General features: G+C 46.7%; 3 protein-coding genes across 3 annotated transcripts; all 3 read left to right on the top strand.

The window, feature by feature from the left end:
- The first annotated feature begins 37,167 nt into the window (after nucleotides 1-37,167).
- Nucleotides 37,168-102,931, top strand: LOC8042104. Its single transcript, XM_029989981.4, has 32 exons — nucleotides 37,168-37,282; nucleotides 46,363-46,426; nucleotides 49,249-49,337; nucleotides 49,800-50,128; nucleotides 50,226-50,330; nucleotides 52,379-52,678; nucleotides 53,848-54,045; nucleotides 56,130-56,310; nucleotides 57,807-57,932; nucleotides 58,837-59,024; nucleotides 59,779-60,063; nucleotides 60,821-60,994; nucleotides 61,927-62,198; nucleotides 63,188-63,440; nucleotides 64,098-64,389; nucleotides 66,172-66,371; nucleotides 68,108-68,370; nucleotides 69,399-69,477; nucleotides 70,067-70,225; nucleotides 71,560-71,673; nucleotides 72,440-72,626; nucleotides 74,255-74,498; nucleotides 74,937-75,117; nucleotides 76,424-76,634; nucleotides 79,563-79,679; nucleotides 79,791-79,963; nucleotides 80,410-80,593; nucleotides 80,936-80,977; nucleotides 81,098-81,173; nucleotides 81,920-81,966; nucleotides 82,582-82,821; nucleotides 102,810-102,931. Exons 1-32 carry the CDS (start codon nucleotides 37,168-37,170, stop codon nucleotides 102,881-102,883), a joined length of 5,562 nt encoding a protein of 1,853 aa, XP_029845841.2. The 3' UTR covers nucleotides 102,884-102,931.
- A 5,959-nt stretch (nucleotides 102,932-108,890) lies between these two features.
- LOC120850746 (neprilysin-11-like) lies at nucleotides 108,891-110,873 on the top strand. Its single transcript, XM_040223376.1, has one exon. The coding sequence runs from the start codon at nucleotides 108,891-108,893 to the stop codon at nucleotides 110,871-110,873; it is 1,983 nt and encodes a 660-aa protein (XP_040079310.1).
- A 5,401-nt stretch (nucleotides 110,874-116,274) lies between these two features.
- Nucleotides 116,275-116,838, top strand: LOC120850745 (uncharacterized protein K02A2.6-like). The gene has a single exon (XM_040223375.1). The coding sequence runs from the start codon at nucleotides 116,275-116,277 to the stop codon at nucleotides 116,836-116,838; it is 564 nt and encodes a 187-aa protein (XP_040079309.1).
- The last annotated feature ends 27,341 nt before the right edge of the window (nucleotides 116,839-144,179 follow it).

Genomic DNA, 144,179 nt, shown 5'->3' with positions numbered 1-144,179 from the left:
GAAAAACATTGTAAACAATGGTTACGTACCACACAAGTTTAGGTGGGCGCCTAATTACTTGATGTCCTATCTTACTATAAAGTACAAAAATTGAAAGGCGCCATTTTGAGTTCAAATAGAGCATCTAAAAAGAAAAGAAAACAAAACTTCATGAGATTTCATTTTTTTTTTTTTTTTTTTTTTACATCTTGAATTTGGGTATTAGCTACAATGCTTTTTTTCTTTGAACCACATTGTTTGTATTAAATTTTCAATGCCTCGGGTTTTTTTTTGTATTTTAATTAAATGTGAAATTCAACAGTTCATGCTGAAACGGACATATTGAGAGCCATAAAAAGCAATGTGGGCAGAGGTGTTTGAAACTTTCGAAATAGCCAAAAGTTTAATCCTCATAATCTGTTTGACATATCAAAAAATTAGAAAAGTATTTTTTGCTGTTGCGGAGAAAAAAAATTTTTTTTTTCGTAGAGGAGCCTTTTTGATCATGCATCCAGGCGCCCACCTCGTAAGCGACGCACTAAGGTGTATAGAAGTTCGTTGGAGCATCCACCAAGGACGCCCTGTCGAGATAGTGACGACCAGAGCCATATATATCTATGGCTCTGGTGACGACATCATGAAAATGACTACGTCACTCTTCTAAGCGTCATTGCGGGAAGAGCTTGTGGCAATCTTTTTGCACGCAATATTAAAATCGAAAGTAAAAACGCGCAAATTTTCGCAAATTCTGCTAATTGGTCAAGCCTCTGATAGTAGTTGGCGTCGATACTGCAACTGCAACATGAACCATGAAACCATTCATTAAAATTTTAATCAACAATTTGTTTAGTAAACCGATTTACCATGACGGCTGTTACCTCATCTAATGTCCTGAAACTCAAATGGCGAAGGCGGCAGCCGTGTAACCTCCACCTCTTATCAAACATACATCCTTTACAAATACTAGCGAGTTCAGAATTTGAGACATGTTCTGCTGGCCTCCACTGTATTCCGGAGTCTGTAATACCGCACGTGAACGTAACTTCAGGGGTGCTAGGCGTTCGGCTTAAAGAGTGAAATGATTTTTACATCATTATACTGCTTTTGGTAGCCCTAGATATATCAAAATACATTTATGTGCAACGGAGAAGCGACATCACCGTTATCATTTTGTATCGGTGAAGAGCTATCCGGTCTGAGTTCTTTTTATATCTGGACATACGACAGACGAAACCGACGCTCACTTCGCATTCAAAAACTCGGGAAGCAGACAACTGAGGCCTGCGTTCGTCGGCAGTTACCTGGGCAGAAGTAGAGCAAAATTAAGACGCCAGTACCATTACGTAGCGTAAAGAGGGTAGAATGCATGGAAGTCAGGACAAAGTCCATCCAACTGAATACTAAAACGCGCTGTCAAGAGTGCGCTGAAGACGCTGGCGAACGCCGGCGTGAGTCGCGAAGTGGGTGCCTGGAGGCATGGTCGGAGAGGCTCACCTTTAAAAATAATTTCTCAGCAAAAACAAAAAGTACTTTCCTAATTTTTTCACATGTTGAACAAACACATGAGGTAGATTAAGTGTTTGGCTATTTCGAAAGTCTCGGGAACCTTTGCCCACATTGCTTTTTATTGTTTTCAATATGGTCGTTTGTACATAAATTGAAGATTTTGACGTTTAATTAAAATGCAACAAAACGAGGCATTGGAAATTTAATACAAGCAATTCAGTTACTGGCCTTAAGAAAACAAAGAAACAAAGTATTGTAACACCCAAATCCAAGTTAGCTAAAAAAAAAAAATTACGAAATAAAGTCTCTCCTGTTTGGAGCTCCTATTTGGACTCAAAACGTCGTCTTTCTATATTTGTATTTTAATTCAAAAGATGACACCTTATTAAGCAATTAGTCGGTCACCTATAAATTTATGTGGTTCGCAACCGTTTTTTCTTTTTTTTTTTTACAGAGATTTTTTTAACTACATGTGTTTTATGCAAATTCCAGAAATTTAGAGCAAGATATGAGCACACATACAATTTTTGTTTTTACTAGAAAAAAAAAAAAAGAAAACACATCTTTGAGTTCAGAGGCTTCTTTATCCAGATTATATTTTTTTTTTTTCGTGCATACTCCAGACATGTTTAAATTGCGGCGTCTCCTTTGGCCGTAGTTGAATGGACAGTTGGGCTAGTTGGTATCCATTCACGACGAAAAACAGCGCGAAACTTCAAGGACACAGAGGAGAGAACAGACAGGACTCAGCGCCTTGACCCCCTGTGTGTTCTCTCCTCCGTGTCTCTGCATTTTCGCACTGTTCCTCATCGTGAGAACACATGGGAGCCGAAATCGCGCCGCCGCCGAGCGGCACGACGCGACGCCATTTTCCAAAGACCATTTGTATGTGCCAAGAAAGATAGGGAGAGGAGGAGACGAGAGTGCGCAGTGACGTCAGAACGTCGAGCTCTCATTGGAGCGATTAATGGGTAGACACAAAGGCTGTCTGCCTTTACTGTATTCCACTGTCTCCTTCCATGGGGGGGAGACAGTGGATTGATTGATAAAAGGGTTGGAGAAAGTTGGGAGTGGATTGAGGAATAAAAGAGTGGGATGGATCAAATGGATGGAGAAAAGAGCGAACGAGAGCGTCGTCGGCTCCTCGCGCGGTGTCTCAAGTTCGAATGACGGACGCTGGCGTTTGGCGTTCCAAAGCATTCGAACGCTAAGTAGGGATAAAGTCAGCTAGCCTTTTGCTTCGACGTACTATCCCTCCAATCAGTGATTAGCACTCTGACGTACCCGCACTCTTTCATCTCTCTCACTTGGAAGCATATCCGAGAGAGTGAGCTCTTTCCGGCTGGTGACGACGAGAAACCAGCGTACATTTATGGGACGACGAAGGTTCGGTACCGCTAAGCTTGTGTGACGCTCCTGCAGGTTGGGAGTCCACTATAAAGGATGGATTTCCGTTTTCACCAGTGCATATCCAGCCGGCCAGACGCTTACTCTGAAACGTTCCAGTGCGTCTACTTTCCCCGCAGAGCTCCTTGAGAAGCAATCACTGCAATCCACGCTGGGAGGTCGGCCGACAACATAGTTCAGATTATGTTTCGGCATCGGAAGGAAGTCTGTGCCTTGCTCGTTAGGCACGGCGTTTTACGTGCTCGCATCCCGGACATCCTTTTTTGAGGGTCTTTACGGTAATCCCGCGCCATCCGCAAATCTTTCGACGCATTGTTCAACGAGCTTCAGAGTACCCTGTAGAAAAACTAAAAGCAAGGGATTTCTTTTGTTAGGGTGGACGACTTTGCTGCGATTTATTGCTGTCCAGAGTAAAACTAGTGATACGGGAAAAACCGAAGGTGTCAATTGATGAAGCGGCTAGAAAAATGGGAATCGGTTATGACTCGCTCGCATTCGGAATTAGCTCCTCGCCGTGTTCGCTTATGGCGAGGAGATTTCGATGGTTATATATAAAGGCGTGTGAAGGAAATAAAGTTACCTCGAATTCCGGTTTATAAATTGCGCATTTCTTTTTCATGCAAAATCGTTGTCGGTGCGTTGTGGAAAACGGTACGACTTACCTCCGTTTTAGTTCAAGCATGAAGCTTAAGTGTGCAAATTTGCTGCGGGGATTATATTTCTTCTATAGTTTAAACATACGGATGTTAAAACTGGCCCCCGCTTGCGCATATATCGCGATCGCAATACACACATATGCAAACTTAACAACGCAGTTTCGCCATGCCGACCTTACAAATATATAAATGCGACTTATAGAAAGGTACGACTTATATACCATATTTATGAAAACACCGAGTAATGAGAGGGGAGGGGAGAGCACTCACCCAGCGGTACGGCGGTACGTTTACAAGCCGCGAAATACGGTATTTTCCGCGTTTGACACGATGTGTGTGTTTGACTTCTTTTTTTTCCCCGAGTCTCAAATTGAAGCATGGAAGAATAAGTACTTCCATTTCCATTTGTGCGTATTAGGTTAATATAAAAAAAAAAAAAACGTTATTTTTTACGTCTTTTCGTTTATTGCTAAATCGCGCATTAGCGACCTTCTTGGGGGGGGGGGGGGGGGGGGGGAGCGGGGGGGAGGGGGGGGGCAGGGGGGGAGGGGCGCTTACGACAGGATGGTTCCAGGTAGCAGGGCCTCGTAGTACGTCTGCTGGAGCTCGCTGGGCCAGATGTACTTCCACACCTGCGTACAGGCAGCAGAAAATGCCTCCCGCAGCCAGTGGATGCGAAAGGAACTTCTCGTAGAATATCCCCGTGTGTATATATTTTATGACACTAAGATTCGCGCCATAAACATCGCATATGAGCGAGGGATAGTTTTCCCGTCTTTGAACGTAGCGCAAGATTGTCTTCGCATTATTATATTAATTGCGCCTTATTCGTGCGGTGTGAATTTGAAACGGGCTATTTTCGAACCATTAGGATAATGAACTATGCAATATGGATCGTTACGGTATACAGAAATTGCCAGAGTTAAAAAACAAACAAACGGGGATTGTTAGAATTATAAAGCATAATGTAAATTACATGTCGTACGGCTCATTTCACGACATCTTAGAAATTAAAGAAAAAAAGTGGATTGCGCTAGATATGCAATCATTCAATCAATTTTGTAAGTACTTGATACCTAACTAACAATTATTACAAACAATTTAAAATTGGCAGTAAAAAAAAGGATTTGCGGCGTACAGAAATGTTCATAATTCTTAAAATATTTGCTAATTATACGAAAAAAAAGAAAATCGGCACTGCATACCCCTATTATTTAAACCTTTATTAGAGTCTGTTTATTTTATCACCAAATCGAGTGGCAAAAATAATGTACGTGAATAAATTCATAGGTTCGCATTTCATTGTTATTTCATAATAAGCATTCTGTTAATGATAATTTGTTCTGCTAAAACTTTTTTTTTGTATATATTTTTCTGTAATGATGTATATGTTTTGTTGTCTGCCTGATTCCACATACAAGCATTTTTTGTTTCCCCAGCATTTTTCTACGTGTATTTTTATGTACAATAAAATTATTATTCATTGTTATTATTATATTTGTTTTATGCGCTACAGTCAGTGCTTTTTTTTTATTATTATGACTCATCTTCAAGCTACATACAAACTCGACTCTAACACCAACTGTAACTTTCCGCCTGTACTCTGATGAAAAATTAAAATGCGTGTGTGTGTGTGTGTCTGTGTGTTTTTTCCCTCTGTGTATTGGATGTGAGTCCGTGCGAATATCCGGTCTGCTACATGAAATGCGGAGTCTGGTCCCACAAGCCTCTGTTGCTTTGACAAGACTCGACACACAAGTGGATATATAGACTTTTTCCGCAAGGGCGCCGCCATCTTGAATTGTCGTCACTTCCAGTATGGGCGAAAAGATTGTTTTGCCGTCGCCACGCGAGTAGAAACCATTTAGGACATAAACGTAACCGTCACACATTCTCGTTTCGCCTCCCCTCTACTTTTTTACTATTTGCAGGTTGAAACGTTTTGATATTTTTTCGTCGCCCATACCGGATACGCCTCCTTGGCGGTCGGGGGCGAGAGTAAGCGGAAAAGGTCTATATGCAACGTTGATTAAATTTTTTATCAATATTATTATTAATAATGTTATTTTTATTAAAATGAACAATATAATTACTTTTATATAGCACACTGAGCAGCCTGAAATGTCAGTAGTAAACGATCCTTTCTGCACAGATCCAACACCTTTACCGCTAACGCTTTAAGTAACGCTAATGAGCTTACGTGCGTAACGGGGTTATCGCGAAAATCGTAACCACCCCAAGCACTATCGGATTAGACGAATAATCCAGATGAAAAAAATCGCAATGTCTTGCGCACCCGTTAAGCAAACGGCTCGTCAAAATCGCTGCGCTGAGTTATGAAGCCTTCCATGAATTCAAACTGAGCAAGTTGTGCCTGGCAAACAAAAGCGAGCAAAGCTTCCAAACCCGGCCACCCCCTTCCCTGTAGACACAGAAAAATTCGTTATCCAGAAAGTCTCGTGCAAGAGTTGCAGTGAATCATACATCAATAAAAAAAAAACAAAAAAAAAAAAAAAACGGACGTATGGACGAAAAAAAAAAAACTGCCAAAAAGAACGTAAGTGTAACATCGCTATGCAATGAGAGCGACTCGTCCCAAAATAGAACTAGTGGACCACAAACGGACAACTGGCAAAACCTTCATCTTCACGGAAATGACAACACATTGGCGAGGAAAAAAAGGTGGGTCCACGTGGAAACTATTGTAACCCGGGGCCATCTACAGAAGTGAGCCCGCAAGTGTTAAAAAAAAAAGAAAAGAATGTCCCCTCTTCGAAGAACATATAAACATTCCCGAAAAACAGGAATGTGCTGACCAAGTGTCACGGATCTGCTCTGTACTAACGATACCTTCCGCATGCGAAGCAAACTGTCTAATTTCCCTTTTTAACGTGATGCCGATATATTTATCCTTTGCTGTGGCGTCCCCCTACTTCTGCAGTGTTTTCTTTTTTTTTTTTCTTTTTTTTTTTACAGTTGGTAAGCCCACTTTTTAAGGTCAGTCTACTCATCCTGTCCGAATTCAAACCAGCCGCTATATACAGGGTGTTTCACGAAAGGTGGACACATTCGATAATGCGAAAACTACGCATCGCACCAAAAAATGGCTTGTGTCGTTTTGGCCCTAGGCCAGGGGCCTATTTAGGAAAATCATTAAAGTTCGGGATAATTAAGTTGTTCATTATTTTCGCGTAATTAATTTTTGTTTTTTTTGTTTTAGATATTGAGTTTACGGGCATCGTTTCAATTAGAATCTTGCTGAGCATCATCGAAAAACACTAAATCAACAAATTGCAGAACGATAGAAGGTACGCGCGGCCATTTTACGGCTTTCTGAAAAACCACGCAACTTCAACGGGTTTTTAAGTTTCGGTTTGGAATCGGAACGCTTCTCGGCACCGACGGCACCACGCCCCGTGGAGAAATAGTGCAAACAGCCTCTCCAGCGTTCCGCGAGGACAGCGCAGCAGAGGTTGGTTGCACTATTTCTCCACGGGGCGTGGTGCCGTCGGTGCCGAGAAGCGTTCCGATTCCAAACCGAAACTTAAAAACCCGTTGAAGTTGTGCGGTTTTTCAGGCAGCCGTAAAATGGCCGCGCGTGCCTTCTATCGTTCTGCAAATTGTTGATTTAGTGTTTTTCGATGATGCTCAGCAAGATTCTAATTGAAACCATGCCCTTAAACTCAATATTTAAAAAGAAAATTAATTATGCGAAAATAATGAACAATTTAATTATACCAGACTTTAATAATTAATAATAATAAAATAGGCCCCTGGCTTAGGACCAAAACGACACAAGCCTTTTTTGGTGCGATATGTTTTCGCAATATCGAATTTATCTACCTTTCGTTAAAGACCCTTTATAATCGGAATTAATTGGGGGGCTGGTTGGTTGAACATCTAGGCGGTGGTTTTAAAAGCGCAAAGGACTAAGAAGAGAAGGTGGGGACAGGAAGCGCTCTGTCCTGTCCCCTCCTTCTCTTCTTAGTCCTTTGCGCTTTTAAAACCACCGTCTAGACCCTGTATAACGACGGCATTACATACCTTCTCAACTCCAGAGAGGGTGAACGTCTGAGAATTAATTTATACATGTTGATTAATGTACATACGTCGCCTTTGATTCACCAAGATGAGGGCGCGTGATTTAGGAGCCAAGTGTTCCTGTCCCCAGTGCGGAGCGTTTGAGACTTCCGCTAGGTGACTCTGACTTTTGAAAATGGGTCTATTAAAGAGAGACTCGTCTGACCCCTCCCACCTCGTCCAGGACGTCTCGGTTCTGGTCGACGGACTCGCGTTTGCTGATGCTGTAGTAGGGGAGGCAGATGTAGCCGTACGCCAAGCTGCCCACCAGCATAGAGTAGCAGGCCACGCCGACGACCAGGATGTTGGCCACCGCCGTCAGGCCGATGCACCTGCGTGTTCTTATTTCTTATTTGGTTTCTTCGTTTCGGGGTGTAGATTACGATCATTTCTAAGCAGCTCGCAAGTACACTTTCTACGCTATTTTTGCGCCGGTAATTGCCCAAAAGGGTTTTTACCGTCTTTTCCGATTATTAGTGCAGTCGACGCGGCGAAACTGCACCGAAAAACCCGCATATGTGTATTATGATCGCAATATAAGCGCAAGTGAGAGCAAGGTTCGATATTATCGTCAACGAATTGAACGATAAATTTAAGCCTCGTGGAAAATTTCCGCAGATAGTGGGTTACTATCGTTTTTAGTGAAGGAAATGTCCCCAAATTACGGATCCGAGTTCCCTCGGTAGCCGGAGCAACGCGGCCGATCGCGAGCTCTTACACGTGGGTTGGTTTTTGCTTCCAACGAGAATATGGCGACATTTAAAGCAAGGTGAGAGAAACAGGGACTATGCTACCCCTACGCAGATGCTTTTCGAGCAGATAAATATCATCCACACACCTTTCACGGGCCTCAAGTTTTCGTCCTCCATGGCTGAACGAATGAATACTAGCGGCGGGATTGTTATCCCCGCAGAATAGTTCCGACGGCGGCCGCTAGCCAGCGCCACCGTTCAATCTCCTCCCCAATGACACACGGTCAAAGTGGCGTACGAACAAGTAACCTCCTTGAGTACGAACATGATGTCGGGACACAAGGTTGTTTGACAAAAAACCAACCCACTGAATGCCCGCTGAGAAGATGGTGGTAGCATCTTTAATATCGGATTTAGAGTGGATCGCGGTTTTCAATAGTGTAATATTTCGGCGATGCTCGTATTTAGTCCCCGTAGATCAATATCACTCATTTATTTTCGTTAAACTTTTGACCGGAGTTATCCTTCATGGTCCATATTTATAGACAATAAAAATGTGTATTAGTCGCACGGTTGAATAAAACGCACCGAGAAAAAAAAAAAAAAAAAGAACGCAACCTACACGTCTAAAGATATATGGTACCTTTTCAATTAGAGCACGTTAAAGGGTCACAAATTGCTTTTTGAGATCCTCGTTTTAGGGTCATAACTCAATTTACGAGCTCCAAGCATCCTAAAAAAAAAGATGAGATTACATTTGTGCGCGGCCGATTTGCACATTAAAAAAGTGATCAAAGTTCCCGACATTTATCGTTGGCGCAGGACGACAGATGGCGTTACCTAACCTGCTGAATATGGTCGAACGACGGACGACGCTTGTCAGCCACTCGTGAGCAGTTCCCTCCCGCCTGGACGAGCGGAATCAGTCGACCGCTCGTCCACGCGGGAACCGATCGCTCGCGAGTTGATGACAAGTGCTTTCTGAGATTCCCGCTTTATTTTGATAGTCACTAATTTTCCTAAGAAATTGTTCCAACACATTAGTAGACACATCTGAACTAGTAACCCAAATTACAAGTAATACCCTTGTTACACGGGCACACTTAACTGCAGTTACGCTAAGCCACAGTTAGCGCACAATACTTGTCGACAACACTCTGCGGCTATGCCGTCAAAGCTATGGGCGAACGTGCGCTTGAGCATCTTGAGCACCCACCAAAGCAGTGCACGCGCTCTCTTCACTTCTTTTGAAATAGCTGTCCGAGAGTATAGTGCGGAATCTGTGCCGCCACGTAACAGCAGTTAAAGCTGAGTTAACCGCGGTTAAGTGTGCCCGTGTAACAGGGGTATCACAATGTTTTTTTTTTGCTAAGTTATTATAGTTTTAAATTTTGTTTGAGACGCTTAGAGTCTACTGACAACCGAATTATTAGTGCAAGTAGAGCTGGTTGGTACATGTTCACACAAGGTGGGAAAACAGCTTGAACAAAGAAACTCTTACACAGAGGCAGGACATACACATAGCTTACTATCAACCATTCTTTATTATCTTCATCTTCTTCAACCCTCGGTCTAGTCTTCGTATTGAGCTTCTCGACCATACATGTTTATTAGATTAAATAATTTGGTTAACATTTGAATAATTCAGAAAAAAATATAAAAATAAAAAAAATAAAAAAAATATGTTAAGTAAGCTCATACCAGACATACATGCTCACTACTAGTTACTGGGCAGCAGCACATCACTGGGCTTCAGGACATCACAGATACTGGGAAGCATCATCGCAGCACTGTTTAGTGCAATTCTCTGGCCGCAGCTCAGCGTAGCTATTGTTTTTCTTTGTAGTGAAGCGTTTTTCAGGGACACTCTCTATGTCTCGAGCATTCGTAGACTATTAAGTGAAGTGTTGCCACCTCGGCACTTATGTCTGTAGTGTAAAAATCGTGTCACCATAACACCGAGCCCAGTCTTGCAAGACAATTGTCTCAATTATGAGAGTTCGGTTATCCTCATAATCTTCTAGCAGGTGTGTGCGAAAACATATATGCAAGAAACTCCAACGCACATCACCGAGCAGAGATGAAACAGCAGCAAAAGAAAATCGAAGGAATATCGAAGAGATCCCATGTCTTCATAGGATCACACACAGGTTAAAAAAAATCACTGGAAGACAAAACGTGCAGGTGGTTTGCACTGCCCCAAACAAGGCCTAATCCATGTGCCGTCGAGTAAATAAGAGCGCCAGCCAGGAGAAAAAGTGCAGCACTGCTCATTGGGCACGATATACCCAGTGCGAAACTGGAGTTCTCGCGGCAAGTGCTATATAGGCCAAACAGGCCGCGTATTAACGATGGAACTCAAGAGCACTCAGCGACAGTAAGGAGCACATCAGCAGGACAACTTTCAGCCCTCTGCAGGACTTGTGAGTGTAGTGCAGACTCCAGCCCTTACCGACGTCAGCATTTTTGCAAGGGACAGAAGTTAACACGATAGAGAGATGCTCCAGCCATTGACTATTGAGGAAAATGCAGATGACCCTGTTAGCTGTCCCTCAATCACACTTCATGACAAATAAACACAATACCTACGGTGAGCTGCGGCTAAAGAATTGTACAAACAATGCTTCGATTACGTTTTGCAATACTTGTTATGTGCTGTTTTCCAGTGACTGGTATGTGCTTTTTTTTACATTAATTTTTCTTTCTTTTTTCTTTCGAGATTTTAAAAATATATATATTTGTTTCTTTGAATTTTTCAGATGTTAACCAAATTATTTAACCTCATAAACATGTAATGATCGAAAGGCCGAAGATGAAAACTAGACCGAGGGTTGAAGATGATGAAGATAGTAAAGATTGGTTGATAGTCAGCTATTTGTATGTCCTGTTTTTGTGTACGTGTTTTTTGTTCGAGCTGTTTTCCCACCTTCTGTCTACTGACAACACTGAAAACGTTACGTCAGATGTTGTAATAAGAGCAAAATTGGGGAAGTACAGCTTGCTCCCGACAAGTTACAAGTTTGATGGTGTGAGATGAACGCTGATTAAGATCACGCCAGCAAAATAAACAAAAAAAGGTGTGCGCTAAACACTCTGTTTAGTCTGCTTGCTTGACTCGTAAGTTCTATGACATACGACGTCACGCCAATGAATAATGCGGGAACGTTTTAATGTTAGTCCTAGCATAATCTTTATTTCCCACATTTATAGAAAATAAATATTCATATAAGTCACACTGTTGTATAGGCTAGGTGTTCCGGAAAGGGTCAAAGCTAGGTATTCTGAAAACGTGTTTAGTTTGGGTAGCTGGAAAACGCGCCGGAGCTTCCATTTAAATTATGAAAAGTTTCGCACTTTATCCTAACCGCTAGCGCTTCGTCCTGGGCCCGTTTTCTCGAACGCGAACCGTGGGTTAAAGTTAACTATTGTCCCCACAAGGGGGAATTCTAGGTCACGTGACTGGGAGAGCAGGGGCGCCGAGGGAGGAGCAGTACCTACAAGCAAAATGGCCACGACGACGCTTAATGAGGGCTAATAGTTCTTCTTGGTTCTGCTGAACATTCATTTCGATCCGGCTGTTATATTAATGACGCACCATCAACCTATTAGCACGTTAAGCAAAGCGGTAGTTCAGAGGGACTACTAAACTAACCGACGGCAGCATTCCGCGAACGCATCACACTTCAGCAGTCCGGGATCCAAGACACGTACATGACGGTACATAAGCCTTGCAAGTGTTTTTATGGTGAGTAAAAAAATGTTTTGGGAACGAGTGTTGGTATATATAACACGTTTAATTTGTTACACTATGCACGCGAACTCGTGAGCAGCGATTACTTTGCGAAGAAAGAAGGTTATCCTCGATAAAGTCTTCGTTCCGGGTGAACAGCTGGGACATATAGTACTGTTTTTTTGTTCGCTGCGCGCCGACAGCACCGTGGCCGACAGTAAGCCGACAGCATCGAGGTTTCTACAACCAGTAATTCAACGGTGACGACAAGCTTAGCTCCTCGTCACCGGTGGATCGGTTTGGCAAAAGGAGAAGGGGACAAACAGTTGAGATCAGCAGGAATCGCAGACACGTGCGTCGCAAGGAACAAAAACGAGACTACAGCACCGGCGTTGCCAGACTGAAAGGCACACGGGAAAGTTATGCGTTGTTTATGGGCGAAACATATTTAAGGAAATGTTTCTTACATTTTCGAATATTCGTCGGCAAACTCTAGCATAGTGCTAAAATTTCTTCGTACCATCGGAAGCAAATGAATTGGTCTTCAACAACATTACTATATTTTGACTTAAAATACCATACTAGATCAATAACAACCAGCGGAAAAAGAGGATAAACAAAATTACTGGCTTGTTTCACCGATAGATGGCGCATCTTATTCAGTAAGATCTAAGTAAGATGCGCCAACTATGCGCCAGTAAGATGCCCAATCAAAAATAATTATTGTTGTTCTATATCCAGCCGTTTATTACAGTTACCTAGGTACTTTTTCCTTCCTTGGCACCGTGGTTTACCAAAATGGGTTTACCATCGCTTCGAGAAAACCGGCCCTGGTGGAGATTGGGCGTTTCGTTGTGCGTAGTTTATTTTTGGTGGTGTAAGTAGTAATAACAGGGCGTGCGAGAGTGCACGGATGGATGTATATACTGACGCCAGGAGCGTGGTGCCGGCCCTTTCGGAAGCTTGACTGCGTTTGGTAGGCGCCACGATCTCGTCGTGCGTAGCGATGCCCGTCAGGAAGCCGCCCGAGTAGAGCACGAGGATGAGGACCACCACGGCCAGGCTCGCGATCGAGAAGCGGAGGCTGGGCGGCCGTTAATAACAACAACAAAGAAACGACACGAGTGTTTGCTGCATATGGTGCCACCTAGAAGACAAAGCTCCCAGCAAACTTCATTGCTAGTGGTGGATCCACGCCTATACCTTGCATCCGCCACCAGAGCGCCTAGCAGAGTCTCGCAACGAACGCGACGCTAGCAAGCGGCATCACCAAGACGTCTGCCGTTTTGCGGTGGGTCTCGTCGAGGCTCGGCTGTGTTTACCGCTAGGGGGCGGGTCGAGTATCTACCAGAGATGACGTGATGCGCGGGCCTTGCCTTCTAGATAATATTGGCTGCGAGTACGGCTTCAGGGCCCCGGCCATCTTGTTCGCCAGGTGTGTGCTTGGGCGCGTCGAAATCGGATTTTGACGCGCCCAAGCACGCCCCGGTCGAGCAAGATGGCGGCGCCCCGAGGCCGTATACTTGCAAACGTGTATGGACCAACTCAATTCTCTGACGTCACGCCACTGCGGTGGCGCTGCTACGGGGACTGCGCATGCACAGATGCTTCGCCTTGGGCAAATCTTGTTTCTGCGCACGCGCTGCGCTTAAATCCGGCGTGGGCAAACCCAGGTTTGCTTAGCAAATGAGGGATGATCGCAAACAGAAAGAGCAAAGCATACGCCATGCGCAAGCCCAACCACGTCTCACCATAGCAAAACCGAAGTGGCGACTGTTTTTTGTCTGTTTTGTAATAGCGTTTTTTTTTTTTTTTAGTGTTAATGTGGTTTAGCATTCTTCGCCTTAAATTTGATTCTGCCTTTTTTTTTAAATTTAGTTGTGCCTTCGATTGCGTCGTAATTATTGATGGCCCCAAAAAGCACCTCTTGGACAGTCCATCGCTGAGATCTACGGAGGGAACTCGGAATTCAAATTTCTGGAGGTGGGGAAAGGGTGCATAATTATTTGTAGAATTCCCAGCCAAAATACGCATAAACCTATGTCCCCGAAAAGACATTTGTAGCGGCCTTTCAGAATGAGATTTTAGAATAAACCCCTGGTTCGGAGAATGACGCGGCCGAAAACTAAATTTCTGCATAAAAATATGACCTACGATATAGGACACTGATGTTTACGTGAGCGCATGAAGATCTGGGCTTGCTCATGAGCTCGGCGTTTCACACGTTCAGGTCGTGTCGCGGGACACGTCACAAGCCTAAAAGCTAGAACGCACGTGCGAAAATATGAAGCGAAATTTACCTGAAACCCAAGATGGGAGAAAAAAGTTCCACATCATTTTCTCTAAACAGAGATCACGCGGGGGTATTTGTCGCCCTTAAATAGCAGATAGATTTTTAACTGAACGCGATTTCCCACTTAAATCTCCGTAAGAACCTTCACATTTATAAAAAAAATAGTGGGTATTTACTGTACGCTCCATTTGAGAGTGTTGTTCCTTTGCGCGCAAACTTTTAGGCGGAAGCGATGCACCGGGCGTTTAGCGAATACTATCAAAAATTCTACAAGTTAAGAAACTGAAAATAAAAAAAAACTCCGGCGAACGTTAGGGATTGATAAAAACATATACTAACAAACTAAATAATTAACTAAACTTTATTTAATAACAATTTTTAATTAGTGAAAATGAGCACATGGTTTTGAAGGACCTCTCGCAAAATCAAAGTTACCTTAATAGCGTAATTCCGTGCAGAGCATTTGGGTACCCTTAGGTCACAGTTTCGGTTTCGAATTGCCAACGTCACTTCACGACATTCCGTCACGTCCAGATACAATGCTTGCATTTTTGAATATGTGACTTTCCTAGAATTTAGTACCGAGGGTGTTGCATACCAATACGCATGAAAACCTAAAACACTTTTTTTGCTTTCTTTTTTTTTGGGGAGAAGGGGAAGGGGAGTGTGGTCACGCTCCGACGTGCCAGAGATTGTGGGCATGTAAACCGGACTATGAGGGCACATGGAAGAAGAAATATACTGGGCCGGTCCATCCTATTCCATCTTCTTCTCAACGAGCTTCTTAAATGATCAGTGAACCGCGCGAGCCGGGATGGTCATGCTGCGCTCTGGAGTAGCATCCAGACCGCCAGAAAGGTGTAGGACGCAGACGCCCGCGTACTCCTACTTCTCGCTAAACTATAGGCAGGTGCCTACGGCCGCTGGAGGTCCGTGCCTACGGCCGCTGGAGGTCCTCAGAAAAATGAGCGAGTGCATTACGAGCGAGCGCTGACTTTATGTTCATGCAGTGGTGAGATGCACTATACTTTTCGCTGGCTCGAAATTCAAATTATGCCGCTCCCCTCCGATGTCCAAAGAGGCCCTATAACGCAACGCACTCAGTATTGCATGCATAGATTTTTGGAAGTAGTTCACTAAAAACATGCAAACGTTTAAAAAAAAAAAAAGAAAACTTAAGTTAGTCACGTTATGAAATACTTAAAGTTAGCGCGAAGTGTGGGGGTGTGTTAAAGTTTACGCTAGTGCAGCTGGCACAAGGCTGGCGATGCGAAAGCACGGGTCATTCAAATTTTCGCATCGCCAGCCTTGTGCCAGCTGCTCGAGTGGTAACTTAATTTTAGTGCACTCCCGCGCTTCACACGTGCATTAAGTTTTCTAAAATTGACCTAATTAGGAGTTTTAAGGACGCTCAGTAAGTTTATAAATTGGATCGTGTTTATTTTCAATAACTAAACCGTTAGTAAATATTAGTCTCTTATTTAGCTGAGTAGTATGTTTTTTGTTTTTTTCTTTGCCATTCTTGACGTCCGTTTTGGCTTGTAATTTGCTTCCGAAAAGAGTTTCTTTCTTTTTTTGCAACCACCCTACTGAAAGGATTTTTTCAAAGCCTTCGCTGAAATACGCGGTATATATTATTCAGCCAGTCATTCGCAGTGTGGCACAAAAGTGACGTCGCCACAGCCGAGATTATGTGGATCTCGTTCCATCAGAAGTACCCCGAACCAAAACAATTTATAACGTATAAATATCAAACAAAAATCCCACTACGTTCAAAGTTCTTTTTTTTTTTTTAATGGTTGAATTATGGTTATAGTCGGTAGCAGGTCAATAACGAAGACAATTCGCTCCTTCCACCGTTTTCCACTTTAGGAGAGCGTACGCTAGAGAGAAGGCGTTGTCACCGGCTATGACAATTGTTTGATACGAAATTGATGACGTGACGCGGCAGCATTGTATCGAACAGATTTTTAAAGTTTCGCCTCAAGTCCTTTCGGTAGAAATGGTTTATTGTTTTAAACAATCTCGCGTAAAACAAGAGATAAATTCATTTCTTAAATATTTCCCACAATTTCATGTATGACACGCGGTGTTCCCCACCACAAAATAAAGGTTTTCTTTGTTTACGATGCTTGCTAAATATACCTGAATCTCTGGTTGAATCGATTAATAAAAGAAGTCGTATTTTCCGCCCACAATACGCGAAGAAACGAAAGCATTAGCCTTAGCACGGTCGCGCAATGCGGGTGAAATGGTGCTGTCACGTACGTGAGGACGTGTGATTCTCACACGTCCACACGTGACGACGTGATTAATTCTCACAGCCGTCGGGATTGGGTCATGGACGCCACAGACGACCACCACCAGTGCTCGGTGATCCGTAAAGTAGGTAAGCGCTGTGAAAGTTTCTATAACGATCCAACATCACGCGTAGCAGCTGGATACTGCCAAAGTTAAATTTCGCATAACGCGAGGAATGTTTGAAAACAAGTGCTTCAAGCAGACGACAGGAAGACGCTCCCTTCGTCGCGTCGTTACTGGCGGGATGCCGGGGCCGATGGGAAAACCCGACTTCCCTGGCGTCGCGCCAAGAGCGGACAGAACGGGTTTTCCATAGCGGCGACGACAGTCCATCTGCAAACTGTCACCCGTAAAACTATCACTTTAAAAAAAAAAGCGTGTTATTATAAACATTAAAACGTTTAGACGAAAAAGGTTGAAACCTACGAAAACAATTAAACCACTCACAAATGCGAGCCAATAAAATAGGTGACACTGCTTTTGTCGTCGTCCGTCAAACGGGCGGTGAACTTCTGCACCGAGCTGCTGAACTGCAAGATAAAAAAAAAAAAAAAAAGGACTTGAGTAATGCGGCGGGGTACAGCGCGCGCGAAAAACGCATCACCTGATTGCTGTCGGTGTCCAGGTCCCTCTTGTAGTCCAAGGTCAGCTTCGTCAGGTTCGGCAGGTGGCTGGCCGCCACTGCGTGCCACGGCCGCGCTCAGTTTTTATTTCAAGCACAAAGGACGCAGATTCTGACTGCTCAATGAATACCTCCTCGGAGACGATGCCCGCCTGATGTCATCGTCATTGAATCCCCCACCTGCCCCAAGCTTCTCGCTGCAATCTACGAAGTGAGCCCAGCGAATGGCGATGCTGAAAATATGTTTGAACCCAGAAAACCATTCTGCGCTATAACACTAACATAGTAATTAGATATTCAGATATTTAGATATGTTAGTGAGAGCCTGCCAAAAGCCTAGTGGTCTAAGCAGCAGTACACTGTCCAAAAGTCATAATGGAGAAACGTCATATGCCCAGTGTCGCACTGTAGATTTTATTTTTATTTTCTTTTATGTCTGAAGTTTATTTTCAGTTATTGCCGAGCTCCCTTTATGGATTGGAGAGATTGGCTCGTCCCAGTGCTTTGCAGAAAAGTAGGCGCTCCAGACCACTTTGAATCCATAGTAGAAGAAGGAAAAAAAAAAAAAGATGCCGAAATCACTGCTGTCTTTACTTTGATTCTCGACAATATGGGTTAGTATTTAGCGTAGGGGTTCTGACTCAGTGAAGGATGGGAATTCCGGCCTTGCAACGGTCCGCATACCGTTGTGTTGGAGAGCCAATTTGTTCTCCCCGACGTCGGCGGTTTCGAACGCAACTACTAGAGGTTCCCTCCATCACCGCCTACAGTCCGCACGCTTGGGAGTTTTAGAATAACGTACGCAATTTTAGCGCACGCTAACGCTAAATTTAGCGCTTGTATTAGCGCACGCGACGCAAGAGAGTTTTAGAATAGCGTTTCTCCGTCGCGACGCAAAAGCCCTAGCAGCTCGCGCTTGTGACGCCCACCAAGATACACTCACAATTTTTATTTCACACACGAAATGCTGCAACTTTAGACAAAAAAAAAAAACTTTTTTGGTTCAGAGTACTAATTTAGATTTCTTTAAACATGAGAATGCGACGCGAGCGGTTGATCGGTCGTGTCCGCTTGCGTCGCCACGGCAAGAGAGGTCTCGTGTCTGACCTTCGCCGAGAAATGTTCGCGCGTCACAAGCATCAAGTTGCCGGTGATCGTTGCCAAACCGAGTACAATGTTGCCCCGTATTGAAAATCGCAGTCGCTAGGATGCCGCCGACGTCGCACTCATGACGCCACCAAAGCAGCTAATCCTAGGTGCCGCCATTTTTTTTTTTAACTCTGCTCGTCTTGGTTTTAGCCAACTTCTCATCACGAATCCTCGTAGAGGCGCAAAGACTCTTTGCGTACGCACGCAATTTCCGAGAAATAGCGCACGCTAAAACTGCGCACGCAAAGTGCAAAACCTGGTTTGCGTTCGGAGCATGCGCAGTGACGACGACGCTATTCTTTGCGTGCGCAAAGCTTTAGCGTGCGCTATTCTAAAACTCCCTATTGTTGTCTTCGAAGAACCGTGCAGTCTTTCCTCCCGGGGTGTCGGTGGTTTCGCGCAAACAGCGTCGTCGCTGCGCCTCGTTTTTACGTTGTCGCGTACTTTGTGCCGCTGCACTGACCGCTCGATCCGCTCATGCGGCCCATCACTGAACCGTGCAAGAAGACTCTTTCCATCTTGTAAGAGGGAAAGTGGACTTAACGAGCTAACGAATGGAGCGAAAGAGCACGGCGGGAACCGAGCATCGGCCTTACAAAACCAGTCCAAACCAAGACCGTCCAAATTAAAGACGGCTGCATGCACCAGGACAATATATGCTAACGCATTTAAAAGCAGCGCCTATACTCCCTTCCCTTACAAAAAAAAAAATGAACTGAGTTTCAATTGAAAGTGTAAAGGACTCACTCAATAGACCGCATTCAGTCTCAATTGAAACTCAAATGACTTTTTCTAATGAGTCCCTATTGAACCGTACCAGGGCATTGGCCACCGAGTCTTAATTGAACTTTTAGCAATTGCATTTCAACTGAATTTTGGCAATAGCGTTTCAATAGAACTTTTGCTATTGAGTTTCAATAAAAATATTGCAATTGAGTTTCAATTGAATTTTTGCAACGTGTCTCAATAGAATTTATTACAACTGCGTTTAAAAAAAATTGCAGCTGGTTGAGAACTTTTTTTGTATAATTCCATAAAGCACGCAACATGAAGGAAACAAAGCACATAGTAAAAACGAACACACACATCATAACTAAGCACTCACAACCCACTATTCGTACTCCCCTTGACTACCCCACCGCCTTATATACCCTACATAAGAAAGGTATTCATTTGGCCGGTGACCACCCCAGCATTTATTAAGGTTCCCAGTTTGCTATTTCCTCCTTGGAAGTCTCATAATTAATAAACAGTGTTTCGACGTCATTGGACTCTATCCCTTAATAGAATAATAGAAAACCATTGGTACAAGCAATAACCGTTCGGTGCAGTAATCCACAGACGACCAAACTCAATCGCATTCCTATTGAGTAAATTCAATAGAATCGAAATTGAGTTTCTTATGACCAAACTCAATTGCATTCTTAATGAGTAAATTCAATAGAATTCATATGGAGTTTCTAATGATCAAACTCAAATGCATTCCTAGTGAGTAAAGTCAATAGAATCGATATTGAGTTTCTTAGGAGCAGTCTCAATTGCATTCCTAATGAGTGAATTCAATAGAATCTAAATTGAGTTTCTTATGACCCAACTCAATCGCATTCCTATTGAGTAAATTCAATAGAATTGATATTGAGTTTCTAATGATCAAACTCAATGCATTCCTAGTGAGTAAAAGTCAATAGAATCGATATTGAGTTTCTTATGATCAGTTTCAATTGCATTCCTAATGAGTAAATTCAATAGAATCAAAATTGAGTTTCTAATGGTCAAACTCATTAGACATTGAGTTTATATCGAGTTTCAATTGACTCTATAGGAACATAATAGAAAGTCAATTGAAACTCATTGATCATTTTTGTAAGGGTTATAACGGAAAGAGTGTACAGAGTCTTCAATAGACCAATCCCACCAAGCATTCCACGCATGCGTGACGCCGCGATAACTGTAGTTCGTAGGTGGCAGACGCCAGTTGACGAGAGAGCTCATGCCGCCTCGTGCTCTGCTCGCGCAGACCTCCAGCAGGGTTGTCGCGCGTGCAGAAAGACTACAGCTCCCACGATGCATGGCGGCAGCGGTGGCGTACTCAAACTAGCTGGTGAGATCGGTCTATTTTCTGCTTGCCGTGTCCCAGCTAGCCGGCATTCCTAATATTCTTAAATCTTCGAACGACTCTCGAACAGGGCGCTATGCTGTCGGACCCCGCTCTCTACCTTATTCTAGGGATAGTCCGCAAAAAGATATTGATCCTTCCGCGAAGGTCCCATATGTCTGCGAGTTCCCAGTTGTACTTTACTCACTCTTGATCTCGTTCGCGTAGGTGCGGACCACTTGCTTGGCGATGTACATGGTGAAATTTTTCAGGGCTTGTGCTTTGATGTCTTTTTGCGCTCGCAGCATCGAGGACACTCGGTCCTGCGAGAGAAAGATCAGAGGTAGGCACTCCTACGTCCCCGCGCCCAGTATCGCTTTGTATAGTTATGTACTCACGTGCACCAGCGCGAGCTGTGCCAGCTCTGGGGCGTGAGTAAACGAAAACACGTTGTAAGGTGCGCCCCGCGATGTTTGGGCTGAAATGATAAGTTTTGACTGACCGTGCAGGCCTTGGGATATGTGAACGTTTTTGGCGTGGAACTCGACCTCAGGGAGGTAGACCTTGAACACGGAATTCTCCATTTCGTCTGAAAGTAACGAGCGACCGTGACGTGAGATATGTCACCAAGAAATAAAGCCGCCACCTACCTCGAACGGCTTTTTGCATCTTTACGAGGGAGTCGCTCCTCTTTGCAGCGTCTTGAATCAACAACTGAAGAGAAAACATTTGGAGCGAAATGAAATGTTCTGCGAAAATCGCTCACCCAATTTGAACATATTTGTGGTTATACGGCCGTCTGGTTAGCGTTGACCAATTCAGGACGAATATCGACACATGAAAGGAGATCCAGAACACGTTGCATCCGTGTGAATTTTGGATCTAAGATAACTACAGACTACAAATATTTTCACCTCTCAGGATGTAATTCTGTTTATTACAGGGTTAGCAACACAATTATATAGTTCTGTGGAGTACCCTAAAATTAGGATGCTGGCAATATTAGCAACCTCCTAAGAATAACTTTTTTAATTTTTTTTTTACTGCCAACAAGTGTACAAGTTGTTGACTGTATTGCCTCATACTCTGCAATTCAGATATACATTCCTTCGCATGGTGACCCTCTTCGCAATTACGAAGGTTACTCGCGTGTTGATTTGTTCTCGTTAATATTTCACGTAAAGCGTAATATATCTACGGTCAAGGAACTCATCTCCATAACAAAAAGAGTCGTAATTTTCGCTTACAATGTGCGAAAAAAAACGAGAGCAATAGCTGTAGCACGGTCGCGCAATGCGGGTGGAATGGTGCCGCCACGTACGTGAGGACGGAGGTGCGACGTGGTTAATACTCATAGCCGTCGGGATTGTCGTCATGGATGCCAATGACTGCCTCCAGCAATGGCCGGTGATCCGGGAAGGGAGTAAGCGCGGTGTAAGGTTTTAAAACCATCCAACATTACGCGTAGCAACTGGATACTGCCAAAGTTGGATTTCGCATAACGCGAGCAATGTTTGAAAACAAGTATTTCCAGCAGACGACACTGAAGCCTCTCCTTTCGCCGCGTCGCTACTGGTGGGATGCCGGGGCGGACGACGGAAAAACCCAACTTCTGTGGCAACGCGCTAAGAGCGGAGGGAAGGGTTTTTCCGTAGCGGTGACGACAGGACACGAGGTCGAAATCTCTGCAAAGTGTCGCCCGTAGAGCTATCGCTTCGAAAGTCCCCATGATGCTTAAAAACCTCCCTGTTTTCGCTTCAAAGCACTTTCTTCTGTCCACATTTGTCCTCTTTAAGGCAGTCTGTGGCAACAAGGGGGCACGTTATTAATTGCTAGTGTGCCCGGGAGAAAGCAATACGGGAAAGTCAGGCACGTTGCAGGAAGACGGTGTAATATATATCCTTCAGGTGGAACGATCTTGCAGAGTACCCGTGGTCCAAACGACGATTCAGTGTCCGAAAATCAGACAGAACATGTCAAGCGCTTGTGAGACCCCGATGGTGGCAGGGTCGGCGCAAAGCATGAAAATAAAAAAAAAAATAATACCTCCACGGTTGCCTGTCTTTTTGCGTTGTTTCAAAGCCTTAGTTGTTTCCGCTGTGCTCCAGTTTGCTTCCCGAGTGACTTCGAACATTCAAAGGTACTCCCCTTTCCCAAGTAAAAACGATGGATTCTGCGTTCATACGTCACAGGACCTTTGTGACGTTCTTTCCGAAGACTCCGACTTGACCCAGATCGCGGAAGAGCCCGTAGCGGGTCGACACCAATGGCCCGATATAGTACAGACTGGCAGACATGACCAGGACCATGATGCTGCGAAGAAGAATCATCACGTGATGATCACGATTGCAAAGCCTGCCTCGCGCCGACTGGTAACAGCTTCGCAGTTGGCTACACTATACTTCGTTCACCCTTTAGCTGAGACTAGAAGCTCCGCCTTCAGCCCGAGCTTTCTGCCCTTGCTAACACAAGTGTGAACGCTCAGGCACGCGCAACCAAAACACATGCGGAAGTCAGTGAACTCGCGCTGAAGGCGGAGCTTGTGTCAGCTTAAGGGTGAACGGAGCATAGACGGGGTCATACTGCGCATACATCATACAAAATACAGTATGCAGACACGAGTCATCGCAATATACGTGGTACGAAAGCCACGTGCCAAGTATTATCCTTGAACTGACTGCCATGTAGCATTCGAAGCACGGATCTTACCGTGACTGTTTTTTGTATTGTGTATAAGCGGTGTGAATCCGGCTTAAGCATACTTTCTGCTACATACATTTTATCTCTGCACTGCTGTCCATATTCCCAAGTAAGCGGGAGGAGAAAACCGATCGAAAAGGCCATCAGAAATTTTTGATGGTTCATCAAACCTTCTTGATGGCCCATCAAATCTTTTTGATGGCCCATCAGACTTTTTGATAGACCATCACACGTTCTTGGCGGCCCATCACACCTTCTTGACGGACCATCACACCTTCTAGATGGTCTGACAGGCCTTATCTGATGGTCCAACAGGCCTTCTTGATGAACAATAAGACTTCTTCGATGGTCCGACAAGCGTACTTTATGTTGCCTCATGGACCATCAAACATTTCCTGGTGATGGTTGATAGACCATTAAAGGCTTCTGTTTGTAGCTCAGACCGTCAAAACGTTTCTTGTGGTGACTGACGGACCATCGAAACGTTTTGATTTGCCCGGGTGAGACCACTAGGGTATCTCGATAGGCCATCAGAACGCAAAAGAAAGCTGATTCTCGTGACATCTTTCGGTGGTGGAAAGAAACTGACTATACTCGAGAGGTTCCAGCAGTGGCCGAGAAAAGGCGCCAATGATCTCACATCGTCGCGCGCGCGTGAATTACATTCGATGTGGAGTGCTGACAGCGGCGTGGCTCGATAACCAGGATGTTCAATCCGTAATAACCCGCCTCAAGAATTGTAATTGGATACTCGAAAGGTAACGAAGACATTTGCTTATAGACTCGGGTATGTTTTCGCAACCATAGTTTTGTTTGGAATTGTTTTATTGTCCGTCAGTGAAACAATCTGTTGATCCGCTTTGTATGTCAAGTAGATCATATTTACGATATAAGTGGCAGAGAATGTGCCAAAAAACGCACCTTGCTTGATAGAAATTAATTTACTAGGCGTACGTGTGCTGTGAACTAAATTTTTGAGAGAAAAAAAACGTTTACAAAGCCGCGAGTGCAGTAATACGAGGCTTATCGCATTCGCGGGCCGATGAGGCTTAGTGTATTGCACGCTGTCGCACGACACCGTCATGCCCAGCTTGGACGATGGGGAGAGAGTGTAGATAGCCACGCAACGGACACCGATGAAGTTGATGCACGTCGTAGAGCCTCGAAAGTTGTGAGTGGATAAAGAGCATTTTCTCTTCCGTTTTGTTTTTGCGGTTTAATAATTCAACGTTCAATCATTTCTAAATACAAAAAATAACATGCCATGACCAAAATACAAACTCTGCTTTCAGGACGCCGCCCTCTGGGGCGGATGTTCCTTTTTGAAAAATTAATAGGCACAGAATAAAGGTCACCACTGACTGTAATGGAATATTTGTCTTCTGTCGGTACATATGTGACATTAAAAATTCATACCGACCAACAAACCGTCAAACAATTAGGCCATCAGATGTCCCAAAATATAACAGACCATCAATCCATATCACATCATCAAGCCATCAAACTATCACAGCATCAGACCATTAGGCCATCAACGTCCCAAAATACAACAGACCGTCAGCCTCATAGGGTGGTATTTATACTACCCTATCGATACTTACTGACAGGGTGGTATTTATACTATGCAGTTCTTTTAAGAACGGTTATTTTGAGTATGCCAAGAGTTTTCAAAATTTCGTTAGGGTTTTTTGTACTCCTGGAGCTAAGTTGGAGTCCTTAGAACCGCTAGAAAAGAGTCGAAAGTGGTTAATTATATATAGTTAGCTAATTGACTAAAAACGTTTACCTCCTTAAATTTTCCGCTTGCAGGTCATAATCTAGTTGCAGAGTTGACGTCCGACCTCCTTATAGCCGAGAGTGAAATATTGATAAGCTCTCTGAGAGACGAAAAATGTCACCATTGTGCACGGATTGAAACCGAAACTAAGCCATCAAAGGGTGCCAGGGTCGTCGATTAAGGTCCCTAGATGAGAGCTTCCTACAAGTAGCGACATGCTTTGAGGCGCCGACTGCTTGACAGTGCAGGTTTTAGGAAGCGAATGGCGGCGCACAGCACAACACTGAACTGAATGACGCCATTTTGTTCCAGCGAAATTTGCTTTGTCGTTTGTACTGGTTGTCGTTACTTGTAAAAGAAGGATAAAGGGACTTTATCGTCGATCCCTCCGCCCTGCGCTGGCACCGCATCGTATACGTGTCCGCACCGCAGGTGACGTCAGCAGTGCGACGCCAACGCCAAGCGACGGAATCGATGTCATGGGCTCTCTATGAGCGATAAGTTTCGGTTGAAAGCCGTGTACAAAAATGAGAACGCACTAAGCATTTCCCAAAAGCGTTCTTAATGCGTGTAATTCAGCACGCGCACTTTGTTCTCGTCCGCCAGGAAAAAACGGTACGTCACACACATTGTACACCGCATCGAACGGATTGTTCGTGAACGGCCGGTCGGCCGCTGTGTATATGACGAGCGTCCTGTCGGGCCCGGCGCTCTCGTTCTGCGCCCACGACTGTCGCTCCTACACCTTGCCGCGCAGGCCTTTGTCGCTCCCGCACCTCTTTGGTGGTACACAAAGATCCGCAAGCAAGAATATTCATAGTTATGGCTTCTGATATTCTTGGCGCTAAGGTCATGTAACAGTACGCGTAGTTGATACTTTGCTGCACCGAGCGAACACTGAGGAAAGTCCCCGCGCCTGTACGATTGGCTACTGTTAACTTTGTGCTGCACTATTTGTTGGGGCCACATGTCCCTGCAGACCCGTACTCGAAAACGCTGGTGTTGGCCCCTATAAATGACACGCATCGGTAACTCACATGCCGATCGCGACGCAGATGATGTAGGTGATGGTGATGGCCTGCAGGACGAACCTGTAGCTGTCCGTGATATCCTGTGTGCGGTCACCGCCGCACTTCTTTTTGGAGCGCAGATAGAAGTAGACCGGCGCGCCCAACAAATAGCCGATGAGGTACGCCGCGGTAATGAAGGCCAACCCGAGCATGTAAGGCTGCTCGCCTGACACCTGCGCGAATCAGACGGCTCGAGTTTGTCACGCAGATAAAGCGGTGATCGAATCTTATGCATATGATACGGCAAGCACTTTTTTTTTTTTTTTCAAAACGCGTCTCTGGCGCACCGGAATGCTAACCAGAGGCCAACTAGGAGAACGCACAAAAAGAAAACGCGACGTCAAGGCAGCCAAGCCGGCGCCGTGATTGGTTAAGGTCGGAGTAAAAAAAAACGAAAAAAACACTAGGACGTATTTGGCTGCAGAACAGAGGCACGCAACGAGCAGACGAACTTGCATGCCGCATAGGTCCTGTAAGAAACGCCTGGCGCGGAGTGTCCCGAGCATTGTATATTGTCACTCTGCAGCCAATCAGGTTGCGGCATTAGAGGATAAGAATTCCGAATCAGCAATCACGATGTGTGAGGATATGGAGCCACACCATGTGTTTCTTAAGCTGTCAATGGCGAAAACTAAGGTAGATGCGTTCGCGGGCTCCATTGAGAACCCTTTTCTTGATCGCCGAAATGATTCGCAAATCTCTCATGACTGCCGACTCAGGTAACGGTTAGTTTATACATTTTGGCATCTGGTCCCAACCGCTAACGCTACATTTGGACAGAGGCTGTTCGTTCGGCGATGGGTATAGCTTATTTTTAGAGTGAGCTCATAAACACACGGTACTATATGGGACTTCTGTTCTAGTACCGGTAAGTCTCGTATTTGCGTATTCCCCATTCCTAGTTGGATAGATGAATGTATGCTAATGGCTGTAACCTTTATAACGGGCGGTAGCTTGCGCCACCTAGCCTACAAATCATCGTACGTCAGGGTTGCCTACCGAAGGCGCCTTCTGGTGATGGGTGCCTACCTGGTCGAGAGTGTCGATGGCATCCAGCGTATTTGCCGCGCTTTTGTCCAGAACAGTCCTGGCGATCCCTGTGGGCAAGTCCGGTGAGACAACACGTTAAAGGGAGCATGGAGTGATTTTTCCACTCACACTTCGGTATCACAATCACGTGTTCGTACCGCAGGTGACGTGAGCAGTGCGACACAAGCTCAGACCGGAGGGATTTATGTCATATACGCTCTTTGGCGGCTCAGTGCCGTTCTGAACCAATGTACAAGTGTGTCATCTCTCGTTCCGTAACGCCCACTAGGATCTTTGTAAAAAAATTTCGCGTCACCACTAGACTATGGTGAGGTTGAGCGTCAGTTCTTCAACTACGTCATGCACCAAGAAATAAAGACCTAGAAGATATAGGTCAGTACGTTATAGTTAATTTGCAGAGAAATCAACCAAGAACGCCTCGTTTCTAGTGCCCCCCTCACATACACACACACACACCTTAGTCTTGGGGCTTAAAAAAACAACCTTCAAGCAAGTCCTTTTCTTTCTTTCTTTTTTTTTTTTTAATTCTCGGCCAGCCCTTCATATAAACGTTGTGCATGCGCAAAGCTGTTCATCTGACGGTTCCCGTAGCTTCCACCTCCCCGTCAGCTTATGACAAGGCCCCTTTATAGTTTCTTCACTGACGTTCAAACGTCATTACATTAAAATTAAACCCCAAAAATTTATTAGTCAGAAGTGTCAGAGCCATAAACAACGCAAAGCTTGACGCCAATTCTTGCGCCAATTTATGTATTTTATTAACAAAAAGGTGGTATTCTCGCTCGCGTAAAAAATGCAAATGTAGACTGGATAAATAAGAAGTTCATATGAAAATGGAGGCCCACCTAAGGAAGATCACGCTCAAACTAACTTCACATTTGGATATGAATAAAAAAGAAGCAAAATATATAAATCTGTGTATGCGTAAATTATAACTTATAACGAACAATTAAAGCGGCTGAAAAATGAGCTGTCTGTTAAGCAAAAGTTTATGTCAAATAGCTACGCAATTGTGTTCCATACGTGAAATGTTCTAGCATCCCAAACGTTTAGCGATGCTCTGAGTTTCTAACCGACAGACGCCTACGTTCATGGCGCTCTTCATCGGAGAGTTGAACGCTTACCATGTGCACACTCAATAGTTGTTCCTAGAATGACGCAATACTGGGGATAATAATCAGGCTGATGAACCTGGCGATCTTCCACAGCCTTCATACTCTCGAGCTCCTCTCTCTCAGTGCGCACAGGTGGCCGAGCTCCTCCTCGCCTACCCCTCTGGTCACATGACCTCCACGTTAACCAATCAGCGTCGAGCTCCTCGCTCCTCCTCTTCCACCTGTCAACCAATCAGTGTAGAGCCTCGCTGCCACGCTTATATCTGGGCTTCACAAAATGACGAACAACTAGCCAAAGCACGTGCCACGTTAATAGCACCTCAACTCACGGCGATGTGTCGTGACATGCTTGAAAGACACCCGCTTAAAGGCCGACTTACGGAACCATTTTCCGCAGGGTAGGAAAGTGCTCCCCAATGACCTCGCTCCCTCCCCTCTCGCACTCCTTCCTCCTTTTCCCCTGAAAACGGCGGGTCCGGAAGCTAGTCTCCGTGGAAAGGAGAAGGGGTTTCCTTCATTCTGGGTGGCAAGGAGGAAACCTCTTCTCCCGCGGAAAATTGTTTTGTAGGTCGGCCTTTAAAGGGGCGGTGCAACGTTTTTTCGTGCTTTACGCAAATACCGCTTAGAACGAATCTCTGACGTTCATTAGCCATAAAACAGGCGTTTGTTTTTCATCCCACGCCATTGAAGTTACAGAAAAAAAAATAAAGACGTTTACAATTTTTAGCAACGCCGAATTAGAGCGCAGCTCTTGAAGAGGAGGGGAGGAGGGAGGAGGGAGGAGGAAAACGCTCGCATTTATTCTTAAAATTGCACAGCAAAAAAAAAAAATGTTGTTTTTTTTTGGTTTGTGGTGTTGCGTTTAAGTATACTTGGGTCCCGCTAGTGTTACCAGGCTCGCGTAAAGTGCAAAACAGTCCAACTGAATATCATTGCACCGCTCCGTTAAGAATCTAAATGGCTTGGGTTCGATTCCCGTCTGGCGCAAAGATTGCAACGGGATATCCCTGAGAAGTATCTCAGGGATATCCCGTTGCAAAAAAGACAAATGTATCTGTTGTGTTCACCTAGTTTCGATTTCCACTTCATCTCCTTCACAGTGCTGTAAATAGTTCGATGCTATCATCATTCTTCTCTTCTTCATCTTTCTTTTCTTCTATTGGCTCGATCTAATAAAAGAACAGTCTATCAGAACGCTCGGACCAGACTGGTTGCTCACTTCACAGTGTCCCCGTAGCCTGGGACACAACAGTATCTCAGTATCTGTATCTGGGCCTTAAAACATATGTATCTCAGTATTTGTATTCCCAAATACTTTTTGTAGTATCTCTGCCCAGCCCTTCATTCGAAGATACTCTGTAGGTAGGTTGCAAGCTGGTAACAAAAGAAATAAAGAAAGTCAAATGGGGTGCTCTACTTGCGAAGACTTCGCTGAAAAATCCCATTCTGTTGTGTTCTCTATGACTTCCTAGAAGCGACTTAGCTGCTGCAATCGAAGCTTACTTTGAAATAATTCGGGATATTGCCCTGCGCGCAGCTGACCAAGTATACGCAGCACGCCCGCGCTGCCTACGCGTACATTTTTTTTTATTATCTCTGTAACTCTCGCATTCTAGAAAATTCGAGGAGCTCTTTGCGTGTTCGGGTTCGAATGTTCTAGGCGCCGAATGTTTTACGCCTGAATGATTCAGAAGCCCATGCGTGTACATAAGGGGCTCCGCGTGGCGAGCCCGAGTCAGTCTTTCGCCAGCGTTTAATCCCGCCACTTCGCCGTCATCGACGCTCGCTTTCGACGCCTGCTATTACTTTTTTTTTCTTTTGGCACAAGTTCGCCCTATTAAACGTTTAGTTTCTTCGTCAGTCCCCGTCTCGCCAATCCATCGGTGACAATACGGATAAGGGGTGTTCCGAAAGATCTTAGGAACAAGAGGGACTCACGTTTTGTAGGCACGGCAACTGGCGCGCTTTAGTTTAAAGACAGGCTCGGCTCGTGATGTATTCCGCGATAAGTTCGTCATATGCCTCGCCGCGATTCGGTGAACAAAACACATTGTCCGGCATTGCGTATCCCTAACGGCCGAACTAGAAGTTGATTAGGCAGCCAGACTTGATGATGACAAGACTGTAAGTGCGCAGACGAACTGGTGGTATCTAATCATGTCGCTTAATGCTCGACACTGTGGTACAGAAAAGAAAAAAAAACTTTTATTCGAAGGAACAGACACAGAAGGGAACGTCTCAGGTACTAAACGACATGATTGAGACGTTTCCTTCTGTGTCTGTTCCTTCGAATAAAAGCTTTTTTTTTTTTTTTTTTTTTTTTGCGCACTACAGTTTTAGATGTTAAACGACACGATTGATGATGAGTACGCGAGTGAATGACAAACGTGCACCCCCAGGAGAAATCTCGGCCAGAGGACAGCAGCCTCTGTCGCTGATCAACAACCAAGAGCGAGTATTTTGTCTCCCCAGCCAAGGGCGAGAAGAGGCGCATGTGCCTTCCAACTGTCAGAAAATATATCCTTAAGGTAATAAAATAAACACAAGTAACGAAAGAAAGTGTCTACGAAACCGCTTTCAATCCCTGGCTGCACCTGGCGGAAAACTGGGTTGGAGGATTCTGAGAAAGAAACAATGCGCGCATTCGTAAGGAAATAAAAGAGACGCTTTTGATCAAGCTTGAGAGCCATAGTTAAGCCACAATAGGCACACAGAGGGCTTTGGGAAAACCCAATCTAGGTCACTGCAGCTCAATAAAACCAGCAGTTCAATAAAATCAGTAGTTCAATAAAACCAGTTTCCTTGGCCGAGGGAGTGTTCGCGCTTATTTGAAAACGTGCTCGCGCATTTCCATACCAGAACCCCTTGAGCCGGCGTTTCCGAAAATGGTTCATTGTGACCCTACCAAGCGCTAGCCTCACATTGTTCCGCTGAAGAGATCATTGTAGCTACAGACAAAAGGTGTAAAAATCCCGATGACGCACCAGCCCTTTGCTAGCTCCAAGCAATAACGTAACGTGCCATTCAAAAGCAACCTTAAAAAAAAAAAAAGAAACGGACAGGAGGACACATAAAGGCGGGCGTACTTGGGGCTATCCATTTGGTCTTTTGTTAGTATTCGGAGACTGCGTTTTGCTCCTGCCTTGTTTCCTGTCCTGTGTTTGGTCGCTTCCCTCCAGACCTGTAATCGGTTCAGTTTTGCCCTGGTGTCCGACGATCCCTACATCCGTGGATTGTTCCGGCGATAAATATTTTCGAAGGTTGAAGAAATGTTTTTGAGATACTGAGTACAAGATAGTGAGAAATGTAATTAAGATAGAGTAGCATATACTATACACGAAATGTATTTGCACGATACCGAAATACTACGAAAAGTATTTGAAATGCAGTATCTTGAGTAGAGTATTTAAGATCGGCAAACGTCCGCACGGGAGACACGTATACGATGACACACCGTCCGCGGTTACGAAACTGTAGTGCAGCTCAACAATGTAAAAAGTACAGGGGTACCAGCTTTCTTGGGCTTCTCCACCATGAGCTTGATGAGCAGTGTGGTTAGGTCGTACCATCCGGCTAGAAAGAAGGCCGGCTTCTCGTCCACAAGTTCCTCTTGGGTCAGTCCCAGTTCAGGCAGCAGCATCGGCAGCGAGATCTGGCCGAAGAGCGCACGCGCATTTTCGCAATTGTCATGGCCGGCATAGATTCCAAACGTTCCCCAGAAGCGAAGCCTAATCTCACACCAGAATTAACATGTTTTTTTTATAAAGACGATATTAAGTGGCGAAAACTCGAATTTAGATGGGTGTCCCACGGCCTCATGGAATAATCTCGGAGGTCATGAGTTGCGCAACCTCTCCGGCCTCGTCAGCAACTCATCTGAGTCGGGGAGGATGCAGGAGAGGTACCGCAACTACCTTCGCAAGGCTCAGGAACAGGCCCTCCTCACGCTTGAGGAAGGCCTGCACATGCGCAGAACTCTACTTCAATAAAGGTTAATTTCCAATTCACACCCATTTGTCCGGCTTAGCCGTGCTCATGAATCGAGCGTTAAGCTCTCACCAACAATAAAATGGCGGCTCAAAAAAGTCGCACCTGAAAGAAACAAACCTACAGAAAATGGGTACACGTTGTTCGATGTGCGATGAGCAGACGCTATATTCGCCATGTTGTTCATGAGTGGAATTATCGTAAGTAACCAGCAGCAGAACTGAAGAATCATCCACGAACGACGCGTTCCACACAGCGCGGGGTGTAGACACCCCGAAAAAAGTGTATGTTCTCCAGACGTATCGAAACTACCGCGGTATGATGCTGGGTTTTACTAAAGTGGTTTTACTTACTAACGAGGCCCAACCACTCAGCATTCTTTCTGCGATTGGTATAGTTCTTCTGGTGTGGAGCGTGCTCACGCGATATCTTCCTTTTTTTTCTTGAATAAACAAGACGCTGCAGGTGAAATAATTATGAAGGTCGAAGAAATTAATCAAAATAACTAGAAAAAAAAATATCGTTCTGGAAAGCCTCACACCTGCAGCGACGTTCCGTGAACTGTTCTTGGATAGTGATAGGTAGGGTGCCTTCATGTGCGCCTTGCTTAGGGTACAGTGTTCTAGAGGGGGTTGTAGTGGCAAGAGCGGCGGCCGCTTTGTGAAGATTTTGCGCGTAGACGACACCATGGCGCTGCTGTTTTGTGCCCTATAGAGTGCCTTCATACACACGCGCGCTTTTGCTTGAGTGGTGACATCTCAGCCATTTTTCCGCCCAATCGTTTCTTATGCATTTTGAAGCGCGCGCAATCCAGTGTCACTCAGCTCGAGCGCGTAGCTTTGGCTAACGCGTAGACGCCATTTTACCACCCAAGTCACGCACCGAGTGCGCGAGAGCGTCACGCGCTGGCACATTCAGGGCAACAATGAATGTCTTCACCCTGAGACAGACAGACATGTAGGCACCCTAGTGCCCTAGGAGCGCGCCCCCGTCAGCCCCATCATCAGCGCTGTTCGGCGCTTTCTACTGTGGTTTGACTGGAGCTTTTCGCGGTGCGAAACAACTGCTAATGTTGTTCTGTATTAGCGTCGAGATGTTTTGGTGGCGCCCTCCTATGGTTCCCCCTTGTGACGTCATTACCTTGCGAACAACAAGTTCGATGGTGTTTGTAAATAGCATGGTGGAAGCCTGAAATCATTGCGCTCTCAAAGGAACACTGCCAACACCGTCGAAATTAAAGTTCCTTCATTCTTCTTATTTTCGTCGATGGTATACCCTTTCCGACGTCATAGTCAGCTTTTGGGCCAATCGTGAAAGGCCGACCACAGCGACGCTTTCGGTCGCGCACGTCGCCAATACTCTGTTTCACCTTATCATGTACCGCAGGAAAGGCTACAAGCGCCAGCTCCTTGCTCTGGGGCACATCTCGGCGGCACAAGCTCTCGTATGAGCTGCCATATGAGCTCGCGCTTCTAGCCTTCGCTGCGGTAAAACATAGGGTGAAACGAGGTATAGTAAATTGTAGTTCTGCCTTTGGACTAATGCCTCGAGAGAGTGTGTGCTATCCTCTACTTGAAATATTCGCGTGTTTTGAGGGAGATTATTTAATTAATATCGACTCCCCCCCAGTACTGACACATCGTATCACTTGGGCTGCAGGCTTAATAGCTGCGAAAGAAGTTCTACGTGGTGCTACATTTTGGAGAAGCGTACCGCGACACCCTCGTCGTCTTCTTCGTTCATCGCACAAGTGCCATTAATTCTCCTAGGGCACAGAACTCCAGCGCCACTCGCGGTATCTACGTCGACCGTCTTCACGCGCTTCATTGTAAGCGGGCGCCGCTCTTGCCACTACACCCTCTAGAACACTGTACTTATACTTCGTTTCAGCTTCGGTCCAGACGCAGCCAACGCTACTAGCGCGAGCTCCGGGCTTTCAGCATCCCTGCCAAGCACGCGCGCTCGTGCAGTGCAAGCACTGTTCTGGGCCACATGCTCGCGCTTGTAGCATCGGCTGCGTCTGGACCGAAGCTGAAACGAAGTATAGGGTGGTGGCGTCTCGCCATTTTGTCACACACGATTATTCTTATTTTTTGTTCAGAAGCGCGTGAAAGAGCGTGTCCCTGCACGCGCTAGAGGCGCTGACGGTGCTATGGCGACATTTTGTTTTCGTCGATTTCTTTGTATTTTTCCCGTGAGCGCGTGCTGTCGGCATCTGGTACTACAAAGGGTGGCATCACCCTAAACAGAAGGACATTGAGGCACCCTAGTGATAGGTGGAGGCATCTCGCAAAGCACATTTTAGACACCTTTTATAAATCATGCCCCGACACCGTAACTCCCCGCCACAAAGTCGCGTGACGTTTAATGTCTTCTAAACAAATTTAAACGATCACTCCATGAAATCTGCATTTCATGCATCAGAGAACTTTAGAGATAAAGACTGCTGCATATTGTTCCCTTCAATGTCTCCCCCCACAATTCTTCCTCATCTTTTAACCTGCCTCGACGAGTTGAGCGACTTGACCTCTATAGAGTAGCTGCAGTGAATCTTACGTTGTAAAACGGACCGGAAAAAAAAAAAAAAAAGTTGCGTTTGCACATGCACCGTTTAAAATCGAATGTGCTTTGAGGGGGGTCAGGTTTACTTTGTAAATTTTCAGGGCGTGTTTTCTTCCTGTAATAAATGAGTCCAGCAAACTTGCCAAAGTTGACGGCGGACGTGTTCGCAGACGAACGAGTTAGCGATGAATGTAACTAAATCTCGCGGAGGGCGCAGTGCGCTGACGACGCTCTCTGTTGTCGGCTCGCTGGACCTATCGGGATACCCGAACACATCCACTGTTGCCTTCGGCAAGTCTGTTGATCTTATTTTCTTTTAGGGGAATACAACTAAGTCTTGACAATTCACGAGGTAAAACTGACTAACAGAATAGACGTTCGGTGAACGTTCCAGCTTTCTATGCGCATGCGTCTGTTTTTTCGGCTCGGAGTAAGATCCATTTTTGCCACCCTATATTAGAGTGGATGAGAGTACACATCGGCATTTACTCCCTCTCACCGTACCTCAACCAACACCCCGCCTGCAATGATCACGAGTGAATTCCACGGAGGCCCCCGCTTCTCCTATCCGCGAACTGCGCGTCCGTCGCCGACGAGCGGCTGCTCTGCAGGCAGCCGTCGAGCGTGTCCGTGGTCGGCCGCGCCAGCAGTCCGACCGTGACGGCAGCGCAGCGGGCTGTGGCACTGCTCGGTCTCCAAGGTCGCCCTACCTGAAGGGCGCCTGCACGCACAGGCCGGGCATCGATCGGGCTCATTTCCTTCCGACCACCATTAGTGGAAAGGGGGGGGCGGTTGCTTGCTTGACGCGGAGGTCGTCCGAGCCAGGGAAAGCCGCGAGTGGGCGCGTGACCTTTGTTGGAACTCGACATGCTGTCGGTAAAGTTTCTGAGGCCCTAAGGAAACGTTGACCGCTGGGGTCGTGTTGTGATGCGCGCTTTGGAAAATGCCTGCAAGTCTGTAGTATCCTCGTGTTGGTTTAAAAGCGCTGGTGTGGGTGGTACAGGGGTACCGTCCATGTGGCCCCCTTTTCGCACAGAAAGCGGAGAGTCGGTTATGGCGACCAGCGTAGCCTAGGGTGCCTTCATGTGCGCTTTGCTTGGGGTGATGACATCTGGCCATTTTGTTTCGAACGCTTATTTTTATTTTTTGTTCTGAAGCGCGTGAAAGGGCGTGTCCCTGCACGCGCTCGTGGCGCTGACTGTGTTACGGCAACATTTTGTTTCCTGCGATTTCTTTGTATTTTCCCTGTGGGCGCGTGCTGTCGGCATCGGGTACTACAAACGATGGCATCACTCTAAACAGAAGGGCATTGAGGCACACTAGCGTAGCCCGTCCACCGAATGACAAGAATTAAATAACGCTTTCGTTTCTTCAATCATTCATCCGAGACAATTCATTCAAGAAAAATGTGTTGGGTGCCATGGCTAGAGACACCCCATGCCTGACGAGGTGCGCTGTTGTCGAAGTGCGCTGGAACAGCGCACTTCGCGTTTTCGAGTCAAGCCGCTAATTGGGCTTTGCCATTTGTTGGACGTGTTGCGTAGAACGTGACGATTGGCCCTCCACAGAGTTTGCGAGAAAGCGTACATTGAGATACTTCTGGAGCGCACTTCTTGGACAGTTGCACTTGACAGCTGACTTTATTTCAGGTTTATATTTCCCCGCGTCTACTTCCCTCTAAAGAAAGAAAAGAGATATCCGATCTGACAAGAGAATCGATCGATCAAGTTGCTTCACCCATAGCCTATGTTCTAGCAGGGTGTGTGCATGAAACATATTGCGGAGCACGTCGTGTTAAGCATAAAGAGGCTATGTTCACATCTGGTACACAAGTAAAAAAAAAGTTAAAAAAAAAGTAAAAAAATTTTAAGCTGCGCACGTTTTTGGCACGGCAAATTTTAGTTTAGTATAATTAAAAGCAGACATGGCCGACATCCCAATGTTTGACAGGGATTTAGAAACACTCTTTGCCCATGCACAGGCAATGGTTTCGACGACTTGTCTAAAAAAAAAAAAGCCCCACGAAAGTCGTCGACGCCTGTTCTGCATCGTCGATAATTACGCCGTAACCTCGCGAGTCTTCAGCGAAGTTCAAGGTTCCGCACTCAAGATGCGCAGAACGCGGAGCGACGTGCAGCCAATAGTTGCTCCGTGTTTCAGTTGGCCTTTTCCGCGGCCAACTGTCGTGACGCAGGTGTACCTTTTTCGATCAGGCAGCGACGCGCATTTTGTTTTCTGTGGACAGCGAATTCGAGGCACGGCGCGTCGCACATGACCGCTGAACGGGAACCGAGCGAGCCACGGCGGCGAACCACAGGCCGTCACCCTGGCGACGAGTCCGCGGACCCTGGACTCGAGTACACCACTGCCATTCGCACCCCCGGGACTTTGCGAAGATGTGCGCCGTCCAGGGGTCTGCGGTCTCCGCCATTGGTGGGGCACCGATGCTGCTGCTTCTGCTCTGCTGTGGAGTCGTCGTCGTCGGTGTGGCAGCCACCGAAGACGTGCCCGGTGCGTTGGAGACTCCGTTATTTCTGGCAGCCGCAGCTTCGACGGGAAAAGAGAAAAAGATACGTTTAAATTTGCCTTACGCGCGGTCCTATAGTTGAATTGTCATGTCTTAGGATAGCCCACCTCATATCCGTTGTTAAGCGTACTGATGTTTCATTGTAGCAATATTTACAGTGACGTTTTTTTTGTTTTTTTTTCTGCTTAATCCCTGTCAGTTTTATTTTTAAGTTTCTACTTTGTTCCACAATATATACTCTCAACATTAGAAAATAATCCAACCCCTTTATGCCGACATATTAACCTTTCTAACAACAAAAAAAAAAAAAAATCAAAAACCTTCTCGCTTTTATTTAGAGCAGACATTATGGTGACGATTTCGGCGGAGGACGTCGTTGAGCACGGAGGTAAAGATTGTAGGGTAGCCCCAACTTCGGCCTCTCGGGTTTTATATAATCATTTGCAGAAAAAGTAATAAAGTGTCCTTTACCGCTCGTAAAGCTTGGAGCGCAATTACGTAATCCAGGATTGAGAAGCTTGAGTTTTTAGAACGTCATTAATGCATTCTTGTACACATTCTAAAGGGAATTAGTTCTATCTATATTGCTGTAAGACTTCACCGCGTCAGTAGCAATAGGTAGTATTCACTGGCGGCCATAGTCAAGTTAGTTGCTGCTGAGTGCGAGCTTACGATGAGCTTCCACAACACTGCGAGAAGCACTTCACGCCATCAAGATTGTGTAGATCTTCTAAGAAAGTAAGTGGAATCTCGTTGTGAGCATGCGCTCAAAAATCCGCGCTCAAAAATGGCGCTCAGTAAATTCCACCTATTGTTGAGTGACTAAGCACATATCACTTTACATGTTACTTGCAAATAGGTTGTCACCAAGAACACTCTTTTACGCATTTTTTTTATGATACTCACAATCCGTCATTGAACGAATGCATAGTTAGCGCGCAACATCATTGCAGTTTGTCATTTGTCATTCCTACTTATTTTTGAAGAAAAAGAGGCGGCAAATTCGTTGGTGCGAAATATACGCTGCAGGATGTAATGCATCGGCAAGATTATCGACAATGGCCGTTGATGTCACATCCCTTGAAACCATGTATGTGAACAGAGACGTAAACAGCATAACAAATATCACGTAATAACATATGTATACCCTATTTCACCTTTTGGCGTACCGCAGGAAAGGCTACAAGAGCGAGCTCCTTGCTCTGGGGCACATCTCTGCGGCACAAGCTCTCGTGCATTAAGGGCAGGTGCCAACGCTATGAGCTCGCGCTTCTAGCCTTCGCTGCGGTGCAGCATAAGGTGAAACGCAGTGTACAAGGGCAGGAACATCTAAAAACAGAGATTGCGTGATATCTAATTCTGTCAAACGTCGCTTACTTTGGGGGACAGCCACAGGCGCCCGCCTTCCCTTTACGTTTGCCGCGCTGGCGGGCGGTGAACCGCACGTTCTTTGATGTCCCTGGCTTCGGCTTAACCCTGGCACCCGCTTTGGTACGCGTCGAGGCCCTGGACGATTTGTTCCTTTTGGTGCTCTTGGCCTGTTTTGTCCCCTTGGGTCCGTTCCCGACAGTGCGTCGTCGTTTCGGAGTTCTCTTCGGTCGTGACGAAGACGTAGTAGACAACGTCGCTTTGGGGGTTCGTTTTTTTCGGCTAGAAGGATTTCGCTTGCCTGGTTTGCTGAGTGACTTGGTAATTTTGGCCATCGAGCCGTTCGGAGAGGGCACCTCGTCGCTCGATGTTTCTATCGACCACCCGCAGATGGACATCAGCCTCCCCACGGCTGGTGCGGCTGCTGCCTTCTTTTTCTTCTGCGTAAGCGATCAACGCCTCTACCGATCAAAGTTCTTCCGATTCAAAATATTTACGAATCTAGATGGCGCCACCGCTCTGGCTTGGCAAAAGACGCAAAGCCAATCGGACATGCCTTTTTGCGCTTTTGCCGGCGCCTCTTCTGCATGAAATAACCCCTATTTAGCTTTCGCTTGGTGCTATTTTTTGATGGTGTGTCAGCGCACTATGCTCGGGGAGAACTTTGAGTGGGAATTCAGAAAAAGTGAATGCGGTGCATGGCCTTGATAAGTAGGAAGAAGTGAATACGGTGCGTGGCCTTGATCGGCGCCTGAGGGAAATTTGCACTCAGCGGCAACAGCTTGCTTCGTTGTCCCAGAGAGCTGTCTCCGAGCGGTGCCCCGTTCAGTATGTGGGGTGACAGACATAAGGCGGCCGTCACTTGGGAATTCCGAAAAAAAAAAATTGGGTTGTGTGGTATGTTTATACAGCCTAGAACTTGGTCTGCCTCTCAGGGGCGACGAGTCTCCCAGCTCTAGATGAGCAATTTAGCCAGTGCAGTACAACCGCTAGCCTGGGGTCTTTAACGTGCATCACGCAGTAGTGATACACGACAGCACGCGCCGGTACGATGCTCATCCAGATCGAAACGGGCAGGGGTGGGGATTGAACCCAGGATCCCTGGGTTCTGCAGCGCGAGCTTTCGCTCCACGTGCTCCGAGCTGGTGTGCGCAAGCCCACTCGGCCACCGATCCCCCTTGGGAATTCCGAGATGGAACTGGTCGTGCTTTTTAATATCACGCGATCTCCTTCCTCCTTCAGTGGCTATCTCCACAAACCTTCAATCTTGGGAACGGAGTCGGCCCAGCGAACCGTCTTGGGGCATGGGTTCGGGGTCGCGGGAGCTGCTGTGAGCCATGTGGTAGCCTGTATGGAAGGAGAATTAGCCGGTTCAGCGATCGCATCGCTGTCTACAAATGCCGGCTTAAGGCGGACGACGGACACAACCGTGTAACGGCCGTTAACTCGCAGTGTCTTTTCGCCACGTGCCACGACGAGGTGAGGACCGGTTTAGGGTGCGCGCTGTCGACGCGCAAAAGGATGTAGCCGCTGTTGTGCAGGTTCCGATGGAAGAAGGGAGGCTCGCTCTGGAGTGTCCTCGTCGATGTGGCGCGTACGTCACCGAACAGACGGGCTAAGTCCTCCACGTAACGCAATCCTACCTAGAGTAACTCTATATGCTCCGCCTTTCGGAGCAGAGTACCACAATGCGCTTCCAGGGCGGCCATGTTGGGTCCAAGGTCGCACGGCACGAAGCGACCGTCGCTTCTGCAAGAGCTCTAGATCCGTGAGCTACGCGATCGTCCTCCGTGTCCTCGTCTTCCCAAACTTTGAAAACATGGCTTAAAACATCACTTGCATTATAAAACAACACGACAATGCTGTATCATAGCCTCCTCTATACTCACAAAGCCTGGCAGTTCGATGACGGAGCCGTAGAGTGCCCGGTCGCCGATTTGAAGCGCGAAGATCTGGTAGCGCAAAGCACCTCTCGGTGATGATGATGATGATGATGATGATCTTGCAGCTGTTCCCTTTGTATCGGGCGGTTCCGAACCACGTTCGTACCTAGCCAAAAAAAAATATATATATTAAACAAAACAAAAAAACACTTATTTCTTTCACTTTCTCCTTGTCCTTCGCATTCAATTTGCTTTTGTCCTTCGCCACCAGTCCTCCAGTCTGCTTTTCGTTCTTCCAATCACTTTCCACCTCCGTCCAATCGGCTTCGTGGACGCTGCGGCGCGCGTTTCAACCTGACTTCAAGGGAAAGCAGCAGCATCTCTATCTAGAAACGCGTTCAGCGCTGACCCCGTCGCAGGTGATTGGAAGCCGAGTGCTTCCGCCAGCAATTGGGCTTGTGGAAGGGGCTGGCCAGGTGTCTGTACGTTTTCAGGAGCGTAATACCAGTGCACCGGATGGCTTGGTTGCAGGCTTGTGCATGAGAGGACGATGTGTTCGATGGTTTCATCCGCTTCTCCACAAGCCCGGCATGTTGTTGTTTTCACCATCCGATTATATTTCTGTTCGTACACTAGTGTTCTCAGCCCTCCTGTACGTGCCTCAAAAAGCAAGCGGCTGCCCAGGCTGTTATCGTATAACTGAGCCTCCGCTGATATTGTACTTTTGCTGAGGTTGTACACCCGTAGCGTTGACTTGCTCTTGGCCGCCTTTGCCCACTGAAGGGCCTCCTCCTCACGCACTCTCTTCCGCACCTCCGTTTCCCACTTTGTGTCTGTAGTGGCACTCACGGGCACTGTGAAGAAACCAAATTTTTTTTCCAGTTGGTATAGCCGCTTCCTCCATCTTGTCTGTATACTTGCAAGGTGGATGTATACGAAGAGTCGCTTTGCCCACCGATTTCGGTCCATGAATCGCAGCCGCCCGATGTAGCCGATCTTGCTCGTCGCTTCTCTGGCTTCGAAGGATGACCACCCGAGGTCTCCTTGGACAGCCTCGTTGGCCACCATACCATGGCATCCTACGGCCTGCCTCCCGACGTCTCGCTGACGGCGCTCCAAGATCTCCCACACATCCCCGGGTACGCAGATAACAGCGTTGGCAAAAGTCTGTCCCGGTATTATGGCCGCTTTCGGTTCTCGTGTAACAACAAACCGGTTGCAGCTCCATAAGTTTCGTTTGCGAAGAACGTTGGTGCCTCGTATAGCTGTCTGTCGGAGATGTAGATGGTGCTCGGCCAAGTACTCTTGCTTATTGGTGAGTGTAATACCGAGGTACTTGTAAGTGTCTTGCTCGGGGATTTTTTCGCCATTCAGCACGCAGTTACCTATATTAGGCTCTTGAGGTCCAACCAGCTGCATCACTGCCGACTTTTTGTTGTTAAAGCGAAGGCCTCGCGCATCCGCCTCCTCATCGAAAATGTATAAAAGTTTCTGTAAGTCTTCTGCAGTCTCCGCCATCAGTACAATGTCGTCCGCAAATGTAAGACCCGGCAGTACCCAATTTACCTCCTCGCCTTCCTCTAAATGCACCAATGAGAACCCGATTCCAGACTGAACCAGGCGCCTCTCCAGTCCCGACACATAGAGGATGTACAAGAGCGGTGAAAGCGGACAGCCTTGTCGGCGACCCCTTGTCACCGTCACTTCTTCTGATTTGGCACCATTTAGCTCCGTTTTCACCGTGTTGCCCGAATACAGTCGAATACATACTCTGGGACTTCGCAGTCCCAGAGTATGTTGTGCAAACTGGGGCGCGAGTCCTCCTCCCTGTAAAGTTTGCACCGGGAGTCAGGTGGTGCTGCGTAAGGGTGTTCTTTCTTGAGGGCACAAAGTTCGAATTTGTATTGGAGGTTAGGAGTCCCCGCTCCGCCAATGCGAATGCGCCGTAGCAGCACCATTTCTTTTCTTCGAAATGTGTTCTTTGGAGTAAGGCTGTTCCTTTGGGGAACCGGGAACTTCCTAGGAGGCGTTTCCTTGTTCGTTGGTCTAGGCGCAGTTCTTCAACGGGGTCGTATGTATCCTGGCCCTCATGAGGATTGTTGTTGCGATCGCTCGGTTGCGGGTGTGACGGCCTGACGTCCGAAGGCCGGGGCTGCAGGGACGGTTGCGTGAGGTTTCTCATCGCCTGCTGCGCGGCTTCGTGTGCAAGCTCGTTGCCGGGTATTCCCTCATGACCGGGGACCCACCTTACGCTGATCCTGGCCCCCTTGTTCCGGTATAGTCGGATTGCGGAGTCAAAGATAGCTTTTATGGTGGGACTTGCAGAGTACTTCTGTTGCCTAAGTTCTATAACCCCTTCTTGGGAGTCTGTATAGAAAACTAGCTGCTGGTCAGTTCCTAAGTAGGGTGCAGCCCCTTCAATGGCCTGCAGGACAGCCTTGCACTCTGCATATTCTGGTGTGTGATGGCCTGGGGGATTGCCTTGGGTCACTGTCCAGGTTGCGTATGGGCGCTTCTCCGTATTGGCGCTTCTCCGCCAATACGGAGTTGGCGGCGAAAGGAAAAGGAACGCGATACTCTGGCTCTGCAAGCAGAGAGTTCCTCTACCGTTATCACCTAGATTCTCTTACGCATAAACTTTGAATTTCTCCTGTAATTTAGGTTAATCATTATACTCACGAGAATAAGTGATTAATAATATGTATCAGTTTTAAAATTAACAACACGTCAGAGACTAATTATGTAGTTACTTCGACACAGCTCCCATTACTTTGAAAATACCCGTAACATCTTTCTTCTCCTTCACAACCTTTTCATTAAACGTCAGTTATGAGTTCAACGCTTGTCCTGTTTACGTCTTTCACTGGTTCTTGTCCTTTGCGCTGCAGTGTGTATTGTGTATAATTTTTTTTAACCAACTCGCTTATTAGATTATTTTAGTGCTCCAATAACTCTGTGTATAGTCTCATGTTCACCGAGGGAGCTCCCCACTACGGCTTGCGTGAATTTCGTTAGATGAGTAAAATTATAAAAAGGAGCAGACATTACTGCGATTCCTTTAGTTGCGCCTACTCGCCACATGAGTGAATGAAGATTTTACAATATGATACAAAACTTTAAAGTATAATACAGCGAGAACGAGGACGGGAACAGGACATCTTTCATGTCCTCGTCCTCGCTGTTTTATACTTTCAAGTTTTGTATCTATTAACCAACACGCTCGTTTTCAATTGTACAATATGAGCATGCATCTAGTACAAAGTCATGCACAAACAAGCTTTGCAGATTATGCATGAAAGTGAACATTCCTTCACAACATTCAGCGAGCTGAAAAAAAAAAAAAAGAACCAGGCTAATTTTGTTTTGTGCACAGAATGGGTAGTATATTCCTTTCCCCTCTTCCGTGGGAGACGATGTATCGGCCAGACTGGGAGTTGTTTAAACTATCGACTCCGTGAGCACAACAACAATATAACTAGAGTCAACTCAGGACATTTAGGTCTAAATTGCCGTGATTTCGGATGCGTGGCACATCTATAATATTTATTGATATATAGATGTATATATATATAGATATATATAGATATGTATATAGATCTATATGTAGATAGGTGTACCGTGCTGGGCAGAAGCGGTAGCCAACTGACTAGAGAGATAGTGGAAGCAATGCAGATTGCCAGGTATGACGATAAATGTGTTAACACTCCATCGCTCACTTTATCGGGAAAAGAATTAGCTTATATTTTACTATAGAATAGACGCACACATTCATCATTTCGTGGACCGTTGAAGAAAAAGAAGCCAGTTTTCACAAATATATCGAAAATGTTCACAGATGTATCGAAAAAAAAAAGGAAGTGCAAATGTAGATGGAGTTGTGAATCAGCGCTGTGTGAGTGTTTTTTCTGCCGTGATTGCGTCACTAAGTGGGATCGTTTTTGTGGCTGGTAGTGACGTGTGTTTGTGTGTAACTCCTTACCTGCGCTGTTAGTTTGAGACATGGATGACCAACTCGCCCAAGCTGCCGTTTTTTCGAGCTACATTCGTGTTAGCCTCGATCTGCCGAATGCTCTTGTTTGTACGTGATTTCGTGCATAAAAGGCACTTTAAAAGGTCACGCGCTTGCGGCCGTGCTTTCGTCAGCACTGCAGTTGTTTGCGAGGTTGGAGACAGACCACAGAGTATGCGCTGCACCTAAGTGAAGCATAAAAAGGCACCTCTAGGAAATGAACGTCATAGACTCTTGAATATAAGTAAACCACGCTACCGCGCGCAGTGAATTCCTCTCGGCAGAGTAATACACCGCAGCGATTATTCACCGAGAGAGCCAGCTGGAAAGCTGAGATGAGCAGCTTTCTACAACTGCACCTGAGTTGCCTAGTTCCTGGGGACTCTTACAAGGTGAAAAGGTCCGCTTGCCTTGTAGAGGTATTGGGGAAGGACCTCACCGGAACAAACAACCCGTTCTCTGTGGACGCTGAAGAAATTTTTTCCTCCGTACCGCACGATGAACTTTTGGTCACCGTCCGAGAACTAATGAATCGATGTGTGTACCGACGCACAAAACTCGGTTCCATGGAACTTTGGCATCCTTCACTCCAGTGACTGTCGAGACTTATGAGGAGTGTAAAGCCTGAATTTTATCAGTGGGCTTTAGTTTAAACATCATATTTAAATGGACTTCCCCAACAATTTGCAGAAACGGTGAAGCAAAAACGATGCGTCGTGGGCTTAGGCTTATGATGACTCGTACCTTTACCTTCACATCCGAACACGATACCAAGTAAACGAATATTTTGCCCTATGGCATCTTATTTCACGGTGACGCATTCGTGATTGGTTTCGCCACGACGGCTTCCCGTGCCTCTCGAATGACCATGCGCACGCAACATGATACTGTGGGGATACAGAGCATGTTTCTTTGAACACCGGTTTATCATGTTCATATCGGCTGATCCACTGAACCAACGACTGCTTATAAAAATACGAAAACAGATTTCTTTTTTATGAAGCCAAATACGGGTATTTATACAACGTGTTTTGCTTTTGTATCAGGGTATTTCGGAAATTGTCGAGCGACGTTCCAAAAATCAAAGCTCTCCCTGGGTGTCAGATGTACCAAAGCTTTTAAAAGCCTAAGATTATGACGAAGCATAAGATTTGCGAGTTTCCGATTTGGCGGTTTGGAACTTTTGAATTTTATTCGGGCTCAAACCGCATATCCTCATGCAGTCAACAGTGTTATTCGAAATAAATCGATTTGGGTGAGCATCTCAAGCTATTATCTTCGTACTTATATAGAACCGGGATTCAGTAAAAGGTTCCCTTAACGCAAACAAAGCGAGACTCGCTTCGTAAGTATAGTGAGCCCCTGTTGGTTTGATGCAAACAAAAATCGACGTATGTTCTAGCACAGGGGTGGCCAGGCTGACCCGGCCTAAGAGCCGCAAACAAAACCACAAGACTTCCAAGAGCCGCAGATGGTGGGGGGGGGGCTACTTTTTGTCGAGAGCAATGAACTACTTTCAATCTGTCCGAGTCCAAAGCAGTTCAACTGTACGTAACGTAGCAGTAGCACAAGACTACCAAACCGAAACCCGTATTTCGATTTAAAACGCATTCTATTTCTCTTTTTGAGGAAGTGCTCGTGTGACCTGGAGGGAGGCGTGGGAATGTGTGGAAAGGGGGGGGGGGGGGGGTAGGGCAGGAGGCCGCGAACCACACTTTAACACGCGAAGAGCCGCAGCTTGGCCACCCCTGTTCTAGCCCGATATCCTGGTGTTTATTCGATGCGTCTTCTGCGTGACTTCTAGGACCCTCTGAAGTAACATCGTGCACGAGAATTATGGACGGCTGCTTCGAGGAAGATTGTCATATGTAAGAAACTCTTCTTCTTGGTTTATGACCTTTTTTTTTCTACTTTTTGGGGGATGATAAGTTTTAGAAGATATTACAATTCACGATCTCTAAATACCTGGGGGTTGTAAAGGCTATAGTTCCCTTGACCGATACTGGCTACTCCGACTGTAAGTTAAATCTAAAGCAGATTTGGCAACGAAAGACGTCGACTGGAAGCGGAAATACAAATTAAATTGGCGGGCCACGGCTTTCTTTTATGATTCAACTTTCTGAGCATTCTTCCATAGTATAATGTCGGTCGTTCTCAAAGCTTCATATATGACACCGCATCACCAGTTAAGAACGGCAGGGTAAATTGAAATCAAGTAATATACCGATATCGTCAAAGGGTGGGCGGCGCAAGCTTGGCGCCGCCATAGCTTTAGTTCACAGGGGCAATGTGACAGAGCACGCGTACGCCCAGAGCAGCAGCGAGGTTCTCCAACACCATCTAGAATTATGAAAGTCTCCGGCCGCTGCACTCTACCTCCGTGGAACGTCATTGCACAGTCGGATGGCGGCATACTCGGGAATTGGACCCAAGCCGGACGCCGAGCTTCCATCGACGCTTTGATTGGACACGAGGCCCAGCCGAGCACTGACGCAGCACTCGTGACCAATCAGTGTCTTCGCTCGAGCTCACTGTGATGACGTCAAACTTATAGTGCGCAGGTTCTGGGTTGCCGCACCGTGCAGAAGGGCAAGGTTTCCGCGAGGCATCGCGGCAGCGTCGGAGTATCCGGACTGGCTGGTCACGTGGGTCTTTTAGTTTGATGCGGCCAAGCAGTGTTCAGATGGTTATTATGGGGGCTTAGATTAGGCAGATAACTGTCTGTTCTTAGAGGCGGCGTTCGCTAGCGGTCGTAGCTGAATGCGTAGCTACCCAGTACGTGCTGACGGCGACCTACCACAATGCTTCTGCAACGTGCATTCCTTACCATCATGATTGCCGGTCTTCGGAATTTATGCGGAGGGCAAGCTGCTTCTCGCGCAGGGGGGTAGCGGTGACGTCAGAACGCCGAGCCCATGATTGGCTGATCGCGACCCCCTATCTGAGCGTCGTCTGCTCCTTTGCAACGTCGTCTGCGTCTGTCTTCCTTTCCTGCGATTTTCGGAAGTGCAGGTCTTTACGAGCGAGCTCGACTTCGCCTTTCAGAGAGGGCAGACGAAATAACTCGAGCAGTACGTTGTTTTGTCTACCTTTCCTGCGACTGTCGGAGATCCACCGCTTTTTCATCGGCGAGAAAGCGGCCTTCGAAAAAGATTTGTTTGTCCTTTGTTCCTCTTGTTCCCCTTCTCCAGGGATTATTTTCGTAATTCTTGTCCAGCTCGCTTGCACCTTTGCATTTTATTCCATTGTAACAATAATTCCTTCTTGCTGTCAACGGGTCTACGGCATAACTTCCGCGATACGCTCGACGCCGATCGGGTAGCTCGATCGATCTTGCTCGGATTCTCTTCCACGGATTAGCACAGGTTTTCAAACTTTTCCCACTTGGGTTTCCGCCACACACACATACCATAATACGCTAACTGACAACAGCCTTTTAGTCGAGCGAGAAAGTTGTGGCAAAAGCAGCGATCGAGCACTTTTGGTCTATGATGTGCTCAAAGTACCGATCGCACAGCCGCATTTGTTTATTTGCAGTCACTACATCGGCTGTCATCTGTCTTTAGCTGATTATCTTTGAACAACTCATTAAACGCGAGGCATCATTCACGAAACTTGTGCAACTAAACGTTTTAACACAGCGATGAACATGGTGTTTACTTCTTACCTGAGCGAGCGACCTGCCGCGGCATATTACTCTTGGGGCGTTGCAGCCACTACTGTGGAAGGTCCGTCTTGGACAGTCCATTTAGAGGCGCGTAAAGTGCGGTAGCCATTATGTGGCTGCACTTTGCGGCCCCCGAGGGCACTCACAGTGACTCTCTAAAATGTCACCTTTATCGGACAGCGTCATCTTTACCGCGTAGCTACAATTCTTAAACGACGCCTGGACATTCGCAACTAGAGGGAAATCCTTCATCTCAAAAGAAAGGACGTATCCTTCAAGGTATGTCCTTTCGCCTCTTTCGAAGGCCGCGTTCTCGCCGGTGAAAAAGCGGTGAATCTCTGACAGACGCAGGAAAGGTAAAGCAGCCATCGCTTTGACTAACAGACGTAAAGCAGACGACGCTAACTGCGCCAACCGCGCCAACCCGCCGACGCCGTTAAAGAGTGAGGAGTCTCGCCGCCCATGAAAGGAGGGAAAAAGTATTTGGGAGGGAACTTGCGGACACTAACCACCCTCACTCTTGGTCTTAGCAAAAAAACCTTGGCGCCTCGGGACACCTCGCCAGTGAGTCCTTCGACTTCTCTCCTTGATGGTCGTCTGCTAATTGTTACACAAAAACAACGTACCGCTCGAGTTATTTCGTCTGCCCTCTCTGAAAGGCGAAGTCGAGCTTGCTTGTAAAGACCTGCACTTCTGAAAGTCGCAGGAAAGGTAAGAGAGACGCAGACGACGTTGCGAGCAGACGACGTTGCAAAGGAGCAGACGACGCTCAGAGAGAGGGTCGCGATCAGCCAATCAGGGCTCGGCGGTCTGACGTCACCGCTACCCCCTGCGCAAGAAGTAGACGAACTTGCCCTCCACATATTCTGAGCATACTTTATCAAAAGATCGTGGTGTATACATTTATTTATTAAATACATTTTTCACTCACTCACTCATGCACGGTGAAGAGTGCATTGAAATATGACGCCCAGGGAATACCCGTATACGTATATACCTACAGATCTTGTTCCTACTTCACAGAACTGTGCCCTGTATCCACGGTGCCTGCGACGGTCAGGGTCGCTGCACGTGCCAGCCCTGCTGGGAAGGAGATTCTTGCGATGAGTTCGGCAAGTAGATCAAACCATTGTTTCAATTTTCGTGTACGAATCTTATCATCTGAAGTACGCGATTAATGTATCTGAGTTCTGAAGCTATATGTATTTTATAAAATTAGGCATCGTATCTATAGTTCTTGGGCTAGCAGCGCAACTTGGTGGAGGATTGCTTTATAGTATGCACTGCTTATATGCTTGCCCTTTTCTTAGTTTGACATACTTGCAAACTAGCCCAAAACTCAACCATAACTCCCAATGATACGCATGCGGAGCGGGCACTGATTCATACAGGTGTCTTAAACGCACCTTCCCGTAAATTGCGTTAATTCAGCTAATGGCCTCAAATCCCAGCGTCTTTCTTAACAGTTGCGCATCTACCCCGAGGCCGTCGCCGCAATAAGTCGGTAACTTAAACGCCTAAGATGCGTGCAATGTTCAACCTACTCCCTCAATATGAGGGACGGCTTCTTCCAGTCGACCTGTTCCCGCCGTCCTTCCCCAGCCGCTCTGACGTGGTCGGCGTGAGCGAGCCCGGGTCTTCCCGGCCCGTGTACCAGGCCCGAGCCCTCGACCGGGACCTCGAGACCACGTGCGACGGCCGCGAGCCCTGCGACTGCGCTCAGATACGCTACGCCGTCGTTTCCGGAAACCACTACGCGCTGTTCTCGGTGGACAACGTGACAGGACGCGTCGTGCTCGATGATCCCGACCATCTGATTGAAGGGGTCTCCTTCCCGGTTACCCTTGGTGCCTGGAGCCCCGAAGCCTTTGAGAACGGCACAGAGCCAGACTCTACAACTCAGGTGCCCCCACTGTTTGATCGTTTATTTATTTTATTTATTTATTTTTTTTTTTTAGAGTACGCAAGAGCTACTGTTTCACTATTCGTTCCCCGCGCAGGTGACCTTCTACTTAGACTCTGCAGAGCAGCACGACGACCATGGTCAAGTGATCACTGCAGATGACATCAGAGCTGGTCGTCGGTACAATCGTACCAAACGGGAGGTGAGAAAATGCTTTTTTTTTATATATAGACCCGTACTTTCGGTCATGGGAGAATAATAATCTTGCGGGAGGAGTTGTCGACTGGTATATATATATACATAACTTCAGCAGGCCGGAAGGAATTGAATGTGTACGGAGGTGTGTGGACGAGACTTCTAGCCAGCCCACCGGCGACGGGCGGACAGGGTGGAGGGTGTTATTATTCTTTATTTATAACATACTGCAGACCAAGATGGTTCAAGCAGGAGTGAATAAGAAAGTGAATCACACACCGTACATGACAATATGCAAGCAATACCTTCAACAGAAAGTACAAATGCAGAAGTATTATACAGAGCATAAAAAGCCACCAGCAGCAGAAGGAAATGTAGCACTGAGGTCCTATGAAGTCCTGAACTGGGAGGAAACGGTTAACTGAGGGGGAAGAGAATTCCAGTCACTACTTGTCCTGGGGAAAGAAGAAAATTTAAAAAGATTGGTGCGAGCAAAGTAAGGTGCCAGTAAGTGTGCCGGATAATGTCTGGTATGTCTCGTAGTAACGGTTTGTAGGTATGAGTGCCGGTTAATAGAAAGCCCCCCCCCCCCCCCCCCTATCATTTGCAAGAATATACAAAAACTTCCGCCTAGCCTTTTTTCTTCTGTCCTGTAACAAATCAATTTGGTTTATTTGCATTAGTGAGCAGGAAGAGTCGGATCGTTTAAATTTATCCTAAATAAATCTGACTGTTCGCCTGTTGAGCAGTAAAGGGAAAAGCGCACATTAGTTTCCACAGACGGGAGCGAGAGAAAAGGCCCCCTCTGTGGGACTTTTGAGTTACTTCAAGGGAGCGAATACAACTAAAGCAACTGCTTCTTACGCCCCGATTTGTCCTTGTATAGGGTTCCCGAGTAGTGATAAGCGCACCCTCCCCCCCCCTCCCCCCCCCCCCCCCCCCTGCGCTCCCATGCGAGATTTGCGAGAAGTGCAAGGAGGGTGGATTGTCTTACCCTGATTGGCTACTGTGAAAATCCGGCCTCCTCGTGCGCCGGGACATTTCAATATTCTTAACCTTCCTTCCGGGCTTCGGCAGCAGGAAAGCGTCACCGTTGATGTCGGAGGCTGGTTTGGACCTACAAAAAGGTTTTCTGCAGGGTAAGAAAGTCTCCCTCGTTACCCTTCCGATTTCTCCTCTCCCAGTGCTGTATTGACGGCCGTGGGTTTCTTTTGTCGCTGAATCTTGGGGCTGGATAAGCGCCTAGCTCATCCAGCCTCAAGATATAGCGACAGAAGGAACCCACCGCCGCCAATATAGCAGTGGGACAGGAGAAAGGGGAAGGATGGCGGGAAGGATTTTCCCACCCTCCGGAAAATGGTTTTGTAGGTCGACCTTTAAGAATGAACTCTGTGCTAACAGTTTTAGAAAGAGAACGAATGTCTTTTGGGTGAAGCTCAAGACGGCTCATAGTCCCATACTAAAGAGCCACAAAGACGAGAACGATCAAACGATGCTCGTCGTGCTGTGTCGATTATCTTCGCGACGGCGTGTTCCACACTCGGGGACAGCTTTCTGTGACCATCAGAAAAAAAGAAAGGCGCAGTCAAAGCAGCGGGCGCACCCTCTCCTACAGCACTGGCTGCATTGTCACAGAAAGTTGATTGTTTGACATGGCAGATATTCTTTCAGTTCCTGTAATTCCAATTCCAAATCCAGGTTTTTTATTGTTTTTTTTTTTACGAGAAGTTTTTACTGTTTTTGCTTGCTCGTGTTGGCGCTGGTCGCACCGTAGCAAGGCGATGGGAAAGAGTGTCAGCAGGGGAACGCAACTGTTGGTTTGACGTCATCGCGGTTCTGACCAATGGCGTTGTACCGCGCGGAAGGGGGTAGGGGGCAGCGGTATGCTAACACTTCCTTCTCCCCTTCCCCCTCCGCTGCGTAGTGCGGGTAGGAACTGCGTATTAGTCCTATCGCATCTTCATCGCCTTTCACGAGATACCTGAGCCGGTCGATTCTTGTGTCGAGAGGCTTTAGCGAAGTCGCTTGGTACACGCCCAACCGGCTCTGGAGCAGGCTCCGCCGGCGTCGACAGACTCGGAGAATTACAAGACGGATTTCAAGCTGACCATTGTGAGCGGAGATCCGAGCTCCATGGAGCTCGGTCGAGTCCTCGAGTACGAGCTCACCATCACGGTGCCTCCGACCGAGAGACTGGACCTTCTGGTGGACATGTTCACCAAGGACGTGATCGCTGAGAACTACGTTCCTCCGCTGGCCATCTTCAACGTCAAGACCGAGCTGCCGCCCGAGATGACCTTCAGCGTGGGCGAGCCTGTGCCGAAAATGATGCTCAGCGACGGGGTCAAGAATGTCGTGAGTAATGTCCTCCTGGGAAAAAGGACACTGCGTTCACCACTTATCTTTGGTAAGAATAGCTTTGTCTGTAAAGACAGCGAATACTAGATTGGGTGCCATTAAGCTAGACATTGCTTTGACTGTAAAGACAACAAACGCTGAATTGATTGTGCACACAATAAACGCATGGAGCTTTGATGAATTGAGATGAGCTGTATAAAATAAATATTCCACTACATATAAAAAATTAGTTATAAATGATATCACTATTAACATGTAGGATGAAGACGAAGGAACCATATCTTTAATTTTAAAAGGTGTGGTTGTATCCTCTTAAATCTACATGTTCATTCTTTCTTCAATCTTGTCCCGCACCAACACGCTCTTCGTTCAATAAGTAATATGAGTGTTTCAATGTTAGTACTTTCTCGTATATACGCTCAGTGTAAAGAGAGTAAATTGAGCATGGGTCGCATAAATATGCAAGTTCTGCCATGACTGATCTCACCCTTGTTTGTTTATTCACTTAGATTGATCATCGCCAGCTTCAGCTGGTTTTATATATATTGGTTTAATTAAAACAACATGTGCGGCAGGAAAATTTCTTATTCATTACATAAAATATCGGAAGGATTATTTCACTCCAACGTTACGTGACATTAGGTTTAAATATTTAAAACATAGTAACTTTTCTTACATATTTTTACAATGGGCTACAATCATGTACTCGGAAATTGTCTTTATACAATTAAAATTAAGGCAGTTGGGCGTTCAATTTTAATTTATTCATTTTTTATCAGGTTAAAATAACGCCCTGATGTCAGCTCCGGCCGATGACGTTATCTCAAATAAGATTAATCTTTTACCTCTGACCCCTTTTTCTCGTAAAAGGTTTTTGTCTAAAAAATATCCTCCCCCCCCCCCCCCCCCCATAATATTTTAAAGCGTTTCTCTCTGTTTTTGTTTTTTTAAATATTGCTAGGTGTTAAGACTCAAAATATAAAATCACGTTGTTACGTGACCAGCATTAAGAAAAATCAGGTTGCGTTTGCCCCGCGTACTAAGATGCCATTTTGAAAAGTGTATAAAAAGTCCGTGACGACTCTCAACTTATGCAGAACAGACGAAGCTCAGAACGTCCATTTCTGTAGACTCGCTGTGGTCACGCACGTCTTCTGCCTTTCCAGTACGACCGCGTGGTCATCGAGTTCGGCAACATCGTCAACCCGGACACGAGCCGCGTCATTCTGGTCCGGTTTTCCGTGACCGCAGTCCGGACTCGATCGAGCTCCAAGACCCACTACGTGACCGTCGGCGCCGAGTTCGACTTCGAGACTTACGTCTGGGTCGGGCAGACCGAAGTCACCATCTCGCCGCCCAAGGCAGTGAGTGGCGTTTATCAACACCTCCCAGTAGACAGTGTTGTAGGCGTTCTCGCAAAAAGTGTAACGAAATACGTTATTCGTTACTGGCAAATAAATAGAACGCATTTCCGACCTGCACGTCATCTCAAAATAGAAGGAACTCGTTATTTACATTTATTGATAATAAGTAAAGCATGTTGCTGTTGCGTTACCTTCTATCTATGAATTAGAACGTTTTACTCTTTGTTTTTACGTTACAGGTACGCATAAGCGCAATATTTCAAGAAGCAATATGCCAATGAGGAAACTTAACATAATTACTTTTTTTTTTTACGGTCCTTCGTTTGAAGGTGTGGGGTATCAGTGCAGGAAGTCATATGACTTGGCGTCAAAATACAAAAAAAATTTTTTTTTTCAGTTTATGGGAAGATGTAAAGAGTAACGTAACAATCTACGTCACCCGATACTCTAAATAAGTAACTTAAGTACGTTGCGCGTTACACTTTTGTAAAAAGTAACGTCCGTTAATTAATACGTTACATAAAACAAGACGCGTTACCACAAACACTGCCAGCAGATATGGCGTGCACATTTTCTCCTCCCACGCCATCATTAGAGGATTCATGCAATACCACCTAGCTCGCCCTCCAGTCACCGCACGGGTTTCTTGCATCGTCTCACAACGCGCTCAGCATACTGCCTTTCGGTAATAAAGTAAATTGGTGTGTGTATGTTTATACAACCTGAACTTAGTCTGCCTCAACGGGCGACATGCCTCTCACCTGTAGAGGAGCAGTTTAGCCAGTGCGGTACACCCGCTAACCTGTGTTTTGTTTTTGTTTTTTTTAACGCGCACCACACAGTAGTAGTAGTAGTAGTAGAAGAAGCAGTTGTAGTAATAATAATGATAATAAATCTTTATTTTTCCATTACTTGATGAACGGGAGGCCGGGGGAAAAAGCTGTGAAGACAGCTTGACGGGTCCCCGGCCCCCTACATTGGCAGAACAGAGCAGCTCAAACAAACAAACAAACAAAAGTAGCTGATACAGAAAACAGACCTGGCAGAACACATCAGCATACAAACCTATTTACACTGTGCGGTTACTAGTAATTTCGAAGCTCATTCATGGTAAGCGAGTCCACTTGAATGTCCTGACTAACAAAGCTGTTAAGTGAATGTGGTATAATTTAACATTTGCAGACCATAGTTAGTTTTATGAGGGACCATCCTCCAAAATTTGGCGTCTCGTGTTGGATAGGTTACAACGTTTCTAGTTAACACCTCGAGAGTCGCCAGGAATTGAGAATTTTTTTTTTCTCTGTTAAAACCATCGGTTTGACACGACCGCCCACCGGTGCGATGCTCATCCAGATGGAAACGGGCAGGGATGGGGATCGAACTAGCTTCTGCCTCTTCGCCATGTTGTCTGGTCAAGCTTTAAGGTTTTTGTTGTTTTTTTTCGGTTTGGAACAGGTTAGAAATCCACCAACGACGGCGTAATCCGTATTCTGTATTCCGGGTTTTATTGGTTTACGCACCGTTCCACTTCACAGAAACCAAGATCTAACGCACGTACACAACATATGCGGCATAACGTATGTATCCTCCCTGTTTCCTGTATCTCTTGTTCCTTACAAGGTTCACAATATATACTACAAGAACGTTAAATCAGCTTTTGCGTTTGTAATAAGTGGCATATTTCCAGATATTGGTGTTCTTTTTTACTTCCAAAAATGACGAGCTTTATTGTGCCAAACCAGCTCCGTAAAAAGAATAAAAAAACAATTAGAACAGTACTTTTTGGCATGTTTATGCGTTCATGCCTTTACAAACTCCACTTCAAAGTGGTTATTTCAACTTAATTATTCGATAGTGCTCCGTGAACCAGCTTCGACTGAACAGAAATGCGTGAGTAGAAATTTGAAACAACCTTAGTTATGCGTTTAATTTGCTCTTCGTTCGACCAATGAAATGAACCGGGCATGGTTTATTTTTCATGCCTGTAAAACAAATAAAAGAAGAGAAAAGAGGGTTTACCTTAATCAAAGGCTTTATGCACTTTTATGGGCCACTCTTTGAATTCTACTCTCGATACTTCTCAGAACGAAGACGAGAAAAAGCTGGAGGTGGACGTTATCGGTCCGGGAGAGATTGCCCTCGACAGTGCTGGTGTCTTCACAATGGACATGTTCCTGAAACTTCGCTCCGACAAGGTCACCGTGTCTCTCATCGGCCCCACAGACCTGGAGGACGTGATCGCCGTAGGGAACCTGGGAGTGTCCAGTAAGTGTACACTTACGCGAAAAAATCAAGTGGGTACATACTCATTCACTTTTTGTGTAGTCATCGATGTGTGTTATGAACAACGGGAAATAAACAGTCGACAGCTACCTGTTATTCTGTCTTTGGAGTGGCCGGGGCTAGCAGGCTCAACTCTTATTTTAAGGTACGATGCGTTATTGCCGAGGACTAGGCATTTTACAGTGTTAGGAAAAAAAAACGTTACGAAAAGTTAATATTGAAACGAAAGTATAAACACATGGGACAAACAAAAACGTCCCACAAAGAGTTGGTACCATATAGCAGGGATCGGCAAAATACATGCAAATATGTATCGAAATACAAATACAAAATACTTCGTCAAAAATGTATTTAATTACAAATGTAATTACGTTTCCAAAAACGCATTTAGGTACAAGATACAAATACAACTAAATGTATTTGGTCTCCTCCAAATACTTTTCCAAATACATTCCTCAAAATTTGCGTCAGCGACTTCAGGGCACCTGCAACGGGTTTCTGGATATCTCATTTTAATTTTGCATCGCACATTCGGGAGTTAGTGTGTGAGGCTGTAGTAACGTAATACAAATATAATCACAAAGAAATGTAGTCAGCTTGGACGTAATAGGTGAAAAAAGGACAGAGCTTCAAGCAGCTTTTTTTGTCGATTACATTTTGGTATAGACCAACAAAGAACCGAGACGACCAAGACGCGCAGCGCTAGCTAGAGAATTTTTTATTGTTGCAATTCAAACCAGTTACGAAAATCTGGGCGGCCCGCGCATTTAGAATGTTCCAGGCAAAAATATTGATGGAAATCAGGCTGGAAAGCATCACAAGTTGTCACAGGCACTTATTTAGCCAGTCTGCCTGTGAACGTCGATTTCGTCACTATCCTTGCCCTGGACTAGCACTGTAATCACAAAGTAACTAAACGCTCTTGCTTGATTGAGAGACACTGCATTCGGTGCAGTACGTAGTTTTCTTCCTGCTCTGGACAAGTCTTAGGATGAGCAAAATGAGTCGTGACAATAAATTTGAGGGATGTATTTTCGCCCACAATTATGTATTTAATTAAAATTGTATTTTAAATACCCACGTTTTAATATTTAAATACAGACGTGAAATACATTACCCAATTTGTAAATAAATACTAGTGCAAAATACACAAAGTATTTGAAATACTGCCCATCCCTGCCATATAGTTATGCACCAATTCAATGCAAGGCCACGGATGAGATGTAACTTCCCATTAGTGACGTCAGAGGACTTTCTGGTGGTACGTTAGGGTCACGTCTCGTGACGCAACGCCCCTTACCGTGACCACGTGACCCCCGATGATTTATATTTACCGGCGCAGCAACCTATTCCAAGTGCGTACGATATGATTTATGTCAGGTATGGTCAAAGTACTGCACAGTATTTCTTCTAGTTTGGCTCGAGAAGTTGTAGGCGTATTACAAACGCCGGATCTATTGCTTTCTCGCTTGTTTCAGGCTTCGGCGATAACTACCGTGCCGTGCCCAATGATGTGTACCACTACAAGGGCGTCCTCACCGCATCAGCTACCAAAAATACCTTCACCGCGGCCAACATGGACATGGGCCTCATCACCAGCACAGGTGCATAGGTTCTTTTATGCCTATAAAACTAAACACGCAGTAAACTAGGATTATGCAGTTTTATGAAAATAGAAACATCCCGCTGCGACAATTCGACGCACAACAAAATGAACTCATGAGCGGCGGACATATCCCTAGGGACCCGTTTCCTGCACCACGACCTTTCTGGTGGCCGCAGTATGTGTCGGTTGTGATCGCCGATTTTTAAGGTACCAAGAGGCATGCGAGTGTCTACACTTCTGGAGTTCACATGCGCCTACTTCAAACTCCAGCGCTGGTCATCACGTACTTGACCTCGACGCTCTTATTGGCTCACCGTGGTAGTAACTTTCGCCGTTTGTACACTTATGCTGAAATTGAGCGTAGTAAAAGCTCCAAGCCCGAAAAGTAAACGAAGACAAGCATATAAAAAAACTCTTTGCTTCGAATTTCCGCCAAATGCAATAAATGTGCGATAGTATTTTAGGTTTTATTTTTCAATAAAGACCACTTTCTACCGGAATTTAACGGAGATATTTCTTCGCTCAATATAACGGAAATCTTGTGACGCACGTGTTGTGACGTTGTGACTTCACGTCACAACGTCAGGTCACGACGTCAGGTCACGTGACAATTTTCAATTTTGTTATGTGGCATCATGGCGTCGCCTGTCATTAAGACCAGCCCGAGCAAGAACGTTTCGTAGAGTCTTAAGGCCTGTTCACACATGCAGCGGAGCGCTACAAGCATAACGCTGACCTCGCACTAAGCGTGTGCTGACGGGAGCGTTCACAAGCTTTGTATCGCGCCGTCAAAACTGTTGCTCATGGCATACGATAAGTAGCTGCCGACATGTGAACAGCGCTACATCGGCGCTTCGCTGCATGTGAGAACCGGCCTTTATGCTCCGGCATTCTCATTTCAGGCTCTATATACCAAAAGCCAAGGAACGACGACAACAAAATCAGCTTCACCTATGCTCTTTTTGCCCTCAACAAGCCGGAGTACATCGGAGAAACTAAATCGTACACCATTCAGATCAGCGTGGCGAACAAGGTCTTATACAAGGAGACGCACTACGTGAACCTGACGGCGAGCAATCCAGACGAGCCGGTGAGTGGGATATGTCAGCCACCAATCATTTAAACGCTGTGCACGTGATTCTGTATGTAAACAGTATATATCAAGGCAATGACATTAAGCTCTCTAACTCTCGTTTTTATGTTTGCCTGTTATTTTCCCGACGTTGCATAATCAACGCCGGGATACGTGCTTTTCCGTGAAGTGCGTAATCTTTCAAGTAAAGAAGCGTCAGCGATGTCGATCCCCCTGTGCTATCCCGGCCGGCTTTATTTGGGGAGCATCCGGAAGACTGAGAGATTGACGTCACGGGCGCCCTTTGCCCACTTAGTTTCGGTCTGAAGCCATGTACAAGGGTGACAGTTCTCGTCCCATGGCACCAACTACGCATTCATTCCATCAATTTCACGGCAAGGCTAGACCATAATGAAGTAGGGCGTCAAATGTTCCAACACATGCCCTAAAACAATAGAAGTGAAATAAATTGTTATAGTTAATTAGCAAATTAGTTAACCGATCTTACCTCTTTCTTAATGACCGTCATGACCATCAACTTGGCCCCAGGGCTAGAATAACCTTAACGCAAGTTTCCCTTACAAAAAATCCTGAACTCACTCCAAAACACCCTGCATACATTATAACCCTGAGGATTGAGACCTGGAGCTCGTTCGATAATTTGGTATGCCAACTATTATGAGTATATTACCTAGTCAATGCAGCTGTGATACGCGCCTTGGGGCGTCCCGAAATCCACAGTCGGCGTCCTGTGTGCGATCGTCGCGCGCAGACCAACAACGTGGAAGACGTGCAGTCAATGACCGACCTGTCCAAGGCGACGGTGGGCAGCCTGCTCAAGTACACGGTGCACCTGAACGTGACCCCCGGCGGCTTCACGGCCATCCGGCTCATGTCCGAGATGGACCCGGAGAACCCCGCCCAGCTCTGCTCGGCTCGCTTTGACCTGGAGGCGAGCGGCTTCAACCTGCCCTGGGTGAACATCTCTTCGGCCGAGGCGGTCGTCGAGGACGGCTACTACGTCGTCGACCTCGGGAGGGTCTTCGTCTCGCAGCAGGTCGGCACACCCAATGTCGCTCTCTGGTACCATGAACCTGCTACTTCCAATATGCTATAAATAAGTGTGATTTAAAAAAAGAAAAGCACGAGAGGAAGACGGTTCATGGACAAAACTCGAAGCATGCGAAATTCTTCCACGAAGGGAAGTTGAAAAAAGAAGCGAATTTTATTTCCGTAGCTTCTAACTTTCTATTCGTCATGCAAGGCTCAGATTTATCCGAGCTACGCGCATGTGACTGGCGGCATGGATAATTTTGGCATGCAGCAGCGCTGCAAAATTTTTGTGGGTTTTTTAGATATTTAAATTTAAAGCAATTTGGTATGCCGCGCCAGAAGTGCGAAAGCGAATCACAGTATTGGGCCGCTGCTAAACCGGTTCTTCTAAAGATTCCAATCTTCGCTAATCGCAGCCGTTTGAATTCTAGCTCCCGATAGATACGTATCTACAGAATCAGAAATACAAAGGAAGAAACAAAAGGTAGCTGCCGCAACACGCGTAACTACGCTTAGACATTACTGCGAGTACGCTGTTACCTAAACATTTAGTCACAATGGTAGTACCATGGTAGTATATTGCAGAGATCATGCACCGAGATGTATAATTCTCTTGATGATAACGTGTGCCATATTATTAGTGTCTAGGTTACTTGTAGGCGTCATAAAACCTTTATATCTCGCAGACTGAGCCTTTCTGTGCTTAGAGGGTAAGAGAGGCCAGCATAGGACTGTCTGAAACATAAACTACTTTGTTGCAGCGCCAACCGGGCATCGGCATGGACAACACTCTGGTCCTGGAAGTCTTCGTGTATCTGGACTTCACCGTGGAAGCAAACATGAAGGAAGGCAACCTGTTTCCCGTCAAGCTCAAAGTGGGAAAGGGCGACGAAGGGCTTCTTGTGCCCTTTGAGGCTCTCACTCTCGAGCCCAAGGTGCGTACAACGCCGACTGTTCCTAAACTGTCGTCAACGACTCAGCGACTCTAATGCAGCCTCTTATAGAACTAAGCATGAGAAGATCAGGCGCGAAGTCGTGCGAATGAAGGTACATAATACCGACTAGGCCCTGTATCACTATTGTTGCTCCTGGATTTTAGCTTGCCACCTGCCTCCGAATGCTAGAAGGCGTCACAAAGTACCACACCTTACAGCTGTCATTACAAGAATACAGTGCAACTGCGTGGACTCTCCAGAATAAAGGGGAAAAAATGAATTTAACTGTACATAGCAAAATTCCCCCCGTATGTACCAATCAACGTCTACGATATCAGAACACCTACGCGGAACCATGTACTTATCCTCAAAGGCGTGAATTTGGCGTACTACATCAGGTCCTGGGATTAAAAAGCGTAGCCGTGTTTCTTTGTTTTATTTATACTCGCTAATGTTAAGTTAATTATACTCAGCGACACGAAGGTCTTCAAACTCAGCTTTATAAAAGATTATGCTTTCAAGCTTAATAAAGAGGTAGGTTAGGTGCAATACGATATGTGTTGTCTTCAGAACGGTCCTACTGCACCACGTGAAGAAATTAAGATTTATTCCCCAATCGGACGAGCGGGAGGCAAGTTCACAGCAGCAATATCACTGACAAGTAAAAAAAAAAAAAAAACGGAGGACGTGGTTTGCAGCCAAATGCGACGGCGCCATTAGGTGATAAGAGTATAAAGAAATAAAATCACAAAGCAAGAAGCTTGATCAACAAGACCAGTCCTGTATTTCTTAAATTGTCGAACTATAAAACGCAAAAAATAAAAAGAAGAAAAGTCCTGTTAATTTTTGTTTGAAACATCGCGACGTTGCTTCTTCGATGAAGTAAGTCACAGCGATTACTTCTGCCTGTCCGTTCTTGTTGTGCCCCACAGCGCTACATGTACAACCCGGACGTGAAGATCCTCGATGCTGTGGGCTGGCGGGAGCTCTACATTGGCGGTTCCATGGCTCTGGACGTGGTGCTCGCCATGCCGCCCGGCGCCACGCACACCAACGTCACGCTCGAGGTGGCTGGACAGAACAACCCGACTCTGCCCGGCCTGCACATCTGCCGGGCGAGGGTGTCGTTCGTGGGACGCGGCATGCCTTGCATGCAGTCGGTCCTGGACGCCATCAACGTCGACGGCGTCTCCTATGGTAAAATGTAAGAACCATGTGATTGGCAACACGACGGCCAACCCGCTATAGAAATGAAACCGGGAGCCATACTCTGGTGTGAGACAGTACAATACATTGATGAAACAATGGTGAGGGTGCAAGCTAGTTGGTGTGAATTAAGCATAGTTGTACACCCGAGACTGGGGATACGTTCTGTGTTTGTCCCTTGTCCGTATCCCCAGTCTCGGATTTACAAATATGCAAAATACATTGATTTTTTTTTTATTTCTACGTTTCTCATTTATATGTTGAGTGGCATTGCTGGATGGCATTGTTGTTATTATTGGGTATAATCATGTACTCAATTTGCGTTCGTAGTATGTTTGTTCAGTTGGTATTCCGCTATCTTTGGCCATCATGGTGGAAAGGGGTCGGGGGGGTGGAAGGGCGGGGGGGGGGGGGGGGGGGGGTCTCGGCGAGCTCTACGTAAAGCAGATTTTGTCCTTTGCTTTTTAATCCTATGCAATACATAAGGTCATTAGTAAGGCTAAGAAAAGGTAGGTATTAACACGATTCAATATTTTGGCATCGGGATTTCAATACGCATGTACATAGCACCCTAAAGCAGGCCATATCTCGAGCTATGCAGCAGTCCTAGTAACGTTTCTGTTGAGACTGTCTCAAGTGAGGCTGCGAGTAGTTTCGTCGTGAGCAATGAGGCACAAGGTCAACAATTAAAACGGGGAAATGTACACGGGACTGTTGGGCTAACCTTACGTGCTGAACTGGTTTGGACGTCATAATAACTGTTGCAACCCAAATCCCGACTACCTGAAACAACTGAGTTGAACTCAATAATTCCAGTTAGATTTTTGTCTCAGCGATAGAGCTGTTTGCTAGAAGAGTTTTTCTGGTCAGAAAAAAAAACTGGACTCTCAGAAAACCAGTTGTCTTGACGGCCCTATATGCTCCGTGTTTGAACAATCTTGACGCTCTAACATACTTTTATTGTTGTTGATTCCTTGCGCTTTGTAGCAACCCAGCCCGCATGGACACCGACACCGCCCGTGTGAGCCTGGGCACCGTGTCGCACATCCCCAAGTCCCTGGGCAATGCCACCGAGAGCAAGATTATCGTTAATTTTGTGGCCACCCTCCAAGACGACGCCGAGTTCGCCAACGGGGCTCCTTACGGCATCTCGACCGTGCTCTCCATCGCCTCCAAGAGCGTCTTCTCCGAGGAGAAGAAGTTCGTCGCCACCAGGGGACCCTCCAAGGACCTGCTCAGGGTGCGCAACAACTCCCTTGTGTCCGTTAGTTATTGCAGAAGTCCCATGCTGCCCCATTCGAACTACAGTCAGGGACGAAATTGGTCAGAATTCGCAACAATTCACAAAACGTATACGGAGGTGTGAAACAACTAATGATTTTAAATTACATTCTCCTTGCATCTGTTCCTTTCACTGCCAAAGCCACAAAAATGTTGGAGCAAGTGGAAGCGAATGGGAATGGCACATTGACGCGTTGGCATAATAAGTGTGAAACCGGGTCAGATGATCAAATGACGCTAACAATACACAGAAATAGTCTTCGTAATATCCTGCCGTCGACTAGAAAAAAAAATTAAAAAAGTTAAGTTACAAAAAGAATGTATGACTGAATATTTAATGTATACATCAGTCCAAATGGTATAAAAAAAAACACATCTAATATACGTTTGCCACAAGTTATAATAACCACGCTCTGTATTAGAACTTCAAGTAAAACTGATGGCAAAGAACAACTATTGGCAAAAAACAGAAAGAAATCGCTTGTCGATACCAGAGAAAGCAGCCGACCCAGTACCGTTCTAAGAAGTTCTCTAACGAAAACGGCTGTCGTTGGAAAGCCTCAGTAAAGATGCTCATTACATTAGCCTTTTTTATTCTTTACGAACGCCGACGCAGAACAATCCCATCTACGCGTTCACCCTGCCGCTCTGGACCGAGCCCATCGTGCCGGGCATGGTGTCCGAGTTCGAGCTGGTCCTCAAGACGCCTCCGCGCACCATGGGCCTCTACCTGGTCGAGGTGGCCACGGCCAGCTCCGACATCAGCGTCTGCGTGCTCAAGGTCAAGTCGGTCGGGGACAGCCTGCCCTGCCTGGACCCCAGCACGCCGGCCACCTACACGCTCCACGATGACCCCAACGACGGCAACAAACGGGCCTCGCTGGCCCTGCAGGCCCTCGGGAACGTCGGTGAGGCGACTCGGAAGGACTACCTAATCTTCGAGCGATATTACTCTATTTCCATCTAAGAAAAATTGCCTCAGTCATTCTGATAAACAGAATGTATCTTACATGCGCGTTAAGGCATGCGCTATGATTTGTTATGTCTGGTTACGGGTGGTTTTTTGGATTTGTTGCATACATGACACACTTGTGCGCGCAAGACAAGACTTATCAGTCGAGACGAGACTTAATTAATTTCGGACCCGCAACGCCGAGAGATTATGTGGGGAGCTACGTGTCCTCATTCGGAAGCCAGCTGCGCGCCACGACGGTCGTATGCTACCGCAGGCTCCCTTGAACCAGTCGGCAGTTTGATAACCTCTGTGTCGCTAAATAGGTTGAGCTAATTACGATTACAATAAAGGCCTAAGATGATAAACTGTGAGTATTACGACTAAGTATGCCGTTTATATGCTTATGCATTTCCTGCTATAGAATATGTATGCTTCATTATGTTTTAGTTATGCGTGAAAACGTCTTCGCTTGAAATCGAGCCTTAAAACACATTCAGTGCTAAAAAATAGAAAAAATACAGTAAGCTTTTTTGCTAAACGTCCCACTTTGATGAGAAAAACGTAGCCGATCAAATAAAAGGAGCAAATTAGCAGCGTTCAAAAGGTACGGAAATTCACATCAATTTCTTGTCAATGTATAGAAAATCATTTGCTCCTTTCATAATAGAGCAGCGATCCAGAACCACGAAAGAGTTTTTGTTTCTAAGAACGTGCCCCGATAGACGGTCGAATTCCTTCATGGTAGCTGCCGATTTTGCATTAGGTACATTTTAGGACGCGCGGTGCAGAAATTTAGTGCAGCGTTTTCCACTGTGCCACATATTTTATTGCGTAAATTTTAAGTAAATAAGTGATTTTGGTGTTGTCGCAGAAAGGCCTACTGGATTTATTAGAAGTTATCACCAAAATGAAGTTAAGCCAAGAGATAGTTCTGGCGATCTGTTCTTCACCGTGATATAAATCTTCGTTAGTTCCAACCTATATAAAATATATGCATGCAATATGCAACCTATGTAAGCATATTGTAAGTCAGCAAAATAGTAGCCCATAAATATTTTACTGATTGCCATATACCTAAATGACAACGCAAGACAGTTCCTTCAAAACCAAAAAAAAAAAAAAAGATCCTTCACGAATGCTTTTTTTTTTCCTCGCTTGGAATATCTTATGTGTATGTATTAACCACCTCTGGATGATCGCAGTCGTTACTTGACTTCTCGCTTTGTTTCCCATCTATTTCGTTCTCTTTTCTTTTATAATGGCGGTCTCTTGAGAAATTATCGCCTTTCTCGAGACCACGTTGTTATGGTCACCAACGTGCGAGCATTGCCTGGGTTCTCGATCCGCAGTTTTAAGTGTCTCAACTTCTCGTTGATACGAGGCAAAGCAAATCTTGGCCGCCCGTGTGCTCTGGAATCGTCTGTACGCAAGGTCTATTTCTTGAGATGCAGATGACTCGCAATGAGGTTTTGACGAGACATTACGATCACTGACAGCTTGAGAAACGATGTGCGTGGTTTATTAGCTTGTTTTTCTCTGTGATTCGTCCTTCTGGGTTACTATCGGCTGATACCGCAACTTCGTTGGCCGCGGAGCGACAAGAAGATTCCCGGGTCTCGACACGCCGTGTGTTTCTTAGACTGTCGATGACCATAGGAAAGGCCATCTCATCGTGTGTGTGCGGCCTACCTCAAGAATGCAGCCGTCACTGTACAAGTTCCGTTGACGGACGCAGGAACGTACCCGATGAGAGCGGTGAAGGACCTGGACCCCAACACCGTGGTGTTCTCGGTGATGATCAAGGTGAAAGAGACGGCCACCAAGAACAAGGCCCTCAAGTGCCGCATCTCATACGGCTCCAAGGGAACTTTTGAAGAGAGCCTCATCGTGCCCGTGGCCAGTTCGACGCCCAAGGCGGGATCGCCAGAGAGCGCGGTGAGTGTGTATTAGGCTGCACTCACACCGGTGTTCGAATCGAAACCGCGAAGCGGATCCGCTCGTTTTCATCATCAACTACGCTTGACAGTGCACTGAATCTTTAGGCAACCGCTAGTGGTGAATGAGGCATTAGACTTGTACTGGCTCACACTTCGGCTGACAGGAGTTCGCTTCCGAGGATCCAATTTATGGGCGGATGAGTTTGTACTCGGCAATAGGTATAAAACACTGCAGAAGTCATCTGCGACAATTCTTGCTTAACAACGTCTCCTTTTTATAGGTTCTACTTCTGTGTTTCGTGCAACGTTGTATTGTCGTGTACCATGCACTACTTTTCTACGGGTAAGAGACCTGTAGATAAGTGAAATCAGCAAGGCTGGAAAGGTACTATTTTTTTTTTCATTTTATACCTGAGGCTACACGTATTTGGTCATCAGCCTTATAATTTAACTTAACATAATACGATTGAATATAGTTCATGTAAAGTTGCTGCTTGACCCGGCCTTTTTGTGCAGCGTGGATCGTTTCAATTCCGGCACACCTTTCCTTACTCCAGTCCACTCTGGCAGAACTGAAACGTCACCACACTGCTCGTCAACAGATTCACCGGAGATGAGGTTCCATTTTTTGTAATTTATTATTCGCGAGTGTTTTATGCTTATGCAGGTTGGGCTTATGCAGCGCCATAAAAGAATCCATATCTACGTGTTGATGATAGTTTACCTTGTACAGGTATTCAGTTCGAGTAAGCTATGCTTTCTTCTTCAAAGTTACGTTAACCCACGTGCTATAATATCAACCTGTGAGAGGTTGGAGGGAATCGTTAAACCAAGAGAGAAGCAACAATTCAATACAACCTGATCCGCTAAATTGGGGCGGCGCTGAGACCAGTAGATGGGAGGGTTGACTCCTGATACTGCGCACACCAAGTGATTGAAGAGGCTCGAAAAAGCGATCTGCACAAAAGCAATTATAATTATGTTTAGCAGGCTCATCTTGTCTCTGCAGATCCCATATCCAAACCGCTTTTTTGTCTCATTATTCGCTGCTCTCTTAGATGTCCCTGAGTTTATACTGCACCGCGAAGCACCATGAACACCAATCACTGGTCTCCGTCTCTTCAGCGCAGCCAAACAGAAGGACGATTATATCATGCTCCAGTGAAAATGCGGTTTCATTGGAAAGAGGCGTGGACGTCGTATTGCCGCCATTGAGATATCGCCATTGGAGCGCGAAACCGCTCTCTCGTCTCATTGGCTGAGATTATTAAAGAAATACCAATAATGCGCACTGGGATTACATCGCGGGGCAGTGTAAATTCGGGAACTTCGGAGTGTATGATGCGATTCGTAAGTTGCCGTGACGATTGGGCACACTCTAGGAAAACGTCTGCGAGTTCACTTTTCTGCAGAAAGGGGAGACAGCCAACGCGGCGAACAATAGAAGTACCCCAGCCAATGGCGAACCACGTGACTCAAATATGATTAAATCTGAAAAATAAAATGTGCGTTGGGAGAATGATTAAGCGAAACGGCATGCTCTAGATATATTCTGAGCTTTGTCATTCCTTGAGTTCCTGGTGTTGTTCACCATGATTCCTTGTTTCGTGTTCTGCAAGAAAGTGATCTCGCTGACTTATTTAAGAGTACCTCCTTTAGCATCGGGTCAAACCCCGGTTTTGAGTATATCCTGTTTTGATTGCGGCTTCTGTGTTTTTTTCTCGGCGACCCCAGCTTGCCCAGCCGCCCCGCCAGATGCTCGTGGGACCGCACGAGTCCCAGCTGAGCAGCCTAGCTCCCGGAGCGATGGCCCTGATGACGCTGTTCCTGGAACTGGAGCCCTTCAGCGCGTCCGCGGTCAGCTTCGACCTGGCGCTGGACGACGGCGCCGCCTCCTTACAGGACTTCGAGTTGTGCGAGGAGGGCATCTCTCACCTAGGCCAGAACTATCCGTGCGCAAAGCCCAGCCAATGGAGCAAGGCGCTCACGGAGGCTGGGTACGTGGACTGCCGTGGAACGTTTTTTTTTTTTTTCTGTGTCGTGGCTTGCACGTGACGTCGTCGCACAATGCTGGTGGTCACTCCAACTTGTTCTTGCCGAGAAAAAAAAATCTGTGGGGCGGGACGTGTGACGCAGAAGGTGTGAAATCAGCAGCAGTTTTAGCATAGCGTTACCGCAGGGTCGTAGGCGCGGCAACGCTTCCTGCGCGCGCTGAAGAGCATGCTTGGAAGGTGCAGCGCGAGCTTCGGGTAGCAATGCCGCTCTGTACGGCAACGCTATGCTAAAACTGCTTAATGACCGTTGATGTTACGATAATGCAGCTCAGGTATGTAGCCGCCGCTTGAAAGATGGATAAAAAATCTCGATTGACATCGAGTGTTTTGCATTTGATGTATGTCAGTCGCGAGCACTGGTTAGTGAAGTCACGCTGCGAGATAAAAGGAAGGAAAAAAAGTTGATTATGCTTATAGATATCTTACGCATCACTTTTGTACGTTGTAATTGAATGAGAGCCGGTGTGAGTAGACTTATCATGCTTTTCGGCAGGTCTGTTAATTCCGCACGTCCTCGCCGCCTCGTGTATTTTTGCTCCTGCAGCTGTATTCTTCTACGAGAGTTATTATATTAGGACCTTAGATTTTCTTAGAATCCTCATAACTGGCGATGAGCTCAATATTTTTTTTTAAGATTTTTTTTATTTATTATGATTGCATGATTTGCGTGTTCGGTTCGACTTCGAGGGGCGTAAATATTTGAGCTGAACAGCCAATGTTACTCTTTGGCCAGACACGAGCGTTTGTACTTATTGGGCTATTTTCAACTAATCCTTGCAACGTAAGATAATAGCAAATAAAAAACGCAAATTCCTTATACAGGTTACGAGACGAGGAATACTAAATATTTTGTTATAGAATAAGAAAAGTGTGCTTGTGTAAAAATTATTATAACTAATACCATCATTCGAATTATTTTCTGCCCGCTGGTTTTCAAATCTCTCGAATTTTCGTTGTTTTGTTTTTAACAGGCAAAGGACTTTCGGACACTACGACATGCACTTGATCTGTAACTCATATATCGAGCGAAAGACTCCAGAAGAAAATATGGTGAGTTGTCAAGTTTCTCAAATGTTTTGTCAGTGTTTCACTTTTTGTGTATTTCGATCGAAGATAAAAGAAGTAGGACGCTCTGTACTCCTAATTTGATACCCGAAAAAACATCGGTTACAAGTACAGCTCGGAATCGCTTGCGAAATAAAATTAAGGTTCTGGGGCATTCAGACAAATTATTGTTGTAAAATTCTCGTAATAGTTTTCTAAACATTGGTGAAGATCAGCATTATACTGATGTATAGTCACAAATTACATTTACCCTCAACGCAAGTATCATTGGACGTAAAAAAAATATTGTTATGAAAGAGTCGAATTCACAGGTGCAGCGATTACAATTGCACACAAATGAAAAGTTCGTAACATTAGATTTAAACAGAACCAAAATTTATTTTCCGAACTCCAGTAAAAAATTAAACTCGTTTATTATCAACCTAGATTTATTACCGTCATATTTCTAGACCTCCCCACGAATGAAGTAAGGTCTACGAACCTAAGAAGCAAAAATAAACGTAGACGCAACAAAATAGATGTACGCAGCGGTGCGATGTTTCCACCGCTCCACACTGCGTTCTCTCCATTTCAGTTGAGGTTCACGGTTCCCCTGCTCTTGAAGCGGGACTCCAACCTCGCCCCTGGCACCGAGATAAGCCTAACCGCCACAGCGGTCGCTGGCGCCGACCAACGCAAGTCCACGACCACTCGATTGCGTCTGGCCGACGTACCAGACCAAACCCTGGGGACGGTAAAGGGCTACTTTCATATCGCGCTACGGCCTATCGGAACCAGTCAAGCGGGTCAACAAAAGTTCAAAACCGAATCATGTGGTTACAGAGTCTGTGAACTGGCTGAGAAACGCTTGAAAGAACGAATACTAATTACTACAAACGATACTACTCGCTGACGGGCACGCTTGTTTCTATCTATCAGCACACTGTTTACAAACAAACCCGCTTTTGCCAACACAGGCTGTGGGCACTGCGCATGCGCAGTGCCGACAGCAGCGCTACTGCAGTGGCGTGACGTCAAAAAGTTGAGTTGGTCTATAAGGTATGTACAGTTCCGACCTCGGCTAGAAGCTATACTATATCTGCTCAGCGAAGTATGCATCGCCGGTCACTCGCTGGGGTCCGAAGAGCTATAACTGTCGGTTATAGTTGAACTTAAAGCGTCGTTCCCGCAGACCCCTTTAAAAAAATATTTGAGTCTTTCAATTGGAATGAAATGTAGTTGCTCTTATGGTTCACTGAAGCGGTGCCCACCTGTGCAACGTTTAGAAAACGAGGAACTTAATACAAGCGACAATAAATACCAGTTGTATTTTGTTGTTGTTGGTTTTAACGAGAACAATGCATCACGGGCAAATTAGCAATTCTAAAAAAAAAAAAAAAAATTTGGAGGACCTTATCGGGCCCCGTTCGCATCGCCTTCTCATTCGCCCTGCTGGCGTAAAATAAAGAAGGAAAAGAAAAAAAACAAAAAGCCCTGCTGGCGTGTTTTGCGTGGCCAAGTATGTAGCGTGGCTCGCTCGCAACCGGAGGATGGTAGGTTCGAATACCGCCTAATTTTTTTTTTTTAATCTTTATTTAAGGCAAATGAATTACTTCATAAATTGAAATCTTTTGAGACGTGCAGCGGCCTTTTATTGGCGTTGCATGTTATGGTTTATAATCACTTTCATTCCGAGCGTGACGTCACGTTTCACGTGAGTGTTGTGAGTTCAGAATTCCCGGCGCGACGTCATGTGGCTCTGACGTCATAACACCATCGACCAATCAGGATTTTCGCGTCACGCCACCGAGGCCGCCTTTTCTGCGACACAAGCTGCTTAACGCTATCTCGTTAAAAAATAAAAAAATAAATATATACATAGAGCAGAAAGCCTTTCAGAAGCCGACGTTTGGCTACAAAAATTAGTGTACTATCACGTTGGCTTCGTTGTCTCTTAAATCTCAGGTTTTCTTTTTTTTTTTTATTGTACGTATCAACACAGATTGGTTTTATCGCGATAACTTTGTTTTGCAACACGTGACAGGACCTGACAGAAACTGCTCGTGCCATTGGCTCCTTTCCTCGCAGGGTGAGCCTCAGGTAAAAGAAGCCGGCTGGGGCCCCACCGACATCAAGGTGCGACAGCGGTTATGGATCCCCTTCAACATTACGCTGGCAAGGGGCACCATGGCAGAATTTCACGTGGGTCTCTTTCTCACTCTTCACTTTCTCGAAGGCTGCGCCGAGAACCCGTCACTGGTGATAAACAAAGGTGCTGTCTGAGTGATATCAGAGTCAGGTAGAAAGGGGTCTGCCCAGAAGGGACACTGCTCTCCTTCTTAAGTTTCTTGCCCGTGTGTTTTTTATTATTATTGTTATTATTATTATTATTATTAGTTCGCAAATATAGTACTACCCATCATATGTGTAAGCCAGCGAATTCACGTTGACGAAAATTACCTTTCAGCCATGAATTCAAGTGGAGGTACGGGATGCCACTTGAGCTGCTTAACCCAATTACTATAGTTACCTTTGGATGGCGTTACGGTCACGGACAGCTTATAAAAACGCAGGGCATTTCTTATATACCTCACGTGTCTTTCTTCGTGAGTGGTTTTTCGGCGCTCTTGTTGGCCAATTTCTCAGTTTCATCAGCTGCGATGATAAGATGATCGGAACTCATAGTGGAACTCACCGCGCCCTGCATTTCATAAACTGGCAGTTACTCGTAGAGCCCCTTGCGATCGGTAGTTTATTTATGTGGCACAAACTGACCCGGGTCTCCAAGAAGAGAAGGTAGGCAGAAGAGCTGGTTAGGAAAGGTATCTGATAATGCTCAGGTTCTTGTTCCTGTTTGTAAAGCATTCGCGACACACATTGAGGATCCTCGTCGCCCCCAACCCAATGAAGAAAAAGAGCAGCAGTTGGGTCTTCCATCGCTATATACGAGCTTCTGGGCTGGCCTCAGGTGGAAGCCCGCGGCGCCGTGCACGAGAAGAGCGGCATCGTGAACCTGCACGGACTCCGGGTCGAGGCCGTGGGGCGGAACATCCCCTGCTGGCGCAGCAGGGCCCTCAACGTCAGCCTGTCCTCGTCCTTCGGCACCGTGCAGACCGACCGAGCCGCGGCGTCGCTCGGATTCTTCTCCAACCCCGGTGCGCGAGCGACCATTCATCGGAGCTGTCAGGCTCTTAGTTGTCCAAGTTCGGTTCTACTCCGATAACAACGCATGAGCCGTAAAAACGCGTCGTACCATCTACAAGGGTCCGCGCATCGGCTTTCTCAGAGAACACATAAGAGAACCAGTCACTGCGATTTCAGAAAAAAAAAATGTAATTAGTCAGTTAACAAACCCTGTAGGCAGCGATGGGGACCAGTAAATCCAATTTCCTGGGACAAAGATTATTGACGAAGGGATGACCACAGTGCGGACGAACTGCTATACGTAGGCTACACGTGATGAAAGAAAACAAGACCACGTATGGCCCCGTAATGTTTTCTTCGCGTTATACTCATCCGTGCGTTCTTTCTGCGCGTATTACGCTGATCATAAAATTTCGCGCAATTTAGTTCCAGCAAAAGGCTCTCCGGGGATATCCGGAGAAGTCAACGCGTGGGCGTCCCTTTTCTTCATCAGCTTTAGAACGACGGGAAGTAACTAATATGACCCTGTCGCTCGCTGTGCAATTAATAGTTGACTATTGTTATAAGATGACGGTGTATTCTCATAAGCTGGGGAGTGATATCAAGATGTCTTAAGCCCTGGGAGGATATGTAGATAGCATGAGATCTGTGCGCTCCTCAACGACGTGAGACACCTGGTCAAAACGCAGCATAGTGATTTGATACGATTACTACATCAGCACGAGATCGAACGTGGTCATACAATTAGTGTGTCTGAATAAAGACTCAGGCAGTGACGTTGGGGGTTTACGGCTGATAATACTCGCAACTTCCCTTGGCATGCTGGTATTTCTAGCCGTATAGTGCCAATACGTTTGAACTAAACAAATACGCATTGAGTGGTTCACCATGTTAGATGCAATGATGGCTTAGCGTTTCTATCGAAACTGCATGCTGCATCTCGAACTGATGCTAAACATCATGCCTGAAAACTTTTGACTGTTATAGATACAAGACAAGCACAGCAAGCTAAGCTGTGTAGCGTACTCACGCCTTGTTTCCACTTGCTATTATTCAGTATCGGGCTTTTTTATATGGTAAAGTTTTGTGATCATGCATGTCTCATTTCTGTTCTCTTTGTGTTCCTTTTTATGGAAATAAAAAGAAAACAAACTTGGCAAACTGCAGCAACAAGTTGCGCAGCGTGTCAACTTTAAATTTTATTGTTTCAGGTTGTGCTGACAAAACAAAAACAAAAAAACACGCCTAAGTAAGTGCAAGCCATGATTGTGCCTTTCGTCACTCTCTAATGTTTTGTCTCAAATACTCCATGAGTTGTTTTTTTATTACGAGGCTATGACCTCGCAGGCTGCCCAGCGTTGTCGAATGCTTCGTGTCCGGTAGGACCGCGGCCTCGTAGGCTGCCCAGTGTTCCTGAACCGACTTGCCAGAAACAGCGTCTCAGCTGAGACTGGGGAAAGAAACCAAAGCCAGCGCACGAGCTGAGCGGGACTCGCGCCGCGTCCAGAACCATGTACACTCTGGCCGCGTTTGAAGACGCTAGCGAGCCTCCAGGCTTTCTTTCATAGAGTCTCATCTGAGACGCTGTTCTGGCGAAACGGCCCTGGTATATGACGAGGACTGCGGCTTCGGCTCGCAGGGTACAGCCACGTGCGCGGCAAGCTACGGCCAGGAGACGACGACCTGGTGGTCGAGGTGCTGGCCGAGATGACGGACCACCCGGTAGCCGACGACGGCAGCAAGCACCCGGTCACACTGCACGTGTCCGCCCTGGGCTGGAAGGCCACGGCCAGCCAGATGCTACGAGTGGTGCGCACGGGCAAGGAGAGCCCGCGCATCGACTTCCGGGTGCTACTCGACGACAGCCGCGTCTACGAGAGGCAGTGAGTCTCCCACTTCCCCTCGAATGCATCACGCGCTTTTAGACACGTGCACTGTACCGAAACGACAGGCGCCCTGCCTGAGCACACATCAAAACAGTGGTCACACTGATACTACATCGCTCAAAAAGTCAGTCTCCAGACGCTGTCTGAGTAATGTTTTCTTCTCGTATGATGGTCGTGAACTCCCTGCAGACATGATAGAAGCATACATAAGAATGAACTTCGCAAATGCTTGTGGCGTGTCTGGAGATAATCTTGTCACCAACCGTATCTCTCTTACAAGCAGTGTGACAGCGACTTTTAGCGTGCACCGCCCTACCGTATATTTGCTCACTTTCCTTTAAGCCTTTGTCCCTTTAAGCAAGCCCTTGCTCGAGACGGAGTTCTGTGCTGTGTGGAGCCCGGACGTTGAGAGGGGATCGGACTGCCTCCTCGCAGGGAGCGCGTGTCTGTGTCCGCTTACCTGCGTCACTCGGACGACTCGAGCGCGGAGCCCAGCAAACTGGTGCTCCGACTGTTCCTGCCCTTCTTCATCACCTTCGAGTCCCTCGTGGACGTGGTGTCCGTCAGCAAGTACCAGCCTCTCGTCACAAACTCCAGCACGGGGGTCGACATTGTGGTGAGGAGGCGTCGCTTACCTTATTCCGTAAAAAAAAAACGAAAAAAAAAGGCAATTAAGAGAATTGGCGGAAAAGAAAAGCCATATACTTTTGGTTTCTAGGCTAGGTGGCGCAAGCTACCGCCTTTTATAAAGGGTACTGCCGTTAGCATCCATCCATCCATCTAGCATGACCGCGGTCAACACACACGACTTTCGCCAGAAACGTATGCATCGCGCGTAATAAACTTAAGCGGAATCTACAGGCCGGTTCACATATTTTTGTTTGAGTGTGACTTGTCGCCACTTACAAAGACAGCAGAGCCACAATGGCTCCACCTATCGTGCAGCCGTGGAACGCTTTCGATCTGCGTATGTTTTCTGCTTTTATGTTTTTTACGCGTCATCCTTTTGGCGTTGGTTTTCAATAAATTTGACTATGGTATACGAGCGACCATTTTTCATAGATAGTGCGGACATTTGATCTCGCAGGTACTGCGATACCTTCTTTCTATTAAACGCAGATTGGACGCGTTCCAAAACTGCTTGGTAGATGGCGCCAGTGTGCCAATGTGTTCTGTAGGGGGCTTATAGATTGTAGAGAGGGTCCACGTCATACTCTGGGGAGCGGTTGCAACTTAGTTGCGAACGCCTCCCGCGGAGATTTTTCATAAGTGCGCTTGCGCTGCGTTGTCACGTGGCGAGAAGGAAAGCCGGCGCAAAGGCGGAGGCGCTTGCAGACGATCAACGCTTTCGGCGCCTGCTCGCAGCTCGTATTGCAAACGCGGTCCATAAACCACGTGACCCCAATCCAGCAGTTGGACACTCTCTGTAATACGATCTCTCTAGTGTTCTCTCGTCGTAAGTGTGATAAGCGGTTGCAATGTCGCACTCAGGCGCACTTAAATTCAGATCTGGGAAGCAGTCTTCACAGCGTGAGGCGTCGCAATCTTGGGTTCAAGTGTGGTCACGGATGAGCTAGCGCAGTTGACACGTATGTTTTGGTCAACATTATCTGAACGAAAGCTTAGAAAAACGTTTGCTTAATGGTTATCTTGAAGTTTGCTTAATGGTTATCTTAAAACGGAGTTTGACAAAGCAGGTGACGAACACAACCATTTCAATATTGAGACTTGCCTCTATATTTTGTATTCTTAGCTTCAGTCTTTTTGTTATATTTTTATGTTTACTTTGAACTCTGTATTCTTTGGAGGTAAGGGTGCCCACACAGACGCTTTCTGATGCGCATCAAAAGGATTCTAGTGTAAACTACGCGTTACGTAGTTTGCCTTCCAAAAAAAGTGCTCATGTCACCCGCCGGGCGCAGTTCCCGACGCTCATGTTCGCCGACCAAGTGGAGCTGAACCTGACGCTGGCCGTGGACCCCGAGAACAAGCGTGGCTACGGGATGGGCGAGACGCTAGCCACGATTCCCTACCGCGCCATCTGCGACCAGAGCTCCCGGGGGTCGCAGAAGCAGGCCCAGGGCGCCGCCTGCGGCAACATGAGCCACGTCCTCTTCACCGTCAACAGCAATGGCGAGATCTAAGTCCTCTCTGCCTGGTCTTCTTTTTGGGCACGACAGGGCAGCACACCGGAACCTGGCTCTTCTTATTTTTTACGCGATATCGTTTTTTAGCTGTTTCACCCAGTTTTCACGATGCGGTATCTGGCCTCGAATGCGCCGTGCGTATATATGCGCGCGTGGAGGCGCCTTAGTGGCGGCGCGGCGCCTCCGCACACGCAGGATGTCCGCCTACGAACGACATCCGCATACGTAGGCGCCATGCGTATGCAGACGTTGTCCTTGAGGTCGTCCGAAACGTCGTCCTAGACGTCGTCTTTGACGTTGTCCTCGCCGTCGTCCTTTAGGACGTCGTCCACTAGGACGTCGCCTAGACGTCGTCCCCTAGGGCGTCGTCCACTAGGACGTCGCCTAGACGTCGTGCTTGAGGTCGTCCTAGAGGTTGTCCTTGAGATCGCCCTAGATGTCGTTCTAGACGTCGTCTTTGACGTCATCGTCTACGACGTGGTCCTCGACGTCGTCCTAGACGTCGTCCTTGAGGTCGTCTTAAAGGTCGTCCTTGAGATCGCCGCAGACGTCGTCCTAGAGGTCGTCCTGGACGTCGTTTTTGACGTCGATCTCTGGGACGTCGTCCTCCACGCAGATAAACCGACGTCACGGATACACGGAGCGGCAGTACGCACACATTCACATTTGCGCCCAACCAACGAAGCAATTATCGGTTTGAGTTAAGTTAGTTGGTACATTTCGATTCAAACCATCTTTATTGTATGAAATTGGGTGGACAGGGGGAAGGGGCGGTGAAAGAAACGAATTTTGGTCGAGAGAGAAGAGCTGGTACGGCGGCACTCCATTCTGGTGACCATGGTAGCCAAACTTGGCTGATTCGGAGAGCCACAGCGCTAACGGTCGCGACTGGACGGAGCCCCGAAATAGTTGGTACATGGTAAATGATGGTGGTGAAACAGCTTGAACATTAAACGATTATACACAAAGACAGGAAAAGACAAACACACGAGGCTGCAGTGATGGTGGAGAAACAGCTTGTACGTTAAAGGATTACACAGAGACATAAGATTAACCGATTGCAGAGACGAAGCAATCACTATGTTTCGAAGTTGCGTGCTGCTGTAGTTCTGACGTCAATGATTGCGTCGCAATTCATTAATAAAATAACCTGTTTACTCGAAATTTGCGTTGTCGTATTCACAGTGGGCTGCGTCGTGAGTCTGATGACAAATGCTATCGCAATTCATAGACAACCAACAATAATGGTTCCTACAGCCGATTTTTTGCACTCTGTCCGTTTGAGGTAGTCTTAAACCAGCAAACCAGGTTCTGAAATTCGTGGCAGTAGGTGAGCTAACATAAATGTGCATGACAAAAAGTCAAGTTTATTTTTTTTCCCTAGCCTTAAAACGTACGTGGCAGTTGTCACTGGCACAGGAGCGAGAACTCGGCTTCGCTAAATGTTTTATTTGCCCGGGCACTCAATGAAATCAACGGAACTCCCAAGATTGAGTATAATCGCAGTCCGACAAGTACTGACGAAAATCATCAGTAAAGCAAATAGAAAGATTATTAGACCCTTTTTGAAAGTCGCGTGCCGATTATTAGAAGGTCGCAACCAACGTTACTCGATCAACTCAATGCGCAAACTCCTACGGAGAGAGCGATCCGTTCTCGTACCCCTCAGCCGGGCTAACGCTGTTCGAAGCACCAACCTTCTTGCTCACTGCGGCGCGTCTTGAAACAGTAGTTCAAAACACGGCCGCAACGGGCAAGAAGGATGGCGCTTCAAACAGCATTTCCGAATCTAGGGGTTATCAGCGGAAACTGACGTTTGTCAGCGCGTGTCTTAGAAGGGATCACGCTCTCCGTGGAAGTTCGCTAGCTGAGCTGATCCGAGTAACGTTGGTCGGAACCGCTATACAATGGCGGAACAGCTGACATCGTGGAACGTGCAAGTCATTCTATAAGATAGTGAACGTCAGAGCATGGTCAACGCTAGGAGCCAACTAGTCAATCAAACAGCGTCGAAAGCGCAACGTCACTGCGCTAATAGCCTTTTTCTGTGGGTGTGTTTTGCCTTTTGATACAAGAAAACACATAAACTGTACATTGACATTGCAGTTTTAGTCCGCCATGGTACGGGGATTTCACAGCTGCCAACAGAGGGTAATCTTTCGAAATGGGTCTATACGAGGAACGAAACAGACCACATGCGCGGACTTAATGTTGACAAGTTACTTTAATGTCGGTTAACTGGTATGATTGCGGCGCTCGATGTTTTTGTTGGGCGCTTGACGGTACCCTCATTGCTCTACAGTATTTTTAATCCTGAAAAGCATCCGGCACTTCCGTGTAAAACTCGCTTCGTTTGCCTCAGCTGACCTCCATGTATTCTTCACAATTCAAGAACCTTCTGCAGTTTCGTGGGACGATTGTACGTTCTCCTCTTTCCAGGAGTCGCCTTAAAGTGTTTGGTCTGGTCATCACTCCAGCCATCTGTGTAGTGCATCAGATTAGATCTTGCCGAATATTCGTGTATTTACATTTACCGTGATTGAACGCCGGCGTGCGTGTAAAGTCTGGTCCGAATAAACGTCCAGTTCGTGAGCATGCTGGCCTGAACCAAACACCGCGCGGTTACGCTCTATACGCAAGAAGCCAGCGGTCGGTTTTGTTTCGCTCTTGCGCGGTCTTGCATCGCTGCGCCACGTGACGCTCCTTGTTGCGAGCTGGACGACAAACCGTCTCTCGAGCGAGGTCACGCACTCACTCTGTTTCAAGAGCGCACCAGACGCACGCAAAGACGCACTCACTCCTTTCGAGGCACACTTCCTGCTCCCGTGACAAACTTTTGCTGTTGTTGCTTTCGGTGGGACAGTTGTTTGTCAGAGACGCTGATGGATTCTCGACCGGACCGATCTTCTTTCAGAGTGTGTTTTCGAGCTTGGCCTGCAGAGCGGGATCATCGAAAACTGTCAGATCACGGCATCTTCAGCTGCGGACAGCTCGCACGCACCGTGGGATGTCAGGAAAGGAGGACCTCGAGGTACACCACCGAACCTTGATTATCGCCTTTGTTTTCCAGGGTATCGTTAATAAGACCCTTCGTTGGTCATCATTCAGTGACATAAAGAGCTGGACATGACCTCTATTTCAGTGTGGTCCCCCGCTTTAAAATCAAGCATCCGACGTCCCCATCTGGATATCAACTTCATGCGAGTGACTAGGGTGTCTCAGGTGGAAGTACTTTACGTACCAGGATCCAGGAGGGTTTCCCACTACAGCCTTTTGTACAGCGACAACGGAAAAGATTGGTACAAGCATGGAGGAGTAAGTCGTTGTTTCTTCCAACGATGAGTGAGCTTTTAACACTACCCTATTATTGAATATATTCCAGTGCTCATTAACTAACTGCAGAGTGCACACAGTTGGTAAGAGGAAAGCTTTAAGTCTATTGACTTTGTCGGCTATTCTTTCATGACTATTTTTGCTAGTAAAAGTTTTGATGTTTCCGAGCATCTTTTTCGCGAATCGTGGCATTTACGCTTTTGAGCTATCAGTGTATAACGAATCTGTCATTTTAGAGATACTTTTAGTTCTACTCAGCCGGCTTTGAAAGCATCGTTTAGTAAATATTGGCATAGCTTATTACGAATGACCCGATTGCCTTTCGCTGCAGAAGGTGTAATCCCTCTGTGCCAGTTTTACGCTTATTCATTTTGTTGCATTTAAGACAGATCTCGCGTCCCGCTAACGATTCACCACGGTGCCTTTAGGTGAGGACGCTCAACTACAAGAACAGCGTGGCCCTCGATCGACTGGAGAAGACGATTCAGGCGAGGCAGATTCGCTTCGTCATCGAAGGAGCCTCGGACGACCAGATGGAAGAAGAGCTCCTCATCGGATTGCAGATGGAACTCTATGGTTGCTACATCGAAGAACTGGACCAGGAGAAGGGAGGTAGGCTGCTGAAGATCGAAATAAAAAGTATGTCGGCAAAGCTGTTGTTATAAACGAGAAAAACCAGAGCTATGAGCAACCAGTGACGTTTTTGTAAACTCAGTGGCAGCGTTTAGTGTCATCTGTTAAGGGCGGCATCTATCTTCACCTGTGTTTGGTAATATAGGGTTGACTCGTCAGATAATTACAAAGTTAAAGATAATATGAGCTTTGTGTTTCATATATTAATAGTTGTCAGGTTAGCAATTTAGAAGTTGCGCTATAGAGCAGTTCTGAGTCAATGACGGTGTATTTAAACTGGTGTATTGCGGAGTTGTCAGACTTACCATTTTATTTCCGCAGTTACCTGCGAGGAAGACTCAACCTGGTACTCCCACGTCAAATGTAAGTTCAGGACGTTTTATCCTTAGTCAAAAGGCAGCTCACATGCTGTCCTCTTACTTGTGTTCGAGTTTAATCGGGTCCTTCTAAAACCTCCACCTAATCACTTCTAAAATCTCCCAGCCAAGAAAACTCGACACTTTGCTGTGGACACTACCAGCAACATTGTCTATTTCTGCGACTTCCATGGAAGCACAGAGTGAGCATTTTCTTACCAGATCCACTTGTTATGTAATACATAGGCTAGACTTCAATGCAAACAAAGATAGTTCTAGGCTACAGACAATTTGGTCGTTTACAAAGGCATGCTTTAATTTACGGGCTTGCTAATTTATCTGTGCATATCTGCCTATGCAAACTCAAATAGGCTAATTCATGAAAAGAAAAAATACTTTGCAAATGTCGTATCTGCGATCGGTGAATAGACGTTTTATTGTACAATTAGACATTGCTTACTGATAAAACGTGAAAACAGCTGCCCCATAGAAGTATCCAGGGAAAGGTTATGGCGATGAGAGGGACCTAAGGAGAAACTATGAGAAAGGGTATAATTAACCTCTTCAGTGAATAGTTCAAGTTGAGCACGATATGCCGCGACTGCACTGCCTCTTTATTGTTCCCCCAAACAAAATTGACGGTTTTGCAAAAAATGGTTTAGCTTGTAGCTCACCTCGCTGTAACCAAATAAATTGATAGTTTTACTGCAGTTCAAACGGGTGGTCACGACCAACTAAGTTAGCTATTCAGTGCCTCAAAGATCTTGAAGATACTGTATCAGTATAAATGTTGATTATCGCATGACTTTCAATATATATAATTATAATTTATACCAAAAATAAAATACTTTCATATAGTATTGCATGTTAAAGTATTTCACCCCACACACAAACATCTGGATAACGTCGGAAAATAATTTTTTCATGTGCGTTTTTTTTTTTCTTGCAGTAATTTGGCCTGCTTCTCCTCCATCGACGGTGGCAAAACCTGGTCAAGTAAGCGTATACACGTACCGCAGCCTCCTTTGATAGCAGATGTATCCATAATCAAACATGCATCCTCGCATATTTCGCAGATGCTTCGTGTTGTCCTTGTCTGTTGTTGTCGGTATTCGACGGAAGTTTCGCTCGTACCCTAAGAAAGGATCGGTCAAAGATGGGCATTAAATTCAGCATAATTACGAGCATTATGGTTGTTGTTATCCGCGTTTTTTTTTCTTTTTTTTTTTTCTTTTCCGCATTGAGAATTTTGTACGTCAAAACCAATAATAGACTGTCGCAACTTCCTATAACTATGGTCTCCGGCGTCCGGTATTTCGCAAGACAAACAACAACAAAAAATAAGACAAGAAATGCCGATAACCATGTCGATTGTTGACAGACTGATCGAAACAAACAACAGAGGCACTCAAAACGTCACTCTACTCTTCCAAGTTTATTACATAATTCCTATCGTATTTTATGTGAGGAAGCACTAAAGCGTTTATAATCTATGACGTCGCGATCAATTGTTAATACCATCGTCTGTCAAAATAGGATGAAGTATTTAAACAATCGCTTGGCGTTGCACCCGATGGCGAGAGACGCGGTGGTCGTTGAACCGGTGTGCAGTCCTCGACCCGTTCGTGAACTACCTGCTCGGGTTCGACCCGGAGTCCGGTCGGATGCTGGCGTGCGACTCGTCAGGCGACTCGTTCCTGGGCAGCAGCGACGGCGTCCACTGGGCCCTGGTGCCCGGACGGGCCGCCAACGGATCCCTGGCGAGGGCCACCTTCGTGCCCAGCCTCACCGTGCCCGCCATGACCCGCTCGGACATCCTCTCCAAGGATTTGATCATCGGCGACTGGAAAGGTGCCCCCAACGTCTTTGCGCAGAATAGGGGGTATTCACCGGGCGCCAATCACTGTTCACAGAGCGTGCTCAGAACGAACTTACAGGTATACAGGCTGCTAAGAACGGCAGTGCCGGGCAGCCTCGATAATGGGGAATGCGCGTTGCAAAGGCACTGTGAATGCTCGCCATCAGCTTAGGCTCAGCAGGCACAAACACAGTCATGGCCGCCGGTTAATTCTCCCTATAAGGAAGACTCTCGTTTGAGCGGTCGGTGGCAGGCGCTATCCAACACTCTCAGGAAAAAAGGGTATATTCTTACACCCCTTGTCTTATATACGACACCCAAAATCTTCAGTTCAACGTGCAGCGTGCTGACGTCTAACCGACGGTACCAACTTTCACAAGAGGGTTGATAGCCGAGTGGTAAAACTTTTTAAGATGGCTAATTTATGTACGTGATACAGACTACAAAAAAGTAATCGGGGTTTTCTTGGCCCTACTGCAAAACCTCTGTGTTTTTTGCTCTGTTGTTTTTTATAGATAGTTTATATCTTTAATGAGGTATATATCACCGTTCTCAAGCCCCTCGTAAAATTTGAAGCCGTCTGCTCGACGCCAATATGCTGTGCGTCGAAATTAAGTTTTGGGGTGTCGTATATGGGACAAGGGGTGTAAGAATATACCCTTTTTTTGTGAGTGTATAATGTAATGACGTTCCAGAGAGGCAGAGGAGGTTGTTCAGATGTTTTTTTCTTTTTTTATTATTATTATTAGAGCCACTGACTGCATTTAGAAGCGCATGGCTTCCCGAGCGCCTTTGTCTCGCTTCACAACACGATAAGAAGGCCACAGAACGAATCCTGAAACAAGAGAATATGATGAGCCACAGCACTCCCAAAGCGACATATTACGTGGCTCGTGACTGCAGACCTAGCCGTGCTTTCTTCCTCTTCTGATGTAGAAAGAACAGCAAAAGGAAAGTTTATTTTAGCTCCAGAAGTTACATCAGCTATGCGGTGGTTTGGGGTTGGGGGGGCCTAAGGTCACTGCCGGGGCCTGCCACCCGCGATTGGTGGACCTCTGTGACCGATCGGTTTGGTATTTTCCTCGTTTTGTGCAATTCTTTTTTCTTCTTTCTTTTTTTTTTTTGTCAGAATAACACGCACAGCACGTAAAGCTGGCGTGAGTTTCATTTCCCTTTTGTCAAGAACGACGGTAGACATTTCGCTGAGTTACCCAAACACCAAGGAGAATTCTGGGGACTCAGGTGCACGCGCTGTACGCGCTCGCCGTCTGTGTCTAAAATATTCGAAGTAAATAACCTAAAGAAGGCGTTGAGGAACACGCGTTTGTCTGTTTGTTTGTTTGCTTTTGGCTTTCGAACAGTTACTGCTGCAGACGCCAGAACGTGTAGCGCGTTTACCAGTCTTACCGCTCATTCACACTGGAAGCGGATCCGCGTTCGCAAAGCGGTTGCGAACGCGGTTGTATAAACCAGAGCCAGCTGCCATATCGAGTGGCTCTAGTATAAACATCCAGTACAATTGCACGCGCACTTGATGACATCGAGTGCGCGTGCAATTGTACTGAATCTTTATACAACCGCGTTCGGAACCGCTTTGCGAACGCGGATCCGCTTCCAGTGTGAATGAGCAGTTAGGTAGTAACGTGTTAAGGCCTGTTCACACATACAGCGGAGCGCTATTAGCGGCGAGATGTTTTGGTGGCGCCCTCCTATGGTTCCCCCTTGTGACGTCATTACCTTGCGAACAACAAGTTCGATGGTGTTTGTAAATAGCATGGTGGAAGCCTGAAATCATTGCGCTCTCAAAGCAACACCGCCAACACCGTCGAAATTAAAGTTCTTTCATTCCTCTTATTTCCGTCGATGGTATACCCTTTCCGAAGGTGGTGGACGACGAAAAAGAAGACATCGCCGGCAAGCTTTGCGCTAGTTCGGATCGAGATCGCCTTTCACGGCATCCCGCCTTCGCACCGCCGCTCTCTTGATAATTTTTCGGGTGGCTCCCTGACCGTCGTTGTGCGCCCAGATCAACTGCTCGCAAACACAAGCCTGGGAAGTAGACATCCCTCGCCGACACCACAAGACGACCAACGGAACAGCGACTGCTCCCACGATCAGCCCCAGGGAGGACGGAGGGTATCCTCCGGCCTCCCACACTCATGCTCTCACCGGCGTCGCCATTTCGGGCTGCCGTCGCCATGGCTACGCCCCCAATTGTGATTGCGGAAAACGACACCAGTGCGAACACAACGGCAGCCGGTCATCTCGACAACGGTCAACAACCTGCGGAAGCAGGGACAAGTGGCAAGCTCGTGGACGGCAGCAAAGGAAATCATGACAACTCAACTTCCAACGACACTTCTGACTCTGACATGACTACATCAGGCCCAGAGGACCAGGATGACGAGGACTTCATTCCTGTGAAGACAGGACGCAAACGGAAGCGCAAGATCGAGAGCGCCAGTGATGAGGAAAGCAGAAAGAAAGCCATCGTTTCACTCGGTCTGACGGTCATCTTCGCACCGCAAGACCCGACGATACTTCTGAACAAGCTCAACGGCCTGAAGCTCACGGAGGCTCTAAATAGTCACGCCCCTACCGAAGTTGGTGAAATTCGCTGCAACAAGAGATTGAACATACTCGCGGTGGACACACGAAATCAAGAATCCACAGCGTCCTTGCTGCGAATCAGGAAGCTCGTCGTCATTGCAGTGCGGGCATACGAGCCTCGGAATCCGAACACTGCTGTGGGCATTATTCGGGACGTTGACGCAAGCATCTCGGAGAAAGTGTTGCTTCGGAACCTAAGCGCGAACATGACGAAAATCACGCAGGTGCGTCGTTTTGCTGACACGGAAACGGTTCGCGTCACTTTCGCTTCTGCGACCCTACCGGAACACGTATTTCTGGGCAGAGTACGACATAAGGTCGAACTATACGTTGATCGACCAGCGCAGTGCAGGAAGTGTGGCAAGTTTGGACACGTCAAGGCAGTTTGCACTCGCCCCGAGGTGTGCACCAGATGCTCTGGCTCCCACGCGAGCGAAAGATGCGAAGCCGAAAGGGCCAAGTGCGTGAACTGCAAGGGCGCACATGAGGCAACCTCGAAAGACTGTGTGATCTGGCAACAAGAACGAGCCGTAAACAAGTACAAAACAATTAACAAAGTAGACTTCAAAACTGTCCGAGCTGCCGTCCGTAGCCGCGGCCAGCGCAACATCGAACACGACAACTTGATCGTTCTTCAGAACCGTTTCAGTGACCTTTATGATGAGACGCAGGACCTCCCCCCCGAGCAGAGCAACGCATCACAGAGTGAAAACGGAGTTCGCACCCTGCACGGCGTGCATCATCAAACCCTGAATCAGTCTCTCGGGAACAAGGTGCATCGAGAGAACAGCGCGTGGAGCCTCCAAATAGCATTAGAGAGCAAGGCACATCCCAACATTCATCGCAGCGCACAGCACAGCGGAATTCATACAGTCATGCGCTCCGCACTGCCTCTGCTCAAGCACAATCACAGCCAACCAGCAACCGTAAAACCTCCCGAAGCGCGACCGGCAACGAACAGCCCAGCCTGATATCCTCACTGGGAACCCTTGCACGAACTGTAATGCCAGTGGTCACGGAACTTCTGAAGCCGTTTGACTCTCCTGTGGTGCGAGCGATTCTCCAAATAATCACACTGGTTCAGCAATGGCTCTGCGATGGAGCTTGCTAGGCATCAAACTTCCACAAATGAGTTACCTACAGCACACGCAACGAGCACCACAGGTATCGTACTTCAAGAGCACGCTAGTGAACGACGTCTAGACCCTGTAGAAGAACTTTTTATGCATCAAATATACCGCGAATGCACTGTGCACCAGTGGAACGTGCGCGGCCTACGAAACAAACTGCCTGATATACGGGACTTTGTACGAAAGTATGAAACGCCCATTGCAATCTTTATCGAATCAAATGCATCTTCAACGCTCCGCATCTCCGGATACGAGTGCCATCATTCCGTTCCTGATCGAGAAAAAAGTCGTATCACCGTGTGTGTGCGCACAGACATTTCAGTTGCCAGGAAAGAAGTCTCCCTTCACACTACAGCCGATTACGTGTGTCTCAAGCTTCAGTACAAAAACATATCCTTCACAATCATCGCGATCTACATTCCGCCAAGAGTGCATTTCTCTGGCGAGGAAATTCAGGCCGTGCTGCAGGAAATTGATGGACCTTTTCTTCTTTGTGGCGATGTCAACGCACACAACCCGCTGTGGGGTGGAGATAAACTTGATGCGAGAGGAAGACTCCTAGAAGACATTTTCAGCTATTGGAACATGGGGGTCCTTAATGATGGAACATGCACTTTTCTTCGGGGAGAGCTCAGGAGCGCCATTGATATCACTGCGGTTTCTGAGGACTTCCGTCTTCCCGTCCGATGGATGACAGATCTTGTCACCAGGGGCAGCGACCACCTGCCTCTACTCGTCTCCCTCGACGGCTTTGGAGGAAGAAGGCACAACCGGACAATTCCATATACAGACTGGAGTCGTTTCAGAAACGAAACAGAGTCAGCATATAAAAATGGTGCAGGAGATACAGACATCACTGCCCGCATAACATCATCATTGACATCCAGCACGAAAATGGTGAAACTCCCCGCCAAATACCTTGCGATCGACGCAGATTATGAGAAGTTGCGAGCAGTTCGACGTCGTGCTGAACGACGTGCCAGGCGAACTGGTAAAGCCGCGGACTGGGCGGAAGCACGACGAACCCTGGCGGTCGTACGACGACACTTAATTCGACTCTCTATGCGACGTTGGAGAGGTACCTGCGGTTCAATGGACCCTCACAAGCCGTCAACGAGACTATGGAACGTGACCCGAGGGCTCAAGAAAACACCCAGGCAGAAGTTTCCCTTCCGAGCCTTGGCACTTTCAAAAGGAATCACTGAGCATGCTGCAGCCAATACGTTCTGCCAGCTCCAGCAGCGGCGCCCTGCGAGCGGTTTGTCACACGAGAAAACCACAGAAGCCACCGTGCTACCGGAGCTAGACGAGGCTTTTACCATGAGGGAACTCAAAAGTGCTCTACAGGAGTGTTCCCAACACACCTCTCCAGGCCCGGATGGTGTTACATACAAGGCACTAGCCAATCTGGGACCCCTCGCCCTCGGTGCCCTCCTACAACAATACAACGTCAGTTGGAACACAGGACAGCTCCCAGAGTCATGGAAGAAGTCTCGCCTCGTTCCCATCCTGAAAGCAGGAAAATCGCCTCTGTCGCTTGAGTCATACCGCCCCATTGCGCTCTCCAGCTGCATTGGGAAGTTGATGGAGCGTATGATCCTAAACCGTCTGCTCTGGCACCTCGAAAAGACAGGGGTCTTCCCCGAGTGCATGTCGGGGTTTCGTCGTGGCCGTTCTACCATTGACGGCGTCGTGGACTTAGTCTCAGATGTTGAACAGCATCGGAGCCGTCGTCTCTCCACGGTAGCTGTGTTTCTGGACATAAAGGCTGCTTTCGACAGCGTGGAACACTCAGCAATACTCACGTCCCTCATTAAACTTCGCGTACGTGGTCGAATCTACAACTGGATCTTGGATTACCTTCAAGGACGCACAATTTACCTAACCACGACAGAAGGAAACAGTGACTGTTTCTCCGTAACTGCCGGCGTTCCACAGGGGGGCGTCTTGAGCCCCACACTCTTTAACGTCGTCCTGGCCCACCTGCCGCAGGAACTTTCAGAGCATGTAAAGATGTCGATGTATGCCGATGATCTGTGTATCTGGTCTTCGGGCCCGAACCGCGCAGTAATCTGTGGAAGGCTCCAGAAAGCACTCAGCAGAATCGAAAGATACCTGAACTGCAGAGGCCTACACCCGTCGCCCAGCAAATGCGTCGCTATGGCTTTCACCAGGCGAAGTTGCAAGCGCTTTCCCATACACATAGGAGAGCAAATTATCCCCTACGTCAGCAAGCACACCTTTCTTGGAATAGTTATCGACAGGCGGCTCACCTGGGCACCTGAAATGAACAGACTTCGATGCAAGGTCAACTCGTACGTGAACATCATGCGGTGCCTTTCTGGCTCGACATGGGGAAATTCAGCCGCCCTCATGCAGCTACACAAATTAATGGTACTGGGAGGTCTGCGCTACAGTCTGCCTTTACTGCACCGGGTCAGTTCAACAACCCAACGGGGACTCTTAGCACAGCAGGCAAGAAGCCTCCGCGTTGTGCTGGGAGTGCCCCGAGCGTCGCCTTCTGCAGGAGTTACAGCAGAAGCGCACGAACAACGTATAGAGGCGCTCCGTGTTCAAGAGACCCTCCGGCACTACAGTCGTTTTTCAACCCAGCACGAAGCGCATCATCTGGCGGGCCTGCACATCTCACGTCCAGCGTCGAGTTTTGCAGAAGTGGTAAGAAACCACGTCGAAGCCTTTCCGGCGAACGCTGCACCGTATCGTCACCCCCAGCGAGCACCTTGGACATGGCTGACCCCAACGGTCCACCTCTCAATACCGGACGTAGGCAAAGGCACAGCCTTCGGTTTTGTGAAGCGGCTCCTCACTCAATATTACATTGAAGAGAACTAAAAGAACGCCATCCAGATATACACAGATGGATCAAGCACTGCGATGAGCTCGTCCTCTGCAATCTACGTGCCCGATGCGAGCATTTCGGAAGGGTACAAACTCTCCCACCGTACATCGTCCACGGCATCCGAGCTCCACGGCATCTTGCAAGCGTTACACTACATAGAGGCAACTTCTCCGAAGAGCTATGTGGTGTGCACGGACTCAAAATCGGCGTTGGCATCCCTATCAACCACAGCCAAAAAGTGCGCATACCCGGGCCTGCAACAGGCTATACTCGATAAGAACGACACCCTGCACAAAAAAGGGTATGCCATTACATATCAATGGGCCGCAGGACATGTTGGCGTCACTGGCAACGAGATAGCCGATATGACAGCAGCTCGGGCGCACAAAAACGAAAGAACAGAGGCCATTCCCGTTGCGAAAGCTGATGTGAAGAGCTTTCTCTCTGGTGTCGCAAACCAGATAACGGTAAAAATCTGGGAGCAACCTGAGGGCCACCCTTATCACCTGTACAACTTGGACCCCAAGCTTCAAAGAAGAATCCCTTGGAGCACACCTCGAAACCAACTTTCAGTTTATTTCAAACTTCGCCTTGGGGTCGCCCGGACTGGCCGCCAACGCTACAAGTACAAGCAGCGAGATTCCCCAAACTGCGCGACTTGCCATACCGAGGACACAATCGAACATGTACTCGTTAACTGCAAACGATACGAGAAAGATCGTGTGATCCTCACTAAGGAACTGAATCTTCTGGATGACCAACCAATGACCATGCGAAAAGTGCTAGGACCCTGCACCAACACTCGAAACCAAGCACGGGCGTTTAAAATACTGATGGATTACTTAGAATCAACTGGTTTGCTGCAAACACTGTAGACGCAGAAGGACGCTCAAGAAGGTCGCCACCTATAACAGAAACAGAGTAGCAAGCGGGGGCAAATAAGCCCTATCTCTGTCGCTCGATGAACCAAAATAGCAAATAAAAAAAAAAAAATACCCTTTCCGACGTCATAGTCAGCTCTTGGGCCAATCGTGGAAGGTCGACCACAGCGACGCTTTCGGTCGCGCACGTCGCCAATAAGCAGAGCGCTGACTTTGCGCTAACGCGCGTGCTGTTAAGCGCGTTCACCAGCTTTGTATCGCACCATTAAAACGGCTGCTCATGGCGGGCGATAAGTAGCCGACGGCACGTTCCACTACAGTGTACTAGAATACTTGGGTAGTGTTGGAACCGGAGCAGCTCGGCAACGGGAGCTCGTGAGGACGCGCGTATTGACAGTTCGTGGCGGCGCTGTAGTCGAGTTATCCGGCTCGCGCAGCCCGCCTTTTTTTTTTTCTTTTTTTATTTTCTCTCTTTGAGCGGTGCATGTAGCGAAAGCTAGGAGCGCGAGCTCATAGCGTTGGCAGCTGCCCTTGGTGCACGGGAGCTCGTGCCGCCGAGATGTGTCCTAGAGCAAGGAGCTCGCGCTTGTAGCCTTTCCTGCGGTACAACACAAGGTGAAACAGAGTATAGGGCGCATAAAAAAAAAACACGGTATTTTCAAATATTTTTTTTTTAATTTTTGCGGTAGGCAAAGGGTTAATGAAATGTTTGATGGGCCATGTTGCAATTGCAGCTTTAAAGGAAGCCATCATTAAAGGCCAACTTAATTGGCCGAACAAACAAAGAGCTTTGAGCGAAAGTAACAAGGCGTTCGTTTTTGTTGTGTTTGTCCGTCCATTTTCGTTTCTTCCTCAAGCTTAATTATCTCTACCAACCCGCTCGTTCTGTCCTGAGATATTCATCGCTAAAAGTTTGCCTTTCTTCACTTAATTAAACAAACTGCGCGCTGAAAGCGCGAGTGAGGTTGTGCTGATATTGCGGAGAAGAATGACGCAGGTTGTTTCTGTCCCCTCGTCACTAACTCGACAGCGTTTCTTCGGTGGACTCGCCGGCGCCACACATCAAGACGACTAAGTTACTATTCTACGTATTATTTTCATAACGCGGTTTCTGAATCAAGCGAAGAAAGGCAAACTTTTACGATTAATTTTGCGAACCTCGTTGCCTTTTCGCGAATTGTCGAAATTGTATTTGCCTTTAGTAATGACTCCTTTTAAAACTGCAATTGCACCATGGCCAATTAAGCCGTTAATAAACAAGTTAACTAACAGATCTTGGTTCATTATTAAACATTGCAACGGTTATTCACCCATTCATTGTCCACCGAACCCTACAGATATAACGAAAGACAGCATCCACATACCAGCCATATCCTTTTTTTGTAAAATATGTAAAGTTCTGTAAAGAATAAAACAAAAACACCCTGAATGTCTGCGTGAACCAGATACGCCCCCTGTGGAACCATGGGTGTTTCCCTTCGAATACCCAGCTCAGGCGAGACTTACCTGGTTGTCAGAAAGCAGCTGTCGGTTAAATATATTGTTGTGAGCGTGTAGGTTTGAGATGGTTTACCCTCAAGAGGATAATGCGCTGCCTATTGTAACCATGTATGCGCTGCACATTGTAGCCATTATTTCAATGCCGTGCTGTAAACTATTACAACTTTTTCCTTGCCTGATCTACGTGTGCTCATGTTTTCTGCTCAAAATGATGTGAAATAGTTTCTTGTTTTCTTTGAATCTTATAAACCATTACTTGTTCAGCCCACATTGTCTCAGTTTTTGGACTTAAGTTAAATGTTAAAACACGTGATAAAAATTGTCACGGCTTATAAGCCATTTCTTACAAGTGAACGTCGGGTGATTCTCGGATGGTCGTGGCAGCCACGAAGAAATAGAAGATTCTCACCCCTTTGCGACCGTCGCTTGGGTGGTTCGTCGCATAAATGGACACAAGAATGAGTGACAAGTGAAGCGAGCTGATTAAGGTCAAGAAAAAGAAGACGGGCAGAAAAGAAGACAGAGAAGTTAACCTGGGGTATTAAAAACATACTAAAACAATCTCGAACTTTAGTATGTGCCGTTTCGTTCCGTTATAAAATAAGATAGGAAAAAAAAAACGCTTCCGGGTTTTAGATATGCCTTTCAAATATCTAATGTTCGGCATTTGCGACCAAGGAAATGGGCATTTCATTTAAAATGCTCACCATCCGACAAACCGAAACCGCTTCTTTAAAGTCGCAATTGTTTTTATGTAAAGGAAGGGTAATGTAGCTTGTACCGTCCAATGCATTGAAGCATCATGTTGCTAACGATCGTGCCGCAGCGTAATTGATGCCGCGGTACGACCGCTGGCAGGTCGTAGCTGTATCAGAAATCCTACGTGCACTCCACCAAAGCGGCACCAAAGATTCATATTTTCGCGCGTGCAGCCGCGCACGCGCACACCTTCCGGATAAGGCGCCGGACGCGACACCTGTCGCGATCAATACCACGCGCTTCAGGCGAGCCCCTTCGGTCCCAACACTACCCAAGTATTCTAGTACACTGTAGTTCCACTGCATCTGGGAACCGGCCTTTAAAGGGATACTGAACCAAAGAATCTAGTGTCCATGATAAGTGGCGCACGTTCTTTCCACGAGCCAGCAGCCGCCGGTGTGCGCGAGCGCATGCAACGAAAATGACGACAAAGACCTCCACTCGCGCTTAAAGGAGCTGTGCAACGATATTCAGTTGGAATGTTTTTCTCTCTACATGAGCTTACTGGCACACCTGGGACTCAAGGATACTCACACGCAACGCCAATGGCCAAGAAACTCCTTTGTCGCGGTGTAATTTCAAGGACAAAAGCGATCATTTTCATTCAATCTCTCCTTTGCAAAATTTGATGACGTAACTCGGGGATCGCAGTACACCCATATGACGATATTTGAATGCGGTTCATAGATTGGACCCGAGCATTGCGTGGGCACTCGACTTGGGCTCGTGACAATTGCTAGCTCGAGAAGCATTCGGGTTGTGACCCGTGTCCAATCGCTGCAACGACGACAACAGCCGAGCCATAACAATGTCTGGAACTCAGCGCGTGTCCTCCGCTTTGCCAACCCCAGCGCGTGGCTATGATCAACACTGGCGGCATATAATCGGCTCCAGATCACGTGGCCGCTTGTTCTGGCTGCGAGTTGAGGGGGTAAACGCTGCTCGTTTTTCTTTAATTTTTTTCTGGGACTTCTATTGCGTGGGGTGAAAAACGAACGCGTGTTTCATAGGTCATTAACATTAGGGATCCGTTTTAAGCGGTATTTGCGCAAAGTACAAAAATTGTTGCATTGCTCCTTTAATACAATACAATGCAATATAATACAAACTTTATTCTCACCCCAGATACATGTGGTGAATGGGAGGCCGGAGAAAAAGCTGCAGAAATGCAGCTTGACGAGCTCCGGACCCCCCACTCAGCAGCTATGACGGAGCACAAAAACAAAAATGCGTTCAGAAATAAACAATGCAAATATAGTGCGCACATAAGGAATACATTCTTAAGTATTAAAATACAAATTGAGTATACTGCTGTTTGACATTTTCACTACATCTATATTTTGATCACAATATTCATTCAACAAAAAAGGTAAAGCATAACGTATTGTTTGTTTTCCATAATTTGTCCTGCATTTCGGAATTTTCCAAGGTTGGTGATGTCTAGACGGGTAATGATTCTCTGTTTCTTTAAAGGGGCGATGCAACAATTTTTGTACTTTGCGCAAATACCTCTTAGAACAGATCCCTGACGTTAATGACCTATGAAACACGCGTTCGTTTTTCACTTCACACCAATAGAAGTCCCAGAAAAAAAACGAGCAGCGTTCACCCCCTCTACTCGCAGCCAGAACAAGCGGCCACGCGATCTATATAGAGCCGATTATATGCCGCCAATGTTGATCCTAGCCACGCGCTGGGGTCGGCAAAGCACAGTACACGCGCTGAGTTCCAGACATTGTTATGGCTCGGCTATTGTCGTCGTTGCAGCGATTGGACGCGGGCGACTACCCGAATGCTTCTCGAGCTAGTAATTATCACGAGCCCAAGTAGAGTGCCCACGCAGGGCTCGGGTCCAATCTATGAACCGCATTCAAATATCATCACTTGGGTGTTCTGCGATCCCCACGTTACGTCATCAAATTTTGCAAAGGAGAGATTGAACGAAAATAATTGCTTTTGTCCTTGAAATTTCGCCGCAACAAAGGAGTTTATTGGCCAGTGGCGTTGCGTGCGAGTATCCTTGAGTCCCACTAGTGCCAGTAAGCTCGTGTATAGTGAGAAACATTCCAACTGCATATCGTTGCACAGTTCCTTTAAGAGGACAGTGAAATGCATGGGCTTCGGGCCAAAGGAGAATAAAGACAGGCTTTTCATCTCTACAAGTGAAAGCTACGTGCTTGTTAGACCAATAGACCGATCTCACCAAGCGTTCGACGCATGCGCGAGGCAGCCATAACTTTAGTTCACAGGAGGCAATCAACAGTGCACGAGACTGTTCGTGCCCTGCACGCGCAGAGCTCCAGCGAGGTTGTCGCACGCGCAGAAAGACTAAAGTTCCTTCGATGCATTGCGGCAGCGGTGGCGTTGTCAAACTGGCTGGTGAGATCGGTCTATTTAATCGCTTACCTTTTACACCAGACACCACTGTGTAGATGAAAAACTTGTCTTTATTCTCCTTTGGCCCTAAAGCCATACATTTCACTGTCACCTTAACCGCGAATGGAGGTCTTTGACGCCATTTTTGTTGCGTGTGCTCGCGCACACCGGCGGCCGCTGGCTCGTGGAAAGAGCGTGCGCCACTTATTATGGACACTAAATTCCTTGCTTCAGTACTCCTTTAATGTCATATGCAGCGAAGCGCTTATGTAGCTCAGCTCACGTGTCGTCAACTACTTATCGTCCGCCATGAGCAACCGTTTTGACGGTGCGATACAAAGCTGGTGAACGCGTCCCATAGCGCGCGCTTAGCGCGAGGTCAGCGCTAGGCTTGTAGCACTCCTCTGCATCTGTTAACAGGCCCTTGTAACTTCGATACTTTTTTGGTAGTCTTCAACTGTAACGAGGTACTTCTTTTTAATGTAACCGTGTAACTCTAGCTCAATTGCTTTTTCTGAAGTAGCGATGAAAGTAACGACGTTACTTTTATCGTTACTTTCCAGTTTCTTGATGAATAAGATGTCATAGTACGAGGGAAATCTAGCCATCTCTTGCGCTTTCCAAAATATGTGGTCGGACACTTCGAGTGTCAAGTTGGCCTCGCACAAACTTGTGAATACGTTCTATCTCGCGTGTCACTACTTGAATATAGCCCCGTGTATATTTGATGAAAAATATAATCTGGTTATCTTTACGCACGCGCTTGTAGCTTATGACTGAACAAGTACGCCTTAATATATTAAAAAAAAATGAAAAAAAAATTTTTTTAAGGGCTTGGTGCGACACATACTTTTTGTAAACTTTGTTCCCGAAAAAAAAAAACTTTTTGGAGCAATATTTACACCGTTAGACGCAATTTAGGATGGGGGCGGGGGGGGGGAGGCCTGCTTTAGGCCCCGCCCTGTTCTTACAAAACTAAGCACCTTTTCTCGGGTCTCGTTGATTAGAGATAGTTGACGTGTGAAATGTTCGTTGCAAAATTGTTTCCCCGTGTCGTAATAATATTTATATCGACAATGTTCTTTTTTTTAAGTTTGAGAAACAAATAATCTAGATAAAGTTCTCACTGTTTCTGTTTTTTTTTTTTTTGTTTTTTTTTAAATATCCAAGATTGCCTTTTTTCTTCCGCCTCAAACGGTAACACAGATGGCTGCCGGCATTTGCGACTTAAGGCCTGTTCACACATGGAGCGGAGCGCTACAAGCATAGCGCTAACCTCGCGCTTAGCGCGTGCTGACGGCAGCGTTCACCAGCTTTGTATCGCACCATCAAAACTGTTGCTCATGGCAGACGATAAGTTGCTGACGACACGTGAGGAGCGCTACATCAGCGCTTCGCTGCATGTGAGAACCGGCCTTTACTTAACGAGCTACGCTCGTTCAGCTCGTTTATTTTTATAGGCGCGAGTCGTTCTGCATTCACCGAGGTATTTAGAGGAAGATATCAACCCATAGATTTATTACAATAAACGTTAGAGGCTCAGCTGGCGCTAGTGTGCTGTTGCATTTAGAGTGCCTTCATACACACGCGCGCTTTTGCTTGAGTGGTGACATCTCAGCCATTTTACCGTCCAATCGTTTTTTTATGCATTTTGAAGCGCGCGCAATCTGGTGTCACTCAGCTCGAGCGCGTAGCTTTGGCTAATGCATACACGCCATTTTACAGCCCAAGTCACGCAGGGAGTGCGCGAGAGCGTCACGCGCTGGCACATTCAGGGCAACAATGGATGTCTTCACCCTGAGACAGACAGACATGTAGGCACCCTAGTTGCATTTTGAAGCAGACAGCATGCAGTCAGAAATTGACTTCCGGTAATGCATTTCTATGGGAAAAAGCGAGTGCATTTTCTCTCTGCGCTCAATTATCAGAGCAAATATCACGAATAATTTGTACGTACTAGGCACATTGGAACATTTCTCAGTCACGCAGACGAAATAATTGGTCAGTTACAGCATTTTTATTTGAAATTCGCGGCATTAAAAACGGTGTTAAAACCGCTTCGTACGTGTATTTATATGCACTGTCGGACACTGTTAGCGCGAACACGGCGTCGACGCTTTCCAGCATGGGGGATATACGTGCCAAACGAACGAAGGACATGTGGAAAACCAAGAGAGACGGCAAGTACTACGCAGTAAAACTGGGTATAAGTAACTTTTTGTGCTTGCAGACGATCAAAATAAATTGAAAGTCAAGTAATATAGTCCGATTTGCAATAAATAAGTACTGCTTTATTCTTTCTGCTCATGAATATGTGCGAAGATTCTTGTTCTGTGCTCAAATCATCACCTGCACACTCCAAATCTGTGCAAATAGGGGGAAGCCAGAGGACAGGTGCGGGATAAAAATGACCAACATAGGAAATAATAAGAAAACACACCTTTCGTAGTCCACGTCCTTTATTCTTTACGTTTCGAACGTTTTTTTTAACATCTCGTAAAAATGCACGACGAAGTCATTTTCATATAGTGAGAGGACAGGCATATTAGCAATATATAAACACCAACGGAATGCTGGCGAACTTTGAACACATTCTACATTCCTTTCGATCGTTATTTTGCTTAGAATCGTCGCTCGTTTCTACATGCCTGCCATGGAACAGAGGTTGGGGCCTGAAATATAGCGAAGTTTAGAATCGTTCAGTGGCAAGGGAAAAATGCTATAACTAAAGCAATTACACTTTCACAATATTGATAAAGGTACATACTACCCGGTACAACCAAAATAACAAAAGTTATTCATGTTATTTTTCGGCGACGAGACAAAATTCACGCGCGTTTTTCCTTAGGAATACACAGGAAGACTGGAAAAGTAGACTGCATGCTGTCTGCTTCAATTTGCAACCGGAAGTCCCGTAGACACTAGCGCAAGCTGAGCCTCTAGCCTTTATTGTAATAACTCTATGTATCAACCGACCTAGTTTGCAGCATACAACTGTCGCTAGCAGGCGCCTTCGGAAGCGCTGTGCGGGTGCTTGGGTTCGTAGCGGGACTGTCCTAAGCCTAGCGTTGCACGTCAACTACAGGGTGATTCAAGGAGAGGCCAGGCTCTTTAAATCGACCGCGAAATTCGGTTTTTTAGCCGAAGTCGCGCTACGACTTCGTGCAGCATTGCCCACAGATAATTTATTTTTTTTTTTTTGTAAACTTTGCAAAGAGCGAATTTACCTGAGGAAAAAGTAAAGAAAGAAAAATGCGTAGCTCCTATGGAAACGCAGCGAAGCCACCGGTCTTCAAACAACACGGCGCCGTTTCGCACGGGAGACAAGAGATGGCTCAAGCAGTCGCGACGCCGACTGCCGCCAACGAACGAGCAGACGACGCCGACCGAGAGCCGGCGTCTTTAGCGGACAAGGTACTGCAGTTTCTTGTTGTTACCGCACCTGTTTTTGTTTCAGCGACTGTCGCCGCCTGCGGAACGCGTGCCGGTTTTGAGTCGAAAAGATCGTCTGCTAAAGACGCCGGCTCTCGGTGTCGTATGCTCGTTCGTTGGTGGCGTTCGTTGCGCCATCTCTTGTTTCCCGTGCGAAACGGCGCCGTGTTGTTTCAAGACCGGTGGCGTCGCTGCGTTTCCATAGGAGCTAAATCTTTTTTCTTTCTTTACTTTTTCCTCAGGCAAGTTAGCTCTTTGCATTTTACGAAAAAAAAAAGCACCATCTGTGGGCAACGCTGCACAAAGTCGTAGCGCGATAGGTTAAGAAACCGAATTTTGCGGTCGATTTAAAGAGCCTGGCCTCTCCTTAAATCACCCTGTATGTAGCTTGATCTGGTTTGATTTGCTCCTTTGCGCGTGTTGGTGCTGAATGAAGATGTTGGTTCCCGTAAAAACAGTCCCGCTGCTGTGTGAATTCTGCAACCGTTGTGATAGCAACTTTGGTCTAATACCGAGAACATGCATACACAGGTAAGAAGTAGCGAGCCATTTGGCTGGAGGCAATAGGGCGTCCGGCTCGCATCAAGTTTGTCTATGTTTCCGTCATTTCACTTCGAAAGGCAAGTAGCTTTCAAGTTTTGCAGTGGACCTTGCTTACCAAAGCGAATATTTTTACGTCGCGTTTTATTTGTGCGTTATGGCGCTCACTCACTTTGCTCCCGGATGCCACGTGACACAAATAATAAGAACAGAAATGCTGGAAGAAGTGTATATTTATTTTATTGATCTTTTTACTCCTCTCGGTCCCTAATTACCTCATATCGATGGACGCTGACAGACGTTTGTATTGGGCAGCGGCTTGTGCATGATGGACTGCTCGAACGCCGCATTCATGGTCGCGTCTTCTGAGCGTTGCAGAAGGTTTTATATGAGGCCCGAATAGCCGACGGACGGAGGCGAAAGCGGACGCCGCCGGGCAGCCTTCGTGTCCGCGTCTCACAGGGGTGGCAGACGACGATAGACGGCGGTGAAATATCAGACGATGCCGAGATCTGCCGGTCTTCTGCTTGCGCGACCAGCAGGCGGTGTCAGACTCCCACTGCAGACTCCAGACTAGACGCACCGGATGTCGCGAAAGGGAAACACTAGGCTTGTTAGCGTGTTCAGCCGAGCAGCCAAGCCAATCCAGTAGTAATGGGCGGGGCCTCTGATTTGTGGGCTTATTGCCCGCCTAACAACGTAAATATTGCGCGAATATTTGTACAGCGAAGCTGTATATGATTCGTACGGTCGGTTTTTTTTCGTGTCTGTCGACAGAAAACCATCACAAGCGCCTCATCACCGTTTGCGCGCGTCTTATCACGCGGTTTCGACACTTGTTTCAATAAGAAGACCACAAACAAGCGTCAAAACCACGTTTTAAAAATTTTGCAAAAGCTACACTTATGCGGTTTGTGCAGGTGAGTAATACGGCCAGGGGGACATATAATAGGGGCTAATCGTAATAATCAGTTGGCTAACAAAATAAAGTTTCTTCATTAACTTTAAAAAAATAAAAATAGACATATGGTTTCAATTAGAAACTTGCTCAGCGTCGTCGATAGCCACTAAATCAGTAATTTTCAGAAAGACCTTGAGCGCGTGAGAAGCGCAGCAGTGCACTAACGTTGCCACTCATGGAGCAGGTACAAGGCTAGCGGTTGCGGTAAGGCGCCCGCGCGACTTGCTCCACGAGTGGTAACTTTAGCGTACTACTGCGCTTCTCACGCGCTCAAAGTCTTTCTAATGTTACGGATTTAGGGGTTTTGGACGACGCTCAATAAGTTTCTAATTGGAACCATATGACTATTTGTACTAATTAAAAAGTTAATTAAAATTTTTTTACTTAATTAGCCGACTGATCGTTACGATTACCCCATATACTATGTCCCCCTGGCCGTATAACTCACCTGAATAGTTCGCATAAGTGTAGCTTTCACAGCTTGTTTTAAACGAATCTGTAAAGGTTAAAAAAAAAAAAAAAAAAAACCTGTACGTGTATAAACTTAAAAATGTTTGTGTACAGTGCATTTACTTTTCTTTCGTCAATCATTTGGTGTATGACCCTTTTGCTGTTAACGAACATGAACCGGTGCTTGCGTCCCAAGCGATTTCCGGTCGTACCGTCTTTGCAAGCCTATTGAGCTTGCTTATGTCACCAGTGCTAGAAATGCTACATGGACAACAAAGTTGGAGATTTAACGAGAGCCTCCGACTGTACAATATTACATCTTGAAGGAGGCAAGTTGTTTTACAAGAATACTCAAAACATTTTACCAGATCTGGCACTCCTCCGTTCTTTTGGCGTTCACCTGAAGAATTGGTGGTTAAACGTTTAATCTTCATTTCATGCAGCGGTATTAAGGTGGCCTTTGTTCATTCTTTTTATAAACCGGAAGTTCTCTGGTACGTCAAAGACACCACCTGGGGCCCTAAACTCGTCCAACACAAAGTTGGAGCCGAAAGTTCACGGAGCGAGCCGATCGGACGTCGGCGAAAAAAGCGCCAAGTCATCGTCATCATAGGCCAATCGGTGCGCTTCGTCAACTTCGGCCCCAACTTTGTGTTTGACGAGCTTAGAGACCCTGGTGGCAATCGTTGCAGACGGTACAACAGTTTCGCTGTCCAACCACTTTTACGACGCAAATTTGAGCTTCTTCTTCTTTTATTTCCCGGAAAAGTTATTTTAGAAAGAAAGTGTCCCTTCTATGCCCTTTTAAAAAGTGTTTTTTTTTTTTTTTTTTCACTTTAGTGTTTTTTTAAAACACCATCCATGTTGCCGTTTTCTTTTTTTTTTTTTTTTCTTTTTCACAATTGCTTTTTATTTGCGTGAATCAACCGTGAAGTAAAACATGCGGAGGGCACTGCGCGTGTTTCGTGTTTTGATTAGCGCCACTACTCCGGCGTGGTGTCAACAGTCGAGGCAAGGCTTACGCTGTTTACGCGGGGTTTGTTCCTGGCATGCCGGGGACGAAGTGAAATATGTCGAGGGGCTCTATGAACTCAGGGCAACCGTCAACAAACCCTAGTTTTCTTGATCTCTTTTTTTTACTGTTTTTTGTGTTATGAAAAAACAACAGAAAAGTAACGCCGCGTTACATTTTAAAAGTAACTGTAACAGTAACGAGTTACTTCTTCGTTGCCGTAACTGTAACGGTAACTTCGCTACTTGGTTCTGAAAGTAACTGTAACAATTTTTTTTAAGTAACCAATTCATGACTGGCGTTTACCTACGTTCACGGCATTCTCTTTGGTGTTTGGGTAATTCAGCAAAAGGTGTATAATCTTATTCAAAAACTCGATGCGGCTCATGGTGGCGTAATGCCACTTTATGCATTTTGGGAATCAGTAAGACGCAAAAACCATACGCTCTCCGCTCCTGGAGCACAGGTTCTTAGAATGCAACGCGCGCGGTGACGGATTTATGAAAGTAGTCTATTCTGACGGTATGAAATTCACGTTGCAAAGCACTGCTCGACCGCGCTTTTTCTTTCTTTTTTTCTTTTTTTCCTATTCGGGTTTGAAAACTGCTATACTCAGGGTCAACTTGCTGTGGTACTTCTGATGAAAGAGGTGCGCGTGCACAACTTCCATCGGCGACGAGAGCACGCACCCCCTTTCGTTTCGCCGCATAGAAAGTTTTCCAAGAGTATACTTGGCTTGCACGTGAGGTCGTCCTACCTTGCTGGTGCTCATTTCTTGTTCTTGCCGAGGAAAACAAATTTGATGGTGCAAAAAACGTAGGCTGCTGGGGACGCGCTCTAACAGCAAAGCCACCGCAACGGCCACTGATATGATCGAGCCGGGGTCAGATCCCAACGCGAGTCTCCGCGAGATCCGAGCTTTGAATGCCGCATGGCAATGAATTCGGGGAAGGGGGGCACTTGGCACGCGGCATTCGGCACTTGGCACGCGGCATTCGAATCACGGACGTTACGATGACTCATATTCGCAGACTGTATTTTGTATGGTGTAGGAGCGATCCCGGCTTTTAGTTTCCGAGCCTACTGGTGGCCTGAGCAATCAAACGCGTCGATGTCGTCGGCCTTACACTGTTGACCAAACGCTCACGTCCTGAGTAGTACTACCTTCACAGACGGAGATACAACTCGTATCTGGCTGTCAACTCTGACGAATGTGGTTTAGGAACGCCATAGCGCCAAGCTTTCACCGGATTTCTTACACACACCATCGTCGTTTGTAATGATAATCCTGGGCGTGCCATCAGCGCCACTGAAACGTCTCGTCGGTCTTCTAATTCCTCCCCCAAACTGTGCTGATGAAATCGGGTTGTAAAAGTTCAGCAGGTTGACTGAGGGGCCGAGGGAGGGAGGGGGGGAAAAGCAACATAAAGTTCGGCTGTGTAAAAACGTCTGCCGATCTTGTACTCGCAGCCACGTACGACGGACTCGTGTACAAGGACGGAGAGGCGCCTGCAGCAATCTGGAAAGGCTGTTGCCTCGGCTAGTCTCGTCCTCACGCGCAGCACCTGTTCAAGAAAAGGCACCAGACTCAAGCGTCCAGAACACCAGACCCCGTGGACGCCATTTGCATCTCGAATTAAATGTGAATCCGATGCGACTCCCGCGTTATCATTTATTACTTCAAGATCGCTGCTTGCCGTTACGTAAGTTCCTTCCGCGGATCCCCCCACTTGCCCATAAAAGGTCTGGCAGCTCGAAGCCACCTGAAATTGACTTTCCATACATTAGTTGTTTCGCTACAGTCTTATGTGATCTTATATACGAGATCCATAGCTCTCAAAAGCTGTTAAACCAGTGATCCTCGTTTATTTGTTTCCCCTCATGGCCGAAAGTATATTATAAAAAGTAACAGTGCAGCGATTTCTTTTTGTTACATAAGCTTTTAATTTTAATTTGATTTTTTTTTTACTCTTTGTGCAAAATGAGGTTACGTGCGCATGTCATGTTCGCGCTGAGTTTGTTGCTGAGTGTGCATGGTGCGAGCACATGGTGGCAACTACTCGCATCATTCGCATGTCTCTTATGCTCAAGACAGGATGTAATGGACATCTTTCGTGCATTTCAAATACATCGTTTTATTTCGGGAATTAAAAAACAATGACCATGTTTTAAAGCATCCAAGGGTCTGGGCATATACTATTGATAGGTAAATAAACCCACGAATATTAATATAGTAATAGTTTACGCACCAAGTGAAAACCTCTTTGAGCAGCTTGACGAGATGAATACGTATATAGTTTCTTTCACGCATGCACCTGTATATCTTTCCCGCGAAACCTCGGGCTCCGTTAGACGGTCCCTGCATCTCGATGGTAGGCATTTGAACCCACCGATGTTGAACTTCGCCTCAATATCACCAAATAGGAATTTCTGCGTCCCCAGTAGGCACATTTTAGAAGCTGAACGCTATCTCGCGGAAAGGTATACCAGGGTCACCACGGCCCCTGAAAGTTATATGGTAAGGCACAACGTTCCGCCCTCCGAGCTTTTCAGCTCTCCCCTGTGATTCTCCTGTTACATACATTCAAATGTTTTGGCAGATTTATTGATAGAGTCGTGATGTCAATATAGGGTTTTAGTATTGCGTATAGGAGAAACGGCAAGCACTGTGCGTTTGCATTAATGTTGCAGGCTCCACTCAGCGCATGGGCGTCGTCGCCGTGCGCAAATTCTAGGCGCAGTCCACTAAAACCCACTAGTTATGGGAGTGTACAGGTCTACCCATGATTTGAGGCGTTCTCTCGAATCTATATCTAAAGCAAGAAACCACTATACTGCGGACTTCGGCTCTCGAATACCGCGGTCAATCGCACCCACCATAATGGCCGTACCTTATCAAAACTGTCTGTTCCAGGAGATCTGAAGACTACAGTGCACTGACAGCGTAAGGAACGCTGGGCATTGGCTTAATTCCTGTCTTCACGCCTCTTGCTTCGTGATCCGTTTTTCGGTGTCCATATCGTCTAATTTCGAAATCTCATTGGGGTGATAATAACATGATTGCGACTCGCCACACCTCTGCGTTACTCAGGCTGTCAGATGAAGCAGCTTGCCGACCTTCTCCTTTCACAACTCTGGTAGCACTGTGTTCAAGCTGAGATCGAAACTTGCGTCATAATAGGCGAGAGGAAAAGCTAGCTCGTATCTCAAAAGTAGAATTGCGAAGCTCAACTTTTATAATTTAGAGGTTCATGGCGGTAATTTATTGACGAGTGCCATGGCGAAGCATCTGCGCAACGGCACGTAAAAAAATACGAGTCGTAACTGTTGCCCTCCGCACTTCCGGCTTTGGGCAGTGTCGGTCAGTAGTCGGAGCAGCGACAGGTGGTCAGGGTCGGATCCAGCGCAGCCAGGTTGTGGTGCGGCTCTCCGTTGCAGTCTGCGGCAAGACCAAAAAGTAGTCAAATATTACTGCTAATACCGTGTGGCAAACAAGCAATAAGTAGGACAACGATCCGGCTCCGAACTTCCCTTCGTCCTTCCACTTATTTTCTGCCAGACGCAGACTCCAGCAAAGGCGCCTTTCAGGAACCAAGCTCCTCCTCCCCCCTGTGATATCAGACCTATCAGTGCGCCAATTAGTGCGCAGCACTGCTTTTGATTAACTCCCGACGATGTCGGGCTTTGTCAACACTTTCGTGCCGCAATTACCTGCCGCAGCATAATAAGTTGGAGAGCCTTCACTCACAAAGCACGTCTCTTTCTCAGTGTCCCATGCACCAAGACAAGTAAAACGTTACACTGAGCTTTTCCTTTTTGGTCGTGGACGCTAATTGTGCAAAATAAAAAAAAATGGCACTGAGCGACGACTCCAGTCTTTCGTCATGTCAGAAAAATGATATGTTCGTATGCAGTGTGACGCCATTCCACTGGCAATTCGGGACTGAGCTTCTTTTGCATGTATTATGTTGAAACAGACTGCAGAGTGTAGCATCATCTGCAGTGTATATATTAAACAGTTCAACTGCACCGAGGTGATGCGTGTCATCGAACTATGTGCTTTATTCCTAGTCTCGGTCTGCACCTTTGACAGTGCTTCGCGGCCTATTAAATTTGCCCATTTGCTGCAACGTGGTGCCACAACCTCGAAATACGTTGCGATTTTGTGCTCGCAAAATGCAATATCCGCGATCTCACCTCATGAGACATGTCTCTTGGAGCGTAATTAAGTGTGATAAAAGCCAGTGGCCCTGAAACAATCAAATTGCGTTGACGGGGATGTTTGTGGCGACGCCACATTAAATATCACGCAATCTTTGTTCTCTACCCCGCGCCTATCGTACGTAAACAAGATTTTTTCTCCGACCAGTTGATTAGATACCTTACACGGATTAGATGTTGATAGAGCAAAAATTTCACGATCAGTGTATACACGATTTCCCTAATGAAATATTTGATGTGCATAAGAACTTTTTTGGTTCAGTAAACGCATATGATCAAATAAGATCATAGAAGAGTATAGACGAAACTTATAAGATCAGATAAGGAAAACATATGATATAAGAAGTTATTAGAAGCTGATAAGAAGTTTCTTATAACTTCTTATATATTCTTATATTCTTCTTGTATAATCTTATAAGGTTCTTTTATGTTCTTATACGACCTTTATTTGATCATATTCCTTTATTAAACCCAGAAATTTCTTATACATGTAAGATTTTTCGCTAGGGTGCAAGCGGGGAATCTAGCTTCCGTCATGTCTCTGCTCGCGTGCACACCCGAACAGAAATGCCGTATATAGCCATATCAAGAATTGAGAAAGTAAGGCCATACATAGCCAAATTATACAGCACGTGGTCATATATCGCCTCTTTTGCCCAGTTCTCGACATGGCCATATATGACATTTCCGCACGGGTATGTTGGCATGCATGATGCATGACCTAGACATTGTAGGCACCATTCAGTGAGCGCCATAGCCCAGCGGGTTGTGCACAGCTCATATGCAGACCGATCTTCGACTTATCGTCTGCCAACGACGACGATCTTTAAGATGGGCGGTGCCCGTTGCTGTAGCTTGGTGGAAGCTCGCCATCATCTCGTTTTCAACAAAATCTGGCTCGGCTATGGCCGAGAGTGAATGCCACCCTTTGCAATTGGCACAGTATATATCCCATGCACTTACATTGCTTCTTCTACCGTCCTTGCGTGTGTTCTACTATGGTGGACCATTCCATGCCTTGATTCGAGTTTGCCTTCTTTGTGCCCTAGAGTTATAGTATTTTGACGGCAGCAGTGACATCTCTTGCACGTGAGGTCACCGCACCTTGCTGGTGGTCATTCTTACTTGTTGTTACCAAAGAGAACGAATTCGGTAGTGCAAAATGTGTGCTTCAGAAGACACGCACTCAGCGGCATGATCCCTCACAATAACAGCTGATGTGACGCCACAGTGCAACAATTAACGCTTCCGCAACGTGCAATCCATGCCATGGTGTTGTTTTGGGCGATGAATGGGAGCCTCTTTCTTAGCAAGCACATTGCACGACGCCATCAAATAAGGCTCACAGTGAAACCGACTTCGGAAGGACGTGGCATGACGGGTCATTTGTATGTTTAGCATATTGTTCAAGCGCGCACAGTGTAATTCAGGAAGCAGTGTTTATGTTAGCTTGACTGCGTTGCCCTGTGCCCACGTCGTCGTGTTTTGACGGTGTGGTTGCACGTGTCGTGTCACTTCCTACCGTGTGCGGGAACCACGTCGATGGCGTTGTGGGCTCCGATGGAGCCGAAGAAGCTGAGCATGATGACAACAATGCTGAAGAAGAGGATGGCCACGATGCGGAACAGGACGCGCATGGCTCGGCACAGCTGGCCCCGGTCGAGAAGCGACGCCGGCCGCATGGGCACGCCGCCGTGGGCTCGGCGATGTTCAGTCGTTTGGATTGGATTAGATTGGATGGTTTTGACCATTTCATTTAGAACGGCTAAACCAACGTTAGGATGAACAAAGTCTATGCACTGCTCGAGCTTTTTTTTTTCGACTTGGATTTGACTTGGATGATGCCGATGATACCAATGCTACATAGGCTGTGGCCACCGTGGCGGTGGCTGACCAAAGACCACGTTTCCATTACAATGCAAAAACGCATATTTACAAGACTAAAACAATCAAACTGATATTTCTCATTTAATCTCGGTGATCTAGCTATGCGTAGGAGATCGATGACATTTTTAATAACTAATTATTTTTTCTCATTTGGCCATTAAATATTTCCGCACGAGCAAACGCATTAGTTGTAGTTATTCTTCACTTAGAAACTTTGTAAGTAATTTTTGAAGGACAAGAAGTTTCATTCCGACTGAAAAAGGAAGGACCTAGAAGATCCGAGATGTTTCTCTACTGTTCTTGCCTCCTTAGTTCAGAAAGCGTTTATTGGCCTTTGGCACAAAGAGTCTAATGACTTTTTTTTTTACTTTTTTTAAATATTACTTACAAGTGCTTGTTCCTCCCGTTCTAAGCTTGTCAATGTATACGGTCCTTTGAACGTCTCTTCTGTCCACATGCCACCTGACGGCGGGATAAGTTTCAGACGGACTCTCTTCGTCTGAATTTTATCACTCTCCGTAAAACCGCGCAATCATACATTTGTATGCGTAAACAAATTTTACTTCGTTTAGTAAACTTCTATGGACTGGAAAACCTGAATGGTCTGAACCGTTGTTGTGAAGAAGCTTGACAATCGAAATCGAAGGCTACCATTTGAATTGTGTGTGTAGCCCATCCTCAAAACAGACCCCATCATTTTTTTTTTTACAATTTTAAAGTTGGCTTTGTGCTGTTTACTGTGAAATGAATAAGCTTCCATAAGCCCGAGATACTCACTCGCAGCGCTACAGAAAGTCGATTGGTCCATACAATATAAATGACCGCAGCCGAGGATCCATATATATATATATATATATATATATATATATATATATATATATATATATACATACATATTGTGGAGCGGGTTAGTAGTACGCGCCGATCCCCAAAGTATCTACCATCCATTTGTGCAATGTAGCCATCATGGTAACGGCGGCTTTTTTCCGTAGCGCTGCGGATATTCTGAGCTTACAAACATAGCACTATCACTATAAAAAAAAATCTATGAAGAGCTTAATTCAACCAAAAGGGTGCATGTGCGCGTGTGCGTGTGTGCTCGTAAGTGATTATATGTGTGTATGTTTTCCTCTGTCCTCATTTGTGCGCTTTCTCTTAGGTGCGCTCGTTAACGAGCTTCACGTAATGTTTACTTTGCTTGTCTTCCCAACTTCAAAGCCTATATTTTTCATGACATTTCATTTTTATGACTAACAACGCCACTTCCGTTCGAGACACGCGCTAACGAAAGAAGAAGTGCACGCGCTCTATAATATTTACTACACCGTGTGCGAAAGGTTCTGGATTTTAATGTACCCGGCATTCCGAACCTTGACTCTCAGGGTGCAACCTCGACGACATCTCACGGTCATCCTTTCTTCGTCTCTGGTCTACGGCGCCATCATGATTGGCATCCAGTTCTTCGCCAATGACCAGTTTCCGTGGTGCGATCACCCCGCGCGTTGCTTCGACTACGCCACCGAGTTGCGAGGCAGCATCAACAAAAAGGTGGACCCGTGCTATAACTTCTACGACCATGTCTGCGGAAACTGGGCCTCACTTCACCCTGGAAAAAAAGATCAACTTAAGCTACTTGGCTTGCGTACGCGACTCTGGTTACTGCAGGCCCTTGAGCAAAGACCGTTGTCTTCGTCAAGCTCCGCGGTTGACAAGGTCATAGTGGGCTACCAGAGATGCATGTCTGTGGTTGCAACAACAGAGGACCAAGCAGAGCCTATCCGGAAAGTTTTTAGAGAATTTTACTTTGACTGGCCATCGCTCTCGCTGCCCACTCAGTTCAACCTGTTAGACTTTCTGGTTGGCCTCGCGCTTGACTTTGGAATTTATGTCGTGTTTCGAATGGGCTTTGCACCACACGCTGAGACCAACAAAGGGTACTCGCTTTACCTTTTGCCCGTTGATAAAACTAGTAGTGTGACTTCGGCGGAAAAAGAGAGCATGGCGAGCTGCATCCGATCGTTCAACCCGACAGCCCACGTGGACGCCTCCAGAGTCTTCGAGATGGTTCAAGCTGCATCTATCGAATTCCGTGCTATGGCACTTCTTGCACCAGAATACCATATTGATGATTACCCGAGATATCTCAGGCTGAGGGACTTTGCAGTTTACGAGAGAAACTCTTCCAACACGATTGATTTGATGGCATCAATCAACAATCGCATGCCGGCTTCGAGACAACTGGGCTCGGAGGCACCTATCCTGGTGCAAAGCTTTAGCCCTCTCACTCTCGTTGAATTGATTATAAAAAAATACAAGAACCGAATTGAAGATATCATGCTGTTTTTCGGATGGAAGGTGGTCCGAGTCATGGCACACACATTTTCATTCACCTGTAGCGCGTCGACGATCGTCGATGCAATGCTACATAAGTCCACAGAGTGTATGAACACCATGGCCTCCCTGGCGCCATACGCCATGTCGTACCTGCTTTACAAAGATCTGGTTCATCCGGGCGTTGCATCGTACACGGAGGTGCTTGCGAACAACATCCGCGAAACAATGATGCGTTCCTTTCAGTCCCTCTCTTGGATGGACAAACTGACCTTAGAGGCTGCCTTGGACCGGATGACGTCCATCATTGGCATATACGGCACGCCGCCCCGGCTAGCAGACAAGGTGGTGTTGGATTCATACTACAAGTACTTGCCCTTATTTGACAAAATCTTCAGCGGAGATTTGTTAGAGGCTCTTCGAATTAAGTCCAGCAGGTTAAAGGAATACCTTGGCACCGATCCCCAGCATGTCGTTCGCCGAGAAGATGTGGAGATGCCATTGCTTGACGCGAATGCCTTTTACCTGCCGCACCTACATATGGTCTTCATCGAGACGCCACTTCTTCAGCTTCCGTTCGTCGACCTGGCGTTACCGGCTGCAGTCAACTACGGCACGATGGGTCGAGTCATCGGCCACGAGCTATCGCACGCGTTCGGCCCATCGGCGTCATGGCTAAGTCGACGCAGTGATGTGCTTCCCTTGTACAGCAACCAGTCCAAACAAGCGTTCGATAACCGTTTGTCTTGCCTAGTTGAGCAAGTGATCCAGAATAGCGGAAGTCGTCCTCTAGGCCTCAATTCAATCGAAGAGTCTTTTGCCGACAGCGCGGGTCTGGAGAAGGCCTACTTAGCTTACCAGAGGCTTCCCGAGGAACCTTCGCAGTTCGGGTACACGCAAGAACAGCTTTTCTTTGTCAGTGGGTGCTTTGGGTTCTGCTCTATGGACGGTTTAGCGGTGGCATGGAATCAGCTCCACCTGCCGCCAAAGCTGCGCTGTAATACGCCGGTGATGAACCTTCGGCAGTTTGGAAGGGCTTTCGGGTGCACACAAGGTGCGCCCATGAATCCCTTCAAAAGGTGCAACTTTCAATGATTGTTTTAGTGTTTTAGAGGCGTTGTTACTGCATTCGGGAACAATTCACTATGACAGTGAAGGAGAATAGTAGGGCCACAGACGCTGTGGTGTTCGCGTTGAGCATGTCTTTTGCAACTGAAACATAGATTTTCAAGCAGATATCGGTACTTTCTGCTGCATTGTTACAGAAATATATATTATCTGTAGCTTTAGTTTCATGTATGCTGCAATATAAATGTATTATTTGACACTACAAAGCTGTGGGTCATTTTCTATAATGAAGCTCAAAAAGCAGCATGGTGGTAGAATGCAAAGGTAACTTCACTTCTCACCATTTCTTTTTTTTTTTTTCTCGTAAAATGTAAAGTACATGGTATGTGTAGGTGATAACTGTTGGAAGAACGGCTGTTTTGTTTGTTTAGCTGCTGGAAGAACGGCTGTGCACAAATTAAAAACCTTTATCCAGGTTAAAAACCGCGCCTTATCCTTCGGGACTAGGTGCACATCGCCAAAGGCGAAGAGATTAGGATTCTATGCCGCAATATATTATGACTATTTTGTAGTCTTTCTGCGTAGTATGTTGCTGGATATCTCTCATGTGCTTGCTGTGTATGTCGATGAAGTGAGAAGTCATAAAGCAGTAAGTTGAGAATAAGTTTTTTTCATATTAGGGGTTGTTGAAGTTTGTGCTCATATTGTATTTTAATGCTGCATCTACTCCCAATCGAGGTATTTTTCTTCATAGACTGCCTTCCACAAAAGACAATTTGCTATATGTTCGCCTAGGGTGCCTTCATGTGCGCTTCGCTTAGGGTGGTGGCATCTCGCCATTTTATTTCACACGTTTATTTTTATTTTTTGTTCAGAAGCGCGTGAAAGAGTGTGACACTGCACGCGTTTGTGGCGCTGACTGTGCTATGGCGACATTTTGTTTTCGTCGATTTCTTTGTATTTTCCCCGTGAGCGCGTGCTGTCGGCATCGGGTACTACAAAAGGTGGCATCACCCTAAACAGAAGGACATTGAGGCACCCTATGTTCGCCAGTTGCAGTGGCACCTTGGCCGTTCCCAAGCGCGCTCGGCCAAGGGACCTTACAACCCAAGGGATAGCGTTGTAGAACGGCCTGTCAGTACTGGAAAGGGGGGGGGGACGGTCTATATTAATCAAATGATCTCCATCAAAAATACGCGAATAATGAAAGAAGGGGATAGCACACACTCTAGAGGCATTAGTGCAAAGGAAAACCTACAATTAAGGCTGTGGTCCCACGGCAGCCATCTTGAACAAGGCGTTAGTTCAACCAATAGATGGCGACTCCCACCCGTGGGGTGGCAGAAACATTGGTTCACAGTGGGATGGCTTGAGCACCATCACGTTCCCCCCGTGGCCTCGCTCGCGCCGCTGCCAGCTGTGCTCAGCCAAGCTCAGCTAGCCCAAATGGGGGGATCGGTGGCCGAGTGGTCTAGCGCACACCAGCTCGGAGCACGTGGAGCGAAAGCTCGCGCTGCAGAACCCAGGGATCCTGGGTTCGAGCCCCACCCCTGCCCGTTTCGATCTGGATGAGCATCGTACCGGCGTGCGGTCGTGTATCACTACTGCGTGATGCACGTTAAAGACCCCAGGCTAGCGGCTGTACCGCACTGGCTAAATTTCTCATCTACAGCTGGGAGAATCGTCGCCCCTGTGAGGCAGACCAAGTTCTAGGCTGTATAAACACACACACAACCCAATTTTTTTTTCAGCTAGCCCAAGTAGCGTGGCCCATCAAACGGATGTATGCGAGGATGTCAGGCTGGGTATAAATTGTTCTCTGATATAGGGACATGCGGTTCGGCGGTTGTAACGGGCTTTCGCGGTAAATCTTACCAAGAAGGAATCAAATGTTGATTGACGTGTCAATATTCTATCAATGACAATTTACTCTGCAGGAATGCACGCTCAGTAGACTCAATCTTCCAAGACACCAGTGGAAGCGGACGTCAAGTAAACTGCTTCGCGATTTACGGTACTTACCTCACCATTTTAATGACGACTAAAATAAGGTCACAAAATATTATGTTTCACGGGGTCCGGAAGATGTTGTAAAGGTTGTTAAATTATAGTTCCCAGAAAACAAACGCCGTTGCAATATTTTTGGAAGCACCGACACACTTGTAATTACAGCTTAGGAGGAATATGACGAAAACCATCAGAAGAAATAGGAAGACGTTTATTTGCAATGATGACGCTATGAATGAACGGCCTTTAGCGACGGCAAGTTATGAGCGTTCGGGAATTTATAAGTTCACGTGATTGCTAACTATGGACATGCGTTTTTGTCGGGAGAGGGTGTTGCGGTGATGACCTGATATCGGACGACTCGTGGCAGACGAACAAGCAAGTTTCTTCTCAGCGAATGATAAGTGTCCAGTGTCAAGCACAACACGTGGCTACCGACGTTGTCGACGTTTCGAACACTTACCGCTTTCGACAAAAGTCCTGGCACCTGGGCTAACTTTCTGGAAAGACTCGAAGTCTTCCTTGAGTCCAACGCCATCATGAACAGTAACTGAATACGATCCACTATTTGAATCGGTCTAAACGTATCCGCATCTGCGGAGTCGTGGGCGGTGCGTGCTCTAAGCGGCTGGAAGTTTACACGATGCCTGCCGCGACGTCCAAACACGTCATTGACGTTCTACGGTCTCTTTTACCTACTTTTTCCCTACCAAAAACACTTTTCTCTGGAAACGCGCCAAATCTTGCTTGCAATAAAATAAACAAGTTTTTGAAGAAAAAAAAAAAAGCCGGCATCAGGCATCACATTAATGCACCATGCCATCCTGCAACTAACGGGCATGCAGAACAGATGGTGTGCAAAAAAAAAAAAAAAAGAAGCCCTTTTGAAGCTTACGGAAGAAGCAGTTCAGTGAAGAATCGCCAGGTTGTTGTTCCAGCAGCACGCGACGGTCTCATCTTACACGGTAAAAACACCAGCCGAAGCAATATTCGGCAGGCGAAGAGCCACACCCCTCGATCTCTTGATACTATGGCTTACGAACCAGATCGAGAGATTCCCAGATCGGGGGTAATTGCAGTTTATTCGGTCGGACAACTCGTCTACGTAAGGAATTTCAACGGAAGTCGGGCCTTCCATGTAGAACTTGAGTAGAAAAGGCTCTATGTTGGTTGACCAGAAGGTGTCATCTCTCTGAATGCGTTGGATATCAATGCCCTTGAGTGTAAATATAACTAAATCACAAAACTTTCTTTGTGTATTGTGTAACTTGTATTTGATAGTAGAAGCTATGGTGGTGATTTCGACCTTTCACACCAGGCTCTTTTTTCTTATTTTTCGCCTCATACTCCTTTTGCGGTTTAAGTATGCTTCAAGAATCTTTTGGAACGGAGACACTTTACGTCAACGAGGCCATTTGTTCCAAGTAGTCAATCAGGGAATGCTGCTAGGAATCCGTCCCTCCTATTAACGAATAAGCCGCACTTCTACACAGTGCAGTTTTCCTGTTCCACATACAGTTGTAAAGCAGCATCCTCATTTATTCTACCATATTCTGCTGCATGTGAAGAAAGTCTTTGGGTACACGATACTTGAAACAACTCTGGCACTGTACGTTGTGGTTTGACGCCCACTAATGTCGTCGTCCTTATGGAGCCTCATCATTTAATGATTACCTCGTCACCTCATATTGCTCTTCATCAACAGTAAGTACAATAGGCTACCGCCATATTACAATCCAAGAATTGAAAAATTGAGTCGTTCAGTCCTTCAACAAGTTTATTATTTATATAATGTTATTACGTTACATTACCTCGAGACGATCGACGTCCATCGTCGATCTTCAAATACTGATACCTGTATATAAATTAGACGCACAAAGGGGGGGGGGGGGGGGGGGGGGGTGGCCGAGTGCATGGTCTAGCGCACAGCAGCTCGGAGCATTTGGAGCGAAAGCTCGCGCTGCAGAAGCCACCCCGCCCCTGCCCGTTTCGACCTGGAAGAGCATCGTACCGGCGTGCGGTCGTGTATCACTACTGCGTGGTGCACGTTAACCGCACTGGCTAAATTGCTCATATACAACTGAGAGTCTGACGCCCACTAAGGCGGACTAACTTCCGGCTGTATAAACATAAACACAACAATTTGCAATGAGACGTATAATTTTGCGTCTAATTGTATTGGCGTACTGTATTGGACAAATTCAGGTTTAATTGAGAGTGTTCAACGCAGGTTTGTTCGTGTTGTGTTTGATCGTTATTTTTGTAGTAACTAGCGATAGATGGCGCCACGTCTCCCAGCGGTGCCGCGTTTTGAGCACGAGCGCGGAGCGCGCGGAAAAAGATAATTCGTTCGAATCTCCATGCTGGCTGATGCGTAATGCTTCCTACATGGTGGCAGCGGTGGGCTCAAATTTGCGTCCTTCTTTGCGACAACTACCATGAAACTGGCCCATTCTGTCGGTTCTTTTACTTTTGTCAGAACTCCCTGGTTCTCCATTCTTTGAAGTTCGCACTTGACCTTTTCTTGCAGTGCCACAGGCACCTTCCTGGCTGGGCGAACGACGCCTTGTGAACCTGGCTTCACCTTCATGTTGTACACAAATCCCTTGACCTTTCCCAGTCCGCTGAAAACGTCTGCGTATGGGTATGGACGGTAGATCAACAAAGAAGTTTCGAAGACCTGCGAGACGCTTTGACGAAGGCACCAGTGCTGGCTTACTACACTGCAGAAAAGCCGATTACGCTGTCAGTCGACGCAAGCCAATACGGAGTAGGGGCCGTTATCACCCAAGACGGAAGACCAATAGCGTACTCATCGAGATCTTTGACAGCCGCACAAATGAAATATGCGCAGATCGAGAAAGGGATGCTGGCCATTGTTCATGGTTGCAGCAAGTTCCACCATTACATATTCGGCCAACCAAACGTAACAGTAGAATCCGACCACAGGCCGTTACAGGCTATTTTCATGAAACCGTTGCATCAGTGCCCGATGAGACTGCAGCGGATGAAGATGGCTCTCCAAAGATACTCATTGGAAGTAAAATTCATACCTGGAAAAGACTTGCAGTTAGCGGACGCACTGTCACGGTTTCCCACGAAGGAAACAATGCAAGAAGAAGAAGAGAAATTTCAAGTCAACTCACTGGAGCACATATCTGTCAAACAAGATCGGCTAAATGAAATAAGAGACGCAACTGCAGCCGATGTCCAGATGCGTCTACTGCGCGAGTATGCACAGACGTCATGACCCGAGCAGAAAGAGCAAGTTCCTCAAATCGGAAGGCGATTCTGGTCCTACAGAGAGGAGATCCACGAGGAAGACGGCCTTGTGCTGCGGTCAAACAAGATAATAATTCCAACGGCCATCAAATCCAAGATTCTCAGCTTGCTCCACACGGCACACGCGGGCAAAGACAAAATGAAGAGAAGAGCCCGAGAAATTTTTTTCTGGCCCGGAATCAACGCTGACATTGACCGCGAACATGACAAATGCAGCAAATGCGAGAAGTACAAATCAAGAAACGCCAAGATGCCACTCCTCAGCCACGCACTGCCAACGCTTCCTTGGCAGTTGGTCGGGACCGATTTCTTCACTCATGAAGGAAAAGACTACATAATCCTGGTGGATTTTTACTCATTTTATTTTGAGGTAGAAGAAATGAAAAGTACCACAGCTTCCAAAGTCAAAGAGTTCTGCCTTAAGGTATTCGCAACACATGGACTGCCGTTGAAACTTATAAGCGACAATGGCCCACCATTTGGCAGCCAGGAGTTCAAGCAGTTCTTGGAAAACCTGAAGATAGAACAAGCTACATCAAGCCCTTACCACGCTCGATCAAATGGCATGGCTGAACGAGCCGTGAGACAGGCCAATTGCAACTCTTGCGAAAGAGTGCCAACACTGAAGAGTTTTACCGCTCCCTCCTTGAGTGGCGCAACACTCCACGAGACGATGTCCTCCAATCGCCAGTACAGAGACTGATGAGCCGACACACAAGAACACTGTTACCTGCGTGATCGGAACATTACCTGCCGGCTGTTGTGCCACCCAAGGCTGTCACACGTCGTCTCACAGAAATAAGGCGGCAACAAAAGGCGAACTACGATAGAAGCTCAAGAACACTGCCAGACATTGACACGGGTTCTACAGTCACCGTCGACAACACCCTGCGGCGCACATAGTCACCTGCCATAGTCGTGGGACATCCAGTGCCGAGGTCCTACGACATTTTAACCCCAGGGGGTCGGGTCCACCGAAGAACCCGTGAACACTAACGAACGGCGACGGATTCTCGACGAGAGCTGACCTCCACGGGGAAAGACACAGCCTGCACGGAACAGAGTCCCAGTGACTTTAACCAGAGTCAGCCTCACCCGGGACCGCGGCCGCGAAGGGGAACAAGGAAAAGAAGGCCACCACAACGATACCCCAACCATGTTGATGGTGACGCTCGGCTCTACTGGCTCTACGCTGACCACGCTGACTTTTCCAGAGAAAAGAGATGTAATAACTAGCGATAGATGGCGCCACGTCTCCCAGCGGTGCCGCGTTTTGAGCACGAGCGCGGAGCGCGCGGAAAGAGATCATTCGTTCGAATCTCCATGCTGGCTGATGCGTAATGCTTCCTACAATTTTCAACCGAATTATTTCTATAGTTATGAGAGGATTTGTGAACTCGTGAAGTTAGACTCGTTGCACAACAGGAGAACAATTCGTGAACTGACATATTTGTATAAGATTGTAAATGGTGTAATTGATTCCCCAGAGCTACTCAGTCACATCTATTTGCACGTTCCTTGTCAGTCGTGTAGACTTTATACTTTGTTTTATCCTATCGATTTTTACCATGCTGCACCCATTACACGCCTACAACTGACTTATAATTATTTAGAACAGATTTGTGCAAATGCTAGCCTTGATATATTTGATGAAAAGAGTAAATTTCGACAGTGTGTTGAGGCTATTGTTTTTTCTTAACATTTCGCTTTTATCCTGTTTAGCGTTGCATTTCTGAAAGTGCACCACTAAGGAGGCGTCAAGCTGTTGGTGGGTCACTGAAAACAAAGAGCACAGCGTGCCGCCTCTTTTCTTTGGATCCCTTTTTTTAAACCAGCGCAAGCTCGCGCGTTCTCACTTTTGAGACGGTTAGAACGGTCGCACATAAAACCCGTGTTTCTCCTACCCGGCCGCTTCCTCCTCTCATTGTGTGTAGTGTGTTATAACTAAATAAGCTATAATAATGGTGTATTATTCATATTTACTTTCAGTTTCAGTCAGGGAAGAGGAGTTTCGCGGGAACTAGAGCAAATAAATTAGCTGCGCTTAGAGTATCGGCACTCTCTTCCCCGACAGTGTTGGGAACGCCTCCATTCTGGTGCTTGTGCAGAGCAGGCGCAACTGCCGATCGTCATGATTCGAAAGTGCGACATCCTCAGCATTAGATTCGGTGTTAGGAAGCTCATGTAATGTTGCTTTGCTTTGTCGCACACTGTTTAAAGTGGAGGACGGAAAAGCGTTTCTTGTGATTTCAGATCATAGCCTCCTTTATACTGTAAAGTATAAAGGATGTTATGTTTCAGATAAAGCTTCAAATAACTGGCAACCATGATTTTAAGCCACAATATGGCCATGTGTCGCTACTCTGACAAGTAGCTTATTTAATGACACTATTCATGCTCTTGTTCAAGAGGCTTGTAATACCTGGAGGGGCCATGACGTAAGCCCCATAAATTCCACAAGCCACTACCTTTTGACACCTGCCTCTTCCTCATTGTTCCCGCTTGCGCCAGTACATTAGCTACGGTTCAGAGTAACGACACTTGGCCATATTGTGGCTTAAAATCATGGTTGCCACTAACCTGAAGCTTTATCTAAAATCACAGGAAACGCTTTTTCGCCCCCCACAAATGTTTAAACAACCCGCGACAAAGCATTGCAATTTTGCATCAGCTTCCTAGCACCGCATCTAATGCTGAGGAAATCGTACTTTTGGATCATGACGATCGGCAGTTGCATTTGCTCTGAACAAGACCCAAAATGGCGGCGCCCAAAACAATTTTGGGGAACGGAGTGCCGATACTTTAAAGCTCATTTAGTGACTCTAGGCATGAAGTGAACTCGGGTTTATCATTTTCCTCTTCGTCTTTATTGTTTATTGATTTCAGTCATATCGAATAATGAACACATTATATCACGCTACACGTGTGTAATTATTTGTCTTAGATTTATTAACCTGACCCAGTACTTAAACCATTCATTTATCGATAGTAAATCTTCCAATATATTTTTCTAAATGTGAAGGTAAAAAGACACGGAGATCGATTGATGATGATACAGACGCCAACGGCGCCCTCGGAAATTTTTTGAACACTAGAAATCAGCAGTTTGTGTGCCATCCGCTAGGTAGCGCAACAAAACACCCAAACAGTGTTTAATTGTTTTTAAAATGAGCTCAGCTCTACACCTATTAAGAAACCAAAGCAAGATCATTGTGAAAATTTAATACATCGCAATGTATATCTATTCCAAACAATAAATGTTATTAGATGCCAATAAATCTGTTTGATGTCCAAAAAAGATATGCGTCAAAAACAGGTACGTTTGAAGGGCTCCTGGAGCGTTATGACTTTGAAAATGAAAAAAAGCCATCGTCCACCTCTTGGGCAACCATTGGGCTTGGGCAACCACATTCAGTGGGACCGTGGCCTTAAGGCCACGGTCCCACTGAATGTGGCAGTTTAGGTACTTTTTGGCAGGTCATTACTCATCTCCTTTTAAATACTGTTTTGTGTAATTGATGTAATTCGAAAGGCAATGCAATCTTCTTTCACTTGATATTATGTATGTGTTGGTTTTTACTGTACTTGCGCATTTGTAGCGTTGCGAATATGGTGGCGTTGACCCTCACTTGCTCCGCTAGTTCATGTTTTATGAACGATCCATTAAAGATAACACGGTTCCAATATAGCAGTTTTGTTAAGATGATGTCGGAACAGAATGTAACGATACACTTTTTTGGTATTTGCACTACTTTGTTTTTTTCATCCCTCCAAATATTGCCCTAAAATTGACATTTTACAGCACAAATATGCGTTTAATGACTAGCGCTAGGGTAATGAAATTAGCTACAGATCTAGTGCTTATAATTGGTAATATGCACACAAAAAAATTTGATGTTGTGTAAAATTTTGTTGTTTAGATATTTTATATCGAACGTAGCACTTTTTTGTGCTTCAAGTCATGGTACTTGAAATGCTGCTGAGGAAATAATTAAACTATGATAAAATATTTTATAATACTTAGAGCTACAATGGTTGCCCAAGAGGTGGACGATGGATTTTTTTCATTTTCAAAGTCATAACGCTCCAGGAGCACTTCAAACTTACCTGTTTTTGACGCATATCTTTATTGGACATCAAACAGATTTATTGGCATCTAATAACATTTATTGGTTGGAATAGATATACACTGTGATGTATTACATTTTCGCAATTATCTTGCTTTGGTTTCTTAATAGGTGTAGAGCTTAGCTAATTTTAAAAACAATTAAAAACTGTTTGGATGTTTTGCTGCGCTACCTGGCGGATGGCAGACAAACTGCTGATTTCTAATGTTCAAAAAATTTCCGAGGGCGGCGTTGGCGTCTGTATCATCATCAATCTCCGTGTCTTTTTACCTTCACATTTAAAAAAATGTATTGAAAGATTTACTATCGATAAATGAGTGGTTTAAGTACTGGGTCAGGTTAATAAATCTAAGACAAATAATTACAGAAGCGTAGTGTGATATAATGTGTTCATTATTCGATATGGTTGAAATCAATAAACAATAAAGACGAAGAGGAAAAGAATACACCCGAGTTCACTTCATGCCTAGAGTCAATAAATGAGCTTTAAAGTATCGTCACTCCGTTGCCCAAAATTGTTTTGAGCGCCGCCATTTTGGGTCTTGCTCAGAGCAAACGCAACTGCCGATCGTCATGATCCAAAAGTACGACTTCCTCAGCATTAGATGCGGTGCTAGGAAGCTGATGCACTATTGCAATGCTCTGTCGCGGGTTGTTTAAACATTTGTGGGGGACGGAAAAGCGTTCCCTGGCAACCATGATTTTAAGCTACAATATGGCCAAGTGTCGTTACTCTGAACCGTAGCTAATTTACAGGCACAAGCGGGAACAATGAGGAAGAGGCAGGTGTCAAAAGGTAGTGGTTTGTGGAATCCACGGGGCTTACCTCATGGCCCCTACAGGTATTACAAGCCTCTTGAACAAGAGCAAGAATAGTCATTAAATAAGCTACGCTCCAGAGTAGTGTCATTTGGCAATATTGTGGCTTAAAAACATGGTTGCCAGTTATTTGAAGCTTTATCTGAAATCACAAGAAACGCTTTTCCGTCCTCCACTTTAAACGGTTTGCGACAAAGCAAAGCGACATTACATGAGCTTCCTAACAAAAATCTAAGGCTGAGGATGCCGCACTTTTGAATCATGACGATCGGCAGTTGCGCCTGCTCTGCACAAGCACCCATATGGCGGCGTTCACAACACTGTCGGGGAAGAGAGTGCCGATACTCTAAGCGCAGCACATTTATTGGCTCTAGTTCCCGCGAAACTCCTTTTCCCTGACTGAAACTGAAAGTAAATATGAATAATACACCATTATTATAGCTTATTTAGTTATAACCAACTACACATAATGAGAGGAGGAAGCGGCCGGGTAGGAGAAACGCGGGTTTTATGTGCGACCGTTCTAACCGTTTCAAAAGAGAGAACGCGCGAGCTTGCGCTGGTTTAAAAAAAAAAAGGCATCCAAAGAAAAGAGGCGGCACGCTGTGTTCTTTGTTATTATGCGTCTAATTGCAAATTGCTGTGTGTATGTTTATACAGCCGGAACTTAGTCTGCCTTAGTGGGCGTCTGGTGTCTCAGCTGTAGATGAGCAGCTTAACCAGTGCGGTACAACCGCAAACCTGGGGTCCTTAACGTGCACCACGCAGTAGTGATACACGACCGCACGCCCGTACGATGCTCTTCCAGATCGAAACGGGCAGGGGCGGGGTGGGTTCTGCAGCGCGAGCTTTCGCTCCACGTGCTCCAAGCTGGTGTGCGCTAAAGTCACCGGGTCCTGGGAAAGTAGCGCGATTGCCTTCCCTATCTGCTAGCCGGACACAAACGGATACTAACATACAGACGACCCAAACCTAGCAAGGCGATTGGCTAATCGACCTACGTTGCCGTGGAAATCGCCATCTTGGTCCATTGAAATCTTCGAAGCTTTCAGGGGGTCATTCTAAACCTTTCGCGCCAAGATCACCATGGAGCATCAACGTACTGGAAGCGTTCCTCTTCAATATAAGAGTCTTCGGCACTTCGTACGCGATCAACTTAATAATCAGGCCCATCTCCATGGATCTCTTACAATTATATTGCTTCTCTTGCGCATTTCAAGACAGTAAACTTATTTTTCAGTGCCTCCAAGCCCCGACACAGTATCTGGTGGTGGTACGAACGTGTACGCCTGTTTCGCCGGTGTGTGGATTGCGAAATCTCGGTATACAAAAAACGACTCAATAAAGCTACCCGTCACCAGCGAATCTAGATAGGCTCACCAAGAACGGAGGGGTCAAGGAGAAATTGCTCATTTCATGGACCAAGATGGCGACCACACGCGGAGCTTGGCGTTACTTTCCCAGGATCCAGTGACTTTAGTGTGCGCTAGACCATGCACTCGGCCACCGACCCCCCCCCCCCCCCCCCCCCCTTGTGCGTCTAATTTAAATACAGGTATTTGAAGATCGACGATGGACGTTGATCGTCTCGAGGTAATGTAACGTAATAACATTATATAAATAATAAACTTGTTGAAGGACTGAACGACTCCATTTTTCAATTCTTGGATTGTAATATGGCGTAGCCTATTGTACTTACTGTTGATGAAGAGCAATATGAGGTGACGAGGTAATGAAGCAATATGAGGTGACGAGGTAATGATTAAATGATGAGGCTCTATAAGGACGACCACATTAGTGGGTGTCGAACCACAACGTACAGTGCCAGACTTGTTTCAAGTATCGTGTACCCAAAAACTTTCCTCACCCGCAACAGAATACGGTAGAATCAATGAGGATGCTGCTTTACAACTGTATGTGGAACAGGAAATGTGCACTGTGCAGAAGTGCGGCTTATTCGTTAATATGAGGGATGGATTTCTAGCAGAATTCCCTGATTGACTACTTGGAACAAATGGCCTCGTTGACGTAAAGTGTCCCCGTTCCAAAAGATTCTTGAAGCATACTTAAACCGTAAGGGAGTATGAGGCGAAAAATAAGAAAAAGGAGCCTGGTGTAAAAGGTCCAAATCACCGCCATAGCTTCTACTATCAAATACAAGGGCAGTTACACAATACACAAAGAGAGTTTTGTGATTTAGTTATATTTACACTCAAGGTCATTGATATCCAACGTATTCAGAGGGATGACACCTTCTGGTCAACCAACATAGAGCCTTTTCTACTCAAGTTTTACATGGAAGGCCCGACTTCCGCTGAAATTCCTCACGTAGACGAGTTGTCCGACCAAATAAACTGCCATTACTCCCGATCTGGGAATCTCTCGATCTTCGTTCGTAGGCCATAGTATGATGAAATCGAGTGGGTTGGCTCTTTGTCCGCCGAATATTGTTTCGGCGGGTGTTTTTACCGTGTAAGATGAGACCGTCGCGTGCTGCTGGAACAACAACCTGGCGATTCTTCACTGAACTGCTCTTTCCGTAAGCTTCAAAAGAGCTTCTTTTCGTTTCGCACACCATCTGCTCTGCTTGCCCGTTAGTTGCAGGATGCTATGGTGCACTAATGTGATGCCTGATGCCGGTTTCTTTTCTTCAAAAACTTGTTTATTTTATTTGAAGCAAGATTTGGCGCGTTTTCAGAGAAAGTATTTTCGGTAAGGCCAAAGTAGGTAAAAGAGACCGTAGAACGTCAATGACGTGTTTAGACGTCATGGCAGGCATCGTGTAAACTTCCAGCCACTTAGAGTACGCATCGACCATGACTCCGCAGATGCGGATACGTTTCCCACCCACCGACTGAATAGTGGATCGTTTTCAGTTACTGTTCATGATGGCGTTGGACTCAAGGAAGACTTCGAGTCTTTCCAGAAAGTTAGCCCAGGTGCCAGGACTTTTGTCGAAAGCGGTAAGTGTTTGAAACGTCGACAACGACGGTAGCCACGTGTTAGGCTTGACAGCGGACACTTACCATTCGCTGAGAAGAAACTTGCTTGTTCGTCTGCCACGAGTCGTCCGATATCAAGTCATCACCGCAACACCATCTCCCGACAAAATTGGTCTTCATTGTCCACATGTCCGTAGTTAGCAATCACGTGAACTTATAAATTACCGAACGCTCATAACTTGCCGTCGCTAAACGCCGTTCAATCATAGCGTCTTCATTTCAAATAAACGTCTTCCTATTTCTTCTGATGGTTTTCATCACATTCCTCCTAAGCTGTACTTACAACATTATGTGTGTCGGTACTTCAGAAAATATCGCAACGGCGTTTGTTTTCTGGGAACTAGAATGTAACAACCTTCACAACATCTTCTGGACCCCGTGAAACATAATATTTCGTGGGCATTTTTTAGTCGTCATTAAAATGGTGAGGTAAGTACCGTAAATCGCGAAGCAGTTTACTTGACGTCCGCTTCCACTGGTGTCTTGGAAGATTGAGTCTATTGAGCGTGCATTCCTGCAGAGGAAATTTTCATTGATAGAATATTGACACGTAAATCAACATTTGATTCCTACTTGGTAAGATTTATTGCGAAAGCCCGTTACAACCACCGAACCGCATGTCCCTATATCAGAGAACGATTTATACCCAGCCTGACATTCTCGCATACATCCGTTTGATGGGCCACGCTACTTGAGCTAGCTGAGCACAGCTGGCAGCGGCGCGAGCAAGGCCACGAGGGGAACGTGATGGTGCTCGAGCCATCCCACTGTGAACCAATGTTTCGGCCACCCCACGGGTGCGTGTCGCCATCTATTGGTTGGACTAACGCCTTGTTCAAGATGGCTGCCGTGGGACCACAGCCTTAAAGGGGCGATGCAACGATATTCAATTGGAATGTTTTTAACTTTACACGAGCTTACTGGCATTAGTGGGACTCAAGGATACTCGCACGGAACGCCACTGAGCAAGAAATTCCTTTGTTGCGCTGTAATTTCGAGGACAAAACCGAGTGTTTTCATTCAATCTCTCCTTCGCAAAACCTGATGACGTAGCTGGGCGGTAGGAGTACCGCCCAGTGACGATATTTGAATGCGGCTCATAGATTGGATCCGAGTACTGCGTGGGCACTCGGTTTGGGCTCGTGATAATTGATAGCTCGAGAAGCATTCGGGTAGTGCTCTGTGTCCAGTCGCTGCAATGACGACAACAGCCGAACCATAACAATGTCTGGAACTCAGCGCGTGTCCTGTGCCTTGCCAACCCCAGCGCATGGCTGTGATCAACATTGGCGGCATATAATCGGCTCCAGATCACTTGGCCGCTTGTTCTGGCTGCGAGCTGAGGGAGTGAACTCTGCTCGTTTTTCTTTATTTTTTTCTGAGACTTCGATTGCGTGTGGTGAAAAACGAACGGGTATTTCACAGATCATTAACGTCAGGGATCCGTTCTAAGCGATATTTGCACAAAATACAAAAATCGTTGCATCGCCCCTTTAAGATCCAGTCGAACCACATTAGTGCACGCCGAGCAACGCCGACGACGAGGCTGACGGGGCACGTTCCTAGGGCTCAGAACAGCAGCGCTACGGTGTCGTCTACGCGCAAAATCTTCACGCGGCGGCCGCCGCTCTTGCCACTACAACTCTTTAGAGCACTGTAGTGAAGTGAATCGCCAATCCACTGATCGGATCCGTAGCGGCTTCGGCTTCTGAAAGTTAGATAGGAGAGCGAGGAATAGAGGATGCAAAAAGGCAACAAGTAAGGAATAAACCGAAATTAAAGAATGGAAACAAAATAAAAACGGCAACGAGCGGGTTATTACAAAATCAACTGTACCCTGAGTTTTTATACAGCCAACAGGGATGTAGCAACGATGTAGGGGCAGTATAGACGCTTTGCAGCAGCTGTGCATGGGCGCCGCCATAACTGACCTTCAGTTTTTGTTTCCTCTTATTCCATTTTATTCAATCCGTCATTACCGTAGCAAGCCATGTTATTGCCATCTTAAAATTTATTTTGTCCTTCTTTCCAGCATTGGCTTTTTTGGAGGCTCGTCAACACCCGTCTCAGTGGCTCAGTATCTCTGTAAGACAAGAGAAGGTCAGCAATGGTGGCTGTAATCTGGCGCGTGTGTAAAGCGTCTATAGAGTATCAGCAAGGGTCCGACCGGTTGAACCAGATGACGAAGATGACGAAGAGCGGGCAGATGCAGGGCCAGCCCTGATTGCAGAAGCACGTCTTGGAGTGGACGACCAAGGCAGCGGCGTCCACGCCTCGGCTGACCTGAGTACGATGGCCGACACCGGCGGCCAGGTTGACCCAGGCATCCCGGTGCTGGGTCGCTGGGCAGTTGGCGCCTGCGAAGCCTTCGTGATCCAGCTGTACCAAGTATTGCGTATGGCCCTGGCCATCTTCCATTCGGTATTCAATGCCCCTAAAATCTGCCCTGGGACCGTCACAGAGAGCGTCACAACGGTGAATGCCACCGAAGAACTCCCTTGCTCGCCCCTTCACGGCTCGCAATCTTCGACGATATCGGCGGGGCCCAAGAAAAAGTCACTGCGGTGTTCCGCAACCAAAACAAGTTTGTATTGCGCTTGCCTCGTTTTTTTTTTTTTTTCGTTCTTTATTTTGTCTTAATGTTTGCTGGTAATGCTAATATATTAATTACTTATAATATTTTGTTATATTTCGTAACATTTGGCTGAGTAGAACTTTCTGTTGTTCCGAAGGTGGTCTGAGCGAGCTTGTATACGTTTCAAAAGTTTTTTTTTATAAAGATTTGCACACGATGGCAAAAGAAACTCAGTTATTACGAAAAGTGTAGTTTCTGGTTTTTTATTTGCTCCGCGAATAACGCCCACGTGCGGAAGTTTACACTGTCGACGTCGGCAATATATAATAACCAATGCAGAAAGACGCCATGTGCGCCCTGTACTTCACACATAGTGTCAACTTGTCTAGCAAAATGCTCGCTTCGTTTCAGGCGCAGGCATGGTTGTTCTATCCAAGATGCGTACGTCCCACATCCCCGTGCGGACGCAAGTGGCACAAAGGAGACAAGTCACGTCTTCGACAAGCTCAGTTATTCAAAACAACCTGCTGAAGCGAACGCACCCTGGCAACTGGCTAGACCGCAGGCGTTCGAATGACAGCAAGTCGGTGCTGCACTCGCAGGGCAGCGTCGTAACATCAAAGCAAATTGCTCCCAAGGCCAGTGTGTCTGCCCCAACGCCCGTTGCAATCAGAAGGAAATTCTCTCAACACGTCGCTTCTTCAAGCGCCACAGCGACAGTCGCGCCCAGTTGTAGGACCAAGGAAGCGTCGGACCTGGTTACCCTGAGGAAACAGGCTGCGGAGCTGGTCAGGGCCCTTGCCACTGTGTTCGTTCTGATTGCGAGCATGTGCATATCGCTCGTAAACTGCATTTACAGATACCGATATCTTAAATGGTTCAGTGTACCCACACTAAAGACCAAAGGTGCCAAAAGAGACTACTGTCTGAGAGGCTTACCTGGTTCACATTCAAAATGTCGATGACCACGTGATGCTCCTTTAGTTGGAAGCAAGCAGTACTTCTTTTGTTCTGGACAAGTTAAGAGCAATAAAATTAAAAACTTACAGGACTATACTCAAGACTGCTTACATGTATACGAAGACGGCAATGCCGCGGGAGAAATGTTTTCGAGTAATGTTTCTTACGTATTAAAGTTTAGTACGACGTCCCAGAATCAACGCCAAGTACGGCGTCTAGGACGAACTCAAGGACGACGTCAAAGACGGTGTCTAGGACGACGTCCAGGATGACGTCCTAGAGGACGGCGTCAAGAACCACTTCTAGGACAACCGCTAGGGCAACCTCTAGGACGACGTCTAGGACGTCGTCGAGAACGACGCCTAGAGGATGGAGCGCATTCGCGTGGGCGGCCACGTTTGCCCGCGGAAGCCGCCGCAGATGTAGACGCTGCTGTCGATGTCGAGGCCGTAGATGTAGATGCGGTTGAATCATAGTTCATCGCACGAGGCACACAACGAGCACAGATGAAGTCGGAAGCGCACCTTTTGCGCACGGCGGTGACATCACGCTCCCGCACTTGAGCGACGCGTGCTTGATGTATTTTATGGCCATCTTTCGGGCACAACGATGCCGCTTTTTCGCGTAATGGGATAACTAAGGTCGTCCTAGGCGACCTCTAGGACGCCCTCAAGGACGACGCCAAGGACAGCGTCGTCCTTGAGATACGATTGAGCGGCGCACGCCGCTCAGTCCCATTTTTATGGCCGTATACACCGCTTTTTCGCTCAATGGGACAAGTAAAGCTTTCGCCTTATTAGTTACCTCTTTTTTTCATATCTAACAGTAGCGGGCTCTAAGCAGCGGCTCTCGCTTAGCAACCTTGGTTCGCATCTCGAAAACGTCTGTCAGGTAGGACCAACGTTACTAAAACACTCAGTTGGGAAAGTCCCATAGAGACAGCTTTGAAAAAGTGGCCCCAATCTGTCTCCCAGCACCGAGCTAATGACGAACACAACGCCACTATTTCTCCCGCAGCGGCCACTCGAAGAACTGCACGTGACTTCTATTTTGGCTTTAAAGCGCGAAACACATGAACGACGAAACCGTCCGATCCAACGTGCGGACTGCCGGAATGACCTTGGGGGAGAGGGTCTTCGTAGCATCGGAGAGCGTGGAAAACCCTCGCCTCCGACCGTCGTATTGCGCGGTCGGACGCCGGATCGGACGGTTTCGCCGTACATGTGTTTCGCGCTTAAAGGAGCTGTGCAACAATTTTTGTACTGTGCACAAATACCGCTTAAAACGGATCCCTAACGTTAATGACCTATGAAACACCCGTTCGTTTTTCACCCCACGAAATAGAAGTCCCAGAAAAAAATTTAAGAAAAACGAGCAGCTTTCACCCCCTCAACTCGCCGCCAGAACAAGCGGCCACGTGATCTGGAGCCGATTATATGCCGCCAGTGTTGATCATAGCCACGCGCTCGGGTTGGCAAAGCACAGGGCACGCGCTGAGTTCCAGACATTGTTATGGCTCGGCTGTTGTCGTCGTTGCAGCGATTGGACACGGGCCACTACCCCAATGCTTCTCGAGCTAGTAATTATCACGAGCCCAAGTCGAGCGCCCACGCAATGCTCGGGTCCAATCTATGAACCGCATTCAAATATCGTCACTTGGGTGTACTGCGAACCCCAAGTTACGTCATCAAATTTTGCAAAGGAGAGATTGAATGAAAATGATCGCTTTTGTCCTTGAAATTACACCGCAACAAAGGAGTTTCTTGGCCAATGGCGTTGCGCGCGAGTATCCTTGAGTCCCAGGTGTGCCAGTAAGCTCGTGTAGAGATAAAAACATTCCAATTGAATATCGTTGCACAGCTCCTTTAAGAACAGATACAGCGGTAGTGGTTACAGGGTACCACCCCCGCCTCCCCGACGGACGCGCCGCGTTCAACTACTGACGTTAAAATGCACCTAGGTCAGGACGTGCTACCTGAAAGGCCCGCTGAGGCATAGTTGTATGAAAACAATATTAATTGTTCCGCAAAACCTTGCGAACTAAAGATGATAAAAACATCACGCGCCCATCATTTGGTACTAAACTCCAATAAATTTCATACAAAAAGAGTCTTTTCCGTTTGTTTTTACGCAAAAACAGGCTTTCAAAAAGCTCAAGGTGACTACAGTACAGACAAACGATAAAGAGTGGCGCTGTTGTCGCATTTAGCTCGGTCTCGGTGGACGCCAGTGGCCCAGTTTTCGACGGCGAGTTTCCCAACTGAGTGTTTTAGTAACGTTGGGTAGGACCGTGCTTGAACCAACAAGTGGACTTTGGGGTGGCTCAAATAAAGCCAGAACAACATGTGATGTCCCGTGCTCCTGGTCGCCGTATTCAATCAGCGAGAACATGGATCCCCCAGCCGAATGCCGACGTAGCACTTTGGCCCAATCTGCGCGCCGCGATGGCCACCGGAAGCTGACGCTGACAATCCAACACTACTAAACACTACGGCTTTGTTTTTTGTAGTCAGAATCAAGTTAAAGGGCAACTCCGCTCAATTCCTAAGGTTTTGGGATAATGAGTGATTTGGCATTGAAAGCCCTCGTAAAAAACACTACGTCCTTTCCTTCGCAAAAAAATGGGATATAAATTTTAAAATCTAATTTTAAACACGAACAAAAATTGAAACCGAAACTTCGGCTCCGTCAGGCGATATTGGCCTCGGGCTGCCAAGAAGATGGCTATCACGTGATACGAGATGTCACGTGATCCTCTACGCAGAGACGGGCGTAGAGGGTCACCGTCTGAACGAGTCCGAAAAGGACGCGCGTCCTTTTCGGACTCGTTCAGACGGCGCAACCATTTCGCGAAACTACGCTTCGGGACACTCGATGCGCGAGAAAAATGCATCGTGTGAACGGGCCTTAAGAACTTCAATTTTGACGGTGTTGGCAGTGTTGCTTTGAGAGCGCTATGATTTCAGGCTTCCACCATGCCCATTACAAACACCTTGAAACTTGTTGTTCACAAGGTAATGACGTCACGAAAGGTAACCATAGGAGGGCGCCACCAAAACATCTCGCCGCCAATATGGCAGCGTAGCTACGCTGCCATATAGAGTGACTCTAGGGCGGACATGGGAGGATCGGTGGCCGAGTGAGCCAATAAAAGAAGAAAAAAAAAATTGTCCGACTCTGCTATAGTTCGTTTCGGCTTCGGTCCAGACGCAGCCAAAGCTACAAGCGCAAGCTCCGGGCGTTCAGCATCCCTGCCGAGCACGCGCGCTCGTGCAGTGCAAGCACTGTCCTGGGCCACATGCTCGCGCTTGTAACATCGGCTGCGTCTGGACCGAACTGGTGTGCTAGTGCACACCAGCTCGGAGCGTGTGGAGCGAAAGCCCGCGCTATAGAACCCAGGGACCCTGGGTTCAATCCCCACCCCTGCCCGTTTCGATCTGGATGAGCATCGTACCGGCGTGCGATCGTGTATCACTACTGCGTGATGCACGTTAAAGACACCGGGCTAACGGTTGTCCTCCAATGCCTAAAATTTGTCATCTACAGCCGGGAGACAAGTCGTCCCTTGAGGCAGGCTAAATTCTAGGCTGTATAAGCAAACACAACACACTTTCTTTTTTTTTTTTTTTTTTGCGGGAGTGTGTTAGACGCAAGTGTCGTCTGCACAGCACTCTTCCCCAAGTTTTGGTGTGTTTGACATTCGATGACGTCTGCACAATCGCGGCATAAGTCTGCGTACGTAGTGTCCGTAGTGTGGACGAAACTCCAGTAGACAACAGTCACATACGGTGAGACGACAAACGGCGGTTGTGACGCGGAAGACGGCGGTGACGACGGGACCACGGCGGGGCGGTCGGACGGTTCCCAAGAAGCGCGCTGCGCAGGCGCGTTACGCCAATCACGTAGACACCACTGATCGCCTCTCGAATCCCGCAATATGACGGAGGCTTATTGCGGAGAAGGCGCCGTGTAACCGAGCTTTCGGTTGCACGTCAAAAGATTCTCAGGTGGTCGAAATTAATCCTCAGTTCTCTGCTGGGGCGTGCCAGATGCCCGTCGTAGGTTTGGCACGTAAAACCCCCAAATTCGACTTTGACCACTGATCGCCGAAAGGAAACGTTGCTGACGTCACCCGTTACGCTTGTCCGGAAAAGTAAAAACAAGCAAAAGGGGTCAATGGTAATGACGTTTAGCTCAATGCTGGTTACGCCCACGCCGTAGCCTTGACTGCCCTGTTGGTTGCGCCTCAATTCGCCCGCTCGAGTCAGCCGATTTCGGCAACTCGGCGAGTTGCAAAGTTTGCCGGGCGAGCTACGCCGTAATACTTACGTGTGCTCTTCCTAGGTAATACTGAAAAAAACTGCCTTGTTTTTTTTTTTCAAAAACAAAAATGTAGTGGAGTTGCCTTTTGAAGGGAAACCGAAGCGGTTTTGAATTTGATTAAAAACACTTTATTTGTTTTAATCCAACTCTAAGCATCACGAATATCACAGAAAATGGGCTATTTCATGCCTGCATTACCTAGAAAGACGCCTTTGAGGTTGCATCGAAACCACGCCCTCCGCGGAGGCGGGAGGGTAGTAAAAAGAGAAGGGAAAACATGACGTCACGAAAGGTTCCTCGCGCATGTTCTTCGGCTCGCAGCTCGAGCGTCGTGCATCGTCGATACCATAGGCTATGTCGATACTGAGCAAGTTGGTGATTCATGCTTCCGAAAGATTCCAGCTGAACGTAGGAAGGTACACGAAGAGAGGGAAAGAAAAGAGGACAAACACACTATTGGACTAGCAACCATTTGCTGAAGATCATCTTCCGCACTCGCACTCTAAAAAAAGCCCGTGAGTCTGCTTTCTCGCACAACACTCGGAGAGCCAATCACCGCAACTTACGGAGGCAGCTCAGCGAATGACAATGCCGAAACATATGTTTAGACCAAAAACCGCAGTCTGAGTTGTGACAATAAGCAATGGAAGCGTGACGTTTTGCATTGCTTGATGTCACAACTCAGACTGCGTTTTCCGGTCTAAACATATGTTTCGGCATTGTCATTCGCTGAGCTGCCTCCTTAGGTTGCGGTGATTGGCTCTCCGAAAGTTGTGCTTGAAATTAGACGCACAAACATTGTTTAAAGTGCATTAGGTTCATATCTCGGAACGAATGGGTGTGGAAGAAGGGTAGGGGGGGTGGGGGGTTATACTTCGTTTCAGCTTCGGTCCGAGCGCGGCCGATGTTATGAGCTGAAGGGCCAATCAAACAGCGAAAGAGGCACAACGTCATGGCGTGCTTTCTGCAGTTGATAGGACCAGCCGGTATTCGCCGACTCTCTGTGCGCGCTCCTCCGCCGTCTAGTCCTTGCAAGCGCAGAAAGCACACTATGACGGTGCTCTTTTTGCGCTGTTTGATTGGCCCTTCGGCTCATAACATCGGCCGCGCTCGGACAGAAGCTGAGACAAAGTATAGTCCAGGGCCCGTTTTCTCGAACGCGGACCGTGGTTTAAAGTTAACTATTGTCCCTAGAAGGGGGAATTTCTAGGTCACGTGACTTGGAGAGCAGGGGCGCCGAGGGAGGAGCAGTACCTAGAAGCAAAATGGCCGTGGCGTCGCTCAACGAGGGCTAATAATTCTGCTTGGTTCTGCTGAACATTCATTTCAATCCGGCTGTTATATTAATGACGCACCATCAACCTATTAGCACGTCAAGCAAACCGGTAGTTCAGAGGGTCTACTAAACTAACCGACGGCAGCATTCCGCGAACGCATCACTCTTCAGCACTCCGGGATCCAAGACATATGACGGTACATAAGCCTTGCAAGTGTTTCTATGGTGAGTAAGAAAATGTTTTGCGAACTAGTGTTTTGTTATACATTATTTCTAACACGTTTAATTTGTTACACTATGCATCCCAACTCGTGAGCAGCGATTACTTTGCGGAGAAAGGGGGTTATCCACAATAAAGTCTTCGTTCCTGGTGAACAGGGGTGCTATGTTGCGCTTTTTGGACTCCCAGGAGACTAGGGAGAAGGAAGTGACGTCAACGACACAGCAAACGCAGATTGGGTGTTGATTTCGTTTTCTTTTGTCAGCATCCAATCTGCGTTTGCTGTGTCGTTGACGTCACTTCCTTCTCCCTAGTCTCCTGGGAGTCCAAAAAGCGCAACATAGCACCCCAGCTGGGAAATTGTACCTTTTTTTTTTTTTTTTGTTCGCAGTGCGCCGACAGTATGCCGACAGCATCGATGTTTCTACATATCCCCGGTGGCCAGCGATTCAACGGTGACGAGAAGCTTAGCTTCTCGTCACCGGTGGATCGGTTGGGCAAATGGAAGAGAGGGCAAAGAGTGGAGATCAGCAGGAATCGCAGAAACGGGCGTTGCAAGGAACAAAAACGAGACTACAGCACCGGCGTTGCCAGACTGAAAGGAACACGGGAAAGTTATGCGTTGTTTATGGCGAAACATATTCAAGGAAATGTTTTTTAGATGTTCGAATATTCGTCGACAAACTATGGCATAGTAGCTAAAATTTCTTCGTACCATCGGAAGCAAATAAATTGGTCTTCGAGTACAACATTACTATATTTTGACTTAAAATACCATACTAGATCGATAACAACCAGCGGAAAAAGAGGATAAACAAAATGACTGGCTTGTTTCAGCGATAGATGGCGCATCTTATTGACCTATCAAAAATAATTATTGTTCTTCTATATCCAGCCGTTTATTACAGTACCTAGGTACTTTTTCCTTCCTAGGCACCGTGGTTTACCAAAATGGGTTTACCATCGCTTCGAGAAAACCGGCCCAGTAGTTGCTAGTCTAGCGGTTCCGAGCATCTTTCTGCAAAACATGCAGGGACCTCAGCGAATCCGAGGGCGAACGTGAAGCGGACACAGAGGGGTAAGGATATCCAGTTGATAGTTGAGCGACACATGCAATTAGAAGCGCGACTGCTCATTTTATGACGTCACGGCTCAAACAAACCAATGACGTTTAGCGGCGGCAAACAGCTGCATATTTTTCGATCTTTTTTTCACGTTTAGTGTTGTTTTTCTGGGAACAAATGATGGTGGTGTTTAGATACTCCAGGAAAAAATACGCAAAAAAGAAGCATTAACTTTTTATTTTTTCACCGTTTTAGTTTACCTTTTAAAAATGCCCCAGAAGCTTCTCCCACACTCTCATCACCGCCGGGTAGTGCGCGTTGTGCTGACATCACATAACTTGTGATGGCCGCCTTTGGTCCTCGGAGCGAATAGCCGCCGCAGCTTAAGCCCCTTCATGTTTCAAAAGTAGCGCAAGGTGCGTTGATGCATGAGGCACGTGCAACGTGCAGCCCTTGGAAAGATCATGGCGGCACAGCGCAGCTTTGAGCTAGATATCAGACGCCATATTCTTCCCAGAAGTGGCGCGCGGCACGTGTCTCGAGCAATTCCACAACAATTAATGGCGCCACTTTTCACTGGATAGAGGGGCTTTAGCTGTAGCTGGTACGTGGTAAGTGTTAGGCGTTAGATGTAGACTGCTTGCTAGCGAAGGCTAGCCTGCAGTTTGCAATGCAATCTCTGCAATGAAAGTGTGCACGTAGCATTGAATAAGAAAACTAAAATCGGGCAGCCTTCAATGGACTTTGGTTTTACAGATATCGTAAATTTAATTGCATTATATTATAATTTATATCCTTCCATTGCGTAGTGGTGTCAAAAGTGATTATACCGTCTCGTCTGGTTCGTTGAGGTGTGCATCACCTGATGCGACCATATCAGACGCATAGATGACGCGCACATTCCACAATATTGTCCAAGACACAAAGCTGCAGGCGTCGGCGCAATGGTCCCTTGCAGAGGTTCCATTCAACCGACGACCAGGCAGCTCAGGCTGGGCGCAAGATGGCGCAGGGTCGGGGGGCCACCATGGCCTGTCCTCGCTGGCAGCCCCAGTGCTGACTAAAGGGCGGCCAGTTCCGCAGCGGCACGTTGACTCGTTCGTGACCTGGTAGCGGGGATGACATCCGCCGCAGGGCCTGGCCATCGGCACGCTGGCAGTTGTCCAGCGCGTAGTAGACAAAGAACAGCTGGTCAGACGTCAAGTGCTCCAGACCCCTAAGCCGGAAGTCCACTCCCCAAATGCGCCTGGTGTCGAGAGCCTCCTGCAACACAAGGCAGTCTCTTGGGCGTCGTCATGTCAAAATATCGTAAGCTCGAACCAGTGTTGGCGGTAACGCGTTACAAGTAACGCCGTTAACGGTAACGTAGGAACGTACTCTTTACTTTTTTTCAAAACAGTAGGGAGCTTTCGTAGATCGTTTTCCCTACTCCGCTGCGCTCTCCGCATCGAATACTCTACTAGTGCGCATACGCGCCGCTGGCCTTGACTGCAGAGTTTCGGATATCGTAGAGCGTTGCGGAGAGCGTTGCGGGGCAGAAGAGATCATCTACGAAAACCCCCTAGGAACGAGCAACGTACTTGCGTCATTTTTCTTCCCAAAACATTAAAAAAGTTTGTGTGTTAGTAAGCGCCCAGTTATAAATGAATCATAAATAATGATTCACCCCCCTCCCCCCCCCCCCCCAAAAAAAAAAAAATTGATTTTTTTTTTTTTTTTTTTTTTTTTTTGTACAAGAACACTTTTGCTTGACGGAAAGCCCAACGCCCCCTCAAGTGACCCTGTTTCGATGAAGGCTATCGCGGTCAACGGTCTTTGTGCAAGGGGGCAACCTGCAATCCTTATCGTTCTGCGCCAAAGAATGCGCAATTGCCGGTGGTATTTCCTAAAACGTGCAGAGTACGGATCTTCAAGGTCGTGCACCACTTGTCAGAGCTGAAGACAATAAATACTCCCCCGAAAGTCATTCGAAAGCAGTTGTACTTCTCTATGTTATGAACAAAATGTATTCAAAGTTTTAAACTCAGGTGGTCTTACTTTGTCTGCAAATGCGGGAGGCCGGTTCTTCTGTTAAAGGGACACTGACACCCCCCAAATTTTATTTTTTTTGCCAGGCGATTCATTATGGTGTCATAAGACTGCCACATCAATATTTTGCTACAGCGTGACGTATATGTTTGATAAAGTCAGAAAATGCAGCTGCACGAAACCAAAAAGGTGGTGGAAGTCACGGGGCTGTCATACTTTTGTTCTCCCCAAAACAAATTATTTGGAGCTTTTTAGAAGCCACGAAAAAATGGGTATTATATTTACTAAGATTGAAGCTTGGGCGAGTTGGTACGACATCTAATCCGTCGTCTTATTGCGTTTTTTTTTTTTTAATCTTTTAAGTATTATATTTGTTTTGTATTTTTAATATTGTGTGTGTGCCTTCGATGACCTACGACTTTGATTATAGTTGGTGGTTGACTTTAAACCATAGGAAACGGCACGTGGCCACGGAGTAGAGAGAGAGTGCAACTCAAACCAGCCAGTACTCGATCGGCTGTTTTCGGTCGGAAAGAAAACGAATTTATAGCCGCGATTGTTTTCTGGCTAGTTGGACTTTCATATGTAACGTACAAATAAAAACCTTGGCGATCATAAATACCCTTTCAGTGTCCCTTTAAAGTTCCGTGCCAATATGTCACAAATCAGGCTCATAGGAGTGTATACTTTTGCGTTTGGTTTTTACTATTCAGGTGGAACCATAATGAAGCGGGGTTTTGATGACTCATATCATCAAAACCCCACTTCCCCTACAAAAGCGAACGCAGCAGGAGAGGAAGACTACCTGGGAAACTCATTTGCAAATGGACGCACTTTTGTGTCCTGTGGGGATGATGAGCTTTTGCGGTACCTTCTGGTGCCACACAACAAATAAAAAGTAACGTGCGTTACTTTTGTCGGTAACAGTAACGGTAACACGTTCCTTCTTTTTTCAGGTAACGTAGGTCGGTAATGGGTTCTTTTTATTTGCAAGTTACGAGTAACGTATTTCGCTACTTTTTTTTCTTTGGTAAGAGCCATGGGGATACTTTCAGGCCCTTCCAGGAAGCCATGAACTATATAAACTGGAGGTTTGCAACATCATTATTCATCGAACGCTGCTTCATCGAATATCGTTTCATCAAATAAGGACCTTTCATCGTACGCCCATTCATCGAACGCCCTTTCATTGAATCGCGTGACGCAGTTTCATCCGAATTTCACTTCACCGAATTTCGGAGCATTATGGTGCGTTTTAGACCATATTTACTCTCTCTATCTCTCTCTCTCTCTCTTTCTCTCTTTCGTCAGAGTTGTTTTCACGCTGCTGTCAAATCTCCAGAAATAAAATTACTATACCGTGGTCACTATTTCACCAAAAGTTTAGTTACTGAATCATAGAACATAACAAAACATGAGTGGGTAGTAATTAGTATTTTCTGTTTTCAGGTAAGATAAGCGGGTTTCCTAGTTGTTCACGCGTAAATGGTAGTTCCGGAAGGTTTCGTCGTACACATGTACGACGAAACGATCCGACGTGCGGACTGCCGGAATGACCTTGGGGGGCGATGGTTTTCGTAGCATCGGAGAGCGTTGAAAACCTTTGCCTCCGACCGTCGTATTGCGTGGTCGGACGTCGGATCGGACGGTTTCGTCGTTCATGTGTTTCGCGCTTAAGTCTATTCTTCGTTGTGCTTTTTTTTTTTATCTATTTACTTGAGTTTTCAATCTATCCTAGGAGAATCGCTTTCTTCCTAAGAACAAAGGTTGAAAAACCCGTAAATCCACGATTCTGTCGATGACAAGCACAAAAACGAAAGACACGCCATTTTTTTTCTTCTGTTTCATGCTACAGCCATGGATACATGTCATTGGTTCAAGGATGACTTTGTGCATAGAGCAGAATACTGTCTCTTCTAGAACGGGGATAGACCCTTGAATGTATGTACCTTCGTCACGACACCCGATGATCACAGGTTGCATAAAATGTCAGGGAAAATGTTCCCGTTTATTATTAGCTAGATTAGCAGCAGAAGTCATCAGTTACTATAACAAATAGGTATATCGGAGAAAATATAGTTCCTAATTTTTAGTTCCCCTCTCTGTAGGAAAAGAAAGGTCTTCTATCCTTCCGGTATTAAAATAGAACTATTTCCTAGATCCAAAATTCCTACTGCTTAACTAGGCGGTGTTCGATCAAACGACGATCAATGAAATTCTTTCGATAAAATGCCGTTCGATGAAATGGCTTCGATGAAACGGTATTCGACGAAGCGGCGTTCGGTGAAATACCCCGACTCAATATGGGTATATTGTCACGGGTGGTGACCAAAAAAACAGGAAATAAACAGGAAGAAATAAACGTTTAATGTGGCGAACTTGTGCCAAAAATAAAAGGGTACAAAGATAATAACAAAGCGCCGCGGGCGTCGAAGTCTGCGTAGCAGCACAGTCGAACGCTGGGGCGAAACTGACCCCGCTCGCCTTGCGGAATCCCTTATGTACCCTCGTGGGTTTCTGGATCGTTCGGCGTAAAAGGTTCGGCGCGTAGAACATTCTGACCTCGAACAAGCCACATGGTTCTTGAATTTACCAGAACATTACTTTACAGAGTCGACAAAAATGCGCCCCCGCGGCTAGGAATCGAACCCTGGCTTCCAGCGTGGAAAGCACGCGCGATAACCGTTAGACCACAAGCACGCTGCCTTCTTGGTCAGCTGCGCTCACGGCAATATAGTATCAAGAAAGGATCGGGTAGTGGGGAGAGAGGGTGGGGGCTGGATCGAACATAAGCCCCCCTCCCCTGTAGCTACGCCCCTATTTCCATGGATCCTTTAACTCAAGCTACCACGAAGCATGGTCATTAACATGATTATGATTATGATAAGCATCTGATCAATTGAAAATAATGTTAGGTTATGTTAGATCAGGTTAGGTTAAGTCAGGTCAGGTTAGCTGGTTTAGGTTAGGTTAGGTTAAGGCACCGTTTTCTTACGTTACGAAGTGTGCTTATCCTTAAGGTCGGTTCACGCAGGGGCTTTTGATTATTATTTCTTACGTGAGGAATCACTGGGGCATTCGTACGTCACGTCCAAAGCTACTCATTGAACCGGTCACCACGCTTCATTCGTAGTACAGATGTTCCGGTGACTCGCGGCGTAAGGGGTCGTAACGTATCATAGCGTAACGTTGGAAAACGCCCCTGTGTGAACCAGCCTTTACGTCGAGATACTACCGCAAGTCACCAGCACATCCGTGCTTCATATTCCGCTTGCTAAGCTCCCCATTACCTGGTTGCAATGCTTTGTACGAAACACGGATGTCCCTGTGGCTTGCGATCGTAAGTGTACGTAAATTTCGTAAGGAAACAGGGCTGTGTGAACCAGCCTTTAGGTTTAATTAGGTCGGCTAAATACAAGGAGAGTGTCTGCACCTCGAGGCCCGAATGGGCGAGTGCCAGGGCCAGCGTTTGGTCTAGCAGCTTCCAGCGCACGGGCTTGTGGACGAAGCCGCTCTTAAGCGCCGTCGGCATGCCGTCCAGGTCCGTCTGGAGGCAGTCGGCGGCTCTCCCGAGCCGTTCCTCGTACGCCATGGACACGGGGACCTCTTCGGGCAGAGTGGGCCGATCTCGGAGCAGCTCGGCCAGCGCGGCAAACAGCCGCACCGCCACACGGGCCGTGTGCAGGGCGCGCAGGGAACTGTTCAGCCGCACGCTAGCGTTCACCAGGCCCGGCGGAAGGCGCAGGGCACCGCTGGGCAGCCAGGCAGGGAGCACGTCCAGCGCAGAACCCGCCGAGCTGCGCGCGCGAGTGCGCAACATAATAAGACGCGTTTCTCGCCAATAATAAATTATGTACACGTGATGTCATTGAATCATGTTGGTGCATGCTCACTGTTGCTTCTTCTTCCCGAGAGGAAAAAAAGAATTCAATAGTGCAAAATGTGCGCTGTCAGGTACGCGCTCAGCATCAAGGCCACAGCAAAGTCCCTGCGTGGACAATGGGACGGCTCTCTGGGGTGGATGACCGATCCCCTGTGATAGATTCATCGGCATGGCCCAAAATATTACAGCGAAGCTGTTTATGGCTAGGGTTCCGTGCATTTTTGGTGTGCGTCAACAAAAACCCAGAGCGGGCTCGCAGCGCCCTCTCTTTGTCGTCGTTCCAGGCGCTTGCGTGCCTAATTTCCTTTTCTTCCGTCGGGTGGCGGTCCCGTCGCGCGTGTCTAGTTTCCACCGGCTCCTCGGGGCAGCGATAGTCCTCGACATGTGTGTGCGTACATTTCGTCACGATGACCACCGATCAAGAAAAGAAATGTGTTCGTGCCTTTGTTCAAAATTTCGTGTCACGTCTGTGTCGTAAGCTAAACAGCTTCGCTGGTAATTCACCTTCACAGAGTGCAATGGCTCCTAGTGTTTTGTAATAACGTTTCTTCGACGATAAGAGTTACTGGTGATAACAAGACATTGCAGGTGAAACCGTGGATCCTTCTTTAGTTACAGTTGTTCAGAATAATAGACCCCTTTCAAAAGTCACCTGCCAATTATTAGAGGGTCGGAACCCCTGCACAATGGCGGAGTGACTGCATCGAGGAACGTGCAAGTCATTCCATAAGATAGCGAACGTCGGAGCGCGGCCAACACTACGAGCCGACGAGCCAATCAAAGAGCGTCGAAAGTGCCACGTCACTGCGATCATCACCCTTTTAGTGGGTGTGTTTTTTCCAGTGTGCCGTGACGTTGAGGTTTTAGTCCGCCATTGAGCAGGGATTTCACAGCTGCCAACAGAGTGCAAGTAACGTATTTTGAAAGGGGTCTATGATCATAAAAAAAATAGTGAAAACATGTTAGCTTTTGCCACAGTAAGGCTTTATTGTCACAGAAGCACGATAACCGTGAAATGGAAGCTTGTGGTGGGGATGACTCTTAAGCGCCCTTCACAGATGTGCAACCGAATAAAACCGAGGTACCGGACCGGTTTTTAAGCCTCTTGCTACGTCTTAGGACCGGATCTGCTGCAGCGGAGCTGGTTCTAAAGGCCCGTTCACACTCTTGCAACCGAGTACGACCCAGAGAGACCGAGACTTGTTGAAGGGGCACTCCTCAGTTTTTTGAGCTACCTAAACAAATTGCATTTTCTGACTAACGGACTTCAGTCGTCATGGTATGCTATTTATCTTCTCGAAATTCAAAAATGCAATTGGGAAAACCGTAAATGAAGATGATGCCGAAACCAGCATTCAAATTTTCGCGCGCTCTTCAGTGGTGTGACTTCACACAGGATACAGACTTTCAAGTCGTGCATGTAGTCTTAAACAGAGTATGCCGAGTGTTTTTTGCGTGCTTCTCAGTGAATCACTTACCAAACATTCTTTTCCCACCATCAAACGTCTTGTAATCAGTTGGGAACATGGCTTACTGCCCACTTTGTACCATTTCTGTCATCACACTTCAATGTTGCCAGTATCCCTACTGGCAACATTGTAGCCAGTAGGGCTACTGGCAACACGATGAAAGCGATATTGGAAAATTATATAACTTCGCGCTTTTTTTTTCACACAAAACTTGGGGACTTATAAAGCATCAAAGACCATGAAAAAATCGCCGGAGTACCCCTTTAAAACCTCTTAAAATTTATTAGGACGACAGAACACACAGGCACCATCTATACGGTGACCCTGGAACTTCATTTCATAAGAGCGAAGGTTTTGCGGAATTTACGAGGTCAAATGGGCGTAATACCTATAAAGGCCCACTCACACTCTTGCAATCGAGTACGACCGAGAGAGACCGAGACTTGTTGAAACCTTAAAATTTCTTAGAACGAGAGAACACACTGGCACGCTGGCGCCATCTATGCGGTGACCCTGGAACTGCATTTCACAAGAGCGAAGGTTTTGCGTGATTTCCGAGGTCAAATGTGCGTAAGACCTACAAGAAAGGCTCGTTTATAACGTTGACAAAAGTTTTTCGAGCCAAGGAAGAAAGGATAACGCGGAAGAGAAATAGAAAATACGCCGGACTGCCAAGTGTACACTGCTACCCAATAGATGGCGCCAGTGTGTCCTCTCGTAGGGACCCAGTTTTAAGAAGTCGCAAGAGTGTGAACGGGCCTTAAAGGGATGGTGAACCGAAATTTGGATTTAAAAAAAAAAACAATGCAGGAGATGTAGGCGGGACGCTACAATCCCTACAATACTACTTGCAAGGCGATATCTCGAATGGACGGCCGTATTTTGGGAAAAAGAGGTCGAGATTGAACCAGGCCGACGAGGCGCGTGACGTCAATATACCGTGTTTCCTCCTCTCTTCGCTTCACTCCCTCAAGGCCGCGAGGCGGAGACAACGCGAGGCCGTTCCCTCTCCTTCTCGGAGAAGCATGACGTCAACATCCCTGCCAAATGCGTCTCCTTTTTTGAAAAATACGGTCATCCGTTCGAGATATCGCTGTATGAGTGATGTTTTGGTGTTTGCAGCATCCCGTTGCACACTTTTTCTGCGTGTTTTGGGAAATTCAAATTTCGGTTCAGCATCCCTTTTTAAGACGTCGCAAGAGGCTTAAAAACCAGTTTGAACACCCTCGGTCTAACCCGATTGCGTATGTGTGAACGGCGCTTTACCCGCGGATACAAAATTTTGTTTTTTATGCTTCTCTATAGCTGAGGCTTTCAGCCCCTTTATGTCCTGCCCCAGTCGAGTCAGACTAAGCAGATTATCCGTCGCCATGATATTACCATTTCTGTTGTCCGGATCGAGGTAAAAACTTGTAATTTGAGGAGGGGAAAGAGCACAGCTCCATACGCACTGCGCTTTCAAAAAGCAAGCGCGTGTAAGCGAAAGCTGACTTCTGATCCTTAACGAAATATGTGATCATTCGAGCACTGCGAGCTAGAGTGGAGAAATTGTTTCGTGATCCCTTCAAGCTGCCGCTCCGAATGCACTGCGGGGCCACCAACATGCGGGCCCCCCGCAGAAGTTGATAACATGGCGACTTCTGCGAAATTGACGGCACCTAGCGGCACGGAAGGTGTCACGGCAAATTCGCTCGCCAGTTTCCTCGAGGGACTCAGATTTCCACAGCACCCGGCGGTTTAAAGACGAAGCCGTGAAAGTAGGTTCATAAACGCGTCATGAAAATCGCCAATCAAGCACGCTACAACGGCGAGAATCAAATTCCTTTGACGCCCCACACACGCACCGATCCGCGGCAGCCGACGCGTCCCTTAGTCGCAGCAGCGGGTCCGGCGCTCCGGCCACGCGGCCCCGCAGCAAGTCGTGGTGCCGCTTCCAGATCTGGTCGCGCACCACCCGTGCCGGGAAAAACCTGGCCAGCGGTGTGCTCTGGAGCCTGGCGGCGAGCAGCCGAGCCTCCAGCACGTCCGCCGATGGCCCGTGCGAGCCCACGGCCAAAAGCCGGGGCAGGCTGCGCAGGAAATGGTCCTCTAGTTGCTCGGACCAACTCCGAGCCAGCGTCATTGGTCCTAGGACGTTGTACAGGGCGCGCAGGAACAACAGGGGCACCGCGTTGCCCACGGCCCGCGGACACAGCCGTGTCCGGTCCACCAGAGGCGGTTGCAGGGCGGCCGCGTACGCTCGTTGTAGAGAATCCGGCGTTCCGGACAAAAAGGGCGAGGCCCAGAGGACGGCTCGGA

Source organism: Ixodes scapularis, unplaced genomic scaffold (assembly GCF_016920785.2).
Source record: "Ixodes scapularis isolate PalLabHiFi unplaced genomic scaffold, ASM1692078v2 PGA_scaffold2__306_contigs__length_199485367, whole genome shotgun sequence".
In the NCBI taxonomy this organism is placed as follows: domain Eukaryota; kingdom Metazoa; phylum Arthropoda; class Arachnida; order Ixodida; family Ixodidae; genus Ixodes; species Ixodes scapularis.
The sequence above is the reverse complement of the archived record's forward strand: the minus strand, read 5'-3'. Positions and strand labels throughout refer to the sequence as shown.

Bases quoted from the DNA above. Each gene is read 5' to 3' on its own strand.
- LOC8042104 (XM_029989981.4), top strand. From the start codon at position 37,168: ATGTGCGCCGTCCAGGGGTCTGCGGTCTCCGCCATTGGTGGGGCACCG. The intron at 46,427-49,248 runs GTAAGAAACTCT...CCTACTTCACAG, and splicing joins TTCGAGGAAGATTGTCATAT to AACTGTGCCCTGTATCCACG. The intron at 72,627-74,254 runs GTGCGCGAGCGA...TTCGGCTCGCAG, and splicing joins CGGATTCTTCTCCAACCCCG to GGTACAGCCACGTGCGCGGC.
- LOC120850745 (XM_040223375.1), top strand. From the start codon at position 116,275: ATGAAGAGAAGAGCCCGAGAAATTTTTTTCTGGCCCGGAATCAACGCT.
- LOC120850746 (XM_040223376.1), top strand. From the start codon at position 108,891: ATGATTGGCATCCAGTTCTTCGCCAATGACCAGTTTCCGTGGTGCGAT.